The sequence below is a fragment of the Odontesthes bonariensis genome, chromosome 14, assembly GCF_027942865.1.
Source record: "Odontesthes bonariensis isolate fOdoBon6 chromosome 14, fOdoBon6.hap1, whole genome shotgun sequence".
NCBI lineage: Eukaryota > Metazoa > Chordata > Actinopteri > Atheriniformes > Atherinopsidae > Odontesthes > Odontesthes bonariensis.
In genome coordinates this window covers 34720484-34864662 of record NC_134519.1, presented here as the reverse complement: position 1 = coordinate 34864662, position 144179 = coordinate 34720484, and the positions used below count along the sequence as shown (strand labels likewise).

General features: G+C 42.4%; 3 protein-coding genes and 1 long non-coding RNA gene across 7 annotated transcripts; 2 read left to right on the top strand and 2 right to left on the bottom strand.

Annotated features, from left to right (window-relative positions):
• Nucleotides 1-1005: 1005 nt before the first annotated feature.
• ptger4c (prostaglandin E receptor 4 (subtype EP4) c) lies at nucleotides 1006-4588 on the top strand. The gene is made up of 2 exons (XM_075482422.1): nucleotides 1006-2050; nucleotides 2168-4588. Exons 1-2 carry the CDS (start codon nucleotides 1196-1198, stop codon nucleotides 2744-2746), a joined length of 1434 nt encoding a protein of 477 aa, XP_075338537.1. The 5' UTR covers nucleotides 1006-1195; the 3' UTR covers nucleotides 2747-4588.
• Nucleotides 4589-4944: 356 nt separating this feature from the next.
• Nucleotides 4945-44784, bottom strand: LOC142398439 (uncharacterized). Its single transcript, XM_075482421.1, has 5 exons — nucleotides 44163-44784; nucleotides 43231-43523; nucleotides 8341-8408; nucleotides 6946-7159; nucleotides 4945-6688 (listed from the first exon to the last, which is right to left on the bottom strand). Exons 2-5 carry the CDS (start codon nucleotides 43343-43345, stop codon nucleotides 6177-6179), a joined length of 909 nt encoding a protein of 302 aa, XP_075338536.1. The 5' UTR covers nucleotides 43346-43523; nucleotides 44163-44784; the 3' UTR covers nucleotides 4945-6176.
• Nucleotides 44785-48931: 4147 nt separating this feature from the next.
• Nucleotides 48932-105592, bottom strand: st3gal3b (ST3 beta-galactoside alpha-2,3-sialyltransferase 3b). Of its 4 annotated transcripts, XM_075484169.1 has the most exons (13): nucleotides 105093-105592; nucleotides 103218-103365; nucleotides 91419-91481; nucleotides 90900-90941; nucleotides 89278-89320; nucleotides 87961-88053; nucleotides 82665-82759; nucleotides 74579-74642; nucleotides 74403-74498; nucleotides 72078-72264; nucleotides 59337-59483; nucleotides 56750-56896; nucleotides 48932-53949 (listed from the first exon to the last, which is right to left on the bottom strand). In XM_075484169.1, exons 2-13 carry the CDS (start codon nucleotides 103324-103326, stop codon nucleotides 53860-53862), a joined length of 1176 nt encoding a protein of 391 aa, XP_075340284.1. In that variant the 5' UTR covers nucleotides 103327-103365; nucleotides 105093-105592; the 3' UTR covers nucleotides 48932-53859. The 4 variants fall into 4 exon arrangements, with proteins under 4 accessions (XP_075340284.1, XP_075340285.1, XP_075340286.1 ...); XM_075484170.1 differs by lacking the exon at nucleotides 91419-91481 and having other exon boundaries at nucleotides 105093-105591; XM_075484171.1 differs by lacking the exons at nucleotides 90900-90941; nucleotides 91419-91481 and having other exon boundaries at nucleotides 105093-105590.
• Nucleotides 105593-138457: 32865 nt separating this feature from the next.
• Nucleotides 138458-139762, top strand: LOC142398438 (uncharacterized). Its single transcript, XR_012772796.1, has 3 exons — nucleotides 138458-138924; nucleotides 139229-139438; nucleotides 139568-139762. It is a non-coding gene; the product is annotated as an uncharacterized LOC142398438 (long non-coding RNA).
• The last annotated feature ends 4417 nt before the right edge of the window (nucleotides 139763-144179 follow it).

Here is a 144179-nt window from a genome sequence, read left to right as displayed (position 1 = left end):
AAGATCTCAAATTTTTTTTGGGCCATTTTCCTTGTCCGAATCGTGAGGTTGAGTGGCAGACCGGAAATTGTGTGTCGGGGAAGAAGCATCTAGGTATCCATACGCGGAGGTCACCAAATAAAATAGGGGGCTTTTCAGAGCCTTAACTATTTCCCCTGTATAACAACTTCTCACCGAGTCCTCTGTTACTGAAGTAGCATGTGCAAATCTATACAATTGGTGGCCTTTTCATTGCAATGTGTGGTGTCATCCAAACAGGATGATTAGCCTGATTAGAACTAGTCCTGAATGATTATGAGAAGAGAGGGTATTAAATGGGAGTTGTTTGTCTTCAAATCATGCTTACTAAATGAAATGTCAGCAGTTAGAACGTGATCAGAGACGCGGTCATCAGTTGTCAGTTTCAGCCTGCAGGTTAAAAGGTGCCGATTGTTTGTTAAGGCGCTGACCTTAGTGCTGAAGTTTTGACGGCTCTGTACAAGAATATGCACTTCTTATTTTTGGATCAGATGTATTTCACATGTAAAAAAAACTTGATTGGACTTCAGGTAGTTGATTATAATCCTGGGTTGCTCAGTCTTTGTAAGCCTTCCATTGTAGACAAATACCTGATGTGCGCATTCACTTCTTTATAATGGAGATAGTACTGGAACTTTTCAGATCAATAGACTGTCACGACGGAACTGACCTGCCTTCAGGTGCTGCCATTACACTGTATCTTATGCGAAAGACCATCAGCGACCAACAGGTTCTACTAGATCACACCAGACTGTTGCGCTCGGTTAATAAAGCGATGTGACGCATGTAAACCTCTGACATGTGGTGACCACTTGGAATAAATTAATATTGATTCCACATTCGCTGCAAAAGTGGGATTCGTGCAAGCCTGTGCTGCTGCGCTTCCGACCCGCACGTCACTAGTCTGACATCAGCACAAGGCTTAAATACCCGCAACAGTGCGATTTCAAACATAAACAGATACACCTTCACGTGGGCACGCCGAGAGCCAAACACACCGGTGGGAAGTGAACACAACAGCCTCGCCAATTTAATTCACTTTGTGGTACATCGGACACAAGATGTTTTTTTTTAAGTTGGTGTTTTTTCTCTGAATAGTGCTCTGTATTTGCAGAGCACGTTTACTCGCCATAGACAGTCTCCCTGCTTTCATGCTTGCGCACTGTTGATTTGAACAATGCTCAACGACACTGTTGCTTTTGGAGACCTGGACACAAATGTCACTGAGCCGCCTCTCCCTCTCAGCCACAATCACAGCGCTTTCCCTGCACTTCGCCTCGAGTCCAAGTCTCTGGTCACTTCAGCCACAATGTTTGCCGTGGGAGTCCTGGGAAACCTCATCGCCATAGTCGTGCTCTGCGTCTCCAAAAAGGAGCAGAAGGAAACTACTTTCTACACTTTGGTCTGCGGGATGGCCATCACGGACCTGTTGGGGACATGCTTCACCAGCCCGGTGGTAATTGCCACATATGTGGCCAGTCGCTGGCCAGGAGGAGCGCTGCTTTGCCACTTCTTCTCCTTCTCTATGCTCTTCTTTGGTTCAGCTGGTATGTCCATCTTGTGCGCAATGGCTGTGGAGCGCTACTTGGCCATAAACCATGCGTATTTCTACTCTCAGTACATAGATCGAACCATGGCGCGATTTGCGCTTGTGGTCACCTACCTGGCCAACATTGTGCTGTGCATCATGCCCAGCTTTGGCTTCGGTCAGCATGTCAGGCACTTCCCCGGGACTTGGTGTTTTTTAGACTGGAGGGCGATGGATTCACTCGGTGCTTGTTACTCATTCCTGTACGGCGGTGTGATGCTGGTGCTGATCGCAGTGACAGTTTTGTGCAACCTCGCGGTGTGCGGCTCACTGGTCGGGATGAAGCAGAGGACAGGAATAGTGAGGACTGAGGTGTGTGAGCACGGAGGCTCCCGCCGCCGCTTCCCCCGACTGCAATCAGTCACTTCTGCCGCGGAGATCCAAATGTTCTGGCTTCTAATCTTCATGACCATCGTATTCCTGGTCTGCTCCATCCCTTTAGTGGTAAGGACAGTATTGATTGTATTTCAATTGTTTCCATATTTGCGTGCCAAAATGTTAATTTTTTGCATTCGGTTAGTTGAATTTACAACACCCAGTTGTTCTGTTCCTACCTGACAGGTGCGAATCTTTGTAAACCAACTCTACGACCCAGACTACATTTCTGCTGGAGGAAAGCCTGACTATCGGAGCGACCTGCTGGCAATCCGCTTCGCCTCATTCAACCCTATACTTGATCCCTGGGTGTACATTTTATGCCGGAAGAACCTCCTGCTGAAGGGCTGTGAGCGGCTAAAGAGCGCAGTTGCCCGGGCGAAGAATGGCCGTGGCGACAATCGCGGCTGGGTGGAGGGTCAAAACTCCCCTCCATCTTTACACAGCAATGAAACCAGTTACGCGTCATTACGCATGGCTAGCTATAAGAACGACATGGGACACCAACTGTCAGTCAAGACCAGAGGTTTTACAGACTTCGCGCTGAGACAAGCGTGGGAGTACGACACCGCCCGGGCCAACTTTCATCCTTTCAGCGTCGAATCGACCGCGATCACCGGCTGTCAAGAGGACATAGCTCATTCGAAACGGGACGTGGCGGAGAAAACTTCTCCAGGAGCCAGCGGGGTTACGTCTATTAGAGAGGACATTGTTACCTGCACGTTTAGCACACCGAGCTCTAGTCAGTCAGTGAAATGTATTTAAGTCCCTTCTAACATGTCCTAAACCAGTGTTCACGCGTTTACACTTCGCAACTCTCTCAGCGCATCTTGTGATGAACTGCAAACTCACTTTATCGCTGATATGAGTTGATTTGAAACCAGCATATACAACCATGTAAACAATGTAGTATGCCCTATATCATTTAAAAGGTTTACATTCTTGACATGATAAAGAGTAATTTGGTCCTCACCAAGACTTAGATTGAGGCAAATACAACCTCAGAGAAACAACACGTATTAGGCAGTGTCATTATTTATTGAAGAAAAACTATACACAATCTGCTGGCCTGGAGCTTTCAGATGTGTTAACACAATGCCAAGGAGGAGAGACATCAGTAATGATCTTAGAGAAGCTACAGTTGCTGTCCATTAATCTATGTTCCTTGCCCAGATCGATAAAGCAAGTATGGCTTGTTTGGAGGGGTTTCCGGAAGAAAGCCTCCTCTCTCTCAGCTTGGGTTTGTAAAGTTGCATATAAACAAACCTCAAGACTTCTGGAACAATGTCCTTTGGACAGACCAGACCAAAGTGGAGATGTTTGGTCCCACTGCACAGCAGCACGTTTGATAAAAACCAAACACAGCATATCAGCACAAACACCTCATACCAGCTGTCAAGCACGGGGGTGGAGGGCTGATGATCTGGGCTGGTTCTGCAGCCACAGGACCTGGGCACCTTGAAGTCACCAATGAACTCTTTATACCAAAATATGAAGTCAAATTTGAGGCCATCTTTCAGACAGCTAACGTTTGGCTGAAACTGTTTCATCAACAGGACAATGATCCCAAACACAGCAGCAGATCTGCAACAGCATGTCTGAAAAAGAAAAGAATCACGGTGTTGCAATGTCCTGGTGAGAATCCGGACCTCAGTCTGACTGAAATGCCGTGCTGGGAGCTTAAGTGAGCTGTGCATAAGCAAATGTTCACGTTACCTCAATGAACTGAAGTAACATAAAAAGGAGTGAATCAAATTACTATACAGCACTGAGAGCCTTAAAACATCCCACAGAGAATGATTACCTCAAGTTACTGCCACTAAAAGTGCTTCGACAAGCTGTTTAGTCATGTCATTTTTCACATTGTTCTCCTTCATGTTGGCCTAGTTTTTGTTGAATAAATGACACACTATACTATGTCATGGTCAAGGTTGTATTTACCTCATTTTAAGACCAGGTAAGGACCAGATGACTTCTTAACGTACTCATGATAAACCACAGAACTGAAGGGGGGTATTCTATCTTTTTTACACAAGTGTATAATATCTTTAGCTGCTTAATGAAACACTTGAAACAATGCATTGGCATTAAATCTCTATTAAATGATTTAACCTAAACTGAAAAAAATTGTGAGATGTAGAATGTAACTGTGTGTTGAGTGAGTCACCTCTGGGGTAACTGTGATGCTAGAATAGAAAATATTTTACAAAAGAAAAGTTTAATTTGGCCAGTGAGCTGCAATTTGTTTGCAATTCTGCCTCAGAACAAAGAGGGCATTATGTGTGTTATGATGCTTTCCAAATCTGGAAACTACAGTCAAATATTACTATTTACCCTATGGGTACAATTAAAATGTTTATGGGTACAAACAAATAGCCAGTTTGTGTCATCATTAAGGAAGTTTACCCATTACATGTTGCTGTTGTTACACAATATTTCTGTTGCTCTGAAAGCTTTATTTTGGTAATCCTAAATGCTGGATAGTTGTTTTGTTCCATTCGACACTGAATGTAAATGTTTGGAGCATTTTGTTTTTTTACATTTCTGTTACACATTCGCACTTATTGTTCTGATAATAGCATTTGTAAGCCAATATGAAAATGTCTGGGGGGGGTCACTGTTGTTGTAAGGTGTTGGACCTGAGATTGTTTCTGAATGTGTGTTGGTTGTGCAGATAAATAAAAAAACACTGATGACATTCAATTGTGCAACTATAGTTGAAAAAAGAAATCCATGTGACAGGGAAGCGGCAGGAGAGCAATGCTTCTTTTACTTCAAATTTAGAGCAGCGTCACACTTAGCTTTTTATGTTTGACCAGCAGGTGGTGCTACATGATAGGTAAGTTGAAAAAGGGCCGGTAAGAAGGTACTGTAACGTCATGAGGAGGCAAGTGAACAGAGAAATGTAAGCTGTGCTATGATGAAATAACAATAAGAAGAGTCAAATTAAAAAACTTTATTCCCTTAGAGGATAATGCCATACAAAAATAAAGAACATTTAATAATAATAATTAAATTAATAATAACAATAATGATAATGTCAGGTGACAGGGTGTAACTTAAGTGAATTATGGAACAACTTTAACATGAGACATAAATGTTGAGGTGTTTTAACAAAAAGGTTTAATCTATTCAGATTTGTATATTTTAGATTAATACAACTGACTGTCCTTTCCCAATAGTTGACATCAAAAAACAAGATTATCTGTCAAACTCAAGAATCTAATGTATTCCGGAGAAAAGAAATAAAAGCTCAAAACTGAACTGCATTACACAATTTCAGCACAGGCCTTTTGATGGGATTTCTATCAATGTGGGATGAAATGTAGAGGAAAATCTGAGATATTTCAGATCGTTTGTTCCCACAATGTTTGCTTACAGTTAGAGTTTCTGTACTGGGTAAATGTGAAAATCAGCTCCTTGAGAAGAAAAAAGAAACAAACAAAATAACATAATGAAAGTGAGCATAAGAAACTGTCAACATGAAATGTGAGTCTTGGCAATAAATAGATATATATCTACATTATAGAGTTCATAAAAACAGCTCTCATATCAAGCCATAATAAATAAATAATTTATCTGAAATAAATATATCTTACTTTTACACAGTAATACATGAAGATGCATGGCATCCATTTGGCTGAGTTCACCTGAACATTAAAAGGATATAACATAATGTCCTGTTTGTGTGTGGAAAGGAAAAAAAACGATTTGGAAAGAGCTGCTTTTTCTTTTTGTGGTGAGCGCCATGTCTGTCGGTTTTATCTGAGTTATATTAGAAACACAGAGTAAGCCCTATAACTGTATTTTTTCTGTATATCTCTTGAGCTTTAGCCTTCAGCTCTCTCCCACATAAAATCAAATCATTTTCACACAATAGGTCTTTTTGATTTGTAAAAAACCAGCTTCGAATATCCTGCATTAGTTGCCGGACAATTCATTCTTTAATGAGACGAATATAGATCCAGACTGGGATTCCCTGTTGAAGCTCCCCCTCAGTCTCTGATTTTGACCTTGACCCTTAATTGCCCAGCTGCACCCAACAAGTGGCCTCTATCACTTCCTGTGCTCGGTGTGTGACGTCGCCCCCCACTGGTAATTTCCTACACACAGGCCTTCCTGCATACATCTGAGCCACTCGACTATTCAGGAGTGGTGACACCAGTCCTCATCACCCGTTTCCTGATTTGTCTCCTCAGCCCATACACATACAGCTGGCAGCAGACAGTGACTGGATGGTCCTCCACGTGGTCTGAGCATCCATGAAGGAAACTGGCTCATACCGGTCTGGCCGGCAGCAGGGGTGGCTGCTGACCTTGCGGGCGGTGCGCCGAGGCAGCGAGCCATTTTCCAGCAGTGCCTTCAGTGCCAGGTCATAGTTTGTTCTTGAAGACTGGCAAGAACCAACGCAATACTTAAAGAGGACAATCTCATCCGAATCAAACCCCAGTCCCAGGTCGCGAACTTTCATCTCTCTCTTCTCTACACGGCAGTCTCTGCTGCTCTGCTTTGGGCGCTGGCTTTTACCTTTACCCTTCCTATCTCCATTTCCTGTCTTTTCTTCTTCCTCCTTTTCTTTCTTCTTCCTCTTCTTCTTTTTTTTCTGTGATCCCTTGGGTTGAGGTTCCGTGGGGTCAGAGGAGCGCGGAGAGCGCCCCGCCCAGCGGAGGCTGGGATGGTCATCCATCTCATCCATTACAAAAGGTTCTGAAACGGAAAGGAATGAAAGGAAGTGGCAGACAAAGACAAGGACAAGTTCAACTCTGTTTCATACAGAGAAACTAAGGACAAATGAGCTACAAATTCTCTGACATAAAATTTCACTTCTGTGTTTGAATCGGAAATGATTTAAAATCTCAATATGCTGAGATGACTGAGATAAAAAAAAAAGCAGATGCACAGGCTCAAGCCTCTCTTCCTCACTGAAGATTCTGTAAATTCTACTTTCAGAGCAGTTTCAGTACCATATAGAGCATGCCAAGTGGAGTAAGGCTCGCTGTCATCTTCCTGCTCCTTGTCCTCCACAACCTCTGGCAGTGTCACAGGAAACTCTCTCTCCTCCTGTCCTCCCAGCAGGCCCACAGCATGGCCTGAATCTGATCCCACACCAGCGGCAGCAGCTCTCATATGGGCACCTTCCACTAGAGGCAGCAGAGAGACAAGAACCCACAGCAGCACCTAAAAGGAGACAGATGAAATGAGCTGGACATCTGAGAGATATGAGTCATACACTTTGCTGCATGCTGAAAGTTGGTCAAACAAATGAACAATTCAAGGTGAAACCTATGGCTCAATGTACGAGCTATTACAGTTTATTACAAGAACTGTGACTTCTGCAAGTAAGCAACTATAAAGTTGGAGCTGATGGGAAAACAAGTGACAAGTGATAAATAGGTGAAAACAAGCAACTCTTGTCACATGATATACTGGTCAGATCTATTGATGATACAAAAATGCAATAAAACTTATATGGAGCTTTAAGTTCACTTCATAGGACAATTTGTATTCAACTAACTCTATGGCAGTAGTGCTGCCCTAACAGTATACTTTCCTGCTGGGAATTTCATGTATCAGTTATATTGATTTATTGTATTTAGCATATTTACCTTTGATAGTAGACCCTCGTTTGCTGTCTTTAACCACTTTTCAGTCTTCATGTAAGACTAAGCTAGCCAACTACTCATGCTTATCCTACAGACAAGGGGATAGTACCAATCATCTCATCTTACTTTTGGTAAGAAAGAAAATATTTCCAAAAATGGTGAACTGTTCTGCTGTGTAGGTTTATTTTAAATGAAATCTTATAGGCTTCAAAACGTTATTACAAATAAATGGCCTTCACCAAGAGTGGGATTGTCTATTTAGTCATGACTACGTGCTTTACTGAGAGACTATAAAACTGAAGAAAATATATGAGTATCAATAAAACACAGAACTCTGTAAAAGCTCTTCAAGTGAGCTCCAGCAGTACTTTATTTTAGGCTTTTTTCATCAAACGTGAGCTCACACACCATTAACGAACAGTCAAGTCAAATAAGTCTTTATTTCCATCCTTTATTGAGTGTTGTCTGCTAATTCAAAATTCAACCACAGAAGCTTCTGTGCTGACACAGTCTCATGAAAAACTCACTTCTGACACTTGTGCAGATTGATTTAATTAGTAATTCATTCCTGCACATAACTCATCTTCTGGTTTATAGTCATCAGCCGAAGGAAATAAAAATGACACGGCTAGGCTGTTTGCATAGTCGGTGATTTTTATATTCACGGAGGAATGACGAAGAGATGTTGAACAAAAGTGACAGAAGATAAGAGGAAGAAAGAGAACCGACAATAACAGAGGAAAGTTTCTGACAAACCTTGGCCTTTGCTGACATTACATAAGTAATCTGTCTATCCTTCCGCCGAAACCTCCATCTGGTCCCACCTGGAGAAACAGAGGCAGAGAGGAATTTAAGAACAAGAAAAAGGCCACACGCTGTCAGCTATCGTTATTCCAGTAGGTCCTTAAACTAAAAACACAACATGCGGGCGATATGATGTCTATACATTCACAAATGTCCAGATACTGTAAAAAAAGAACAGCACGGTGGGCCCCCAAGCAAGTCGACATGTCACATAAATCACGTCCTCGATGCATGAGGACAGTGTTTTTGTTGCTGCTTAAGAAAAAGACCTGTGTTTGCTGCCAACAACTGTGGCTAGTGTTGGCTTGTCTGTTCAGACATCCATGCAAACAGACCCAGTTGGACAACAAAAGGCAGCATCTGTGATATACTTGTCAAAGACATTCTTCAAGGTTATTCTTGTGGCAGAGGTTCAAGCAAAGGGGAACAAGGCGTAGTAAGGGCACTTCGCGGAGGTCCCACACAAAAACCACAGAGATGGAGGGCAGGTGATAAGAAATGTCACGGATGCAGATGTTTATATACAGTACGTGCTGTGTGGAGGATAGTCCTGGTCGTTCCATGAGGTTATAACACAACATGAGGTCATCAGGTTCTGGTGTAGCCCCAAAACAGCAAAACTCAGATAAAGTCAGAACTTCACAAACTTCAAAAGTAGGAGTAGTCTTTTCTGTTAGATTATGTGGATATAGATTTTTTTATTTGATTTTTTTACCTCACATGAGTTCTAAAAATAACTTTTTATAGCATCCTAGAGATCACCAAGTCACAAAACTGTTATATGAATGTCTGTATCTAATTTTGGGCCATTCCATTATTATATTTTCAATGGATCTTGTTCCCTTCACATTACCTACTCTGCTCTTTTCTCCCATTCATTGTGAAATGGAGCCGACTTCATTATCGAGAGTTTGATTTAAATCCAACTCCAACAGTTAGTAATCACCTAAAATCTTGTCTGTGTTCCTCAATTTTACATTTCAAAGGTTTTCATCAAGGAAAGGAAAAAGGAAAAAACATATTGGCTACAAAATGGTTTGGGGGTATGACTTTATACGTTTTCTCCATTCAGTAAATAGAGACATTGGGCCTCATGCAAGAACATTTTCGTATTTTTATTCTAAATTTTTCTAAATTTTTTCGTACGAAGGTCTCGTACGAACACGCCACGTCAGATTCAACAAACGCTCTTAACTTGGGAAAAAGTGTGTAAACGACCTGCGTAAATGATGAATCACACCTGTGCGTATCTAAGTTCACGTGCACGAGGATAGTTAATCTGCATACTTCACGCCCAAAATCATACCATATAAGGCTGTGCGTCCTCTCTCCTGTGCCAGGAAGTGTTGAGTCATGAGAATGGCATCAAAGCGCAAAAAGAATAACTTTAGGGGCTCTGAGACTGAAGTTCTGCTTTCAGAGGCCCAAAAAGGAAAATCTGTCATTTTTAGCAGTGTCAGCAGTGGAATTACAGGACCTGCTAAAGCCAAGAAATGGGAAGTTATTACGAGTGCTGTTAATTCAATGTCACCTGTAGTTCGTAATGTCACCGAAATAAAAAAAAAAAGAAATAGTTTAACATGAAAATAGCTTAAAAAAAAAAAACGTCTTGCCATGGCCAGGCGCTCGATGACTGCAACTAAAGCCGTGCAATCAGTTGTTGTCTCATCATGATGGCACTTTGATGGGGTGGTCCATGAGGGGGGTCTTCTGGCACCACACCTTCTGGTCTGCCTGGGCTGGTTCAGGTTGTAGGAGACCCTCGTTCATGGCAATATTGTGCAAATCTGGCATGCCTTCTCTTGGCTATAGAGCAGTTTGTCCCCCCGCTGTATCCAGACACACCCACCTGGCCTTCAGCTCAGTGCGCTCCCGACAGCACGGGTGCTTTGATGGATATATGTGTCTCGTGCTCCAATTATGATTGGCAGTCCAGCCACGGCATGAAAGTCCCTCTTAATTTGAACTTGTTGGACAGCGGTGTATGGGAATCTGATGTACCATTGGTGATAAACTGATGAGAGCTTTGATGACCAAGGGGAGCGCACGACTCACAGAGGACTGGGACACCCCCGATCTGTCTCCAATCTCCCTCTGAAAGCTTCCAGTGGCCAAAAATCCAAGGGTGGTGAGGACCTGGACGTGTGGTGGAATTGGGTTTGATCGGCGTGTTTCTCTCTGGAGTTGTGGCTCTAGCAAGCTGCATATTAGCAGCAGCACAGTCCTTGGCAATCTTAATCGCGAATCGCGATGTCAGCCATTCGTTTGTCTCTACACGGTCTCTTCCAAGAGCCTGACGCACTAAGGCATCCGAAAGTAGCAAGACAGCCGCTGCGCTTCCCGTTACAGATTCAAATGAACCTTCAATTAGTGCATCATTTAAGTCAAACAGAATAATGTCAGCATAATTATGGGGTATAATGTATATTTATTTATGTTTTCTTCAAAGTAATTAAATATACAATCCATTAGTCAAGCAAACTTAATTGGAATAACAGCGGACTATTTTAGGAAACTCCTACGACAGGTCTGGATCACACATAAATTCTGTTCGTACCTGAAAGAAAACATAAAATATGTAAAGATTGGTGAATGCGCAAATTCTCTTAAATCACTCGTACGCACGACTTAAGAACAAATCTGTGCGTACGAACGCTTCTTGCATGAGGCCCAATGTTATTTTCATCTCTTTTTTTGCAATGCTCTGTTTATCACTTGCAATATTGGGGCAGTTCCGCCTATATGTTTGAATCCATGAGTGATTCTCAAGAAGAGGAACTTTTTACAAAGTCGCATGGAGGTGAAAATATCATGAAAATGCTTTCACTTGCTGTCGCTTTCCACAATATAGACACTACACCGCTCGTTTTTGATTGGCTCCCAACTCTGGTGGTTCACGGACAAGCAAGCCATAACCAGGAGCTGTGGCCCTCTGCCTTGCTTTTACAGTCTTCTTCGTCTATTCTGTGCTAATTTCTCCTCTACCTTGATTTAGCCTCTCTTTTCGTTTGCTCCTGACAATGCAAACAAATTTCCACCCAGCAAGAGGTCAACATTGGTTCTTCCCATGTTCTACATGGAACATATGGGCTGTATGCCCTCAGTTTTCAAGAGTGTAGGAAGTGCTCTGGGGATTGAAAGCAAAAGTCCTCAGCCAGCATTGATGGCTGACTTTGTTTTATTAAATGTCCAAAACATAAAAAGCATCTTGTCGACATGCTAACAAGGTAAAAAACTTCAACAACTCAGAAAAGTCTTCATAGGGAAGATGCTTTCAACTGTGGGACTCCAATTGAGACCATGATAAACAGTGTTGTTAATTTAATTTATTCTAATATTTAAAAAAATATATGATTAATTTATTTTCATTAATTCACGCTTCTCTTTTGGTTATATTTACTCTTTATGCATCACAACTACTTAGAGCTATGCTGCCTGATTTTTTGGTGAGGTTGAAAACTACTCGGTTAGGGTTAAGAATCCAAACTAATGGTTTCGGGTTAGAAAAAGATCATGATTTGGGCTTAACACATACTTTTACAATGCAATTATTATAACAAAGTGACAATTCAAAATATGAACCAGAAGGCACAGGTGGTACCCACTTTGTGGCAAGAGTCTGCACGACTGAGAATTGTTCTGCTGGCAGCAGGATAAACAGGGGTATAAGGATGCTGCTTGGATTTGTATGAAAAAAAAAAAAATGGTGGATTGGAGGACCACCTAACTTTGGCATTCAATTGAGCCAATTTATTTTAAAGCTCTGTGAGAACTAGTCTTCATAGTCCCAGTTCCCAGAAATCTCTTTCTTTTTCCCAAATGCTACATAAAGTCTGAAATATTCTGTAAATGTTCGTTTGAGATCAAAGGTTTTTACTCGATCTCACAGACGGCGATCGACCAAGTTATGTAATCTCAAAGGTCCATTGGCAAGATGCCAGATCAAGAATAACATAGTAACTGTTGATGATAAGTTTATTCATATATTTATTGATTCAAATAGTTCCATGCAGTTCTGTGTATAACAAGTTCAGGGTTAAAAACTTTAGGTAATCATGCTTTAGCCTATGTTTTGGAGCAAAGTTCCGGAAAAACTAAGAGAGTGCACATCTTTACAAAGCAAAAGAAAAATCTTACCTATTTGCTTGATTTTAATAAAACCAATTCAGCATGTCTTGTTTGAATCTCACATGAAACTTTTTCTTCCCAAAGTACGCCCACAGTTACCTCCAACATCTTTGAAACCACATCTATCATCCCTGCAAGGCTTTGTTTAACCTTAGCCGTGAACTACATCAGCACTGCGCACCCACCGTAACGTACTCCGGCGTGTACTGTTCATGTATTTGTAGATCTCACCGATTTGTAGGCACCATGTTTATTTAACAGTCAAAAACAATCCCAGCAATTCTGTCTGTGCAATGAGATGGAAGACTGACAGCTGGTCATGGATCACAGGTGGCGATAAGACCTATTGATGCATTTATGCAATCCTACAAGTTCCAGCTGTAGCGATCCAGTCCAGGCAAAGTGAAGTTACACACACAGCTGAGAGGTTGTGGGCACGAGAGAACGAGGGGAGACTAACTGATCCAAATTCAGACACACAGACAGACAGAATTTAAGCTATTATGGCAGCCTAAAACTAATCTATGGTGACTCTGTTTCTCCCTTTGCCTCTGAGCTGATTTAAAGCCTATTGGAAGAGTGAAGCAGGAGGGAGGGCGGCAGGTCTTCACTGAGTCTCTGGAGAGGTGCGATTCCGAGTCCCTAATGCCACAGCTGGAAGTGTTTAGCCCTTTTTAGATCAACGAGCTAGGAGTCTGCATGGGCCTGTCCGCTGGTTCATTTCACTCGGGCACTCTGGAGCTGTTTACAGCCCAACGCCTCCAGCCTTTTCAGAGATGAGGTGGGAGGGGGAGTTTAGGGGTAGAGAGAGAGAGAGAGAGAGAGTAAGGAGCGAGACCCTGGTCTGAATAGCTTAAAGAATTACATGAGCTTGGTTACTGTGTTTGTGTGCAAGTGTGCGTCTCTACAAGCTATGAGAAACAAAGAACACATTTTTGTATCTTGTTGGGCTTATTAATGCTCTCTGTTTGTTCATCAGTCTGCAGAAGGGAGTACATCAGTGGTCCTCCAGTTGTTCACAGTTGGTCGAGTGGATAAACTCTCCAAAACCAAGAGCAGTCCATAAACCAAGAGCCAGTGAGCAAAACATACTCCTCTGGTTTGAATTTCTATTTAAAGGACTCTTTTAACGCCTGGAAATAATAAAAGCAGAGAGGATATCAGTTTTAAAGGAGAATCTCAAAATCAAAAGTAACATCACTTCTATAAAAAAAAAAACAAGACTTTGTTAAATGATGCATTTGGGTCTTTGTCTTTGAACTATCAGACCACAGGCAAAAAACATCTGGAGAAAACTGTCAAGAACAAGTAAGTTTGTTTTACTACATAGAAGAATTAATCAATTGAAGTTTATGCACCTAAAAATAGTAATAGATAACCACTGACAGGAGCTTTCAGAAAGGTGTAAAAAGAAAGTTATTTTTACAATTTTCCTTTGATTTACCTGATGTTGAAAACTAAATGCCATACATACTAAATGTAGACGTACTTATAGAATTTTACGTGATGTCCTTGACCTAAATTGATAATTAGTTTAAAGGACCCTAGATATACGTGTGCGAAACTTGGTTCAAACTCTTTTCTCTGAACTTTACAGTTAATGTTCTTCTGTATGGGACTATAACGTATTCTACAACTTCCTGTCTGTTACTTACAAATGGGTTTTTTGGAAAGAAAGAAAAGAAGTGATATCAATGGGCCTCGTGCAAGAAAATTTTCGTATTTTTATTCTAAATTTCTCTTACTTTTTTCGTACGAAGGTCTCGTACGAACACGCCACGTCAGATTCAACAAACGCTCTTAACTTCGGAAAAAGTGTGTAAACGACCTGCGTAAATGATGAATGCCACCCGTGCGTATCTAAGTTCACGTGCACGAGGATAGTAGATTTGCATACTCCACGCCCAAAATTATACCATATAAGGCTGTGCTTCCTCTCTCCTGTGCCAGGAAGTGTTGAGTCATGAGAATGGCATCAAGGTGCAAAAAGAACAACTTTAGGGGCTCTGAGACTGAAGTTCTGCTTTCAGAGATCCAGAAAGGAAAATCTGTAATTTTTAGCAGTGTCAGCAGTGGAATTACAGGACCTGCTAAAGCGAAGAAATGGGAAGTTATTACGAGTGCTGTTAATACCATGTCACCGAAATAAAAAAATAAATGGTTTGATATGAAAATGGCTTAAAAAAAAAAACGTCTCGCCCTGGGCAGGCGCTCGATGACTGCAACTAAAGCCGTGCAATCAGTTGTTGCCTCATCATGATGGCTCTTTGATGGGGTGGTCCATGAGGGGGGGTCTTCTGGCACCACACTTTCTGGTCTGCCTGGGCTGGTTCAGGTGGAGACCCTCGTTCATGGCAATATTGCGCCATGAACGAGGTATCGAGACACACCCACCTGGCCTTCAGCTCAGTGCGCTCCCGACAGCACGGGTGCTTTGATGCGTATGTGTCTTGTGCTCCAATTATGATTGGCAGTCCAGTCACGGCATGAAAGTCCCTCTTAATTTGTACTTGTTGGACAGCGGTGTGTGGGAATCTGATGTATCATGGGTGATAAACTGATGAGAGCTTTGATGACCAAGGGGAGCGCACAACTCACAGAGGACTGGGACACCCCCGATCTGTCTCCAGTCTCCCTCTGAAAGGTCCCAGTGGCCAAAAATCCAAGGGTGGTGAGGACCTGGACGTGTGGTGGAATTGGGTTTGATCGGCGTGTTTTTCTCTGGAGTTGTGGCTCTAACAAACATCATATTTGTAGCAGCACAGTCCTTGGGAATCTTAATCGCGATGTCAGCCATTCGTCTGTCTCCACACGGTCTCTTCCAAGAGCCTGACGCACTAAGGCATCCAAAAGTAGCAAGACAGCCGCTGAGCTTCCCGTTACAGATTCAAATGAACCTTCAATTAGTGCATCATTTAAGTCAAACAGAATAATGTCAGCATAATTATGGGGTATAATGTATATTTATTTATGTTTTCTTCAAAGTAATTAAATATACAATCCATTAGTCAAGCAAACTTGATTGGAATAACAGCGGACTATTTTAGGAAACTCCTACGACAGGTCTGGATCACTCGTAAATTCTGTTCGTACCTGAAAGAAAACGTAAAAAACTAAAAGATTGGTGAATGCGCAAATTCTCTTAAATCACTCGTACGGACGATTAAAGAACAAATCTGTGCGGACGAACGGTTCTTGCATGAGGCCCAATGTGCTTCTGATTAGTGATCCACACAGTTCCATCCTCAGACCTGAGCTGTGCCTCACCTTGTTCTAAAGAAAGAATGCTCTTGGGTCTTTCTTCTCCTCCTGAAAGCCAAACTTCTCTAATACTACAGTAATGATCTCCCATTAGAGACGTGCCGTGTTCATGCGCGTATGTAAAAAGTTCTGACCTTCAGCTTCAACCTGTCACTACTGTGGTGCCTGATTGCAGGAGCCGGGAGAAAAACAAGAGAGCAGTAAATCACGGCTGGCTCAATAAAAGACACCTGCAGTGTAAGAGGAGACGTAGAAAAGGGAGCCTGAGCACCAGGAGAGCCGCCTGATCAGTACCAGACACTAGGAAACCTGGGGAGGTCCCACAAAGTGTAGCATGAAGATATCTGCTGGGGCTCCAGAGCTCACAAAGCAGAGTTAAAACTGGTTTTGCAACTTTGCGTTTCATTTAGCGCATCAGCCTGCTGACCGAGTTTGATGTTTTGTTGTACATATGTCTTGCAAGAGGCTTCAGGGTAATACACCGAGTTGTTATTCTTTATTCTGATCTGACGTAAGAGTCTGAGAGTTGAGGGCAACAAACCTGGACTAAATTGCACCTTTACAGACATTAATAAGATATTCAAGAGTCACACTGTCAGATTCTTCTGACCAATTCTCATCTTCTCCCACTGATTCTGTTTTCAAGTTTCTGATAAGCTCCTTACACAGTAATTTTATTTCTCTCTTATTAAGTGTGCTTTCTTCCCATTCACAGCTAAACCAATTTCACTCTTCAGCAGTCAACGACTGCAACAATGTGAGGCAGCCACAAAGTCAAGGGTGAAAAAGCTAGGGGAATGATAAAGAGAATGAGATAATTAAAAAAAACATGATAAGCGTGAGGAGAAAATGGGTTACTATCCAGGGGAAAGAAAAATGAGAAAAAGATAATTAAACATCTGAATGAGAGAGGTCTAAAAGCAAAGATAAGAGTGAAAACAGGGAAATGGGAGAATGACTAAATGAGAGTGCAAAAGAGAGCGCAGACTGAACCCCGGCCACTCTGTAATCCCATAATCCCTGCCAGGCAGGCAGGATGTAATTGCTCGTTAGTGCCATTTTCCACTCTGAGGGCTGTCAATGCTGGAAAACCACAGAGTGCCGCCAAAATGAGAAACAGATAGCAGGTCCCATGTCTCTGTTCAGATAGGTTAGGCAGGGCACCAGCCTAGGGCGCACGCACATGCACACACTTCATGTCTGTTGCTCTTTTTTCGTTATAATCCTTTCTCTGTAACAAAGGGATACACCCTATTTCTGTCAATTTCTCTGAGGGTTTCAACACACACACAACACACACAGGGCGGCAGTAGCTCAGGGGGAAGAGCAGTCACCTACCAATCGGAAGGTTCGCCTCCCGGCTTTCCCGGGCTCAATTTCAAAGCGTCCTTGAGCAAGACACTGAACCCCACGTTGCCCCACGATGCGTCCATCGGTGAATGAATGTGAATAAATGCATAGAATAATGGGTGCATGTGGCATGTAGTGGTAAAGCGCTTTGAGTGATCAACTAGAATCTGTACAACCATATCACTATCCAAGATTCTCCCACCAAGTGGTTTTATTGACCGACAACATCCAAGTTGGAGATGTCTGAAAGTCTTTCAGGGCCAGAATCAGACAGTAAAACAGTAAAAGTACAGGAAGCGAAGCAGGAAGGCTGAATGATCTGTCAGGAGAGGGATGAATAACCCAACCCCTGCTGAGTTGGGCTTAATTCCAACAACCAAAAGCGTTGCAATTCTGCAACCTTTTTGATGATTTCAGTAAATCAAATTTATAATCAATTAGCATTAGGTCCCACTTTTTAAAGTGTTTGTTCTTTTAGGACATTTCATTGCAATTAAACATGATCAGATATGGGCTGTAGTGAACATTTAACTGGATTTAGGTTTTAGGTATTTGATCTTAGTATCAAAACAGTGTAGAACAATCTGACATGTAGGGTTTATTCTGTCATTTCAAAACTTCACTAAAATGATTGTTACCAGGTGAGAGCAGAAAATGTATGGAAGACTTAACTAAACCAAAGGAAACCACATATTAATGCCAGATTAAGCAAATTGAGTGATTATAGATATATGACTAGCTTTCAACAGAATACAGATGTCAACACAAAGTTTAGTGACAAACTTTGAATATATGGAGTGTTACACAAGATGGCCGCAAGGTTCACTCCATATATTCAAAGTTTCATTCAATATATTCAAAGGTTCATTCCATATATTCAAAGTTTCATTCAATATATTCAAGGTTCACTCCATATATTCAAGGTTTCATTCAATATATTCAAGGTTCACTCCATATATTCAAAGTTTCATTCAATATATTCAAAGGTTCATTCCATACATTCAAAGTTTCATTCAATATATTCAAGGTTCATTCCATATATTCAAAATTTCATTAATATATTCAAGGTTCATTCCATATATTCAAGGTTTCATTCAATATATTCAAGGTTCACTCCATATATTCAAAGTTTCATTCAATATATTCAAGGTTCATTCCATATATTCAAGGTTTCATTCAATATATTCAAGGTTCACTCCATATATTCAAGGTTTCATTCAATATATTCAAGGTTCACTCCATATATTCAAAGTTTCATTCAATATATTCAAAGGTTCATTCCATACATTCAAAGTTTCATTCAATATATTCAAGGTTCATTCCATATATTCAAGGTTTCATTCAATATATTCAAGGTTCATTCCATATATTCAAGGTTTCATTCAATATATTCAAATTTTCATTCAATATATTCAAAGTTTCATTCCATATATTCAATGTTTCATTCAATATATTCAAAGGTTCATTCCATATATTCAAAGTTTCATTCAATATATTCAAGGTTCATTCCATATATTCAAAGTTTCATTCAATATATTCAAGGTTCATTCCATATATTCAAAGTTTCATTCAATATATTCAAAGTTTCACTTCATATATTCAAAGTTTCATTCAATATATTCAAGGTTCATTCCATATATTCAAGGATGCATTCCATATATTCAAAGATTAATTTCCTTAATGGCATGCCATAATATACATACATACATACATATATCCATCCATCCATCCATCCATCCATCCATTATCTTCCGCTGGTCCGGGGATCGGGTCGCGGGGGCAGCAGCTTGAGCAAAGAGACCCAGACGTCCCTGTCCCCGGCCACTTCCTCCAGCTCTTCTGGGGGGACCCCGAGGCGTTCCCAGGCCAGCCGAGAGACATAGTCTCTCCAACGTGTCCTGGGTCTTCCCCGGGGTCTCCTCCCAGTGGGACGGGCCCGGAACACCTCACCGGGGAGGCGTCCAGGAGGCATTCTCACCAGATGCCCAAGCCACCTCATCTGACTCCTCTCGATGCGGAGGAGCAGCGGTTCTACTCCGAGCCCCTCCCGGATGACCGAGCTTCTCACCCTATCTCTAAGGGAGAGCCCAGACACCCTGCGGAGGAAACTCATTTCGGCCGCTTGTATTCGCGATCTCGTTCTTTCGGTCACTACCCACAGCTCGTGACCATAGGTGAGGGTAGGAACATAGATTGACCGGTAAATCGAGAGCTTCGCCTTCTGGCTCAGCTCCTTCTTCACCACGACGGGCCGGTGCAGAGCCCGCATCACTGCAGACGCCGCACCAATCCGTCTGTCAATCTCCTGTTCCATTCGTCCCTCACTCGTGAACAAGACCCCGAGATACTTGAACTCCTCCACTTGGGGAAGGATCTCATTCCCGACCCGGAGAGAGCATTCCACCCTTTTCCGGCCGAAGACCATGGTCTCAGATTTGGAGGTGCTGATGGTCATCCCAGCCGCTTCACACTCGGCTGCGAACCGCTCCAGTGAGAGCTGAAGGTCACGGCCTGACGACGCCAACAGAACCAAATCGTCCGCAAAAAGCAGAGACCGATTCTGAGGTCGCCAAACCGGACCCCCTCGACGCCCTGGCTGCGCCTAGAAATTCTGTCCATAAAAATTATGAACAGAATCGGTGACAAAGGGCAGCCCTGACGGAGTCCAACCCTCACAGGAAACATGTCCGACTTACTGCTGGCAATGCGGACCAGACTCTGACACCGGTCATACAGGGACCGAACAGCCCATATCAAGGAGTCCGGCACTCCATACTCCCGGAGCACCCCCCACAAGAGTCCCCGAGGGACACGGTCGAACGCCTTCTCCAAGTCCACAAAACACATGTAGACAGGTTGGGCGAACTCCCATGCTCCCTCCAGGATCCTGCGGAGGGTGAAGAGCTGGTCCACTGTTCCACGGCCAGGACGAAAACCACACTGCACCTCCTGAATCCGAGATTCGACTATCCGGCGGATCCTCCTCTCCAGTACCCCCGAAAAGACCTTACCAGGGAGGCTGAGGAGTGTGATCCCCCTATAGTTGGAACACACCCTCCGGTCCCCCTTTTTAAAGAGGGGGACCACCACCCCGATCTGCCAGTCCAGAGGCACTGCCCCCGATGTCCACGCGATGCTGCAGAGGCGTGTCAACCAAGACAGCCCCACAACATCCAGAGCCTTGAGGAACTCAGGACGGACCTCATCCACCCCCGGGGCCTTGCCACCGAGGAGTTTTTTGACCACCTCGGCAACCTCAGCCCCAGAAATGGGAGGTCCCACGTCCGAGCTCCCCAACTCTGCTTCCTCATCGGAAGGCGTGTCGGTAGGATTGAGGAGGCCCTCGAAGTACTCCCCCCACCGACTCACGACGTCCCTAGTTGAAGTCAGCAGAGCCCCGCCCTCACCATACACGGTGTTGACGGTGCACCGCTTCCCCCCCCTGAGCCGCCGGATGGTGGACCAGAATCTCCTCGAGGCCGTCCGGAAATCGTTCTCCATGGCCTCCCCGAACTCCTCCCAAGCCCGAGTTTTTGCCTCAGCAACCACCGAGGCTGCGTTCCGCTTGGCCTGTCGGTACCCATCAGCTGCTTCCAGAGTCCCACTGGCCAAAAAGGCCCGATAGGACTCCTTCTTCAGCTTGACGGCCTCCCTCACCACTGGGGTCCACCAGCGGGTTCGGGGATTGCCGCCACGACAGGCACCGACCACATACATATATGACAAGTGAAACACCATCTACTGGTGAAAGGCAGTAACGTGGCTGAACAGATCAGGGCATGTTAAGCCACACTAATGAGCAGCAGACCAGCAAGTGAGCAGACTGTGTGAAGCTGCATGGACTTTCTGTGTTTCTCATACTTTGTTTGCGTTCTTGAGGAAATGCCCTCATGGATAATTTGATCATTTATTCCAGTTTGCATTACATGGAAGTATTTTGTGTGGTTACTACGATATGTAAGGCTCCAATGCTGTTAGGCATGCTTTGCCTCTGCTAACGTTAAGTTGTTCCTCTGCCAATTATATTGGATTGCATTTCTGTTGTTGTGTTATGCTTAAGTAATAGTTTGTACATAAGTAAGGGATATTACTGGTAAACTTTAAATCATATGGCAGTTTATTTATGAATGTTTATTCTGATTTAACTGTTAAATAATATTCTGAGCATATTTTCTGATACATTTTATTGCTATACTATATATTTTCAGACCACGCACACACACACAGATCTCTCTGTCAAAGTACCTTGACTCTCTAATCGGAATCATAGTCCATAATCAGTCCATAGTCCTCAACCAGCAATCCTTCTTTCTGAGTCTCGCCCCTCAAACATGTATATATATATACACTACCACATGAGATTTGACAATATAATTTAGTTTTTTTGTATTTAAAGAAGGCTTCTACAAACATTTGTGGAAGAATGGGTCGCTCTGAGGAGCTCAGTGAATTACCGTGATGGGATGCCTGTTCTGAAGGTTGCATGACAGAGCAGGGGCACTGCCGCACTCAATCAGGCCGTGCCTTTCAGTATATGATGTTCATATGTTCATGCTAATTACGTTATTTTTTGGATTGTGTGCTATGGTTAAATATATTGTGAGCCGTTTATTGATGGCTATGATCGTTTGGTTTATTCCAGAACCACACACACACCATACCTGTAAGTGCACTGTTTAGACTAGATTAAAGCACCGTAAAAGGGATTGACGTTTCCTGCCTCTTCGTTTTAAGTCTTGGGGGAACTTATAGACTATGTCCTGACAGACGCGCACTACGCGATTACAATACAGAGAAGCCAGTCGAGAATCGTGAATCGTTAAGCCTCCAAAACATATGGTCCTTCGAGCCGGATAAAGTAATTACGATGTCAAAATGGCTCATGTTCTCCCAAGGGAAGATGTACGCTCACGCCGACGAGCGCGACAACAAAGATGCATGGAAGATTAGGAAGGTACACCCTCGCATAGGCTGTAAGCTAAGCACCCCTGCTGCAATAGGGGAGTCTGAATGAAGGTATAGAGAGGGATTTGCCGAGATGACACCCCTCACCCAGCGCCAATTACAGCATCACACTGCTGAGCTCGTAGAGACATCTCCCAGTCACCTCGGAGCCACAGCACCTGTGTATGTGAGTACGCCACAGCCAGGGCCCACCTGCAATCATGGATGTGCTGCAGAAAATACAAGAGGATAACAGGAGGCTGCAGCTGATGGTGATGGGCATGAGACGTCAGATGGACAAGAGTGGTGCAGCCCCTTACAGCCTACACTGCTGCACCATCCGCAAGAGAGTCACCCCCCTACCAGAGGAGAGGGCACCAGGTCCCCACTGTCCCAACCCCCATGCTCCATCCACCACCGGGAACACGTCATCCACAGCCAGGAGACCAGTACAGTTGGTCTATGCCACTACCACCCTTGCAGGCCGCACCGCCACCTCCAGGAAGGGAGCTTCACCGCCCGCCCGCAGTACAGGACAGGGCTATAGCAGACAATGATTGGCCGCTGCCTCCCCCACCAGTAGCCTTCTCCGATCATGATTATGACCCCCACGGGTGCAGCCTACACCCTTAGGGCAGCCTGCTGATATTGTGGAGAATCTCAGAGAATGTCTGCAGCAGTTGGAAGCACGACTGTCAGCCCCATCCATGCTGGCAGAACCACGATATGATACTGTGCTGCCGTCAGCTGCACCCCCACCCACCTTCAACGGATAACCTCATCAGTCAGTGGGTCTAAATAATGAGATTAATTCGATTATAGCTATAGTTGGATTATGCTCCTTATTTGAGCAAAGGCAATTATCCAAGTGTATATGGCGGTGAATAAATGGAATCATTGGGACATACCTCAGTACGATAGGTGGCGCTGTACCCATTTCAACTAGAGTGGAAACCGCTTATAGTGATCACGTTGGTCCAGAGCCAATTTGAACACTATAAGCAGTTGATTACTAAAACCGAATTTGTATTATTTTATTTTTTTTGCTATTTTATTTTTTACTCCCTTGATTCCTTTCTGGACGTCTGCTTCTGCCTCGCTAGCTAACATAACGAGTTGACACTGGGCAGCAAGCCGAGATGCTGCGGCGAAGCTTGGCATTCCTCAGGCTACCATGTGTAGTCTAATTAAGCAACGAGAGACAGTCATGAATGCTAACGACGAAGAAAGAAAACGACGGCGCCCGGGCAAAGCACCTGAGGAATGCCAAGCTTCGCCACAGCATCTCGTTGGCTCGTTTTTGGTAATTTGTCATATGCCTCGAGGAGACTACGTTTATCATTCAGAGAAAATTACTTCCTTTTTCCAGCCATGATTGCTTGCTGCCCGGTGTCAACTCGTTACGTTAGCTAGCGAGGCAGAAGCATAGGGCAGAAGCAGACGTCCAGAAAGGAATCAAGGGAGTAAAAAATAAAATAGCTACACGTAGTTTTAAAATTATTTTTACACATGTTTACATTCATAAAATGGCCAAAAATTAACATTATAAGCGGATTTCTTGATTACTATAAACGAATTATTTAAACAGCATTTGTATAGAAATGATTCTGTCCCAAGCCTTTTGATCTATATAAGCGGTTGATTACTATATCCGTGACCACTATAAGCGGTTTCCACTGTATTGCTAATGGAGCCACTTCCGGTTTGACCTCTTCACCACCAACAACAACAACAAACTAAGGCATTCGAGAAAGATGGCGAACAAAGAGCAAGATGAAGCTATGTCCCTCTACATTTCGTTTGTGATGAGCATGGTTATTGCACAAACGCGATGCACAACGGCACATTCTCCATAGCGTTTTTTGTTTCTTTCTGACGGCGGCGACAACAACAGTAATATTGTCTCCTTTACTTCCAGTTCACGACCCCGGGAAAAAATCTCAAGCATGCGCAGAACACAAAGTCCAATTCACCACGTGCTTCTCCATCTACAAGCACGTTTAGTGTGACTATCAACCGAGTTATTTCGGGGTCTTAATCCGACTGCGAGTAATCCTATCCGGTCCAATTTTTTGTCAAACTAAGGTGCATACATGAACTTAATAACTCAGTCTTATTGTAATTTAGCCATTAATCCAATTCCTTACAGTGCCATTGCCACTGCCGAACAGCAACGACAGGACATATAGGGGCCCAGCGCCATCTATCCCTAAATTCACAAAGGGTGACCCCTGAGAGTTTTCTAGACTGAAGCTTGCACTCGATAACATTCTTCCTATTGATGCGACGGAGACGTTCCAAGTGGTCTGTGACCACCTCAACTTTGAAGAGGCTCTCCTGATAGCCGATTCCTACAGCAACTTCTTATTCCCGTACTCTGACACTATGGTTTCCTTGACCAAACACTATGGTCAGCCCCATCAGCAGTCTCTACAGTGGATCGTAGAGCTCATGGAGGAGCCCGCTATCCGAGCTGGCGATACCGTAGCACTCAGGTGGTTTGCTCTGAGAGTCCGAGCTCTAGTCGGGACACTGGAGCAGCTGGGTGAAGATGGGCACATCTTAAAGTGTGGGTCTCACGTGGCCAGATTACTGAAGAAACTGCCCCAGGATCTCCACGTCACCTTCACTCTTGGAAGGTGGGAATCCTGTCTTTGATGGATTTCGCGGAGTGGCTTGACTATGAGCTGGAAATCCAGGAGGACGGAGAAGCAGCGCGAAGAAGGAGCACGACAAGGATGAGAGAGCCACCAGGAAGACCATGAATGTGCTGCATGGTACCGCCCATGACACCAACCCCAAAGCAGGTCAAGTTGAAGTCTCCGATCACCAAGAGACCATGGACAAGCCCAAAGCCTACTGCAGCAACACGCAACACTTCCTGTATCAGTGTTTTAACTTCAAGCTACTAACAATGGAACAGAAGATGATCTGGGTGAAGCCCAATAATCGCTGCTGGCGTTGTGGCCGGCATCATCAGCCCGCCCAGTGTAGGTTGAGAGTCCTATGCAAGATGTGCAAGGGGAAGCACCTCAAGGTCTGGCAGAAATGATCACGCTACAGGGAATGGGACTGGTGCAGAGTTGAAGTCAGCCACAGATGTTTTGCACCTGGATCGACACGCTGGCTACAATCAGGTCCTTTTAAAAAGTCATAAGGTGCCATTGCGTATGTCTCCACACCCTGGAGACATATACGCCGTATTAGATGATGGCTCAGAGAGGACGATCCTCCACCAGGAGGTTGTTCAGGGGCTGCATCTTTAGGGAACTGCAGAGACCTTCACCATAAGAACAGTGCGGCAGGATGTGACAACACTACATGGCTCTGACTGTCCACATCTGGTGACTCCTATTGAACCTTTCTGTCTCAGCTTGCCTGGGAGGCCAGCTGCAGTGAAGACCAGACTTGGCTGGACACTGCAAGGGCCAGTCAAGTCTGTCCAACAATACAACCGCCTAGCAGTGTCTGTTCATGTCCACCACCTCCCCTGCTGCTGAATTCTTTAATCAGGTAGAGAAGCTCTGGCAACTGGACACCCTACCATACAGAAATGAGAAACTGGTGACCGGCCTCTGCTGCGCTTTCTCTGGCATGACCTACATACAGACTCCCAACCTAGTGTGTGAGTGGCAGGTCCTGCCCTTCGGGACTACTTGTTCCCATGCTGTGCCATATATGCACTACAGAGGCATGTACATGACAAAACCCACCATGGGGATGCAGAGCGTCAGTCCTTTGAGAGCCACTTCTATGTGGACAACTGGCTACAGAGCTTCCCAACTCCAGATGTGGCCAACGATGTCGTAGACAAGTTGAGGGGGATGCTAATGGAGGGAGGCTTTGAACTGCGACAGTGGGCCAGCAGCATGCCAGATGTCATCGGCCACCTGCCCAAGGAGATCAGGTCAGAGAGTAGTGAACAGTTGCTAAACCACACAGACATGGACCCACAAGAACCTGCCTTGGGGCTGCGTTATTTATACCACTCGGATACGCTGCAGTATATGTCACGACCGCTGGTGCGCTCTCCTGCCACCATGCGGAACATCTACAAGGTATTGGCCAGCCAATATGACCCCATAGAGTTCCTCACGCCATATACTACTGTCACGCCCAGAGACTCTTGTTTTTAGTTTTCATGTTTAGGTTATGCTTTTGTTTTCAGTCCATCTTTAGTTTTTGTCATGCCTTAGTTTCCCTGCACTCTGTTTATTAGTTCACTCACTTCACCTGTGTTTTTTCCCTCAGCTGCACTCACTCCCCAATCACTCTCACTCCCTATTTAGTTTCCTGCCTCCCCTTTCAGTTTGGCCGGATCTTTGTTGATGTTGATGTTGCTGTTGTTGAAAGTCAAGTTGGTTCCTTGTTTGTTTCTGACCCTTCATGCCATGCTACAACTCCTTGACCAAGTTAAGTATTTATTATTCCATGCCATGTCAAGTGATTTTGTTTTGGTTTTGTCACAGTTTAGTTTTTGAATCCGGCTTTGCCGCGCCTTTGGTTTGTACTTTGTTTCTTTGTTTAATAAATCACCCTTTTTTTTGTAAGTCCGCATCCGTGTCCTCCCCTCCTACACCACACCTTGACAGAAAGATCCGGCCAGAAATGGACGCGGCGGACTACACAGCCTTCTGGGAGCTGGCTGGGGACTTCTGGTGCCTCGCGGGATCGAGCTGCACCTCCTGGGAGAAACTGAACTCTGCCAATGAGCTAATTGACTTTTTTTTACAAAAGCAGGTCCTCCGGCACATGTCAGGAGTGGCGCATATCTGGGCAGAGGTGAGGTGTGTACAGCGCGCTGCTATGCTGGATATCTTTGGCATGGAGCCACAGAAGGTAGCTGCGCTGTACACACCCTCCCTCACCACTCCAGCATCCCAGTCCCCGGCCCCAGCCGTTCCAGAGCTGGCCCCGGCCCCAGCCGTTCCAGAGCTGGCCCCGGCCCCAGCCGTTCCAGAGGCCACAGGGCCTGACCACGAGGCTTTAGGGCCTGACCACGAGGCTTTAGGGCCTGACCAAGAGGCTTTAGGGCCTGACCAAGAGGCTTTAGGGCCTGACCAAGAGGCCACAGGGCCTGACCAAGAGGCCACAGGGCCTGACCAAGAGGCCACAGGGCCTGACCACGACCAAGAGGCCACAGGGCCTGACCACGAGGCGGCAGCCCCCCACAAAGCCTCAGAGCCCATGGACTCACTAGTTCGAGCCCCTCCCTCCCACCCCCAGACTTTGGGGATGTCTGGGATCCATCCCTTGAAGGGGGGGCTCCCCCCCCGTCGGAGGTCCGTCCGACCTTGGGACGGTCCCCGGCTCCTCCTCCCGTCGGATCACCGCCTGCTGCCACGTCATCGGGGGTCCGGGCGTCCGCCGGATCACCGCCTGCTGCCATGTCATCGGGGGTCCGGGCGTCCGCCGGATCACCGCCTGCTGCCACGTCATCGGGGGTCCGGCCGCCCGCCAGACCACCGCCTCCTGCTGCCACGCCACGGGATGTCTGGCCGCCCGCCAGACCACCGCCTCCTGCTGCCACGCCACGGGATGTCTGGCCGCCCGCCAGACCACCGCCTGTGCCTGCTACGCCGTCTGCGGTCTGGGCGTCCGCCAGACCACCGCCGTCTCCTGCCGCCACGCCGACGGAAGTCTGGGCGTCCGCCAGACCGCCGCCGTCTCCTGCCGCCACGCCGACGGAAGTCTGGGCGTCCGCCAGACCGCCGCCGTCTCCTGCCGCCACGCCGACGGAAGTCTGGGCGTCTGCCAGACCGCCGCCGTCTCCTGCCGCCACGCCGACGGAAGTCTGGGCGTCCGCCAGACCGCCGCCGTCTCCTGCCGCCACGCCGACGGAAGTCTGGGCGTCCGCCAGACCGCCGCCGTCTCCTGCCGCCACGCCGACGGAAGTCTGGGCGTCCGCCAGACCGCCGCCGTCTCCTGCCGCCACGCCGACGGAAGTCTGGGCGTCCTCCAGACCACCGCCGTCTCCTGCTATGCCGTCTGCGGTCTGGGCGTCTGCCAGACCACCGCCGTCTCCTGCTATGCCGTCTGCGGTCTGGGCGTCCGCCAGACCACTGCCTGTTCCTGCTACGCCGTCTGCGGTCTGGGCGTCCGCCAAACCACTGCCTGTTCCTGCTACGCCGTCTGCGGTCTGGGCGTCCGCCAGACCACTGCCTGTTCCTACTACGCCGTCCGCGGTCTGGGCGTCCGCCAGACCACTGCCTGTTCCTGCTACGCCGTCTGCGGTCTGGGCGTCCGCCAGACCACTGCCTGTTCCTACTACGCCGTCCGCGGTCTGGGCGTCCGCCAGACCACTGCCTGTTCCTGCTACGCCGTCTGCGGTCTGGGCGTCCGCCAGACCACTGCCTCCTGCTGCCCGAAGCGGGTACCACGCCCGTTTCTGGTTCCCCGACCGGCTTCGAGCCCCTCCCTCCCACCCTTGGACTTTTATGGGATGTCTGGGATCCACCCCTTGAGGGGGGGGCTCTGTCACGCCCAGAGACTCTTGTTTTTAGTTTTCATGTTTAGGTTATGCTTTTGTTTTCAGTCCATCTTTAGTTTTTGTCATGCCTTAGTTTCCCTGCACTCTGTTTATTAGTTCACTCACTTCACCTGTGTTTTTTCCCTCAGCTGCACTCACTCCCCAATCACTCTCACTCCCTATTTAGTTTCCTGCCTCCCCTTTCAGTTTGGCCGGATCTTTGTTGATGTTGATGTTGCTGTTGTTGAAAGTCAAGTTGGTTCCTTGTTTGTTTCTGACCCTTCATGCCATGCTACAACTCCTTGACCAAGTTAAGTATTTATTATTCCATGCCATGTCAAGTGATTTTGTTTTGGTTTTGTCACAGTTTAGTTTTTGAATCCGGCTTTGCCGCGCCTTTGGTTTGTACTTTGTTTCTTTGTTTAATAAATCACCCTTTTTTTTGTAAGTCCGCATCCGTGTCCTCCCCTCCTACACCACACCTTGACAACTACGAGGGCCAAAGTGCTTGTTCAGCAATTATGGGACAAGAAGCGGGAGTGGCATGACCCTCTACGGGTGAGGAATGGGAAAACGAGCTACAACACCTGGAGAACATCAGACTGCCTCGCTGCTATGTTACTCCAGCTAAGGACCATGCAGCCAATGAGCGGGATGTCCACATCTTTTGTGATACTTCTTAACGCGCTTATGGCAGAGTGGGATATCTACGTACAGAAGATGCAGAAGGGCATGTGGAGGTGGCATTCCTGACAGCCTGGTCCAGAGTGGCCCCCAAGCGTCAGCTGTGTGCTGCACTCACAGGCGCTCAGCTTTGCGAACGTGCTAACCCGAGAGCTCACATTGGACATTTCCAGAGTAGTTATGTGGACTGACTCCACAACTGCCTGGATCCAATCTGACTCTTGCTGCTTTAGGGTGTTTGCAGAAAACCGTATCACATCCGATATCAGAGAACCCAGCTGACGACCTAACCCATGGATAATGCAGAATCTCTCAGGTGAGAATTGTTGGATCCATGGACCACCGTTACTGCGGCTGCCACCGGACCAGTGGCCAGTGCACTAAGTCACAATGAGTAAAGGCATTGCTGAAGAGCTGCGAAGGCCTACAACCTGCCTGGTTAGCACGGTCACTGGCACCAACTATTCCTTGCCTGATGCTCAGCAGTTTAGCACCTTCAGTGAACTGGTGATGGCGACTGCAGGGTACCATCATGGGGTGGCTGCTGATGGTAAAGTGTGATCCAACCTGTAGTCCTTGACCCGGGGCATGCTGTGACCAAGCTGCTCATCTGACATGTCGACTATGATCTGAAAGATCCTGGTACAGAGCAACTCTTTGCGGAGCTGAGGAGGAAATTCTGGATCCTCTTTGCCGGGAAGCCATAAGAAGAGAAATGCGCTCATGTCCTGAGTGTCAGAGATGGAGAGCCCAACCCGTCAATGCCCAGATGGCAGACTTGCCCCTGCATGGCTCAGGCTACATCAACCAGCCTTCTACTCTACGGGGATTGATTGTTTTGGTCCGATGCAGGTCAAAGTCGGTCGACAGAATGAGAAACGCTGGGTTTGCTCTTCAAATGCCTCACAACAAGACCAGTCCATATTGAAGTGCTGTCCAGCATCAACACGAACTCCTTCCTGAATGTCTTAAGGAGGTTCATATCCTGTCGCGGAGAGTTGCTCTCGGACCAGGACACCAATTTCAGAGGTGGAGATAGGGAATTACAAGAAGTTTTTCAAACCTTCCATCCTTCTCTCCAAGCCCAGCTGGCAAATTACCAGATAAAGTTTCGCTTCAAACCACTAAGCGCTCCCCACTTCGGAGGCTCCTGGGAGCGGGAAATCAGGTCTCCTGATTGCTCCGACTGCTACCCTGGGCTCACAAAGTGTCAGTGGTGAAGTGCTGACCACCGTCCTGATTGAGATTGAGGGTATCCTCAAGCAGACCCAGAGCCCAGTGTTAATGTGGGAGAGCAGAGATCTGATGAACTCAGATCATCAGGTGTTGAGTGAACGCTGGCGTGTTTTGTTGCCGCTACTCACCCGCAACTCTTTTTTAAAATCGTGTTTCTACGGCACTCCAGCCACATATTGACCGTATTTTTAACTCAAACTGGTATTTTAACCCTCTCTTTTGTTTGATGATCTTCATTTGTGCTGTCATCGCTCCGTGCTTCTGCTTTAGCTGGAGAACGCTGCCTATCTCCTCAGCACACAGCCCGGCTACTCGCCGTTGCCTCTGCGCTCTTTAATGTGGGTCATCAATGTCTTTGTGTGGTCTTTGCTGGTCTGGACTGTCCTATCGCTCTTCCATCTACCCGTGGGAGGACTCCTCCAGTATTCGGTCGCTGAGCTTCTCAGGCTCCGCTCACTATGGTCTGGATCGCCACCGGCATCACTGCACCTCGACACGGACATCGCCCGTCTGCCTCGCCGGAGGTACATCCACCGTGGATCTCGGCGGGGCTTCCACTTTGGCGGCTCCAAGGGGATTACCTCCTTTTGGTCCTCCACTCGCCAGGCACCGAGAAACACCAACCGGACTGTTAAGCACAGCGTGTTAGCCAGCCTGGCTAGGTCGGCAAACGCTCCTCTCAGCCATGACAACACCGGCGTTAACTTTGGTCTCCTGAACATTCATTCCCTCACGGGAAAAGGACGTCTCATCCAGGATATCCTTACGGACCGTAAGTTTGACTTCCTCTGTTTAAATGAAACTTGGCAAGTTCCTGGTGACTTTTCCCTGCTCAATGACTCTATTCCTCCGGGGTTTGTTTACTCTTGTAAACCTCGTGGATGGGGTCACGGAGGCAGTCTTGCGATTCTTTACCGCGAGAAGTGGAAGGTCCTCCCGGTGTCTGTGCCACCTCTCTCCTCACTGGAATGCCTTGCCTGTCAAATTTCTGGACCCACCCCCATTATCGTTGCCACAGTCTACTGTCCCCCTAAGCCTCACAAAGACTTTTTAAATGAATTCTCTGCCCTCCTCACTCACCTCTCCACTCTCTCACCTTATTTAATTCTGCTGGGGGATTTCAACATATATATGGATAATACTGCTCTTCCCCTCACCATAGACTTTTCTTCATCACTTGATAGTTTTGGCCTCAAACAAACCTGACACCAGTCTCCCTCCCTCCTCCCTCACCCATTGCCTCTCTGAGATTAAATCCTGGTTCACCTCAAACTTCCTTAAACTCAACAGTGATAAAACGGAACTCCTCCTTGTTGGCACCAAATCCACCCTATCCAAAGTTGACAGTTTCTCCCTCACCATAGACAGCTCCACAGTATCCCCCTCCCCTCAGGTTAAGAGTCTGGGTGTCATCCTCGACAGCACACTTTCTTTCCACTCCCACGTCAATAACTTTACCCGGTCTGCATTTTTTCATCTACGTAACATTAATGGTCTCCGCCCCTCTCTCACTCCTCACACCACTGCTATCCTGGTCCACATCCTCGTCACCTCCCGCATATATTATTGCAACTCACTCCTTTTCGGTGTCCCTCACAAATCCCTTCATAAGCTTCAACTGGTCCAAAACTGCAGCCCGCATCATCACCAGTACCCCCTCCTTTCACCATATCACCCCCATCCTCCAGCAGCTTCACTGGCTCCCAGTCAAATTCAGAATTACTTTCAAAACCCTACTGTACACATTCAAGGCCATCCACAACCTCACCCCCCCATATCTGTCTGATCTCCTCTCCATTGTCATCCCATCTCGCTCCCTCGGGTCATCCTCCACCTCTCTGTGCCCTCTGCCCGTCTCAGCACCATGGGGAGCAGAGCGACTGAAAGCTCTGCTCCCCAACTCTGGAACTCACTCCCACCAGACATCCGCAACATTGGCTCTTTATCCCTCTTCAAATCAAAACTCAAAACCCATCTGTTTCAAGCTACATTCTCCCTCTAGCCTCTTTTTAACATGTGTTATTTTATTTATTGTATTTTTAATGTGTTGTAAAGTGTCCTTGAGTGTTGAGAAAGGCGCTTTTTTAAAAATTAAATTTATTATTATTATTATTATTATCATTATTATTATTCGCTACCTCAGGCAGTATATCATGACTCAGAGCTGCTCAGCCGTCGCCAATTGAGGCTCTGTCAAGTGCGGTCTGATCGCTTCTGGGTGTGGTTCCTGTGCCATTACCTGCCCACTCTACAAACCCGGTCCATGTGGCAGTCAGATACATCCCCTATTCAGCTGGATACTATCGTGATGATTGTCGATCCTCAACTGCCCAGAGCATTGTGGCCTGTTGGGAGAATCAACAAGGTGTCCCCTGGGGCTGATGGTTCTGATTGGCACTGCAGAGGTTAAAGTCTGGGACTGCACCCATGTCCGACCTGTGAGCCGTCTTATTAGACTCCCTGCTGTACCAGAAGAGAATGAACAGTGATGGACTGAATACTGTAAATGTGCTGAAGCAAATTTGGGAGTGGCTTGCATAACAGAGCAGGTGATTTAAGCGGGTCCAGCCACCAGGGGGTGCTGCCACGCTCAATCACGCAGAGTGCCACGGATCGTGTGAGAGAAGAAGAGACAGACGACGCTGAGCTGTTTATTGATGGCCATTATTGTTTGGTTTATTCCAGAACCACACACACACACCATGCACTGTTTAGACTGGATTGAAGCACCGTAAAAGGGATTGACCGCTTCCTGGCTCTTCATTTTAAGTCTTGGTGGAACTTATAGACTGTCCTGACAGACGCCCACTTCACGATTACATTACAGAGAAGCCAGTCTACAATCGTGAATTGTTAAGCCTCCACAACAATGCCATCTGTGCAACAAGTCCAGTCGTGAAACTTCCTCGCTACTAAATATTCCACAGTTAACTATCAGTGGTATTATAACAAAGTGGAAGCAGATGCTGAGGTACATAGTGCGCAGAGGTCGCCAACTTTCTGCAAAGTCAATCGCTACAGACCTCCAACCTTCATGTGTCCTTCAGATTAGCTCAAGAACAGTGCGTATAGAGCTTCATGGAATGGGTTTCCATGGCCGAGCAGCTGCATCCAAGCCACACATCACCAAGTGCAATGCAAAGTGTCGGATGCAGTGGTGTAAAGCACGCCGCCACTGGACTCTAGAGTAGTGGAGTGACGAATCATGAATCAAACTTTGTGGAAACAGTTTGGAGATGTCCCCTTCCTGTTCCAGCATGACTGCGCACCAGTGCACAAAGCAAGGTCTATAAAGACAAGGATGAGCAGTTTGGTGTGGAAGAACTTGACTGGCCTGCACAGAGTCCTGACCTCAACCCGATAGAACACCTTTGGGCTGAATTAGAGCGGAGACTGTGAGCCAGGCCTTCTATCCAACATCAGTGTCTAACCTCACAAATGTGCTTCTGGAAGAATGGTCAAAAATTCCCATAAACACTCCTAAAGTTTGTGGAAAGCTTGGCCAGAAGAGTTGAAGCTGTTATAGCTGCAAAGGGTGGGCCGACGTCATATTAAACCCTATGGATTAAGAATGGGAGGTCACTGAAGTTCATATGCATGTAAAGGCAGATGAGCCAATACTTTTGCTAATATAGTGTATATCCCAACAGCATCCCTCAGGTCTATTGTGATTGGTTTAGTCACATCCACCCATTTTTCAACTGCAGTACAAAGCAGATTTTGCTCTAACAATCATAGTAATTGGAATAATAGTAATCACCTAACAGTGACAAGTGGAGCATCAAGCGGCAAATAGACCACCAAAAGAAGGAATATTGTACATTATCAAGTGAAAAGAAGCTAATGTTGGACTCGGTATGCTGTATGCCATCTATCCATCCATTTTCTGCTTAATCCAACTCAGGGTTGCAGGGGGCTACAGCCTCTCCCACCTGTCATTGGGTGAGAGGCAGATTACACCCTGGATAGGTCACCAGTTCATCGCAGGACCACATAGAGACAAACAAGACAAGCAATCACCAACGCTCACACTCACTCCAAGGGTCGATTTAGAGTCACCAATTAACTTAACTTAACATGCATATTGTTGGGTGGTGGGAGGAAGCCGAAGTACCTGTAGAGAACTATGAAAACAATATGCAAATTCAACAGATAGGCCCCAGCTTGGATTAGAACCAGGAACCATCTTGCTGTGAGGCGACGGTGCGAACCACCACACCATCCACTAATTCCAAAAATGACTGGAACGTGAAGATAAAAACAGAATGCAGTGAACTACAAACAAAGGAAACATTTTAGCCTACTCATAAATGAAAAATGATAGCAAATCTTGAATTTAATAGCGGAAACAAGTCTCAGAAAATTGGACAGGACCATGCTTTCCACTGTGTAGCATCCCCTCTCCTTTTAACAACAGTCTGTAAATGTCTGGGTACTGAGGAGACCAGTTGCAGCACTTTTGGGAGTAGAATGTTGTCACATTCTTCATTTCATGATGGACCAAATATTTTGAGGTGTTGAAAGAACTGAAGTGAAATGGAAGCAGAACAGTCCAGCATGCGGACTCTTCTACAACAAAGCCATACCATTGTATAATAGACACGGTATGTGGTTTAGCATTGTCATGTTGAAATATGCAAGGTCTTTCTTGAAAAAGACATAACATGGATAGGAGCACATGTTGCTCCAAAACCTGCATTAAGCTTTCAGCACTGATGGTCAAGATGTGCAAATTGCCAGTTTCTTATGCACTAATGCACCCCCAACCATTACAAATGCAGGATTTTGAACTGAGTGCTGATGACGAGCAGTATTGTCCCTCTCCCCTTTACTTAAGATCACGTGGCAACCATGACTTTCAAAATCATTTTAATTTTAATTTTAAACAGTTTTCCACTTTCCCTCCATTTAAAAAAAGAAATTGGTCCAAAAGATTCTGTTCATGGCTTCTTCTTGATGTGATACAACTTTAACCTTTGTGGATGGCACGGTGGGCTTATTTCTGAAAGTGTTCCTGACGCCATGCATGGATTTCTATGAGGGAACCATATCGTTTTTAAGGCAGTCCTGCCTGAGGCTCTGAAGATTACACGCTTTTAGTATAGATTTTCGGATGGGTCCTTTGCAAACAGAGATGTCTCCAGATTTTAAGAATATTTTCATGATACTATGTATTGTAGATGATGAAATAGTTTTTCAAAGTCACAATTTTATGTTGAGGAACATAATTCTGAAATGAAACTACAATGTGTTAATACAGTATTTTAGCAGACTGCTGAACCTCTGTCTATCTTTACTTCTGAGCGACTCTGCCTCAAGGTGTTCTTTTTATATCAACTCATGTTATTGACCTGCTGTCATTTTAGCCAATTAGTTGCAACATGTTCCTCCAGTTACTTCTTCTTATCACCACGCAACTTTTCCATGCTTTCTAACTTCTTTGAAAAATGTTGCCAAACTCAAGATGAGCTAGTATTTTTCATGAAATAGTAAAATACCAAAGTTTAAACAGTTGAAATTAGTTGATAAGATTTGCATTTTATGCGGTGTCCCAACTTGTTTATTCTTCTTTGAACTGGGGCAAATGGCAACTACAAAAATATTCCCAAAAAAAAAAAAAAAAACACCATAGGGAATGAATGATGTGTTCAGTTTGTTGCTCCCTAAAAAATGAAAGTTAAAAAAAAAGTAGCTTTAAATTTGATCTTTATCATTTTATGGAATGATCTGGTTTATTATCAGCTTGTGCAGGGTTAACAGGCTACATATTAAGGGAAACAGTACTTCTTTCAAGCTTTACGTGCAGAGTTTAACAGCATAACCTGGACTTCATTAGAAACACCTATTAGAGGTAAACTTATTGGTTGTCTGATTGTAAAGCTGAGTGATAAATGTTTGACTTCCCTGACCCTGCAGCTTTAACTCTGCACCAAATAGCAGAGCTCTTAAGAAACGTGCTTAATGGTTCTTCTGTGGGATAAATGAAGCACTTCCAGTGGAGAACAATGTGTTTGAAGTGTAACAGTCCTGGATTACTGCCCTCACACGCTTTGGTTCAGGTTGCCAAAAAAAAAAAAAAAAAGTGACTGCGGGTCGACAAAGTTCTGAGATCAGTGGGTCACAATGAGCATGATGCATTTTTCCATAGGCCATGGATGACACATTAATGACCAGCTCAACAATCTTGAACGGAAACTGAAAGGAATTATCATCTGAACCACCACAGCCACCTGACTCCAGCAGTCACACCACATGTTCTAACAGAGTAGAATGCTAAATCTGCAACAGAGCATGCATAGCAGAGAAAGTCCACAGACATACTGTACTACACAGGCACGTATCAGTGGTGACAACCCTGTACAGCTCTGCCTTTTTTTGAGGATGTGGTGGTGTAAAGAGTCAATATCACCGTAGTGATGTTAAAGTTGGCACTCAGGCGACATACTTCAATGTTTAACTGGTCTTTGATATTCAAATCAAATCCTTTCCTTAGTTTGTACATGGTTTTGTTCTTTTGCATGCCTTTCTAATCACTTCTTGTTTGGTAAATTTGTCACGTAGCCGTTACTGTTATTGGTTGACACACTTGCAACTCTGCCTTGGAGCTACCTCTAAGTCAGTGTGCTTCGCTTAACATTAACAGTAACACTTCATTTGGAAGGGGAAAAAAACAAGAGAGCATCAGTCATTTGAACCGGTTTCGTCACTCTGTGAGAAGATACAAAAATCTATTATTGCGCAAAATATTTCTAATTGCAGGAAGCTGATGTAAGTGATGGATGTTCAGTTACAGGTTACGGGGACACCTTTTACTGTTAGTGTTAATTTCCTAATTTGAACATTTGAACGTTTAGTTACCTTTTGGGTTTAGTTTAAAGCTACACTCATCAATAATTTGAGACCATGAAAATAACTGGATGTTATGCAACGGTCAGTAGTGACATACCCTCTGAGAATTATTGCTAAACTCTACAATTTCCTTCGGCTTCACAGTATATGTTTGACTTTTTTTAAGGAGACTGTCTTTCTCACAAAAAGATCCCATGGGTTGTTTGTTCATGCAGCCAGAAAGCAGCATTCTGGAAGAATATGGGGCCTTTTAGTGGTTGAGAGAGCAACTGCATGTCAAGTGTAAAGATGGCAGTCATTTGGGGGATGGTGGTTTTGAACAAATAATGTATTTAAATCCTAATCAATGTGTTTTTAACCCTAACAGACAAGTTTCTTATTTCTAATTCATCTGTGAATTATATCTATCCTGCTGCTCGTATCGGCAGTACTTAACAGGACGCCATTATAAGTACCATTTGATAGAATAAACAAACAAGTTAAATTACAACAGTTTGGTTGTTTCAGTTGGAGGACTTGTTGGTTTTAAAGGCACACAAATTTGTGATCGTAGTTCACGGTCAATGTTCTCATTACTCTCAATGTAAGATAAAGCCAGCGGCTGTTTTTACCACAAACACTCCACCTGACGAGCACCAGACAGCAGGAAAAGCTGCTGTGCCGAAGAACCAGGCGTTTCCCTTAGGGAAAGGTGGAGACCAAACCTGAAACAAAAATTAAAAAAAAGCTGCTCTCCACATCTGCTGGATGTAATATTTAACCCCTTAACGCCTAAATTTATATAACTGTATATAAAAAAATGTTTTGTGTGTGTTTTAGCCTTTAAGTAGATGGTAAATAATGCTGAGATTATTAATTGCACAAAAAATAAATAGAAATTATGGTATGTTGCAAATTCAGGCATCCTGGTCAATTTGGAGTCAATTTGGTATGTTTGGTATGTAATTTGGTATGTTGCTTATTTGCAACACCAGGCATATTGGTCAATAATAAGATAACAACAACACAATAATATAACAGTGAAAAAACAATGTTTTTTTATTCACCCTTTTTTTTTTTAAACATATTTATTTATATAAAGGTTCCTAGGTCCGTAGTGAATATGGACTAACCGGCATTGGGGGAATAAAGATGCTATCTCAGCTGGTTGATTGAGTCAAACGGTTTGTAGCATAAATGCGACAATAGGCGTTAAGGCGTCTCTTTTGTGTTTCCATCTTGAAAATAATTGCTTCGTGCAGCTTCTTCATAATCTGACTGCTCTTTATTTTAGCAAGATCACCATGTTAGTAGATCACAACCATCAAATCCACAAATTCTTTGTTGGAATAAGCAATGGGAATAAAAGAGAAACTCGTGCTTTCGAGAGGTAGCAAACTTGCAAAGCAAGGAGAAGATGAGGATTACAGTATGGAAGAGTAATAAACCTGTCAGGATTTTCCACGTCAGCTTTAGCTTCCACAATGTACAACTACCTTAAGACAAGATTAACTGTTTAGCTGATGTGCAGTTGGTGCTAATTACCCACACAGGAACCCTGAGAGCAACAGACTTACAAGCATCTTGTGACCTGTTCAGGTAAATTAAACGAGACACCACCATCCGCCACACAGAGTCCACGTTCCCATGAACACTCAGATAAAGACAGCGTCCTGATAAGACACATCTGTGTCCTCACCGTCTCGCTCCCCTTCGCTTTGTTTCTTGCTCAGGCTGTTTCCCTGTGTCCATGACCCTAATAACCCAGATTCCTACCTGATTAAGTTGGTTTTAAAAGGAAGCCACACAGAGAGCAGTTGGGTGAGCCTCACCTTAAATGGGAATACATTTTAGCTGTGTTGGAACAATGATCAGAGAGTAGGATTTCACTTTCCGGTGTGTGTGAGGACGGCAGCACTTGAAAGGCTGGAAAGAGGAGCAGAGAGGGAGAATAGCTATGAAAAGGGATAGATAGAAAACACGCTCATCACAGAGCAGCTGTTTCCCTGCCAAAACATGGTGTGAAAGTCATATGTCGAGTAAGAACCGACTCTGCAAAGCTCCAAACACACACCTAAATCCGCTCTCCCATAAATCCCTGACCCTCGCAACCTTGCCTTGCTCCCTTTTCATGTGGTTATTCCTTCAAATTAAGCTCACGCTGAAGCAGAGAGCCGTCCTCCAAAAAGTGGCCATCAGTAAGAAACGAGCACACACACTCATTATTCTAAGTGTGTTTTGTGTCTGGCTGAGCCAGCGCTCTCCAAAGTGTTTCCGTGTCGCCCGCTCGTACCCCAGACAGACTGGGTTTAATGACCTGGCCTGATGGTTCAAAGCAGCCCTCCAAAGCTATGATTAATGAATCTGACCCACTAATTTCAGGAGAATACAGCTTATTGTATCAAAAAGCGCTCTCACAAACACAAGCACTACACTCAGCCAGTTAACATTCTTCTGCATTTTGAGGAAAAGTTGTTCTAAAGAGGGAGATCTCATGATAAGGACAGGAGTTATTTACATGTTTCATCAGCGGCTCCAAAAGTATTAAGTGCTGCTTTGTTCTTAACAATTTAAGCAGTTTAAACTTGAAGAAAAGTGCTCGACATCAACAAAACAATTCAAGATCACAGAAAGAGAACGATTTCTCCCATGTACTTACACGAGACTGACCACCAGCACAAAAGCAAGGACCCAGAAAACAGAAGTAGCATGGGAAGCATTTGTCTGAAGGAATACATCTAACAAATTGAAATTCCTTTTTGTCAGATCATGCCTCCTTCAATTTGCCCTGAAGGAATCAGTGTGGTTTGCTACATACTTTAAGCACTTCCAGATTGAAGTTGCCCTGTGGCACTTCAGGTTGCATAATCAATCTCTCTCCCTGCCCTCTCTCCATTAGTGCGGGGACAAAACAACCAGAGTAACATTACACACCAACGCTGAGACACAACTGAAGACAAGGCTCCCTGCACAGAGCACACATCCATCTTTAACTGACAGATCTCCATTATTCGTAAAAAAAAAAAAGAAAGAAGGTCCCCTCCTTTCATGGTCCAATGTGGTACTACATTAGAGTTGCTTTGGAATTAACATGATGCTTGATAGTTTTGTGCCTTTTGAGCAATCAGTTCATTTCACCTTTTGCATTTGAGTTCTTTCTACCTCTTTATTTGTGTCAGGGCTCAGCTCTTTCTGCATCATTCTCTGGCACATGCCATAATGCATACCATAATTCACATATAAAGAAAGTTGGGGCCTTATCTTGTTTTCAATGTCAGCGACATAAAGACGCTTTTCTTTAAGGAGCAGAATTAGTAGCACAGAAAACACCTTAAAGATGTTTAAATGTTGAGATTATATTACAACGTTATAATGACATTCTTCTTCTTTCAACTTGTGCCAGTGTAAGCCAAGCATTTAATGCTAGCAGACTTTTTGTAAAGAAAAAAAGAAGACAAGAGCTACTCAATTACAAATGCTAAGTGTGGATAAACAAAATAACTCGGAAACAAAACTGAAATTTAAAGACATTTAATGATGTCATTCCACCTGCAGCACAATTTGATTTAATCCACATGGTCAGTATCGCACACATTTGACAATACTGCAGCTTCTTCTTTCTTACTGTCCATCTGGGAAAGCCCAGAATTACAACAATCACTGGGATGAGCACAAAAACACAGTTTTTTTCATCCATTGGTCACTTGTGAGGTTTTGAGCATCTTTTCATCTTTTCTTTTACAAATAACAGGATATATTAAATCAAAGCATTTGCGTAAAACAAACTTTCATAAAACAGTCACTAAAAGACTGTCATCTTCAGTTAAGTAGAAGAGACAGATTTCATACTGTCTTGTTAAATCTGGTAAAAAGAAGTTTCCAGTTAAAAAAAAACAGAGATATGGAGTTTTCCAATTAATATCTGAAAAACGTCAGCTCTCACAGAGTATTTCTCTTACATACACCAAACTCTCCCCTTTTATCCCTATACATATGTGAACATATGTTTGCCTATTGAACTGTTTACAGTCTGATTATCTTTGAAAATGGTTTTCTCAAAGACATAATGATGAAAATAAATATCCAGTCCATTTTGAAAAATTCTGTCTCTGTCAACAGAATGTAAAAATTCAAACCTGGTTTAACACAAATATATTCATTTCTGTTGGGAAATATATGCATAATAGTGCATAGTTAGATAGAAGAATACTGCATTTAGAAAATTAGAAACACATTTTCAGAAAATGAACAGAAACTTGAACAATATTTGGCATAATTTCAGTTATGATTGGTTATACCAGGAGTGTAACCATTATACCTTGTTTACCTGTAACGTCTTATTTTAATGGAACACAAGGTTTAATGAAGAAAATGAAAATCTGTTTGTTTTGCATACACACTGCTGCTTTTTTTTCTTTCTTTTTTTTTAAAGTAGCAGTAGATGTAGGGAGTAGTAAATGAAGTACATAAAAGTATCAGCTTCCACAGATGGATGCACTGAAAGATAAACACAGATGTTTTACAGCCACAATGATGCAAAGTCAATTTATGAGGATGCCTTAATGGAAATTAATGGTAATAATAATAATTTATCCAGTGAAAAGACCAGCACCACGGAACGGCATCTGAGCAAGAAAGAGTTAAACCCATAACACTAACTAACAGCACGCTCACTCTTGTAAAGCCGCATGCCAGTTAAAACAAACCAGACCACACATCAGCAGGGCGGTGGTGAAGAGAAAACGCCGGTCTGCTGTACCTGACCCTCGGCAAGGCTGCTGACCCCGTGACCTTTGACTGGAGGAAGTGAAAGCTGTGGCAGCGTGACGGGCCCGTGTGAGATGCCTAAAGCGGGGGCCGTTCTCTTGTGTTTAGCTTGAGAACAAACTGGGAGTTTTTGAAAACAAACCAAGTCAAGAAAAAAAAAAGACTTTCACAGCATGTCTTCGTGCATTTTACAGATATTCAGCGAGGTACGCTCGTGGAGAAGTGTGACATGTCTCGGGTGATGCCAAAGCTCTTGAACACACAGCTTTGAGATTCAGAGAGGAGATGACAAAACTAAATAATAAAGAAAAAAAGAGCAGGAGGCTGATCATCAGGGAACTGCCTAATCTGTGTGTGACATTGTATGTACACGACAAGGCGAGCCAGCAGGTCACTGAGTCAGTGAATAAGTATGAAAGTTCATCAACAAATGTGTGACTCAGTGAGACATCATCCCATTTCTTTTTCATCTGTGAGCAGACAAATCGTGTTAGTTCTGCACAGAAAGTACCAAGGCTGTGGGTGAGATAATGACTAAATCCTCAAACAGCATCCCTGCCACCAACTTCACAAAGCTACAGTCTTAAATAAGTGATCTGGTCCCAAGCCCTTTTACAGAGAGGAAACATATGCAGCTGTATGTATGGGATGAGTGTATGACCGCCACTTGGATTGTTTTAAACTAACAATGAAAGAGAATCCACAGGAAGACTTCCTGTCCTCTTATGGCAAAAACACACACTTTGATTATTTTTCTTCCTCCACTCTCGCACACTGTAAAAACTTCAGATCATATACATATATACATATATAGATTTCTATATATGGATATAGTCATACAACTTGACTTCATGAACTAATCAAGCAAACACTTAATTTAATTTATCCGAATTGAGTTCTGCAGAATCCAGGTCACAGTGACCTGAAGTCAGTGTAGCCCTGTTGGCAGGTGCGTGCAGAGAGCTTTTCAGTTCGGCCAAAAAGCCACTGAAGGGAAAGGGAATCAAACATCAAACAATCGTGTCAGTGTTGTCACAGCAAACAAGTCGACGGGAGCCCAGCTCTGCTTTCATGGCAACATTACGCACCAAAGTATCTGCCTCTGATACTGTAAGACCATGGTGTTGGCGTGTATGACTTTAGAGACATCTATTAGAGTCGGAATGCTGCCTTACCTGTCGTTCCGTGGGGATTCTGATCCAAGTGCGCCCTGGAGCGGGCATGAGAGCCGCCTCTTCCACGTTGGATGCCGCTCATAATTGTTTCTATCCATACGCTGCGATGCGTCATGTTTCGCAACGTGTTGTCACGGCTCGCAAACGTTCTGAGCAAACTGTCTCTTCAGAGGCTGAAGCAAACATGAAGAATCCATCTACAAGCGGCGCAGCTTCAATGCGGGAGGCGCCTCCTCCTGCTCCTTTGTGCGCGGCCAAAATGCCTTTTTCTGTGGCAGCACAGTTTCAGCACCCTGAGCAGGAAAAGGGAAAGTGGATGGTAAACACGGGCTAATATTCCGCGAGCTTCATCACAGTTAATGCCCTCAGTAGAGGGTTAATCCTTCAGTGAGACAACAGCAACTGATGAAGCAGTATTTCAATCAAACATTTTTATTTGACTTATGTTAAGAAGCTTTTTGAGTGAGATGGCTCAAGACTTTTTCTGCTTCTGTCATTCCTGAATTCTCCAACAATACTTAATTAAAAACAAACAAAGAATCCCAAACATGATTCAAACTTTTATTAAAAAAAGAAATAAATTGGTTATCTTAATGTTTTATTTATTTTAATCCTTAGTTTTTCTTTCTTTCTTTCTTTCTTTCTTTCTTTCTTTCTTTCTTTCTTTCTTTCTTTCTTTCTTTTTAAGGCGAAATTACGAGCCTGAGTGACTCGTTGAATATGATATTTTGCAGGCGGTGGAGTTATCCAGGACGAGGAAAATAAACTTCAGCCTTCAGGAGTTTGTTCGCGGTCACATAAACAATCCAACAGAGAGAAAAAAGGCAGAGAGAGGAACGGAGAGGCAGGAGGACAGACAGCCAGAAGTTTACTTTTTTTTTTTTTTTTTTTTTTTTTACCCTGAATCTACTCGCGTCTCTCTGGTGACTCACGTCTATCCATCGTTTGATGAAATGAAGCCAGTTTTTCAGGCGCGACTCCCCTCTTCGTACCTCCAGCAACCTGTTCAGTCTTGTCTCCTAAGAGCTCGTACGGTTAATAAGTAAATAACAACACGAGGAAATTCCTTACAACACGCTTTGCGTCTCTTTTAAGAAAAGTCAAGGGCGACTGTATCAAAACGTCCGAAGAGAGACTGCGCGTTCACAGGATTGTCTCGTTATCTTCTCCTTTTTACGTGCCAGCTGGGTTGGAGTAGATCTGAGTTTGAATTCATACAGAGAAATACGATGCACCGGTGGTCATAATATCTCACTCTAAGAACAAAATGTCCATGCGTCACGCCTTTATGCAGCTAATGTCCGCATCTCCACGGACGCGCGTCCCCTCTTTGTACACCGGCTATTTAAAAACAAATCTTATCATTTAGGCACTGGTATCCAGTTCGAATAGGCAGCGGCGCTGCTCTGTCTTCTGCAGGCAGTGTACCACACAGCGACTGAATATCTCCTTGAATGCCTCGAAGGACTGGAGGCTATGCGTAAAAACAGCGCGCCGCTCCTCCTGTCAGGGACTTTATGAAACCGGAGCGCGGTGCTGGCCTCACAAAGCGCTGTGAATTGTCTTCCCCATCCACATGTCTCGGATGTCTTTTTGTTCCTGCTGGTTGGAGCAGGGAAGGAGGGGTGACTGTCACACACGGTATTCATGGAGTGTTTCTGTAAAAGTGTTCCAGTGGAAGAATCCAGCAACAGACATCTGTCCTTCGGTGTTTACACTCCCGAACTGATAAATGTCGAGTGTTTCACTGTGTTCCACTTGAAGGCGTAGACAGTCAGCGTGGATAGACACATGCATGGCAGCACTGATATGCCTATGCAGGACCCTAACCCCTCTTATAGAAATCAGACTGCCAGATTTAAAAAAAAAAAAGGATTGTTAGATTTTTTTTCCTTTTCTATCAAATGTTGCTTTCTTGTTGTTGTTTTTTTCCCCCCACAGACCATTTGGGCTCCTGGGCCTGGAGCCCAAATGGTCTGCAGTCCTTCCATGCATGCATGCATGACTGAGTGCGCCCATCCCTGGCCTCTGGCCTCTGCGACAGACTGTCACCTGCTGTCAGCCCTAAAGGACGGGTGGAAGGAGACACAAACCCTGACCACTGCACCACAAGCGAGACATCTTTACTGCTCCATCTCCCTGTTATAGGTTGGTCTCATTCTTGTCTGCCACTCCACTCCACTCTACTCCACCCACCCATGGACACCCGGTAGGGCCTTCAAGCCGAGGCACTCCCTGCTGGGCAAACACAGAGGCCCGCCGAGCACAAAAGCTGGGTAAACAGCTCCTGAACTTTCTTCTTTGGGCCCACTCTCCGTGCTGAGACAAAAACAAATGCAGGGAGGATCCCTGCTCTCTGCCACCGCACTATTAATAGCAAGCAACAATGCAACAATGCACACAGCTGAGGTGCCTGACATGCAGGAATGTACCCTCAGATGATAAGGATGAGCTCAAGAACAGAAGGGAAAAGAGATTCGCTTGGATCATAAAAATAAAAAAAATATTTGTCACAATTGTTGAAATAAACTTTACAAAACTAGTTATCCAAAATGCAGACTGGTGCATTATCACATAAATCAAACTGACCTGGCTGCTTAATACTGCGAGTCCTCCTCTTTAAAAGGTGACATAATGACGTTAAGAGTGAAAAAATGCTCTAAATAAAAGGAATCACTTCTACAGCAATGAACAAGATGACAGAGTTTCAAGAGCGGGCATCACAAATGTAAGAAGTGCATGCGTTTGGAAGCAGTGTGTCTATATCATCCATCACTGTGAGCCATGCTGAGGAACTTGTTTGGCATTGTAAAAGGGATTTGCAGCATGACATTGTTTGCACACCCACAGTTAAACCCCATGCAAGCAAAACACACATATCTTCAAGGCACACTCATTCATTCACTCTCTCTCACACACGCGCGCGCGCGCACGCACACACACACACACACACACACACACACACACACACACACACACACACACACACACACACACACACACACACACACACACACACACACACACACACACCCTCTCTGGCAAGCACTAGAAACATGATGGCTGTTGTGGAATTTTTCATTTCCTTGCAAGAATATTAAAGTGAATTTATGAGGAGAACATTATTTAATGTGAGAATATGGTCTTTTTTTTCTGTTTGATTATTTTTTCTGATGAAACTCAAGTCTCTATGCTGTTCTATCACCCCCTTGGGATATGCACAGAGGTTTCCATGGATACAGGGTGCAGGTTTGGGCCTCTTGAGCCGATGAGCCGGTCCAAGTTGAGGTCAAGATGGGAAACGGAGGAGAGGGTGGTGATGCAGGAGGGAGGATAGAGGAGAGCAGTCGGTGGCTGTGCTCCTCCAGATGTGATATGAAGGAGGGTTAAAGGGGATTCCATTATTCCTTCCATGCCTTCTCCAGTTTTTTCATTGACGGCACAGGTCACAGCCTGTCCTTCCGCTCTGACTTTTTTTCTGTTATTATTCTTTCGATCCAAAGGTAACTTTTTCTTCCTTGGGCCTCTTCCAACCCCCAAAGTTGTTTTCACTTTTCACCATTAAATCTCCCCTCCCACCTCCAACTCAGGTCAAAGTCCTACTTTTTTTATCCAACTCCATAGCAAAAATCCTTCCACATTAGCCAATGAAAAATACACATTGCTGATGAATCAGCAGTAATTACAGCTACATCGGAGCACTTCAAAGCTGCTGTCCTGCAAGTTTGTTCCATCTTTTGTTCACACAAGCCGCTGTAACGATGGACAGGTGGATAGTGAGTGGAGCAAATAGTGGTGCAATATGCTACTCCGTTTTATCTCAAAAAGCACAGCTGATAAGCTCAACAATGAAAACTGAAACAAAAGAATCAGAAAATAATGGTAAGACTAAAAAAAAAAAGAAAAGCTGAAATGAGAATAACTCCCAAGTTTTGCAAAATGGGCTGAGACAAACTCTTTTTGGACAAGCCCCTCGTACTTTAATCAAAAGCCCACATCCCTTACAGATGTTCCTGCCATCTTTCAGGGATTCACTGGAACCTGCTTGTTAAATTTCTACAGATAATTTAAAAATCAACAGAGTGTGGAGGCTCGCCTGCAGCGGGAGAAATATTTAGTTCCTCCTGCGCACCGTGAACATGACAGACCTATAGGTGTGCCACATAGAGAGGTAAAGGAGCAGAATGTGGGACACTGTGTTAAAGGGAATGTTGTTCTTCCGCATCCCAGCTGACCCAGCGTTAAGTAAACAAAGTTAAAAAAAAGAAAGACGGAGAGGAAGAAAAAAAAAAAAAAGGTGTCCGACTGGGTGTTTTCTCCTCTCTTTCCAACTCTTTTTTATGAGGAGTTTAAATTTCAGGCCCGGAGGTCACGGCCTCTCCGTTGGGGCTCTTCTGGGAGGAGGTGGGGCGGGGGAACCTGTCGCTGAGAATAAAAGCCTCGCCGGCTGAAGAGGTGCAGGCGTGCTCATACCCCCGTCTACCAGACTAACAGGAACAACCGCCTCCAGCCAGCCGGCCCGGCCAGCTGCCTCGGGGAGATCCCAGGTGGCAAATATTCTCCCGCTGCTGGGAGCAAGCATTCAATCCCACCCTGCGGAGGAAAGGAAATCTGTCGAGTCAGTGCAGCCAGAGCTCGGTGGTTTCAGTGAGCGGTGAGGCGTGACTTTGTTGGGGCTGAAAGCTCCTGGCACCCCATTAACAGCAGGATGGGACGGTCAAGAGGCGCTGCAAGGGCCTCCGCTTTGGGTCCTTTCACACAGACTCCCAACACTCCACAGCTGGATGGCTCGTTGTCCCGCTCTTTCTTAGCAGCAGCACTCTGACTTATGATGCTGCGCGACTGCCAGTTTTTAAGGCCGCAGATTACTGATCCTGTGTGTTTATTGTTATTTAAAGTCTCATGTGGGTTCCTGGTGAGCTTTCGATAAAACAAGAAACCCCACTTCAGAAAAAAGCAGGTGAAGAGAAGCAAAAACACAGACCACAATATCAAGAAAGAGGAAAGGAGAGAAGTTTGAAAGAAATTGGAATCAGATTGGGACACGGAGTGAGACACACATGAACACATGAGGAAAAGAGAGTGTGCTTCTTTAAAGGACAAGGCCCAGCAGATGGAGAATTAAAAAAAATATTCCCAGGTTGAAGACAGAATACAGAGCAGTAAAGGAAATGAATGTCTAAGATACTCCACCCCACCACGCCATCTTCACTGAGCTCCCTGCAGTTTGGAACCTCTGAAACACACCAGACAGCTGATACCTGATCTATAATGCATAGCATGAGGCTCCCCAGCTATAGGCATACTGGACTGTGACACTGAAGCCCACACTGTCTGCACAAAGCCACCCGCCTGCATATTACAATTGGATTATAATGAACTGCACTGAATTGGGGTGTATTTAATTGGACTTGTTTACATTCTCTGTAAAATGCCTCAAGATGAATGCCTTTTGTGAACTGGCACCATATAAATAAAGTGAATTGAATTATAGTAAAAGAAAAGCATGTTTGATGACAAAGCAGAACATAGACTAACTAACTACACAAAGATATTTACTGTGTATACAGAAAATGTACAGGGTACAAAATGTAGATCCACACCATAATAAAAGCAACACACAAACAGTTGACATGTTGGGGGGAAATATACCCCGATGCCCCCACAGAATGCAAAATGAAAAACACATGCAGGGCCAATATCAATTTCAACTTATTTATTGAATTGCCGAAAGCCATTATACTTAAAAAGAAACATCCATCTTTGACTTTCCACTTATGGTGAAATTAAAAAAAAAAAAAAAACAACAACATAAATACGATGAACCAAAAGAAAAGAAAAAAGAAAAATGACATTCTGTTTTACTATCAACAGAAAAGTAGTGGTAGTGATTCAGGTTCAATCCACGTGGAATCTTCCAGCATTTTGGGGGGGGGGGGGGGGGGGAAGAGAAGAAAAAAATGAAACCCTAAAGAAAAATGGCCTCGCTCCAGCAGACGCTCTGCTTAGCTTCAATGCTTTGAAAAGCAGAATGGTAGTTTGATGTACTTTAGCCCACAAAGTACAAGCCGCACATCTTTTACATGATTAATGCTTTCTTGTAAATGACTCCGTTGCACAATGACAAACTATGTTTTTCTGGTTTCTGGTGACTCTGTGGTGAGGGTGCATACTGCCCCCGGGGGAGAGACTGATTCCAAACCTGTCATTTGCTACATGTCACGGGCTGACTATCATCTCTATATTTCCGCTTTCTCTTCCCTGCTCCTGTGAAAGTAAAAGAAGACAAAAACAAACCAAAAAAAAGTTATGTTTGTGGAAGTTTCATTTGTAGCCTGTGGGTTAAAGCGTGTAAAACCACCAGTAGGGATCTCTAAGTCTCTTTCAGCTTATGTGATGAATATTCTGCACAGAACATCAAAGGGACTGTTCTGAACCGCAGAAGCAGGAAGTGACCAGTCTAATCCTGGAGCTGCTCCTACAAACTGCATTTCACTTTACAGTTTCCAGGTGATGAGGTGTAAGGCACTGCAAGCGCCTCATGATTGTGCAGTCAGCGGCTCCCTGTACCTTTGTTCTTAAGACAGTACCACACGGGCTCGGGTTTGTCCCACAAGCGACCCCCTCCTCCTAACCGAGTCAAACAGTTCTGGCTGGACCAGGTGGAACAGTGCTGCACCGTCCAGAAGGGATTGTGGAAGCCAATCAAAATGATGAGGTGACAGAGCGATGTGACGGACACAGCAGCAGCAGCAGCTATTTGATTGAAAACACAACAAGTAAACGTGTGTGTATTAAGTACATGCGCGTGCAAAGATGTAAAAACAGAAGCTGGATGAAAATGCCATCAATTTAAAAAAAGAAAAGCAGTATTTCAAATGCACCATCACAATGTAAAGCTGGTTATAGCATACATATGATAAAATAACAAACAGACAGAACATTCTCAGATTTGTTTCTCACCGGTAGAAGCACAATGTCTGATTGTGCAGCGATAATAACCATCTACGCTCAAATACTGAAAAGCATACAGCAGAACCTTTATCTGCAAAGTGCACAGGCCTGATCAGCACACTGAATCTTTCTGTGAAATGATCAGAACTGAAAGAAATTTGAATCAATATCTATACTGTCCATTGTAACAGAAGAGAGCACACATGTGAAGAGATGACCGAAGAATAGCAGACATGTAACACAAGGCCATTTTTAACCAATTCAGTCAGAACTTACAGAAAAGATGACAGTCTGAGGAAGCACACGGTTGTCAACCAAAAAGTTGAAAAACAAAGACACAAACGTCACAGGAAGCAGGCCAGCCTGTGGCCATAATGATGGGACTTTGGAAAAAAAATAAATAATCAGATCAGCCTAAGAATGAAAAATATATAGATTTCATATTCTACAATAAAAGATTTCACAATTTACCAAAGAATAAGAAACTGCAGCAACAGGGGGTTGGAAAAGGGACCGGACGTACAGTCACTGTTACCCTGGACCGGGACAGGTCCTGTCCTAGCACAACAGCAACTGTTACCCTGGAGCAGGACAGGTGCTGTCCCAACACAACAGCCACTGTTACCATGGACCAGGACAGGTCCTGTCCCAGCACAACAGCAACTGTTACCATGGACCAGGACAGGTCCTGTCCCAGCACAACAGCAACTGTTACCATGGACCAGGACAGGTCCTGTCCCAGCACAACAGCAACTGTTACCATGGAGCAGGACAGGTCCTGTCCCAGCACAACAGCAACTGTTACCATGGACCAGGACAGGTCCTGTCCCAGCACAACAGCAACTGTTACCATGGACCAGGACAGGTCCTGTCCCAGCACAACAGCCACTGTTACCCTGGAGCAGGACAGGTCCTGTCCCAGCACTGCATGTCTGCGCTGCAGCCTGGAGGCTCCCAGCTGATGAAGACAGGACTGTGACGTGGATAAAAACAAGATGAAGAAAAAAGACGCCGCGTCTGAATTTTACTCCATGGATCGCCCAACATGGTCGACTTACAAAGAAGAATACTTAACAGTGCTTAAATAGAACTCAGCAGAATCAATATTCGGTTTTTGGTGCCCGATCTTATGCAAGCAGCTACCTGGGAGGAAGTAACCATCCTGGTATGTGGGCACATTTGGATTTTTTCCAAGAGCATTGTCATGCTAAGACTGAGTGGTTAGAAAGGACCTTTATATGGAGTCACTGGAGAGCCATGAAAAGGAATTACTCTGGAAATAATGAGAGAATAAATCTGGACATATAAAGAAGCTATATATAAAATAACTGCTTAGTAAACAGAAAATCTGGAAATGTAAAAATCTCTTTTATAAAATGCTTTTTTTTGGGCTGGACAGCAACAGACAGGACAAATATGTGATAGTCCACCATTGGTCAGAAGTTGCAGAGCGTTTGATTTTCCCATTGGCGCTCTTTTAAAGCAACACTAGAGAAAGGTGTTAAAGCTCAAAGTGTCTTCTTCTGACTCCAACTGTCGCTCACTGACCTTTGTTCTGCACATTTTCCAGGGAGACGCCGCAGTTCACAACTTTGCTTTTCAGGCCCGGCACCGCAGCAGGACTGGCTTTTTGGAAGCCTTTATAGCTGCGTGGTGTTAGCTTTGATCGGGATGATGTCTCCCTCTGCTCTGTGTGGGCTGTAAATCATTGGGAATTGACCCCAGACATTCACTTTAGAGCTCATCGTGGCTCAGGGTTAGGGTACGGTTCTGTGTTCACTCAGCGGCCATTTACTCGTTTTAACTCTTCTGTGCCACATGGGGCATCACTCAAAATATGTGGAACAACAGTAATGGCCTGTTTGTTTCTGTTGGTTCTTGCCCTGTTGGGGGGTAAGAGGCAATTGTGGAAAGAGGTGGTGAATTAAAACTGGGTGTTTCAAACGATGGAAAAGTTTGAAACAACTAAGTTAGAAGCAGAGCTTTTGTGTTAGTGATCTGAAATAAAGCTGATCAAACAAAGACATCTTGCATCGTGTTTCTTTGTTGTTATATCGCGCTTCTTCCGTTTAATGGTAACTTCTGATGACATCTTTTCATTTTGTCAGTTGAAACCAACTTTCAGCCAATCAGTATTCAACGAACACTTGGTGTCAACTACGGGGGCTCTGTGTTGCATCTGCCCTGTATCTGCCTTGCATCTGCGCTGCATCTGCCTTGCATCTGCGCTGCATCTGCGCTGCATCTGCCTTGCATCTGCGCTGCATCTGCCCTGCATCTGCCTTGCATCTGCGCTGCATCTGCCTTGCATCTGTGCTGCATCTGCGCTGCATCTGCCTTGCATCTGCCTTGCATCTGCGCTGCATCTGCCTTGCATCTGCGCTGCATCTGCCTTGCATCTGCGCTGCATCTGCCTTGCATCTGCGCTGCATCTGCCTTGCATCTGCGCTTGCATCTGCGCTGCATCTGCGCTTGCATCTGCGCTGCATCTGCCGGAGTGCACGTGAGTCCGTCTGTGATATCTGCAAACTCAGAAGCCTTCACTGTGTGGCGGCTGACATCAACTCGTACCTGCTTCATGGTCATAGAGGTCTCAGGGGAAATGCTCCACATGCCAAAGGCAGCATGCTCATCTGCGTTTATCAGAGATTTTAAGTTTTAACTTGCTACACAGGGCACTGTAATATACATCCAGGCACAGAAAGTTCAAAATGTCCTGTTCAATTTAGCATTTACATGTTTGGAATATAACCATATGTAAATGAAATACTTTTTATAATGAATCAAAAAGTTTTCTTTTGTAATTTACCCCCTTTTTTTTTTATTGACGTAAAACCTTTAATATCGCCCACATTTATTTTTCTCATTTATTCTTTTTTATGGCACTCCATGCTTTTTTAGTCTCACAACCACACCAGTCTGTGGCAGGTGATGTACGCTGATGTGATCTGGCTCGCCGAGCATTAAATTTGGACAAGGATTCACAAACCCCCCCCCAAAAAAAAAACTGATGAACAAATCGACTGATGAAAGGTGGGTGATGGAGTCATGGAACAACTGCAGTTTGTTAGAAAGCACATTAAAAATCTTTGATATTTACACTGAGTAAGGTGAATACATTCAGGCAGCAAAAGGAGAGGGGGGCACGACCTCTCCCCTCTACGAGGTACATTTGGCACTGCTAACACTCAATCCATCCCCAACACCCTCAGTCCCGTTTCATCCCTTTGTCAACTGTCCCCTCATCACATTAAGCCCTTAGTCAAGCTAAACCGGGACTTTGTGATGGTCAACATGCTACCTTTGCTCTCCTCTTTAATTGTGTTATACTTGGGGTTCTGAAGTGGTAAACGTTGAAGTGTGGGGTCCTGCACAGCGCTACTGTGGCTGTTGTTTGACAGGACAGGAACCAGGCAGATCCAGTCTTCCTGATGCACATTTTCCCCCCCAACCCCCTCCCTGCTTTGATGAGCAGGAGTCTTTGGTTCAGAAGGCACGAGAGTGCATCTTTCCACGAAATCTCTCCTGTGTTTTTTGATAATCTCCTTGGATAGAACAACCCTGGCGGTGAACAGGTCACTCAGGGGGTCTTCTTCTCCACAAGTCAATCCATTCCCCTGCCTCCAGTTTTTGTCCTTTGGAAATGGCAGAGGGGGACTGTGGTTGGGTGTAAACTCAGATGCCTTTGGTGAGATCTGTGACAACGTTGGCCTTCACCAGCTTGCGGAGGAACTCTTTCTCCTTGGATATGTTGTGTGTCCAAGACTGTGGAATAATGAGCAAAGGGAACACGTTAAGACATACAACATCCCCAATAAAGTAGCAAGATACTGGCCCAAGTTACCAACAAGCACCTTTAACAAAAGCATTGCTATGTTCACTAATATACAAACCTGTGTGTTGGTTAACATTTTCAAATTCCCAATATGGGTATTCTACTGTGCAAATATAGGTGTTGAGCAAAGCTAGGTCAGTTTTCCTCCCTGCTGTGTAAAGAGAATTCAGTTCAGCCAGCTGATGTGTAAGCAGAGCCAGCGGTTCCTGTGAGGTGCTTTGGGATGAAGAGATGAAGGAGCGGCCAGAGAACAAGCAGAGGAGGGAACAGGAAAAGACAAAAGCTCCAGGAGACTCTCTGTCAGGCTCCGTCTGTCTGGGTCAAACCTCCTACGACCATGTGGATGGGTCCTAACATCACGTTAGGGATTTATAAGCTTCAGTTTCACTGAAAATTAACTGAAACCACAATGACACAACCCATTTTCCAGTCACACAGCATGCCAAAGTGCATTTTTTATTTTTTATGATAAACATCTAAAATGCCCACCAGCCTCGAAAGAGCAATTCAAGGTGGACTGACACATGTGGGTAGTTTAATTCATGCATTTCCCAGCAGCCGGTTGCCTGAGCAATGCGCTCCACACCTGCACATTACAACCTCACAATAGGAAGAAGAAGAGAAGAAAGAGACAGAAGTTCTTCCACATGTTCTGACTCAGCTCAGAAATGTCAGATTGGTTTCTCATCCAAAACGATATACACATACTGTAGATGTTTGTCACTACTTTGTTCAAAAAGACGATGTTCATCACAACATTTCTTCTGATTAAACGAAAGAAGGCATCAGTTAAAAAGAAGAATCCCTGGTATGTGCACACTAGATGGCACAACCACAAGTGTTTTAATATTTTCCTTTCTCTTATAAGGGAGCGCAGACTGTGTAAATCAGATCTGTATGTTCTGAGCAGCATGCTTAGAAAGAATCCAAATTTTAAGTTACGGTATGCTTTTGAATTCTGTGCAAATCCTCTTCTTTATTACCCTCCCCCTTTTCCAACTGGAGACAGTTCCTTTCTCTAAAGTAGAGGCAGAATCTCGGTGGATAGTTTCACAGCTGTGTGTTCAAGAGGAGCAAATAACCCCAGTGACGAGCAGCGACCAAACAAAAAAGCCAAAAGTATTCCCATTAATTAGCCATGTGTGGCTGATGATGACAGTGTTGATGAAGAGGATGATAATAAGCGCCAAAGGTTGGCTGGGAGTTTAGACAAAGGTTATCATCATACTGAGCTGATGGTCAACAAACGGGTGACATCTCTGATTCCACTGGCTTTCAGTGTAAACACAGAGAAACACTTGACTGATGGAGTAGAGAGCTCCGGCATGCGGGCGCTCACAAAATGATCAAATGACCCTGATGAAAGATCAGTGCTGTTTCACTGTGACAGCAAAAGTCACAGTCTGTAAATTGGCCATTTTTCCAGTCAGGTTTATTTGTGTTGACCTGTGACATTAGATCTGATTGTGTGTTTCAGTATGGTTTCATATTTCTATGTTTTTCTTTTCTAAAGAATCTTTAATCTCCTGTCACTCTTGCTTCCATTTCTGCGCTAACATTTTGGCATATGATATGAAACAATTACATGGATGGGGTACAATGACTCATTATTAGGGGTGGGCGAAAAAAAATCGATTCATGTACATATCGCGATTTTTTTATGGGATGATTTTAAAAATTGATTTTTCTCCCCGGAATCGATTATTTTACGTCATATCCGTGTACAGAAAAACTTCATCAATTCATTACATTAAGTTACGTTAAAACTAGCCCACATTTGTGCTGTGTGGATATTTCAATTAATTTTGTAACTGTAAACTTTAAAAAATGTTGTACATGTTAAGTAGCTCTTTTTGTCTCAGTTGAAATAAATGTCAGCTGCTGGACTGACTGACACAGACTGATGTGCGTTGTTTGTGGGAACGACATTCATTCTAGAAGTGTATGATTCAACTTGTTTGTTTTTTAAGAAGGAAAAGAAAATTGCAATTACTGATTATATCGAATCGCAATATTTGTAGAATCGCAATTATCAAGAATTGTGATGTAAATCAAATTGGTACCTTAGAATCGTGATACAATCGAATCGTGACCCAAGCATATCGTCCCACCCCTACTCATTATAGAACTTATTCATTTAAGTTGAACATAAAGCAAAATACAAGTGAGCCTTTAGATTCTATTCAGAGTACAGACGTGTCTCGAGTATCAACGCTGTAAGAGGCATTTCACATCACAGACTCGTTTTACTCCCGCCTTCATCTATTCAACTGCACTTAAAATCGCGTTCTTAAACTCACAGTTTAGCAGGGTCCAAGGCGCTGATCAGTACAAACCCTGAACAGCACATTCAATGCGCCCCTTCAAACATTTTCTGCCATAATGTTCATCAGGCTTCAAAGTACCATACATATGGTCTTGAGAAGAAAGCTGACAGAAGTTGAAACCTAGGAGAATTCTTGGGCTAATATCACCATCAACCTAAATAGTGAAGGCTTTGTAGTAAATGTACTTTGGCTTCAGGCCAACCTCCCACCCCCACAGGAGTGGTGGTCCCTCCTAATCAAAGACTACAGTTATTTGGATCTTTGGTTATTCCTCTAAGGACAAAGGGGGGTAAGGAAAAGCCAGAATATACTGTTTCCATTAGTGAATGTATTTCACTGAGCTATGCAGGTTGCCATATTGATGCATTTGCAGCTAAATATGTACTGATGTGAAAACACTCACCTCTTTAATGGCAGACATCTTGACAGTCTCATAGTAGTGCAGAGGTGCATGAGGCGTGTTCATGTCATAGCCAAAGCCAGCCACCGCCACTTCATCACAGTTATGCAGTGCCATCGTTATGGCAACTGTTCCCAAAGTTGGAATGTTCTGCAGTGAAGAGAGATGTGGTTATTTCACACACAAACACACACACACACACACACACACACACACACACACACACACACACACACACACACACAGACCAGTGGTATTTTTTAACAAGAGCAGACTGCACGCCTCCACCAAGGCTGGATTCTTCATCAACATCAAAAGTTAATCACGGTTGTAATGTGTCATGCCTCACCTCTAATTACAACTTCAAGCAAATTAGGCCATAAATCCTCCTAACAAACACACTAAGCATATCAACCACAAAATTACATCTGTTTCTTAGGCTGAATTTTGTGTCTTCTAACAATTACAAAAACAAATTAAAATACAGCATCCTGTTGTGCAATTATGCCACAAATCCAGTGCCTCCATCCATTGTTTTCTCAACTTAAAGTTAGATAGGGAAAGAGACTTTTCCCATAGAAGGAGTCTGAAAATGAACAAATACATGTCATTCTTAAAGATCAATAAAAGCTTCATGTTTCTGTAGTTTCCATACTGGCTCAAATAATCATGAATATTCTGATCTATGCCATAATCAGTCAATCTGCTTCCATTCCTCCTGTGTAAATCTGCCTTTGTTCTACTCCACTGCCACTAACCGACTTTGAGCACTTGGTGATTAACTATTACCTTTACAATGTGACCTCTACAGCCCCCCACTACACCATGGTGATCCACTGGGCTGAACTGTGCTTCCTAACTGCTCTGGGCTGCCAGAGATCTGGGGGGTACAGGGGCTGGGTGCATGTGTGTGGACATGGCAGAAAAAAAAAAAAAATAGGAAAAAGGGTTTGAGTTGGAAAAAAAATGCAGGTGGAGAAGAGAGAGTGGAAGGAGGCCCCATTTAAATCATTACCCTGATTTGCAGCCCTCAGGGTAGGTGGAGCTCAACCAGCAGCTGGACAACCTCCTACTGCGAGTTCTAATGCAGATTATTTTACACACATGCACCCACACACATTAAACATAAACACCAGGATAACAAATAGCCCTCCTCATTCATTTCCGTGTGCATAAACATACACTACGAGGGTCAGAGGAGAAACCGTAAAGTGTTGTAGGGAACCAAATCATACGACTCTGCAGCCTGCATTGTAAGACAGCGACGCAAAGACAGGGACACAAACACAAACGCTCGCACACACATCACCACACTCATCTCTCTTACTCACACACAACCAGATACCCACATGTTCAACACATGTTGCAGAGCGGAGTTCATGCAGGGGTGCTCCGCTGGCCCCAGAGGGTAGAGTGAGGGTGATACGCTCCTCATGTCCCCTCCAATTCTCTAACAGTACTCCCCCTCTTCTTACAAACAGCACATACAAAGCAAATGCATCTGCACACACGTGCACACACGTGCACACACGTGCACACACAGACGCACACCAGCATTTAACGTCCAACTCTTGGGGATGTTCAGTTTGCCTTTCTGATCTGTACTCGGCTCATTGGCTGGACAGCTCTTCCCGTTGTTTCTCAATCAAAGTAATCTCTGTTATCGCTCTGATACAGCAGTCTCAGATCAAGACTAATCTGATTTCTAAACCAAGTAAAGCTACATCAGCACCTGAATTAGTCCGAGTGAGACTGATAGATAGATAGACAGATACTTTATTGATCCCGAAGGAAATTCAAGCATCCAGTAGCAAGACATAATAAAGCAATAAAAATGTTTATACAATTATAAACACTTTAAAAACAATCTAAGAATTTAAAAAAACAATTTAAAAAACAGTTTAAAAATATAAAGTGACCAGTGAAGTAAGACGAAAGTGAAATATAAAGTGACCAGTGAAATTCAGAAGTTCCATCACTGAGAGCTGTTGTACAGCCTGATGGCCAGAGGAACAAAAGAGTTTTTGAGACTGTTGGTGGAGCAGGATTGAGACAACAGTCTGCCACTGAACAAACTCCTCTGCCTGATGAAGGTGTTGTGCAGAGGGTTGTTGTGGAGCATTGGAACATTTACTGAACAATGAAGCAATGAGAAATTATTTGTCATTTCCTCTTTATTTGTTTTATTTCTCTTTGTGTTCTGAAGGTGCTTGAGGTACACTGCCATAGGGAGGCGAAGAATCAAAGAGTTGGGCACAAATATAAAACAAAAAATATCTTTTAGACACAAGTCCCCTAATCAGAGGCCCCTTTAATTGACTTTAATAGACTTTCACTCATAAGATAAAGCAGACATCCTTAAATGACTCCGACATGGCAGATTATGGAAGGTTTTTCTTCCTCGTAAAAACAATTCTATGAAGGAAAAGTCAGCGCATTTCTAATCAACAAGTGACAAAAATTCTATTTGAATAGCTTACTTGTTTTAAGTCTCCTTGAATAAAGCCCGTAGAAAATGATATTCATTTTTGTGTGTGTGTGTGTGTGTGATGCTGTGAATCATGGCTTTGAGAATCAGTGAGCGTCTTACCCCTTTCCCCATCAGGCCGTTGTTGAATGGCAGGCCTATGAACTGGAATGCAGCCTCCTGGATAAAGTAGGGATTGAGGATTCTGATCTCTCTCGGCTCCCGAGGCACATAGTGAGCCACCGATTTCCAAAACCCCTCCGTACCCCTCTTGAGTGTTGAGAAGGAAACAGGGAAAACAAACAGTCATTTTAAACATTAATGGTGGACCGTTTCTGCAAGAAATAGAACACACAAAACAGACGCATGACACCTCCGCCGGGGACAGCCCCGTGACATTTACCAAGCAAACATCAAAGCGGGATTATCCTCTGTATCATTGACATAAAACACAGAAGCTAACCAGGAGCCAGACTCTTTCTAGCACTCATTAGGGAAATGGCTTTTTGGCCTTTAATGGACGAAGTAAGGCTGAGGGGCATGCAGGACATCAGTAATTATGAGCTGTCAAAAGAAAAGTCTAACAGTCTGTGAGGGCTGCAGATACCCTGGAGGGGCAACAAGGTACTACAATACAGTCAGCCTCTTCCAACTTTAGTAGATGGAGTGGAGATGGTTGTGGAAAAGAAGATCACTCTTATTTCAGACTAACTGGTTTTATAACGGTCCACATTTCAGAAATAAACTGCTTTTAACACAGGATGTGATGTTGAATGAAGTCATTCTCAAAGTAACTGTTAATTCTACATGTTAAGCACTCTTAGATCCCAAAAAACATTATGGCTTAACTATTTACAAGATGCTGAGAACTAATTTTTATGGGTTATCATTTGTTACCCCAAAGATTTATTTTCACCCGTTTTCCCACCAGATCTTAATATATATATCACATATCACACCTGTGGTGAAATGGCAGTGGAAAGGAAGTGGTTTAAATCACACCCTGACCTCAGGGTGTTCTGTGAGACCTCAGGTCTTTCCAACACAGGGCAATCATCATCAGTCGCTAGGACAACCTGTCAGACAAACCGCTAACACCACCTGAATGATTTTATTATGTCACACTAATAAAGTTCAGCTCAGCCATGAAAGTACAGTCACCTAATCTTAGGGGAATGGGACGCTCACAAGCAGAGAAATAAATGGTATCTAATAACAAATTCGGACTTTTTAAAGTGTACAGAAAATAATAGAGCCAGATAAACAAACCCCCTCACAGCATTACTAAGAGTAAATAAAAATACAGCATACTGGCAGTGCGTGATTGACTTGCCTGACAGTGTGACTTCCTAAAGCCATGAAGCCAATAGGGTCAGCAGATGTGAATGGGAATCACCTGTTCAAATAGTCGAGCACCCGCCCAGCCACCTTTGATAAAGCAATGCATGACTCTGTGTGTGTGTTGGCAGAGCTTTTAACAGCGGCGGCTCGTTTTTAACTCTGTGCCTTCAGCAAGCTGCAACAGGAACAGCAGCTCATCTCTCCTGTCAACACAGCTTGTGTTTGCCAAGAAACTATTAAGCGCCAATGTTTGGATGTGTGCACGTTTGCATGTCCTGAATAAAGAGAGTGATGCCTTTTTTTCTTTATTCTGAGCAGGAGAGCAGCTCATGACACACAACACACACCCCTCGCTTTACAGAGCAATGACCTTACATGTCCACTGACACAAATGTCACAGGGTGGGGATCTTTTTGACGATCTTCATACAAGTACAGGTGGCTTTGAGAAATGGAAGACCAATTAGTATGAACAGATTCTGGGCTGCTAGGAGGAAGGGGGGTTGCGGGTACTGTTATGAGTTAAGGAATGTGGGAAGTTGCTTACAGTAAAAAGGACTCCAACTCAAACATCTTACAGCGTTGTGAGCAGAGCATTTACCTTTCAAAGTAAGGCAAAAGAGCTGTAAAAGGACAGTAATGAATAATCTGGGCTTGTGGGCATGAGCTTAAAGCGATACTCCGGAGTAGATTCAACCTGGGGTCATTTGAACCGTGATATCCAGCCAAGTAGCCCACCCGCAGTTTTTTCGATATTGGCTGAACATCAGCTGAGTTACTGAGTTATCCCGTAACTCAGCTGATGTTCAGCCAATATCGAAAAAACTGCGGGTGGGCTACTTGGCTGGATATCACGGTTCAAATGACCCCAGGATGAATCTACTCCGGAGTATCGCTTTAAGGCGTCACTGAGCCTTGTTTGAAGGTAATAAAAGTAAAGAGGAAGAAAGTCACATATCAAAAAGGTTTCACTGTCAGTCTTTTGCCCTGCAAAGGCAGTATCCAAAACTCTTGCAAATGACTTGAGAGCGGCAGGATGTGGTTACCACCGCTAAAATCTGCGTGAGCGCGGTTTAGGTTGTCAGGACAAATTTTGAGCAGGGACAGGAAGCTGTAGAATGAGTAAGTCCCACAACAATTACCAAGTCCCGACACACACACACACATGCTTAAAGGTGAACAGTAGTGTGCAACTTGGGATGGTTGGGCTGTCACTGAGCTGTGCTCCAAAGGAAATGACTGTTTCCCCCTCTCCTGCAACAGCTTTATGGTTCAATTGGGCTGGATTATTAGATTTAAGTGTGCGCAGAGGGCTGTGTGCTCCAATAAGGCACCTGTTAAAACAACCATGAAATGGGAGAGTTCATTATTTGCAATACATAGAAATGGACATACAGAGGTCAACATCTGCCAGTCAGAAGGACGCACAATGAACTGGAGGAAGCCCTGCAGGACGGGAGATGATCTGACAATAACATTGCCATCCTAATGCTAATGGCTGCTCACCTTTGCTCATTCATACCACCAAAACAGAGGTCGTGCTATCAAATATCATGCTGGCGTTGTGGAATGAGAGGAGCGGCAGAGGTGTTGGTGAACAGAGCGCTGTCATCGCTGTGCAGGCTCTCCCCTTCACTGCACTGTCGACCACACTGAGCTGCCTTTCAACCAAAGCACCTTACAAACAGAACGACAAAACTCAACTGCCCTGCCTTAAAAAAAAAGATTTATTCCAATTAGTGTTTTATTTAGTTTTGGGAAATTGTTATTCTAGATTTAGCAATCAATATATAATACGCAAAGGTGGAGAATTTACACTTGTTAACTTTTCTTCCCGTACGAGTGATCTTCACTTTGCACTTCGCTCTGAAGTTTTGTTTAAGAGCGCCAGAGATACGCACTCATAAGGAAGACTCTTGGTATTACCTCAGTAATTGTCCATGATAGCGCCGTCTGAACGACGTATTCTCCATTCTATGTTCACACAGCAGAAACAACCATTTCAAATAACAGTAGCTCCCATCTATGATGTATAAATGTATAATTGGACCTCTTCAAACACTAGTGGAACATTAAACTCGCTTCTCTAGTGCAGGTCAAACAGGTGTAAAAATGGTCTGTGTGTCATTACGGAATGAAGCTGCAGTTTCCTTCAGTCTCTTTCACGCTTTTTAAAATCAGGAAAGAGACCGAATATTACAAAACGATGCAACCCATCATTACAAAGAGAAAAGAAAGCAATCTGTGGTAAACATAACTATACTTGATGGTATTAAAATTAGCCTAAATTAAAAGTAAAGGAAACACAGAGGGATGGGCGGATAATGACGCCCAGGGTAAATTGAGCTTGTATGCAGCAGAGGATTTTGAATAGAATTTTGACTAATTTACCAATAGAAGACTGACCGAGTCCCTTCAGCAATCCTATCTGCAGTGCAGCAGGACAAAAAGCTTGATTTGAACTAAAAATGAACAGTTTGGTCCAAAGAGCCAATTACAGCAACAGAAAACTCACAGGTTTGGAACGGCCCAAAATGTAAGAAGCTAGTTGTTGTACAGTACTGGTGCTTCTACATGTCAATCTGAAAGAGGCTTTGCTGTCTGAACAAAGATACCAACATCTTAGAATGAGAATAAAAAGGAATTATTGATTCAACAGTAGCCAGGATATTGAGGAAGTACAACTAGGAATGTCAGCAAGCAAACAAAAAAAAACATGAGTCTCTCTGTCAGTGTTGTCAAGGAGAACTGAAGCTTTGCTTGTCTATTTGTCTTGTGATTTCACAGCTGCAGGAAAATCAGAGCTCCACAAACCATCAAATAAAACGACAGAAAAGCGAAGGATTAAACGGAGACAATGCTACAGGCAGAGGAGAGAGCCTGCCGTGAGCCGAGAGAAGCAAAAGATCAAAAAGATGGAAAGAGTCATGTGGACTGAAAGAAAAAAGAAAGCTAAAATGTCAGTTAGCATGTGAATGTAAAACTGTTAAAATAGACACCGCAAAGAAGTGACGCTATGGATCCTTTTCCTGCTGCATTCAAGTCAAAATAAAACTCAGTTTCACTCCCTCCCTAAAAATGTAAAGATGCCTAAATAAGAAACAGCATGGTTTACAGGGCCTCTTTTATAGTTTTCAGCATGGCTTGGTTTCATTGTGGCTTGAAGCTCAAGCCAATGAAATTGGACTCACCTTTAAACTAAAATGCTTCTCTGTGTTGAATGAAGCAGATAGATCAGTTTATAGCTCCTGAGGGGCTGAGTGAAAACTGTAGCAGCACTAAATGGAACTGAAATACGGCGGGCAGAGGAAGGACAAGATGGTTCACATATGCTGACAACTACAGGTGGCTTTAAAGCTCCTCGTTGGAAACTAACACAAACAAACTGCAGATTCATGATTACCACGACTACAAGAAGCTAAAGGCATCTCGTCACCAGACACAGCGTATGTCTGTTTCAAGGTTACGGCCTGCTTTTGTGTACTCTCCACAATAATCTCATAATACAGCTGGAATATGGCAGATTAGCTTCCTTCCTTGATAGGCAGCTATCATACAGTTTGGATCTCTCTGGGTTCTTCAGTCCTGCAAACCACTGGCTGAGGATGTGGTTGGATGTGATGTTTATGGAGAGACTCAAATGAGGAGGACTGGATTCCGGAAGGCCGACTTAAAGCAATTTAAAAACAAAAACTGGAGCCCTGAACTGCGAACAATTGCAATTAAAGTTGTCTGGAGGTCTTTAGCACTGGGTACATGTTAGGTCTTTGAGTTTACAAGGTGCAGAGTCTCACCACATAAGTGCTCCACTGATGAGGAACCGTTTCAGAGAGAATGTTCAGAAAGCAGAGAGGAAGGTGGTAAAAGGTCAGGTGCGCAGCAGGGGATTACAGTTAGTGAAATCAAGAGAGGTGAAATTCTGAACAACGCGGTTATTTGACCCTCTTTTGTTCGCCAGGAATCTGAAGCACTGAGCGATTTGTCTCGTGCGTCTCGCCACACATACCACAACCTCTGCCCTCTGTGAGGTCACAGTGGTTTCCCAGTTCCTGCCCTCTCTGAGCTTTTCCGGTGTGTGAAATCTTTGTCTCCACACTCCCATGACAACAAATGGGAAAACAGTACCAAAACTTGACAGCATTGTGACCCTGAGCACCTCCCCTGTTCTGCTGGTCTCTGGGAAATAGCAGGTGACACTGGAAGCGTCCCAAAGACCTACAGTTCCATGACTAAAAAACGAATAAGTTCATCTCGTGACCTATTATTACCTCTCCATAAATACTTTACAACAAAAAATAAATAAATATTAGAACTCACCAGTGAAAAAGGGGACCAGATCACTGTCTGAGTGTCAAACATGGCAGAGTAGGTAGGTGACTCACTTTTGAAACAACTCATGGTAATCAGTGACATCCGGACACCATGTTAGTAAATTGGTTCGTGTTCTACAAGTATGTAAATGTTTACATATGCATGTATGCATGCTACTAAGTGCTTAAGCACAGATGTTTGGACTTAAAGGAGAGCCATATAGCTGCCTAGAGAGCATCCTCAGTGATTACAATAAACTTCCTGAAATATCTGAAATGTACAAAGAGAGAAACCAAGATAAACACTTCATAGTATTTTAGCAGGAGAAAGTTAATTTGTCTGCAAACAATGTGCAGTTATTTTAAAAGAAAAAATATTATACACTCAATTTCTGCCATTGCCTAAGAGATGTGTAATGCAATCTAAATACCGGCTTCACTATAATATTGTGATGCTTCTGAGTAAGAACCTCTGGCTGGATTTCTATTAAAGGAGAAGTACTCTTTTCCTAAAATTGTCTGCATCCATCATTTATCTTTCTGCGCTGTGGCTAACAGGGAAAGCTCCTGTAAACAAACAGGAGAGACTGAACACCGACACTCCACCTTCAAACCTGGTGTTTACCACCAGCTGTATATCCTTCCTTCGCTCTGTTTAAAAATAACCCCACATATACAAACAACTGTGGCTGCATGTGCATTAACCATGAGTGTGCACTGGGAATGGAGGCTAAATCAAAATTAGACAGGAAAAAAATATGACATCAACAACCGTGGAAATCGTGTTTGAGCACATCCGTAAACATCATGTAACACGAGTCTTCATGTCTCCAACATCAAGTTGAATTGTAGAGTAATCCCCTTAAAAATGCAGTAAGGAAGCCACGAGGAAGCTGCAAGTCTTCTGGTGCTGCCGATGTCTGATTGGGTTTGTATCGCGGACCACAGACTTTAAAAGATAACCGATCAGTACCAAGGTCAAGAGAGAAAGCAGGAGCTTAAACGCCTTTGTTTCGGAGAGAGTACAAAACACCAAAAGGCAGATAGGGAAATTGCCTCTCGCTCAGACTCCAAGCCTGAAGTCATGGCAAGTGAAAAATGATAACAGCACAGAAGGGTAAAACATGCTGTTCACCAGCTCCATGAGTCACTTGTGACCGCACAACTGTGCACCACCCACCAGCACTGCAGAAATGAAAAGAAAAAACAGAAGGAAAGAAATACACTTGCTTGCATAACCACAAAAGGAGAGTGAATCAGTTTTTGCATGCTTTCCAGCTGCAAGTGAGCAGGTTACACAAATATATTCCCCTCTGGACAAATGGATGTGAAAGCAGCAATGTTCAGAATGCCATCCCGTTTCCATCTGGGATCCACAAAAAGGAAAGAACAAAATAAAAGGAAGCTTTCGGCTACATGATGAGGATTTCCTGTTTAAAGTTTAGCACGCCACTTTCCACACCAAATGTCGAGAACTGATCCCTTTTTCTTTAGCTTAAACATATCCTGTCCTAAATAAAGTGGAGCAAAAAGCAATAAATAAAGCAGATCTGATATGATATTATGAGTAACTGTTTTTGGAAAAAAATTCCACGAGTTCCCAAAAGGCATATTTAGATGCACAGATAGCTCCTTCTTTATGTTTCCTCTGCATTTGTCTTTGCCAAGTGATATACAATGAATGCAGGATAGCAGTCTTTCAAAAGGAATCAGGCGTTTTCATGTAGTTGCCAAGAATGAAAATCCACTGAAAGACAGACATTGTTGGCCTGGAAACACAATCATTTCTGCATTACCTCGTAGATCTTTAATGATACTTGTGTGGATACTTTGATGCTAAATCAATACTGAGGGACTGCAAAGATACACCTCCTTATACTTGTTGGCTGAGATAAAAAGTCAGACAAATAGTTTTCTCCTGTTCTGCTACGCTGCCTTGCAACAAAACCGACAATCACAAGTTGAGCAGTGCTCACTCTTCAAGAGTTGATAAACCTTTGACGACTTCTAAAAAAAAAAGTCCAGGACTTGAAAAGACCTCACAATAAAATCTCTCTCACATGTCTGCACGCCAGCATGGCTGACTGAACTGCAAAGGAGCCACAGAGGAGCCACAGAGGAACAACAGAGGAACAAAGCCACTGGGTGTGAATGCCAACTTTGCAAATCACTCCTCATTTCTTCATCTGCTGCAAAGGGAAACCAATATCAGGACTCCTGCGTATCGATTCCAGGCCAGACCAGCTCATTAGGACAATTAGATTCATCTCGTCTACCTGCAAAAATAATCTCATTCACCAACACATGTGACCCTTTGACATGATGAATCTCAATTACAACTGATGAGAAAGCTCCCATAGTATAAAACTGCAGAGCAGTTGTTAACCGCAAAGAAGCTGGAAGATGACAGATGCAAAAAGTTTGATTAAACGGAAATCATTGTTTGCCAGTTAAATCTAATACACAAACTCTATTACTCATGTTAAGTGTATCGAATGGGCTCTCATGGCAACAAAGCATTCTTCTTTAATGCATAATTTCCTTCAATTATCGCCGCAAACTGCCACGGTGAGGTTAAGTTACAGTTAGAGCTATTTGACTTTTCAATGCGCTTTGCTAAGCTCTTTTGTACAACACTTCAACTAATCTTAAGAGATTCCTTCAAGTATAAGCCTAAGCTGATGAAAAAAAACTCAAGATTTCCTTAAAGGAGAATTCCGGCTATTTTACAAACATATCCCATCTGTTGGAGACCCAGGAAAGTTGGCCAAAGGGAAAAACGCGAGAAATTTTCATGCCCGCCCGCTAATTTGTGCGCACGCCTGTGGAACACGGAAGCTGAGAAAGGTAAGTGCGCTGTTTTTGAAATCTCAAAATGTATAATGTCTGTGCTAGCTAATGGTATGGTTAGCCCCTGGGTTGAATTGTATTGCTACAGACACCACGGCCAATTCGGTAAAAAGTATTTTCATACACGTTAAGAGCCTCAGGAAAGGTTAAAAGCTTGCCCGATAGAGCCCGCTTTCATGGAAATCGGCGCAATTAGAAAACTTTGCGCAGCGGGCATGAAAATTTCTCGCGTTTTTCCCTTTGGCCAACTTTCCTGGGTCTCCAACAGATGGGATATGTTTGTAAAATAGCCGGAATTCTCCTTTAATATATTTCCTTAAGTATTTAGCAACTAGACTTAAGGGGTTTTTGTGCAACAAAATCTGCATTTTGACAGCAGGAACTTTCTCAAGCAACTAACCAATTCAGACTGGTCAAGTATTTCAAGATACAATGGAAAAAAACAAAACAGCAAAAATAGCAGCTCCAGCATTAATGCAGCCCAAGCGCACCTGGTGGTATGTATGCTTTTAGGCTGCCGTAACTATCAAAGCAATCCTGACACTCCAGTAAAGAGCTGACACTTCAGTGGACTTCATTTGCCCAATCTACTGAGCACCTTAGGCCTGGCTGCAAATGCAAAAGACCCAGGACTGACATAATCTTATAGCTCCGTGATGTTGGTCAAAATGTGCCTCGATTTCATTTCACGGACTTCTTCACTTGGACTTAACTGAAGGCGTTTTGTAGAAACAGCCCCTGATTATTAACCCATGAGAAACATTCTTCCCTTCTCAGCAGTTCAAAGGGGGCCGAGTCTGACGCCAGAGGCAAGATCAATTATCCCAAGCAGCCATTTCCATTGTCCTCTCCATCTGACACACCAGAAAATCTGGGTCCTATCAAAGGCTGAAGGGGCCATCAGCCAGCCAAGCCAGCTATTTTCCTTCATTTTACTTACCTTTACTCACTACTACTCATTTTCTTTTCCCCAGCCATTATCCCTTTACCCCATTTGGCTCTATCCTTTTCTCATCCTTTAATCCAAAGTCACACTGTTACTCGCTTCCAGCCTGCCCTTTCTGTGTCCTATTCATCGCTTTTTAATAACTCTATTGTCCTTTCCCTTTACTGTTTTAATGACAGTTTTTCTCACTAATGGCTGTTTTGACAAATGTCACCTTCTAAAAATTCCAGATGGCAGCTGGTGTCTTATATGTCCAGACAGCTGTGTGACTTTCAAACAGTTTTCCCAATCTTGTGTTTCCTAATTACACAGAAGAATCCTGCACCAGATACATAACAGGTGGAGTTTGGCTCTTCTGCCTGTGTAGAATCTGATATTACGATTACTGTACACAGCCAAAGGTATTCACCATCACACAGCGATAGGTTTTTAATCCGACTTATCGATCATATACAGTCAACTACTCAGTCGACTCATTTTTGTTTGGGGGGGGGCTTATAGACGATGTGCAGAACAAATGTTCACCACGCTGCTTCTGTCGGGGTTTGCACTTATAGTGGAAGCAACACATCGGAGTAGATGGTAATCTTTAGATGTACTTTAGAGAAATCAAACATTGTTTTTTATGATATTGCTGAATACTGAAGACAGAAACACTCATCATTACTGGGGCTATTTGATTACTTGTCCATCTCTGCTGCAGGAGCCTTCCAACCAGCCAGCGGGATCAAACATCACCACGAGTACAGCAGCTGACCCAAACACTTAAAGCAGGGAAATGGACGTGGATGGGATGAGGTGGCTGTATTTGTGCTTGCTTCTCAAATGCAGCCAGGATGGATGAACCAAGTTTTGCTTGAGTTTTTTTTTCCCCATTTAAGTTGTGCCACTAAATTCCAAAAATGTGTTCCAACATATTTTTCTATTTTACTATAGCTGGTGCTTTTAACCAAACAGACCTTGGAATTCCACCAGTATTTTGGCATCCCCAGCAGAGGATGAAGCCCTCTATGCAGGAACAAAACCTTCCCACATATTGCTTTGGACCATCAGGCCAGGTTTGCCTGCTTCTGCCAACTCCCAACTGATAGAAAAATGATAATGTTTCGGCTTATATGCTGCTGACTTGATGGAATAATCACATTCAACCATCTTGTGTTGTGTAAAAATACACAAGCTTCCTTTTTTGGTGGTAAACGTCTACCATCTGTTTATATAGTGTTGTTTTAATTAGTGCTGGACGGTATACCTGTTCACACCGAATACCGGTTTATAATTTCGTTATGATATGAATTTTTAATATACCGCCATACCGGTGTATTTGATTACACAACGGGGGGAACGCTGCGACATTGTTTGAGACGGGACCCTTTTCAGTGTTGCGCTTCTAAACACGCATGTTTACTGTCTATTTTTAACGCTATTTAAAAAATACTGGTATTCGTTAAGCTGCATTTCCTTTCCCTGCTCCCTCCGTCTCTCTGTCAGCCTACACACACACACACACACACACACACACACACACACAGCCCCTCCCCTCCGTGCACACCGCGTGTGTCTCCATCAGCGAGATCATGCCTGGGAAGCATGGAAGCTTGCTAGCTTCAGCACCGCGTTAGATTAGCTCCCATTAAAAAGTCCTATAAAAATATTTTATATTTTTAATACAATGTTGTCCCGTCCCGACCCATAGCAAACAAGCGATTACGCCTTCTTTATAAAGTTAACTAGTTGCAAGTTTGCCGTAAAACAAACAAAAAAAAAAAGTAGTTGGGTTGTCGAGGTCTAAACACTAGCAGCTGTGAATCAAATAAAGTAGGTTCTTTAAACTCTTACACTGAATGTTTGCTGCTTCAATCCAGAAAAATATTTTCCACGATTGAAAAAGAGACGTGTTGAGGATGAGGACCAGCCTGAACCGGAGGTATCAGTGTAATTAGCTATGTTATTAATTTGTTTACAATGAAGATGTGAATATTAATACAATAAAGTTGTGTGACCAATTATTAACGAAGGAATTATTTTGAAGAAATTTTATTTTAATTTTTAATTCTGTTCTCAATCTGTAGAAAATGCTGTGAACACCTAATTATGCATGAAAAAAAAATACCGTGAAACCGTGATACCATGAAAAAATACCGTGATATGTATTTTTGGTCATACCGCCCAGCACTAGTTTTAATGGTGCTGCACTGCTGCTGGAGCCTTAATTGAACAACAATAAATACAATAAATGTAGACATTTTTAAATCCAGGTTAAAAACATTTATTTTCTCTTGTGTCTATGCATGAAATCTGCACGATATCTTTTAATTTATCTAGACTGTTGCTTGTTTTTTTAATCATTTTAATTATTTTCTTTCTTTCTTTTTATATTCTTTTATGTATTTTTAATGTGTTTTCCACTCCCTCCTACAATGCTTTTATTTGATGTAATGCACTTTGAATTGTTTTGTACATGAAAATTGCTATACAAATAAACTTGACTTTGACTTAATTTCCCAGAGGGAACCTCCCAAGGGATCAATAAAGCTCTATATATCTAAACAGTTATTCAAGATATAAAGACAGACGCAGCAAAGCTAAAACATATTAAAAAAAAGCTAATATTTTCTTTCAAATATGGCTACCTTCATTTTGATAACTCTTATGAAGAGCTTTTAGGTGAATTATATTAATAGGGAGGTCATTTTTGAATGAATAAAGTATTTTTCAATTCTATTCTATTCAAAAAGGCACAGTCTGTAAAATCACTAAATGTAAATGAGTAATGTCTTCGCCCAGGTGCTGAGTGGATGCAAAATGATCTCAGTCAAAGAGAAAGTTCAACAAGAGCACAATGAAAATTCTTTTTTGTGAGAGTGGACAGAAAGGACTAAGAAGCTATGAATAACAGCTGAGCTCTGCTACAGTGATAAGGTAGAGACAATTCTGACTTTCAGTCCGACCCTTGCCAATAAAAGCCTCCTATAATTCAACCGTGGCAACCATAATATCTCAGGGATGTCTCAGTTAAAAAAAAAACAAAAAAAACTTGTGTGCTCGTCATTTTTTCCACTTTTCTTTGCAAATAATGTATTTGCATAATCTAAACCCCCCATACTTTATAACAGATATTTGTGTTGTTCCTGTAACCACGCGAGCATTAAATTTAACTGCTGTCTGTTGCTTAAAAAAAACTAAACGCAGACATTCAGGCACAGTTTGTCATTGAATGAGGACATTGTAAGTGGATCTAAAGCTGAATTATTCAGCAAACACTTCTCTTATTTTCAACCAGTTTATATTCCAAGCCCACCTGCAGCAGTTCAGATCTCTCTGCATATCTCAGCCATCAGTCCTGAATTCATTAAGATTCTATGTGTTGATGAAGCAAAAAAACATTATTTTCATTCCACAATGATAATTATCTCCTTACCAGTTTTTCCTTGAATACCATCTGTCTGAGCCACTTGAAATCAAGTGGTTTGAAAGCAGAAAAGACAAAAAGGGAGTCTTTTTCATAGTTTTCAGGTTTCTGGATAGCCCCCTCTGGATAGGTAATCCTCAAGGTGGTTTTGGTCCCTACATCTTTGCCATAGCCACTTACTGGGGCTTCATTCAACCTGCCAACGAAGAAGACAAATAGAATGGGATCTGCATTTAAAAAGGCTCATTGTACAGCTCAATGTCAGTGCCTTTCACATACATTTCTTTTTTAGTTAAAGGGGAACTCCGGTATTTTCAACATTAAGCCTCTTTTCTGAGTCGTCTGCAATGTTTTAGAACCCCCCTCACCGCTTTTTTGATGTTTACTGCTGTCTCCGGTATTTGCCTAATTTTGATTCATCTCAACCTGCTTCAGAATGGCAAGTCATATGCATGTCCTAAAAGGTCCGTAAAAGCACAATAAACGTCCGTTTTCAAAATAATCAACTCACCGGAGTGGTTACTGGTGTGCACTAGTAATCCATATCAAATTTCGTGGCGAAAAGTTTTATTTGGCAGCTCGTTCATGCTCGCACTATTTTCTTAGCGGTGGCGGAGTAATATCAACGAACATCCAGTACAAAATGTCAAATAAAACACGACAGAAGCAACTTTTCGCTACGAAATTTGATATGGATTACCAGTGCACACCAGTAACCACTCCGGTGAGTTGATTATATTGAAAACGGACGTTTATGGTGCTTTTACGGACCTTTTAAGACATGCATATGACCTGCCATTCTGAAGCAGGTTGAGATGAATCAAAATTAGGCAAATACCGGAGACAGTAGTAAACATCAAAAAAGCGGTGAGGGGGGTTCTAAAACATTGCAGACGACTCAGAAAAGAGCCTTAATGTTGAAAATACCGGAGTTCCCCTTTAACACAACCCTGCAGTTAACAGACAAAAAGATATGAGCCAGATGATAATTCCTAAAAGTTAATTTCTTATCAATTTAGACAAATGAAGGTGAGGAAAAAAAACAGTATTACATGAACATGTATGAGTCTACAAACGTTATTAAATGGACACACCCTAATTTACACATTACACCCAACAATGTCATTGTGATTTGTCATAAGACACTAGATGTGCAGGCAAAGGTAGAGTAAATGTTGCAAGATTTGGCTGACATGAGAACGGGCTGCACAAGCAGGGTGAGTATATGAAGATATCCCAGGAAGGCCTTCCTTGAAACCCCACCACAAAAGTCAATATAAAAATGTGGCAAAGCAACATCTGGATGAGACAGAGTGATTCTGTGAATATGGGCTGTGGACAAATACATTCTAAACTGAGCTCTTCAGACACAAGCACAAAAATATGGTATATATAGGCTATCAGGCCCATCCCCAATTAAACCAGCAGTCACACCTTTTATCACAAATATATTTAGGGGTTTGCACACAAAGTTTGGCCACTGCTGATATGTATCGGAGACAGCCAGGGAAGTAGTACCAGATGGGAAATGCTCCCACCTCACTTGCTTATGAAGTACAGACACCTCCCAAAGCCCACAATTAACCCACCAACGACTTTTTAAGCCACTAAGATTTGTATTGTCAGCTAAAGTTTGACTGACTGCTAGGGAGAAAGCCCTGGAAGAAAGTCTTTGGCACCGGAAACACTGCACAGATGAAAAACATGGACACAAGTGTGACCCATGAAGATGACATTTAAAAAAAAAGCCTTGTTTCTACAACATGACAATGATTCAAAGCATTCTCAAAACACATCGTAGAGTACGTCAAGAAGCAGAAGTCAAAGCTTTCGGAGTCTTCTGACATGATCATGGAAAGTCTACCAGGGTGTCTTTTATGTGTGTGCAAGACTCAAAATATCACAAGACTTTCCATGATCTGCAGGAAGAGTGGGTGGGCATTCAGAAACATGGCACAAAAGACAACTAAATGTGATTTCTACAAAGGCACTAAGTGGGAGACTCATTTTTCACACCTTACTTCATGGAATAAAGATTAAGAGCATACTGGCAGTTATAGAAAATCTCATTTTGAATGTCTGTTTGCTGCAGAGGCTTTTATAAACTTGAAGCAATAGTAGCCAGGAAGCACATATTTTCACATCCAAATAAATACAGAATGAATCAAGTTTTCTTAAAATCAATAAAACACATAACATCAAAGATCCCATCGTATGATTTAGCCTTGGATAAGACATGATTTACACACAATGCTTTCATTTGGAGGGACCAACTGTTCAGAATGCTTAATCACAGTGTCTTATTCATATTTATATTTTTTTGCCTCAGCTTACCTCACTACAACATCATAGTCATCTATACGGGAGCCCAAAGACTTATTGGACAAGATTCCACCATTGCCCACTATGATGCATCTTTTACAGCTGAGACTGGGAGGAGGGACAACCAGAAGTTAGTGAGAATGACATAAAGGAACTTCATGTTGACAGATGTGAGTGAGTGCGATTACCTGTCCAGCTCCTCTCCAAGTCCGTAATTTTTCGTCTCACTTAAAATGTTGTCTATTATTCTTTCTATAGAGGGAGAAAAAAAAAAATGACGAGGACAGAAATATATGAAGCCGTTGCCCAAAATGCACTGAGCATCTTCACTAAAAATAACTTGGCATTAAATGGGACTACTAGTGCAAATATCTCAAACTACCCAGACCACCGCAACTCGCGGTGTTTAGAGCGGCAACTCGTGTTGCGTCACCTTGAGCATGTTGCTTTAATATCAGAGATGACCTGATGTTTTTCCAATAACAAAAAGTCAATATTTGAAATCCTTTAAAAGATGAGCAGACCTCAAAATACCAGTTTAGACATCACAGGTTAGGTGGTCCTAAGACAGAGGGAGACAACATTTCTCTCCATTTATTAAGCTACAGATACGGAGTGGCCAATCAAACCTCAGAATTAGTGCTGATGGACATATTGAGGGAAAAAAAAAAAGCTGCTGTGTTCCGAAGAGCAGTGAAGCTGGGAGAAGCAGACATACAGAGTTCCGAATGGTACAAGTGTGCATGTATCAACTCTCCCATAAAAAGCACTCGGGGAGGAATGCTGTTTTCAAACAAGCACATTCTCCTGGCTGAGCAGTCAATGTTGAGCTGGCCTCCTTGCGTGGCCAGCACCTCTCTGATTGCAGGGTGAGAAAGGAGGATGTTTAGCCATAGCATGCATACCTGCTGAGTTCTACAGAACATTCTGCTGGAATCATGCTTCCAGTATTAGATATTCTAAATACTTCCTCTCCTCCTGAATATTTTTAGGTCTGTCAAACTCATAATCCATCTCCCATAACATCCCCAAGTGCAGATTCCATTACAGTTGTATCCACCTTTGATTCATTTGTACATGGAGCTAATTCTTAAGTACCGTATAAGGATGCTTTGGATTACACGATAAATTGATCTCCCTTTTTTGCCATCTACATAAACACACAATCAATCTTTACCACATTGTTAAAAGTATCAGGCATTTTTAGTGCACTCCACCTAATATAATCTCCACGGAGCACACTGTCAGAGAGGGGCCAAGAGAAAGTAAGGCTACGGCTACACGAAAACGTTTTTCACTGTAAACGATACTTTTGCTTATCGTTTGGCTGTCGCGGCCACACGGAGCCGGCGTTCCCACTACCCCAAAATGATAGTTTTGGAGAACGGGTTCCAGAGTGGGAAGATCTGAGAACGCCGTCGTTTCGTTTCCATTGTTAGAGCCAAAACGGATTCGTTTACATCTGCGTCACAGCCACATGGCCAACGCCAGTGACGTATACACTAGGGGTGGCACGGATCACAAAACTCACGGTTCGGTGTGTATCACGGTTTGAGGTCTACGGTTTAGTACGTTTTTTTATTTTTTTAAACTTTTTTTAACTTTTAGCCCCATAATACAAACCATTACACCAGTGGAACACTGTAATTATCGCTGAAAAGATTTTACTACCAGAAAGCTAGTATTTTGAGAGCGAAAGGATGATTTCAGACAATGGATGATTTCAACATGTTTACATTTATTACTAAAAAAAAAGTGTCCGGAATGTTTGCTGCGATCTGGTGGCATCTACAGGACAACCACAATAGAAATGGGGAAAAAGTGACATACCGTGGCTCCAGCACCTTCAACATGTTTCTAAAGCCTTCAGCCTCCACCACGCTATAGGGCTGCATGTCCTTCGCAATGAATAAACCAATGGCTTTGGAAATTGATTTTGCTTTTACGGTGTCCTCAGCCAGAGGCTGTTTAAATGCAGCGCTGAGCTTTTTGGCAGGCTCTCCTCTCCTCCCCTCCACTGACACACTTGGGTGATGTCTGCGCAAATGGCCGAACATAATTGAAGTGTTTCCACTAGCGTATGCAAGACGGGTTTTGCAATGCTTGCATGTCGTAATCGTTCGATCCACGCTTTTGTTGCCAGCATCGGCCCGACTTCACTACTTCCACTTGCCGTGTTTGTGCACGCCGCCACACCTCTTCGCTTTCGCTTCTTTGACGCAAATTGAAACCACGTGCTAACATACGGGCTACAATGCGAACGTCGAACGTCTGGACACAAAAAAAAAAAAAAAAATAATAAAAATTAAACCGTGGACCCCGTACGGTTTGCACACGCCCCGCCCCGTGAGAAGCAAACCGTACGGTTCGGAGCATCCACCAAAACCGTACCATGCCTAGTATACACATACGTCAGTGACCAGAACAAAAAGCGGCTTCCATTCAAAATCCAGAAGAAAAAGACAACACAACAAGGACAGACAGCGATCATCATGGACCCCACAACATTGATAGCAGCACTGCTGCAGACACTGCTAACTACAGCGGCGTTGTTGAAGGAACAACGTGAGCTTCGCGCTGGTAGAAGTAGGGGCGTACACACATGCAGATTGCTTCTTCTATTGTTCTGGTGTAACCGGTGGGGGTGGCTTACAGCGCACCTAGAGGTGTTTCGTGTGTACTGCATCGTTTTCAGCAAGCGTCGCGTTTCCATGTGGACACAGAAGCTTTCCTGTGTGGTCGCAATAATTTTTGTACCCGTTTTCAAAAAAACCCTCGTTTCGTTTTCGTGTAGCCGTAGCCTAAGAGTAAAGGCAGAGTGATGACAGTTTAGATGAGACCTCAAAGCTGTTTGTAAGGCATTACAGCTCGTTCACCCAGACTAACGATCCTAATGATTAACCTGCTGCAGAGAGGCAGGCAGAGCCACGGCTCATTGTTTGGATGTGGTGTCGATGTCTGGCGTCAAGCATCACCCCGAGCAGCATAAACACACAAGGCTGAGGACCACACCTGGATCCAAGAGGGTGAAAAGTGAAAAATCACACTGGGCAGTGCTCTATTCCAAAAGACGACATGGCAGCTAATCGTTATAAGAACGGGGTAAACATTTCAGCCAAGTATGTCTCGGGGTGGAGCCAAAGACGAATGGCTGAAGGTTCAGTCATTAGTCCAGCATGGAACTCTTGAAATGAAGAAAATCTCTAACCGTAACACAGAAGAAGTGCAGAAGCATCACATAAAACATAAACACAGACACATAGCTGGAGAGGGTGCAGCCTAAACAATCTAAAGAATCCTGTGATGAGAGAACGGTATTTTTTATTTTACACCTGAAAGACCTCAAGGGGCTCTTGATTGAAAATGTTGAAGTGGATATTTAATTCTTTAAATTAACAAAAAAAATATATAAATAAACACATTTCACCTTTACTTCCAGCACATAAGCCAACTAAAAAGGAAAAAAAGCATTTGGTTTGTACTGTGAAACAGCTAACATCTCGGTCAATTATTGGATTTTTGGAGGATCCATCCAAGGATCAAAGGAAAAGTCATCCTTTGAGGATTTATGTCAGTAAGGGGAAATGACGCAGTAAAATAACTGTAAGTATCTGTTAATGAAAGGCTTTATCAACTTCTCTGATCTGTTTTAAACCAGACTCGATGCACATGAACTTTCAGAAATGACAAAGAAGTCTCCTATACTTATTAAAACAGAATAGAATCTAAAATTCTTCTATTCACATTTAAGGCTGTTAATGACTGAGCTCCATCATATCTTAAAGATCTCATTGTTAGATATTTTCCTACCAGAGCACTTCGCTCTCAGACGGCAGGTTTACTTGAGGGTCCCAGAATTTCTAAAAGTAGAATGGGAGGCAGAGCCTTCAGTTATCAGGCCCCTCTCTGTGGAACCAGCTGCCAGTTTGGGAAGCAGAGCCTTCAGTTATCAGACCCCTCTCTGTGGAACCAGCTGCCAGTTTGGGAGGCAGAGCATTCAGTTATCAGGCCCCTCTCTGTGGAACCAGCTGCCAGTTTGGGAGACAGAGCCTTCAGTTATCAGGCCCCTCTATTGCGTGTTTCCACTAGCACGCAGTACCTGCAACCGGGTAGATTTTCCGTATCACCTCAGCCCTGGTTCCAAGCGAGCCGAAGCGTTACTAAAACGTGACGTCAGCCGACTGCCTTCCACTGATTGGCCGATGAGTGTCGTCACTTTTCAATACTGTTTTGTCTGGCGGCCAGGAGTCTTCTCTGGTTCTCTTCTCTTGCCTTCTGTGCGACAAAAAGCCACAGGGTGAGCAGCAACATGAGTGCCTCAATGTCCTCCATGCTATCCTCCTCGTATGTTGTCGTTGTTGTTCTGGTCGCGCAGCCGTGTTATGACGACCCCGCCCACGTCGAGGAGGCACGAAGTGTAATGGAAACACAACCAAACCAAGCCTTGCCGAGCGAGTGGAAAAGCGCCATAAGTGGAACCAGCTGCCAGTTTGGGAGGCAGAGCCTTCAGTTGTCAGACCCCTCTCTGTGGAACCAGCTGCCAGTTTGGCTTCAGGAAGCAGATACCCTCTATACCTTTAAGATCAGGCTTAAAACTTTCCTTTTTGATAAAGGTTAAAGTTAGGGGTGGCTCAGGTGAGCCTGAAACATCCCATAGTTAAGCTGCTGATGGCCACCCTTCCTGAGTCTGGTTCTGCCAGAGGTTTCTTCCTGTTAAAAGGGAGTCGTTCCTCTCCACAGTCGCCTCAGGCACGCTCAGGACGGGAGATTGGACTGAAGACGAGTTTCGGTGCAATCTGTTGGTTTCGTTAGCTCGGAAATTGTTTTTGAATTGGCTCTATATGAATGAATTGGACTAATTTTGAATTTAATTAACTGGATTTGATTGGATAATGACGACTATGAATTGAACTCCAATTGTCTGGAATTGGACTGGAACCAGCTTGAAGTGCCTTGAGATGACATTTGTTGTGATTTGGTGCTAAATAAATAAACTGAATTGAATTGAATAGATTTAAAGAGACGTACTGTTAAAAACGCAGTAGCTGAACAAACTCTGCTCTAAAACCTGCCTTCTCTCCCGACATCTTCCCAAAAGATAAAAGTACTGCATTTTGAGGAGTAATTAAGAGCTTAATGCCATTCCTATCGAGGCACAATAATAATCTAAGTGGGAGGAGGCCAGTGAAAACTTGCACGGAACAGAACCAATTTTAGCACAAAAAAAAAGTTCCTCTGAGACTGAATGAATCCCGCATAACTGTTCTCAGGCTGTGGCTGATGTGTGCAAAAGATACTTCTTGGCAGAATAAAAAGTAAAAATAAAACTTCCACCCACCATCACCTCTCCAAGCTCTCAATTTGGAATCCTTTGTGGTGTTCTATTCAGGATCCACACGTATCATCTCTCCACATGAGTACCACTCAAAAGGGAAAAACCACTGCCATCACAGTCCGTGGAGAAAACAGAAACCAGGTGTAACACTCACACAAGGAGTGCTCTTTTGGTAGTGTCTGTGTAGAGTGAGGGTGCGTGTGTTCAGATGACAGTAGAGAACTTGGATGAGCACAAAGGTAACATTCACTGTACCTTCAGCTTCTAAGTATTGGAAAAATGTGAAAGAGATTAATGTTAGCTCCTCAGTTCCCATGGTGCTGTGTACTGGTTCGATATCTGAACTGCTGGGGTGTGTTGAAGTCAGGGAACAAGTGTAAACACTGCATGCTCGTGCATTAAAGTCTAGGGGTTAGATGGCAGTTGTCCAGCAAACAATCACTTAAAAGCTTAGGACAAACAGCAGCAGGGATTTAAAAGAAAACAAGAATAGAAAATATGAATAAACACTTGTGAAAGGGGTTTAAATAGGATATAATATGATCTGTAGGTGCAAAAATATATTAAATGCAAATCAAGTTTATTCTATTAAATAAACAGCTATGAAATAAAAAAAGAATTCAGAGCTTATCTTAACTGAAGAGGTGTGGACTCGGGTAACATGACTTGGACTTGAGTCGAACTAGTCACAAAATTGAGTACTTTATACTTGACTAAATTAAAGATCTGCAACACAACTTGAATGACTTGTGACTTCACTTTGAGTTAAGCATATTGCCCTGAAAGTACTTGATACCCTCAACCAGGAGTCCTCAACTACTAGGCAAAAGACCAGTATTGGGCCACGTCTTGTTCAGAAAGAAAGAAATCAATGAAATACCTTGAAAAATAAGTATGGAGTTGGATTGACGAATAGCGACGGAGATGCATACCGAGGCCTTAAACCTTTCAAAGTTCTCCGTCGGGATGTCGGATACGCAAGGCAATTCACCTCCCGATCAGTAGGCGTCGCTACGTTAGACGACCTAATCTTGCGACGTCTATCGTGAAAGTCGTTGATCGATTGTTCACCTTCCGGCTCCGTTCCACTCCTCACAGTGAACGATGGCGACCGAGAGAGAAAGACTGTTGTTGGAGTTTGTTGATTTTGAAATGCAAATAATTTTGACCAAATGTTGACCGGCACACAGTAAACTCTTTCAAAAATGGCAGTGTTGTTGTTGTGAGAGGAAGGAGCTAAACCGGAAAAGTGATTCTGGAAATGGTGTTGTTAGCCGACCAATCACAACCCTTGGGGTCTCAGCGAGTCTCCGTCGCCTCGACGGATAGATAGATAGGAATTTTGGCCGACGCACTCAAGCGACGGAGAGCGTCAAAATTAAATATAAGACCTTGGATGAAAATCTGGGCGTTTTTAAGACCTTAAATTTAAAGTTCCAAATTTGAGACATTTTTAGACTTTTTAAGACCCAGCGGGAACCCTGGGCTACATAAACATCCCCTCTGCTGACACATCTCTAATAAAGATGCTTCTGAGTGAAAGTCAAACAGCACAATCAATCTCAGAGACTCTCAAACTGTTCATGCACTGAAGCCTAATATGTTGGATTTTTTTTTCAGAGAAAGACTGGCCAGGAGACCAGAGACTGGTCAGGAGGCAGTGCTTTTACGAGGCAGGTTAGATTAGCAGTAGAAGACACCATGCTGATACACAGGGATTTCTTTGCTAAGCCACTAGAACTGCTTAGTAGTACAGGCTTCATGTCTTAATGGATTACATAACATTTGGTAAAAAGCACATTAGTTAAGGACTCAAACTCAAAGTTTAAGACTTGGACATGACTCAGAACTTCAGTAGAAAGACTTGAGACTTGCATATTAATGACTCTGTACCACCTTTGGTTAGATGTCATAAACATTCCAAGGCAGCACATCAATTCACAAAATTACATTTTTTTTTTCAAGAGAGAAGACTCAACTTGTTCCTGTCGGACTACAAAAACACACTTGAACCACAATTGCTCAGTGGTACAACAGACTGATGAGTCTTTTCACTTAGTCTTCAGTCTTCTGCATCACCGTCCACATTAATCAGACGACAGTCAAACATTTGTTTGAAACCTTTGTGGATTTCAGACGATCTGCTCTGCTGCCAGTTATGTCCATCATACCAATCATGGTAGTTTGCTTAAATCAAGGACCTTTATGTTTTCCATTTCTCTCCAGAGATACAAGATTTGATAAGAGTTAGTGTTGGTGTTTGACCTTAAAAATCTGGGGGTTTTGCCAACGAGGAGTCAGAACCAAAATAAAACCAGTCACTGGAACCCACCCAGAAGTCAAACAATAGCCAAGCATGCATGATGGGTGGAAGAGATTAGGTCATTTCTTGGATTTAAAAAGGCTACTGTTTAGTAACTGCTTCAGACATCTCCAACAGTCCATTAATAAACCAACCCTTGGAGTTCACAAACACCCCCTGCTTGCATTATTATTGGATGATTACATAACCTTGGCAAAAACTTAAGGTGGCTAAAATATGATGGATTATCCGTCTCACACTGTCATAACTCAGGACAAGACAAATATAAAAAAAACAAAGAAACTTTTTTTTTTTGCCAAAAACAAGACTTAAAAAAATAAATAATGAACAGAAACAGCTTTTTTTACCCTATACCTCTGAATTGCTGTTCACGTCTCAGATTTTGCACAAATTCAAACAGAAAAACCAAGGACAGAGAATATTCTCCAATGAGACACGTTAAATCAGGATTAAAAGCTCCATCAGTGACGCCAGAAGAGCACATAGTGCGAGCTGAAGCTTCCTGATAGGAGTGGCATGTGGTCGTTCTTAAGGACTTTGAGAGCACATATGCAGGTAACGCACAGTATACAACATATACACACAAGTGGAGAACAGTTGTGATGAACATTTTTACCTTGTGTTCTGAAACCAAATGGAGGCAAGTAATTGCTGACTTTCGCTAGTCGTTTGAAGTTCCGATCAAGAAACATGGGAGCTGATTTTGTGAACCTGCAAGATAGGAAGTAAAAGGAAGAAGGAAAAAAGTTTTCAATAACCCATCCCATTTCATTAATGCAGCATGTTTAGATCATTACTTTTCTTAGCATACTTACTCCTGTAACCAGCCTTTTTGGAGAAAGAACTATTTATTCTCTTTTGTATTCCCTCACTATACTTTTTCTCAAAAATCAAAACAATTAGAGAAAACATTCACGCAACACAGACAAACAAGAAAACTAATCTGTGTCTAAAACCTAGAAATAACTCTGACGTTATGTCACAATTTAATATTGTTGATTTAAAAATCCTAGAGGAAACAGTTCGGCATCTGAAATCAACAACTTGCACTCTGGACATAATACCATCCGACTTTTTAAAAACTGTTTTTACCTCAGTAGAAAGTGATCTCCTACAAATAGTTAACAGCTCACTGGCATCAGGCATTTTTCCCCAAGTCACTAAAGACAGCTGCCATTAAGCCACTCCTAAAGAAGAGAACTCTAGACGCCTCTATGATGAACAACTACAGACCTGTCTCTAACCTCTCTTTTATATCTAAGATTATTGAGAAAGTTGTATTTAACCAGCTCAACGACTTTCTGAATGAAAGTGGAAGTCTTGATAACTTTCAATCAGGCTTCAGACGTCATCACAGCACTGAAACAGCTCTGGTCAAAGTGTTAAACGACATTAGGTTGAATACTGATTCTGGAAATGTTTCAGTCCTGGTTCTGTTGGACCTCAGCGCTGCGTTTGATACTGTAGATCACAGAATCCTGTTGCACAGGCTGGAAAACTGGGTTGGACTTTCTGGAGCGGTCCTTAACTGGTTCAGGTCCTACTTAGAAGGTCGGAGTTATTTTGTTACAATTGGCAGCTATGAATATGAGCGAGTGGCCATGACTTGGGGAGTCCCCCAGGGGTCAATTCTCGGACCTCTTCTGTTTAACTTGTATATGCTCCCTTTGGGTCAGATATTCCAGAACTTTAACATCAGTTATCACAGTTATGCAGACGATACACAACTTTATGTGTCTCTGTCACCGGACGGCTGCAGCCCAGCAGACGTACTGTGTCAGTGTCTGGAGGAAGTAAACACCTGGATGAGAGAGAATTTTCTACAATGAAATGAAAACAAAACTGAGATAATTCGGTTTGGGATCAAAGAGAAGAGGGACAGCGTTGGTAAATATCCTGAGACTCTGGACCTTACAATCACTGACCAAGTTGGTAACCTCGGAGTGTTGATAGACTCAGATCTGACTTTCAGCAGCCACATCAAAGCTGTCACCAAGGCAGCTTTTTACCACCTCAGAAACATCAACAGAATTAAAGGTTTCCTCTCCAGTAGACTCCATTACCGTAATGCTCTTTTAACTGGACTTCCCAAAAAGAGCATTAAACATCTGCAGCTCATCCAGAACGCTGCTGCTGGAGTTTTAACCCGGACTAAGAGATCTGAACACATCACAGCAGCTTTAAAATCTTTACTCTGGCTTCCAGTCAGTCACAGAATAGATTTTAAAAGCCTGCTGATGGTTTACAAATCCCAGAACGGTTTAGGCCCAAAATACATCTGTGATATGTTCAGGGAATATAAATCTAGCAGAGCTCTTAGATCCAAGGACTCAGGTCCAGTTAGTCCAGTCCAGAGTCCAGACTAAATATGGAGAAGCAGCATTTAGCTGTTATGCTGCAAACAAGTGGAACAAACTGCAAGTGGAGATTAAACTTTCACCAAATGGAGACATTTTTAAATCCAGGTTAAAAACATTTATTTTCTCATGTGTCTATGCATGAAATCCGCATGGTATCTTTGAATTTATCTAGACTGTTGCTTGTTTTTAATCATTTTAATTATTAATGTATTTATTTGTTTTTACATCCTTTATGTATTTTTAATGCTTCTCCCACTACCCGCTGCAATGCTTTCATGTAAAGCAATTGTTTTGTACATGAAATGTGCTTTACCAATAAACTTGACTTGACTTGAGTCCATTTCCCACCTCCCATGGGCCACGTGCATTAAAGCCCTGACAAAAGCAGCCAAAAACTAGGCAGGTAATAGAAACTGAAGGGCAGGGGGGGGACAGGGTAGGCACCTGTAGTGTATAATCCATCAACATAACTGCTCTACCAGGTCTGACACTATGTTGGCGAGTCAACATACTTATAAAATGCCTTTTTCTAAAGGGTCTGGAGCTAAACTGCTTCTACAAAGGTAATTGGAGGGAAGAAGTATTCCTCACCATTCCCCAATTTAGGAGGTCCCTCCATAAAACAAACAAAGCGCATGCCTAAAATACAAAAAGCATGTGTTTCCCCATGATGGACAACGCAGTTTAAACTAAACCAGCCAGAAGCAAGCCACATTAGACAGAGTCCAATACTCAAAAACACAACTGTGACTAAAGTTTTAATGCCCCATGAACTGCTACCTCCAACATCGCCTCTTCCTTATCCTGTCTATGGAAGTGTGGATGTGTTTCCTCTGATTAATAGCAGCTCCAAAATCAAAAGAATCCATTTCCTTTTAGTCAGGCCTGTGACCCGAGTACTGGGCTTAGTGCCACTTCTGCGAGTGCGCCTTCAGGGTGGATGTGTGTTTTCATGACCGCTGTGATAGCTCGAGGGATGCCAGAAGAGAGCAGGAGGAGACAGTCTTTCTCGTCTTTTCTCTTTCGATGTTTATATGCACAGAACTTTATGGACATATTTTTCTATAGGTGCCGTAAACACACACAGAAAAGACTAATCTAGGTGGCTGTACCAAAATCTAATAATATGGTTATTGTGCAATATTTTCATATGCTCCAAGACATACAGAACTTACAAACAAAGACTGATGTACTGTTCTTCTGGCCAGAACCAGACCACCAGCAGCACACTCACAAATCCTGGATGATGGCTAGCGCTGAGCAGTAATTACACAGACTTACTCAGTAAACATAAATTATGGCTCCCAGAGCCTACAGACCACTAACTAGCAAAGAAATTTGGAACTGTGAAATTAAAAGGGGACACATAAGCACAAACTGCTGTTTCCCAGCAGGAATCATGGATCTCTTATTATCCTAACACTGCCATGGACTCGCATGATGTACGTGGATCTCTGAAGCATAATGACTAAACATGGCTGACACTACTGCTATACCTTCCGGTTAGGTTCAACATCTTCCGAGCACTGTTAACAGCCCTTGATATCCTCATTAATCTTCACCTTTTCAGCATGTGAGCAGAGACAGACTCAGATGAGGCACTTGTGTTTGGCTTTCTCTGCTCCTCACATCACCTGACAGAAGCATACACACTCAGAGATTTCTGTCCTGCCAAAACAAATGGAGATTCATTAAACTTAAGACTTCTGAGGGTATAAGGGGCTATAAATAACAAGATCCCATTACAAGTCACTGAGCCCTGACAATGCAGACAGACAGGGGGTTGCTTGATGTTAAATAAAAAGTGAGGACTCCCAAAACAGCCAGGAGGTAGGGATGCATTGTGCTCATTTCCTTTGCTGGGTCCATCTCTCACAAGCAATATTTTCATAACCGTGCCACTTCAAGTTCACTGCCAACACTTGATTTAGGGCTCCAATACAAACAGTTTTGGGTAAAGCAGAGGGAAGAGGGAGGTGTGTAAAATAAATTGGACTCTGCAAGGCACGGGCCTTCAGAGAAGACAAACACGGAGGAAGCAGGAGATGATTAGAAGGGGAGCCACACGACCTCACCGCTAAAGGTTAAGTAGTTTTCTTTAACCACTGAACTGTGGGCCACACCCATTTGGAAATGCTACCATAAGTACTCAAATGGATTTGTTTTGCTTGGTAAATGCATAGCAGGCAGGAATAAATAAAGCTAACAAATAAGATGTTAATTGGTTTATTTACTTTAAATATGCCCACAATAAATCACAACCTAACATTCATACTGCACGACTGTGTCCACTCAACCAGACGATGACACTCATGCAGAGAACCACAAAAATGCAAAAAAAAAAAATGGACAAAGTGTAGTGCTAATGGAGCCCATTGATCTGTGTGTGACCTGGCAGAAGGTGGTAATTAGTGGAATCCCAGTTTGTCGTGCAAAACTTTGTTGCGACACGTGCAGCTCATTAGAGGAAGTCATTATTGCATAGCCTCTCATATGGGTAGAGGAAAGTTATCAATTTCAAAAGTTTGATCAATTTTGCATAGAACCACTGGAAACAGTCGGGCCAAGAGGTACTTGGGTATAGAAAGACCCCAAAACAGTTCAGCCATTTAGTGTGACACCACATGCGCTTTCTGTCCTTGTTTCTATCATCTCCATCATCTTCACTGTCAAATAAAGGCAAAAAGACCAGGAATACACTGCAAAAAAGTCTTGATCAAAACCTTTTTTTAAAAATAGATTCTTTTTTTTGGTTGTTTAACGGGTACCTTCCATTCTTTCCCTCATTGAAGGCTTTGTGCTTCTTATTATTGTGACCCTTCAGGGGCATGGTTCAATACTGCTGCTTAAAACATGGCGTTGGTGAATTTGAATCACATAATTAGGTCAAGTACTCCTTAAAGTGCCAGTGGCTGTTGTTAATCAAAGCGGAAAATTACTCCTGCTTAGCTTCAAGATTAGCTAATGGGACAATGTTCTACAGATCAAGCCGAGAATAGTGACAAACAGAGGCCCAAATGAAGGGAGGAGAGAAAAAAAAAAAAAAAAAAAAAAATCAAAAGAAGCAATGACATCAAGAGGGCCGTGGAGGATTGTTTGGACTGTGTGGGCTGCGTACTAGAGATCTCATGATTAGTCCGGACAGGAAGTTGGTGTCACCCATAGAAAAAGCCTCTAAAGGCTCTATGATGTGACAAGGAAGAGATGGGAGACCTTGTGCTCGGGTGACAAAGGTTCTATTGTGTAACAGGGGATTACAAGGACACAGTTGAGTTTTTGTGGTGGGGGAGAAAATGATAAAAACACGATTGAAACCGAGATTGGACAGGAATGTGGAGGCTTCTTTATCTCTGATAAAAAACCCTGAAGGCCTAGTTGGCTTGAGGAGTGACATCATGGACCTTGGTATGCTCGACTAAGAGCTTCTCTCCCGTTAACACCAAATGAAAATGATTTATGAAGTTCTTTGTGCAATCTGAGAATTAGTTGGCTAATCCACCTCTACGTGTTACAAGAAAATATGCGCAAAAGTCAGAACAGAGCACTTCTCACTTAGGATAGATGGCGTTCATCTTGGCTTCTACATATCCTGGCTTGCACGCCCCTTCGCTGAGGTTGCCATACTTGTATGTCAACTCCAGTGACCTGTAAATTAACAAAACAGAGAGAGACATTAATCAAACACATCATTATAACTGATGTACAGTTGTCCTGACAAATTCAAAGCCTCAAAATACCAAGTTGTCAAACAGTCTCTTGGAGAAAGAGGGCTGTGGATTGTTTAGAAGGTTGAAGAAGTCAGCAACGGCTATGTTTATCAGCCGTGTGTGGCAGGACAAAGCAGAGAGGCCTTGTCTAAATAATCACACCAGCAGTGCTAAGTCTAGAACCTCCCGATTACTACCGTGATCATTAATAATCTGATGTACACCATGATTCTAGTTCAAATAAACAGGGAGGAGGGAGAGGGGCCAGGGTCTTTCACTATGTGAGGTCCAAAATCAAAGATGGCAGCAGAAACAGCGTGACTTCAGCATGTTTGCACATAATTGGAAGCTCCGCTATGCTCATGCACTATATTTCAGCCCGTTCAAATGCACTTGCAACTTGGCTTTTGCTGGAAAGGGATTTGGTGAGAATGAAATCTAGGATGTATTTTTTCACTGGTCAAGACAACCAGCAGGATTAAGTGACCTATGTCACATACTAATTACTAGTTTTAAGATGAACTGCAATATATGGTTATGCTCAAATGGAATAATTAATGACATTATAGATATAAATTAAGATCCATGTGAAATCTACCTTAAAGTATGTGTTGAAAGACTGTGTGTGCAGTGTGTGGACAGACACTGGAAGCCTGACAGCACATGGGTACTGCCTGTCTGCATGGTAACGAAGGAGCACCGTGTGGACCTTCCATTGGCAGTCTACAGTTCAAGTGTCAAACCAATTCGGGGAATTCTACACATTTCAACTGACATGCTGAGAAAGCGACTGCATGAATATCTACTGGACCAGCTCCTCAGCCTGACAAACAATTCACACAAATGACTCCAGTTATTACACCGACCACCTGGAATATCTTTGCAGCTGTCATCACATGTGTTTGTGGCAATGTAAGTTTGTTTGAAAAAAAGAAGACATCAAATTAGACCAATTGGCCCAACGTTTACATTTTCATGCTTCTCAACTGAACAAAAAACCTGCAATAGTGCGTCTTTCAATAACACAGATGTAAAATCATATATCATAGAGTCTAAAAGGGACTTCAACAGTCCTCAGCACAAGAGTTTGAAATACTCTCTGCAGTGGTAAATGTGTTCCTTTAAAGTAGTATTTAATTCATAAAAACATATATTTACTCACAGTTTTGTGTCCAGCTGGAGCAGAAAGCCCTGCTTATCGTACACTGGAAAAAAAAAGATGAACAGAAATGGCGATGAGTCCACAAAGTGCATGGATAAAAAAAATAGAGGCCTTTATAGAGTCATCCAATCTACATTATTTCAACTACCAGCCCTCTAACTATAAGCTGTAGTTGTAAACGGCAGGTGTAGCTTTCACAGGAAAACAATATGGCAAATGTAAAAGCATTAAGTATTTGTGACAAACAAGCAAGGTTAGGAAGAAGCCGGCCAAAACAATCTGTTGAGATTTAAAAAAAAAAAAAAATGTTAGAAAATAAGTTAGGGATCACCTATGGACATCCAGTAGGTGCCTGGTGAAGCATTGAGGTAGAAGACAGAAGAGCACAGAAAACCAGGAGGAAATTATTTGATGTGAAATGAAAAGTTTATTTCAAAATGTGTCATTTGAGTTTCTATTTCAGTCTTCCATTTTTCAAAATAGTTTACAGTCTACCAATTTCTGTCAGCAGAATAATGTGAGGACTGAGTTGAACGTAAGCATTAGTTGAAAGTAGGAATAGCACAGTATTACTCCTGTAGTTGTGGTTCTTGTCTTCAAAGAGAAACTGGAGAACAAAGATAAAAGAAAAAGACAATGGGAATGTAAGACAACCGAGTAGGGCAGGATCCAAGCACTGCCTTGGAGATGGTAACTTGCAAGAGGCAAGGTGAGGGATTGAGTCTGTGTGCATTAAGTTGAGAAGCATTAAGCAGCCAGAGGGAAAGACGAGGCAACTTGGAAGAAACTGAAGCTGCAGGTTCGTACTGCAGAGAAAGAAAAATGTTGATCCTAAAAGGTCTCTTACAAAAGTAAGCACCAAAACTCCAGTAAAATACCTCACTGCCATATGTTACCAAGCTACGACAACAGAGGGCAGTGTTGTAAAACACTGGAGCTTCATATGGAGGATGACGACTGGGGAGAGGTTTCATTCCAACTAAACTAAACTGAGTGTTTGATGACTAGAACTTGGATTTATTTAAAGCTTATTAAAGCTGCGGTCGGCAACTTTTTTTTGGTCATATTAGCTTGAACTGTCATGGGATTCTGGAAGTAGAATATTAAATAGGCTGTTTAGGATAAATAACGAAATCTGTAGCTCCCTCTGAAGCCTGTAATCATGCTTGCAAAAACCGAGCACTCCCGGCTGTTTTTAACCAATCAAGTTAGGGTGGAGGAATCCTACCTGTCAATCACAGCTTGTGCACACGCTGCTGAGCGTGAGTCTGCCCCAGCTTGTGTGCGCTCACACTGGTGTGAACTCACGTGCACAACCTCGTCCACAGAGGGGGAGGGGTTTGGGGGGCGATTTGGAGCTTGGTAGAGGTTGGGGGAGGGACCTGAAAGTTGTATCAGTTCGAATTTTCCAACTTTAGACTCGGAATTTTGAAAACCTGCCGACGGCAGCTTTAAATATGCAACTTTTCTGGTTGAGAATAGATCTGACTGACAAAGCTGCAAAACTTAGAAAAGAAAAAGTTCCTAGTTTCTTAACCCAAAAGAAGCTCCTGACCTATCCCAGGGTTTTAAAGGGACAACAAGGTTTGAGAGGGATTCGACTGGTGGGGCTGCAGATGTACCTGAGCCTACTATTCGTCCAACGGTGATGTCCGTTTCCATCTCTGAAACACAAAAGGGTCATTTAGCACCATTTGAGGTAAGTCTGTTGTGGTAGAATTGGGTTTAGTGCAGAAATATTTTCTTTTAAGAGGAAAAAAAAAAAGAGAGAGGGGATAAAAATTGGTTAGTTGCTTTAATCCGAGGACACTGATTTAAAATTCTAAGTCGTAAAATTCTTTATTTTTTTTCCCAAAGACCGAAAGCCCCAATGAAGTAGAAAATTAACTGCTTTATTGTGTTTGTGATTATTAAAACACAGGTTATTGAGAAGTACCCATGAAGACCGGATGAGAGAATGAGCACAAACATTTGATACTACACACAAACAAACAAAAAAAAGGTAGAGAAATGATAATGAAAGCTGTCAATGCTGCCATTGCAAAGATTTATGTGCCAGTGAGGGGGGAGGTCTTAACAATTAAGCCACTTGTCTCACAATAGTCACGCAGTACATGTGGGCAGGGTCCCAGTGCCTCTACCTGTGATTCTTTTCACTTCAGCAACTTTAGTCAGGACTACTGTTGTCTCTTCTGCATCTTTCTCTGGAAACAAAAGGGGGTTAGCACTGACATAAGATCATCATCAGCTGTGGAGGCAACCATGATCTCAACAAAAATGAACTAGGACCACAGAATTCAGAATGGATTTTAAATGAATGTCAATGTAAGCAAAACAAGGACAGAACAACAGACGTATACACAAACAAAAAGGAAACCAAAGGCATGGCTTCATTCTCCGCGTCTCCCATCTTAAACATCACATTCAGCAGAATACAGCAGCAACCGTTCAGGCTAACAAACATGCTCAAATTACTTTTTGGTTTGGTTTTTAATTTGTTGTAACAATGAAAATCTGTAGTTAATCACCGTGACGAAAAGTTGTGTTCATTTTGTTTGTAGAATTTGGCAGTAACTGAGCATCTCCTTTAATTCTAGGCCATGTCAGGATCATTTCATTCACATAAAAAAGAAAAATTGCCCAGTGTCAATTAACTATGTTCTCCCAAATAAAAATAAATATGCATCAAATTCACCAAAGAACAGCTGTGATGCTATTTCATGCAGATACCGTTATCAGCTAGGACTCCTCGCTGCTGACGCTCTTCTACCATTCGACCGCAGGGAGCATCATTGCGTACCGTGCGACTGTGTGTTACACTGGATGCTCTGCGGTAGTACGCACAGAGTGATAAACAAAGCCCAAAATATCGTTGGCTGTCCTCTTCCCTCTTTGGAGGCAATATCTGACTCAAAATTTCTCTCAAAAGCCCCAAAAAAAAAATAAAAAAAAAAAATAAAAAATTGCTTTCACCCTGGTTACTCACGGTTTGAAAGTTTTTCAAACCGGGAGATGTTACAGGTGTCTGAAAACAAGGACGAGCAGATGCAGGAACAGCTTCTGCCCCCAAGCGTCTTAAATGATGAAGCTAAAACCCCCCTAATTATTATGCACATTACTCTGATGCGCTTTATCATTTAACATGAACACCAATCATTATTCCCCAAAGAGTGGGATTGAAAGTGCACATCTTTGTGCTTTATGGTATGCACATTTGCAAAGGATGTGTTAATGGCTGCAATGATGAAGTGTGAGATGTATTTATGTGTAGGTGAGGGTGTGTGTGTTTGAAAAGAATGATGTGTGAGAGTGAGTGCTTTACGGAATGGATGCGTTTGCAATGAGGCACCTTTCTGGAGCAGTTCTCCAATTCCGTCGTATTTAAATGCAATGACAATAAAGGCATTCGATTCTATTCTATTCTGTACAACAGCTCACGGGCAAATATGTTTCCTGCGACAAGAACACATCACAGAACTATGTAAACATACATTTCTCTGTACACTTGTGCCCTTTTGTAACTGACAGCAAGCACAATACAAACCCCTCCTGTGAGAGCTCTGGCAGATCCAATTCCCTAATTAGTAAACTTCAACTGTTCCAGCTGAAACTGTATAGGTAGACCACTACAGCTCTGAGACGAGACGGGTGAGAAGATGATCCCTAATGCTGAAAACCAAGCTGGATCAAGAGTATTTAGGGCGTGCTCCTTGAGCAGCTGCTGAACGCAATGCTTCTGAAACTCAGAAAGACATTCTTTTTCAAGGCACAGATAATCTGTATCAATGCACACCCGTTTTTCTAGATTCCTATTTTCACGAGCCATGACATTTCATCTTAGAAATTATCTTGTAACTGCAAGCAGCGAAAAAAAGGTTTACCGCACATCTGCACATATTTCCGTCACCTTTAAGGATAACGGAAACGAGCTGTAAACCACTACGCCGTTTTCAAAGTTCTTAAAGAAACTTCTACAATAGGCAGGTGATTTTGTTGCTTATTTAAAGCGATACTCCGGAGTAGATTCACCCTGGGGTCATTTGAACCGTGATATCCAGCCAAGTAGCCCACCCGCAGTTTTTTCGATATTGGCTGAACATCAGCTGAGTTACTGAGTTATCCCGAATAGCTTCGTACAAGGGTTAATGGATCCTGGCAGTATCTCCAAAATTACCACACTAAAATCACATGCCATGACACCAAACTTCTACAGTAGTACAAATATGGTCTGTACTCACAAAACGATGCATTTGGAAGTTTGTACATAGTCCAGGAGTTTATTATTATCAACACAAGCCTGATAGCTTCTCTACTGCTAAAGCTGCGTCGACGTCACTTCTGGGAGCTTCAAAGTAAGATGAGGGTTGATCTACTACTGTAGACAACAAAGTATGCTATATTCTACATGTTTTTTTTATGAATTTTTATGTTGTAGAGTTGTGAAATTATTTTATCAATGGAGAAATTGAGCAGCCTTGCTTTGTTGTCTAACCTCTCTTTTATATCTAAGATTATTGAGAAAGTTGTATTTAACCAGCTCAACGACTTTCTGAATGAAAGTGGAAGTCTTGATAACTTTCAATCAGGCTTCAGACGTCATCACAGCACTGAAACAGCTCTGGTCAAAGTGTTAAACGACATTAGGTTGAATACTGATTCTGGAAATGTTTCAGTCCTGGTTCTGTTGGACCTCAGCGCTGCGTTTGATACTGTAGATCACAGAATCCTGTTGCACAGGCTGGAAAACTGGGTTGGACTTTCTGGAGCGGTCCTTAACTGGTTCAGGTCCTACTTAGAAGGTCGGAGTTATTTTGTTACAATTGGCAGCTATGAATCTGAGCGAGTGGCCATGACTTGTGGAGTCCCCCAGGGGTCAATTCTTGGACCTCTTCTGTTTAACTTGTATATGCTCCCTTTGGGTCAGATATTGCAGAATTTTAACATCAATTATCACAGTTATGCAGACGATACACAACTTTATGTGTCTCTATCACCGGACGACTGCAGCCCAGCAGACGTACTGTGTCAGTGTCTGGAGGAAGTAAACACCTGGATGAGAGAGAATTTTCTACAATGAAATGAATACAAAACTGAGATCATTCTGTTTGGTAGCAAAGAGAAGAGGTTCAGCGTTGGTAAATATCTTGAGACTCTGGACCTTACAATCACTGACCAAGTTGGTAACCTCGGAGTGTTGATAGACTCAGATCTGACTTTCAGCAGCCACATCAAAGCTGTCACCAAGGCAGCTTTTTACCATCTCAGAAACATCAACAGAATTAAAGGTTTCCTCTCCCAAAAAGACCAGGAGAAACTCATCCATGCATTCATCTCCAGTAGACTCCATTACTGTAATGTTCTTTTAACTGGACTTCCCAAAAAGAGCATTAACCATCTGCAGCTCATCCAGAACGCTGCTGCTACAGTTTTAACCCGGACTAAGAGATCTGAACACATCACATCAGTTTTAAAATCTTTACACTGGCTTCCAGTCAGTTACAGAATAGATTTTAAAAGCCTGCTGATGGTTTACAAATCCCAGAACGGTTTAGGCCCAAAATACATCTGTGATATGTTCAGGGAATATAAACCCAGCAGAGCTCTTAGATCCAAGGACTCAGGTCAGCTGGTCCAGTCCAGAGTCCAGACTAAACATGGAGAAGCAGCATTTAGCTGTTATGCTGCAAACAAGTGGAACAAACTGCCAGAGGAGATTAAACTTTCACCTAATGTAGACATTTTTAAATCCAGGTTAAAGACATTTCTTTTCTCATGTGTCTATGCATGAAATATCTTTTAACTTATCTAGACTGTTGCCTGTTTTTAAATTCATTTAAATGATTTTATTTGTTTCTCTTTATATTCTTTTATGTATTTTTAATCCTTCTTGCATTCCCTGCTGCAATGCTTTTATTTTATGTAAAGCACTTTGAACTGTTTGTACATGAAATGTGCTATATAAATAAATTTGATTTGATTTGATTTGATTTGATACAGTAGTAGATCAACCCTCATCTTACTTTGAAGCTCCCAGAAGTGACGTCGACGCAGCTTTAGCAGCAGAAAAGCTATCAGGCTTGTGTTGATAATAATAAACTCCTGGACTATTTTCAAACTTCCAAATGCATCATTTTGTGAGTACAGACCATATTTGTACTACTGTAGAAGTTTGGTGTCATGGCATGTGATTTTAGTGTGGTAATTTTGGAGATACTGCCAGGATCCGTTAGCGCTTGTACGAAGCTATTCGGGATAACTCAGTAACTCAGCTGATGTTCAGCCAATATCGAAAAAACTGCGGGTGGGCTACTTGGCTGGATATCACGGTTCAAATGACCCCAGGTTGATTCTACTCCGGAGTATCGCTTTAACATATCTACACAAATGCTGACCAATCTTTTTAATGGCCATGTCAAACCGTTACAGAGACAGCTGTAGAGGGCCGGGAAAGTTTTTCTCATCAAGTCCACATCAGTCAGCATGGTTCGAAGCACAGCTGAGTGAGCCATTGTTACAGCTCGACTGTGCCCTTTAAGTGGAGCGCAGTATGTCCAACACTGGAGTGTCGGCGTGTGAGGAAACATTGAAAACACTCTGCCTTTTCGAACTCTCTCCGTGGGAGATCATTGTACAGGGAAGTATAGCCAAATGTTCTGCCCAGATGTCATCTTAAAGGAACCTGAATGGCAATTCTGTCAGAAGACGCTGCAGTTCTAAAACCAGGATTTTAGGCAACTGACAATTCTTATCACAATTTCAGTCAGACAATGTGTTGACATGCAATGTGTTGAGTTGCAAGTCTGCTAACTTTTTCAGCTACACAATATGTACATAAAGCAGGATTGCTGAAGGCAGCATGATGTGTGCATTTAATGCACCACAGCTATTTCCACATCAACTGCCAGCAACACAGAGACCGCTAACAGGAAGTAGTACATCAACAGCCTTACTTTTCAATCCTGTTCACATAGCACTACAAAACAGAGAGAATTTCCACAAGCGAGGGGCCCCTCGTCACTTCAGCCTTACAAGTGTCAAACATACACAGTAGCTGACACAAGAATGCTTACAAAAATCTGCTCTGAAACGGACAGTCTAAGGAAGCTGAGATAGCAGTGTTAAAGATGGTGTAAAACAAGTGGCCACAGGAAATGCTGCCTCCAGCTCCTGGTTGAAAATTCCAACATAGCATAGGAAGAAAACAGCGGACACAAGGTGCTGCTCTGATCTGATCAATGACAACAGGTGTGACTTCAACAGTTAACATAAATCACAACATAGGATTGAAAAAGGGAAAAGCAGGTGGGCACAACCCTCCTGAAAGTGGTGACCATCTGGTTAATCTGCAGCATGTCAAACCGGGTCACCGCCACAGTCCACTGGTACAAGCAGCCCATACACATCGGTATGATAGGATGCCAGCTTGTTGAAAACAAATCATGTTCAAGCAGCAGCGCTCACCTTTTTCATTTCTTTAAACATGATCAACATGACTCCCGGTGATGTTTCATACACCCTACATGGAGTACAGTAAGGCGCTCTTGTTGCTGTATATGATGACCAGAGCATAAGCCTATATATTTCACTCATCCATGGATAGGGATGGGAATCGACTAGTTTGATTCCTTGGAATCGTTAATCCGCCTGCCTAACGATCCCGTTTATAGGCTCTGCTAACGTCTGACGCGTTTGCACTATGACGTCATGTGCACGCTTCGTGTTTTGGCTCAGGATGTTTCCAACATCAACGTCCAGGCAGAAGCGCTCCAAAGTTTGGTTATATTTCACCAAAAAGGACAAAACTAGGGTTTGTTGCAACACGTGCAGAACTGTGATCAAATCAAAGGGGAGGAAATACCTCCAACATGCTGAAACATTTGACCACACAGCATGCAGTTACTTTGCACGAATGTACACAGTCTTTGACACGCTGCTAAGCGATGGCGGCGACTCTCGCGGGGGAGCTTGTGGCACAGCGTCTTCCGGCTCAAAAGTCCAGGGTAACGCAGGGCTCTCAAGTCTCACGCATTGAGTGACAGTCACGCTTTTGGGTCTTTTGTCACGCACTCTCGCCACACACTGTATTCCTCACGCTGAAAAAAAAAAAAAAAAAAAAGATAATATAACCCTATCCTCCAACCCAACAGGCTGCAAAAATTAAATTTTGCCTTCATTCAAAACTTCAGAGCCCTGCAGTAATAATGTTAGCAACATACTGTAGGAATAATTTTTATCTGATATTAACATTTACTTGACGAGGACTGCAAGAGTGAGGCAGAGTTTATATATATATATATATATATATATAGAGTTATATATTTTACTATATAACTGCATGAGAATCGATAAGGAACCGAATCGATATCAATAATGGAACCGGATTTGCTAAATTCTTAATTCCCATCCCTATCCATGGATCAGTGAGTCCATACAATACAACCAAGACAGAAAAGTGATTAATCCGATTTGATCTTTTCAGCCAGACAGCACAGCACAGCACAGCACAGCTTAGCTGACCTGAACAGAGAGCAGGAGATGTTGTCCACATGTTCGGTTTCCCTTTCGACTTTATTTAAGCCAAACATCTGGTACCACAACACTGTAGAAAGCCAATATTTTTCACTGCAATGGAAGCCTCTTTCCTTTTTTTGTGCTGTTGTGTGGTAAGAAAAGAATAAACTAAATTCTCTGCCTTTTTCACATAGATATTATGCGGTTTTAGTGCAAAATTAATGACAAACAGGATAGAATTCAAATAGAAAGTCTGTTATGTTAACACAGAAATGCAAGAGAACAGTGAAAAGTTAACATAATGACACCACATCAAGCGTTTTCAGTTCCCTCCCATGCTACCTGCTTTGAGGATGTGATACACTACATCTTAACCCATTTAGGCCTAAAACGCCTGGAAAAGAATGCCTGTAAAACCTATGGGCGATTTCAGAAAGACCCCCTAAAACCTGAAGTTTTTCTGGAAATTCAGCAATTGTGTCAACGCCTACTAAATGATTGATTTCTCAGCCTCTGTAGCAGATAGAAACAAAATTCAAAAAGTATTTGAGAGCTTACACCTGTGGCTTTCTTTGGAAATTGAGTTTATTTACATACACCTTCACGAAAATAGAAAATGTAAAAAGTAAAGTGCAGGAAGAGCACTATTTTCAATAAAAAAACAGTAATAAAATAAAATAAAAAGTAAAGTGCAGGAACAGCGCTATTTTCAATTAGAAAACAGTAATAAAATAAAATAAAATTTAATTTTATATTTAAATTATTTATTTATTTTATCGCCAGTAATCTTTTCGTACTGGCAGCACAAGGAGCCCATACACATTCCAATAAATGTTTTCATCTCCGGCACAGTTACGTGTGACCACCTTGCCATCTTTGCTCGAGCTGGAGTCTGAAGTACCTGGTCACTGTATCTATTCGTCTCGGACACGAGATGCGCCCAAAGCTCCTCAGTAAAAATATGATTAAATGCCTGCAACGGTGTGGCATCTGCAGGTAAATCCACTTTCTCCCCTGGTGTGCGGTTGAAATCTCTCCGTCGATTACGGTGGTAATTGTCAGTCTTCCACTCACATTCAAACCCTTCAAAATCATCCTCGTCATTATCGTCATCTTCAAACATATGTGCTAGCCATAAATCTCCATCAATTGGGTCAGCACGTTCATCAGCATCATCAAAGCCAAGAAATTCCTCACAATCGCTACCGTCTGAAATGTCTTCCCACTGAAAGTCCTCCATGCTTGTTTGATATAACTTAACTTCAAAACAATGACACGAGGAACATGACGACACTCTCACGTGTCTATTATAATGCATTTAATTGGCGCAGAGGTCAATAATTGGTGCAAAACAACCGTATACATGAAAAAAGTCGTGTACGCTTTCCCGGCCTTAAAGGTAGAATAACGCAACAGCGCCCCCGGCTTTAAAGGTAGAAATGCGGCAATGCTTTCCCGGCCTCAATGGGTTAAAGGCGGTAGCATGGTTGCCGCGTCTGTCACGACGGTGTCGCACCGTGACGTCAAAATGACGTTTCAGGCATGGCGCTTCCCTTGAAAAGACGGCGCAGCGCGTTCTCGTGCACCAGTCGATTTTTGTAACTTGGCGGCGCCGAGCACAACGAACCGGATGGACCAATGTGAGACCAGGCTCAGTGAGGAGGTGCGTTTGTACAGACAGCTGTACGAAACTGCAGTGAAACAGCACAGGGAGCACGTAAACTCCCAAAACTGGTGCACAGAGATGGGCAGAACTTTGGGGAAAGAGGGAGAGTTCTGTAAGAATGTGTGGAAGAAGCTACGGGACAGATACGTGAAGGCAAAGAAGAGGGCAGAGACTCTGTTGATGCCGGGGGCTTCAAACCTTCACCTCTTTTAACTGAATTAAAAAATTAAAATGATCCGAAAACTGCAGCAGTATCATTAATTACAGTATTCCTGCTCTTGACAGCGGCATTGTTTTCTTCTCCACTTTCGTGGTTGTAGAGTAGAGGTACCCTTAACGTAGCAGCGCCACCTCGGTGACGGAGAAAATTGCAACGACTGGCGCGCAACGACTTGCGCCACTATATAGGGTCCTATGGCGGGCACGAACTCGTGACGTCATCAACACCGCTCGCGCGAGCAGACGCAACAACCATGCTAGAGCCTTAAGGGTCAACTGAGTTGTTTGAAAAGTTAAGGAGGGAACTCCTGGTGCAGGGAATTGAAAATAGATTAAAGCGGCACAATGCAACTTTTTCATGGTCATAAAATTGCTTGGCAATCATCAGATTGCTTGGCTGACCCGTTCAGATGAAAACAGTGACATTTCCATCTCCATCTGGTGGCCCTAGACCGAAACAGCGCTTGCAACTTTGCCTGTGGCGCCGCGTGCTTTGTTTACCTCTGGAAGTCTCGCGACACACGAGAGCCGAGAACTACTGCTTCATGGCAGGTCGTTAAGGGCTCCGAGCCGAGCCAGATAGCCTGAGAGACACACCCCCTCTCCATTAGCTGTCGACGGCTCTCCAAACATTACAACAATACATGCCCAGTAATATTGTTGTAATGTTTTAAATACTTGAACGCAGTTTTTCTAGAGAAGATAATTGCTTTGTATATGGGATTATCGTCCATTGACTCTTTTGGGCTTTCACATGCGCGCGCCTACCGACAAGAGGTAAGTGACATGCTGTTTATAAAGTTGTTTTGTAACGTCCCCATGCCAGTAATGTGAGAACCATGCATATGGTTTTTAAAGTGGTGTGACGTTTCTGCAGTGTGCAAGTTGTTGTTTTACGTGGAAGGTTTAGCTCTTGCCCCTTAGCCACCACGTATTTGGTTAGCATGACAGGCTGCGCAAACAGCGCAATCGCTTCACAGGGAGCGCCGATTTGCACTGGTCTGTGTCCTACCGTCAGTATTTGACAACCTCTAGCAATGGAAATGCGCTTCAAATGCCCCGGAGTTCCCCTTTAAAGGAATAGTTTGCCTCTTTTGACATGAAGCTGTATGACATCCCATACTAGCAATATTATTTATGAACATTTTCTTGCCCCCCGCTGCGTCCCGTGACCTGCGTTCCAGCCTCGTTTTGGTGTTGATGAAGGTAGTCCGGCTAGTTGGCTGGGGCTTAAAAAATAAAGCATTTTGCTTCTCAAAACAATATGCGTTCAAAAGAGTAATACATTTGCATCACAGAATCGTTGTCCAGGAAAAAGTCAGAGCTCACAATCGCTTGGCCTCATTTTCTCTCCCTTTCTTATCACTGCGTGCAGCCGCCTGACGACAGCCGCGCCTGTTACGGTGTTTACTGCTCGGAAGCAGGCGACTGCTCGGTCTGCACAGTTTACACAGCAGCCAGTGATACAAAGGTAGAGAAAAAAATAGCGCCAAGCGATTGTGAGGTCTGACTTTTTCCTGGAGAATGATTTTGTGATGCAAATGTATCACTCTGTTGAACGCATATTGTTTTGAGAAGCAAGACGCTTTATTTTTCAAGCCCCAGCCAACTAGCCGGACTACCTTTGTCAACGCCAAAACGAGGCTGGAACTCGGCTCACAGGACGCAGCAGGGGGTAAGAAAATGTTCATAAATGATATTGCTAATATGGGATGTCATACAGCTTCATGTCAAAAGAGGCGAACTATCCCTTTAACTTTGGATATAAGGTCTCTCTTGATGAAATCGGCTAATCCAAATCGCGCGATGTACGCCACCTTGTCTTTTCCACATTTAAACGTTTTGGTTATCTCAGAATCCGGGAACATGGTCTGGAACAGCTCATCAATGTTCTCATTGCCAGTATTTCACTGGTGCTTCGCTACCGTGTGAAGAGTCCAGAGCAGCTCTGCTCTTAGTGTGGGCGTAGAGCCAAACGCTGCCCGGAAGTCAGCTGGAGCAGACTGGGTCCAGATCCTGATGGGGAATAATACTGGCTGATGGACAGCGTTTGCTGCTGGCACTTTAAGACCGCTTTATGCCTTTGAGATTTGGCGTGGGACTCCAACGTCTTGATGCCCAGTGTGCCAAGTTTCAAACTTTTCTGTGCAGTGTGCTTCATAAATATTTCAATCAACCGGCTTCAACCATGAGGTAAAGTGTTCGTTCTGAAGCCACAAATTGTCAAATTTGCATTTACCCATCTTAACCAAAGTGTTAACTGATTAGCCACTCCTCAGTCACGGCGCTGCAAGCAGCCACGAACAGCAAACTGTAGCAGGTTGTGTTCGATGAATTCCGACCGGCAGGTACTTTAGTTCCGTTACAGCGTCCTCAAAAACCCAAACATTTAAAAGCTCAAGTTCATACATTTGTTTTAAATAAAAGTCACGTCAATACATTTCTAAGACCTTTTAAAATCGTATTTAAGACATTTTATGAGATTTCAAGAGAATTTTAGAGATTTTAAGGCCTTAAATTCAAATGATTGGATTTTAGACTTTTTAAGACCCCGCAGATACCCTCCTTTTGCATAATTTCACATCATCCCAACCTTTTTTGCATTTTGGGGCTGTATATTCAGGATGCAAAATAGGGTAGATAAACATTTAACGAAAACCCTACATTTTAAATAGTATATTGTCCCTTTTCTTAGGCTGTTGATCAACTTTAAAACACCATCATTCGCGTTGTTTCTGCCAGACTCGACTTCCTGACAAGTCACATTATGTGGAGAGGGGATAAATAGATAAAGAGAAATCTTCTGGCCCCCTCTGCTGGCCACCAGGTAGTACAAGCTGAATCTGAACTTTTCTTACTCAGCCAACATTACAACTTCTCTAAATTTGGAAAAAAAAATCCTATCAAACTTGCAAGGAAATCATGAGCAACACCCAAACACATCAGGGGTATTTTCAGTGGAAAGTAACAGGCATGTCCTCTCAATACGTTTTAATAATAACAGTCGAGCACGGTTTCAGTTGGGGGCTCAGAGTTATAACAACGCAGCATGAAAATCTCTAAAAGTCTTTCCTCTTAACTTCAATATAGATTGAAGAAAACAAATTTAAGAAGTTTTTTTAGCTAAAATTAAGATATTTTAACCATTACCTTGGTAGAGTACTGTTAATAACTTTGCATCTGTGAGACAACCAACATGGGTGTATGCACAGATTTTCTACAGAATGTGCAAAAAAATCTTATTACACTGTCCCAGCACCTTTCTGGGCTTCAGTGAAATGAATGCTTACCCAATTTCACATCAGAAACACAGATTTTGAGAAGTCAACACACAAACATACCAGTTGTTCACAGGTGTGTTTATGAAATACAACCAAACAGAAAAAAAAAAAAAAAAAAAAAAAAAACAGTAAATCAGCACAGAGAGGCAGACACACAGTCACAATTAAAAACTAAGGATGCTAGGTTTAAAAAAGATTACGGCAAATGGATGGTGACGTAAATAATGAACGGAACAGTTAATCAGACTGAAGATGTGACTTACGAGGCTTCTGGCCCCATACATGCAGGTGGAGCTTCCAGGAAGAGTAGTAAATAAAGCCCAGAACCAGTACCGGACACAGGACAAATAGCAGCTTGTGTGTGGGCTTCATGGTCTTCAGTCATTTACATGGTACGATCCAGGTCATCACCTGTGATGACAAGTGGAGAGCAGGATGACTCATTTACACATCCCCACAGAGAAGCTATTAGCAGCAGATATATACGGTGCTGACAAAAGCAACAGAGCGATGGGAAAATCCTCAGTGATAGCTGAGGAAGCAGCAAGCAACTGCAATGTAGCAGTCACCAAAACATCCGCTAAACACCTCTCTCTAAAAACAAAGTTGTTCACATACGGTTAAAAGAAACCACACCCCAACTGAAAGCATGACAGCAGCATGGTAAAAGGAAGTCACCAACACTAGTTATTCTCAACAAGTTTGGGGAGTCAGTTACCACAGTTGTAATATGACAGTAATCTACAGCTTGATACACAACGTGCTATGCAGAATTTCTCAAGTGAAACATCCATGAATAGATTTAGATGGGTTCTCCATCATGTTGAGAACTGCTATGGGAAAGTGATGAAGGACTTGCACAGCTGCTGTAGCACAGGTGTGTCAAAGCAGACATCTACAAACCCCATGCTTTTCAAAAGTCCATAATCCACAAGTCCCAGCCTCTACACGGTGTACACCATGTGGACTTTCTTGCATTCTTTACATGTAAAATGTGTTAACAGAGTAGTTATCTGACACAGCAGGGCAGTTACAGGGTGCACTTTCTTCTGATAACGAACTTGTAAAAAGGAAATAACTCAAATGAAAAACAGCACATGGCAGAGCCCATGTATAATGGATCTGTACAGGACACACCAAGGCTGGAGTCCAATGATAAAGCTAATACAACTTGTTGAATGCTGTACAGCATGCTGTGATTCATGGCATCTATTAGCTCATGACCATATAATACTACAGAGCGAAGTGAAAATTTCAGACAACAATAAGGTGAAAAATAAGCATGGAAGTTAAGCATGTAACACTAAAACAACCGCCGAAGTTACCTATAATCCCAAAGTGGTTTAAGCAACGGTCGGAAATGAACGGCATCAAATTGGTCACCTCAAAATACCGTAATTCCTTTAATCTGCATGCTTAGTTGGAATTGTATTTCAGGCCATGTCAAAAGGTTGGGTCTCCACTTCAACTTTAAAGTCGTGGAATTTAAGCCATTTACTTAGCAAATTCCAAATAAACTAACCTCCCTCGTTGTTTTAGAGAGCCGGGTTCATTTCTTAATCCGAGTTCGGCAGCTAGCAAGACAAACATAACGGAACTTTGCGACCTGATTGAATCCTGTTGTACTTAAAAGTCTTTACGAATGGCTTACTTATTTATCCCGAGAGGTGTCAGTTTGCCCCCCGACGTTCTTAAACTCAACTACGAGCAAGAAAATTGTTGCCAGACTATTAGGAAAAAACGGGCAGAGAGAAAAATCTGTTGTAGAAAAATCAGACGAGAAAGCGGCTGTTCACGTTAGCCAGTCGCTAAGCTAACAACGCTACGTTGGCATAGTGGGAATATGCCTTGATCCCTAACTGTAGGCCTGCGGTTTAACAACAGCCTTGGTGGAGAAATGTAGCATCTTGCATCTTAAAAGCCGTGCCGAAACCGTTGGAAAATGTTGGAATACTAACATGTATCATTAAAGGCGTTTAACAAAGTCGAGACAACAATACTGAACGGATTCGGCTGATAATCTGAACAAAACGTGGAGTAGCGGTTTACTTTAATTAACCGTCGCCTTCGACTAAAAACACAGCGTAACGACGTCTCAGTCCAATTTCCAATAAAACTGTGATCATTGTAGACCGTACCTTTGTTTTCCTTAAAGTCCATGGGTAAAAAAAAAAAAAAGGTCAATGTCTTAGATCAAATGACGTTGTGGTGGATAAAAACAACCGCGTTCTCCTTCCTTTCCGAGCCATGTTTCTGAAATCTGTGGAAGTCGGTGGCTCAAGACGACCAAGCCTGGCTGCGCGTTTTCCACCGGCTCTAGTATACCTCAAAATAGGCATGAAGAGAAAGCACTTGCATCACCGACATGATCTCCACTATTCTCCAAGGAAGTAGTGTGTCAGTCAGTCACATGAAATGTTTCTGTGACTTCGGATGCCCCCTTCCTGTTACAGAACAGCGCGCATGGATGTCTCTTTTCAGCTTTTCCTTCATGAGGTGCTTCTCTCCGCTCATCAGTTGTTAACGTTGCGTTGGAACTGACTTTTGCTTGAATGCATTTATAGCAAACTCACAGGCCAACCCCCCACACAACTGTAACGGTCCTTGCTCAGCAGCAATAATAGAGATCCAGTAACGTATAGAACTTGTTGACCTGCCTGTCCCACAACACACTATATAATGGTATGTGCTTGGCCAGCAATGTTTTTTGATTGACTAGGTGGGCAGTGTGTTGTCATTCCACTCTGAGGTTATTATTGCTGTAATTCTAATGGACTATCAGCAAAACAGTTTTATTAAGACTAAAGCCAAGTTAGTGTATTATTAAGCCAATTTGGTCAAATGTCTTGAGGTAAAGGCTCTTCTTAAAACAGCTCTGCTCGTGTACAAGTCTCTTCATGGTCAAGCGCCAAAGTACATCTCTGACATGTTAGAGCCATATGAACCAACTCGGGCTCTGAGAACCTCAGGGAGGGGTCTCCTGCTGGTGCCCAGAGTCAGGACTAAACAAGGTGAGGCTGTGTTTCACTTTTATGCTCCTAACATCTGGAACAGTCTTCCAGAAGATGTGAGACAGGCCTCAACTCTGACAATGTTTAAATCCAGGCTGAAAACAGTTCTATTTAGCTGTGCATATGACACCTGAAAGTATTTTATCTGCACTCTTCACTTTTAAATTAATTAATTAATGATTATTTTTTATATTTTTCTTTTTCCCCCTCTTCTTTGATTGCTTTTAACTGTGTTTTAATTTTTATCTTTTAAATGCCTTGTCTTTATGTAAAGCACATTGAGTTGCCTGTGGTATGAAATGCGCTATATAAATAAAGATGCCTTGCCTTGCCTTGCCTTTTCAAACATTGTTTGGGTTGTGTTGGACACAAATGGCCAATGTTTTTTTTTTAAATCAACATCCAAGAAAACTTTTGTGACACTGTACAATGTAAAGTGAAACAAACAAACAAAAAAAAACAATAATCCACTGATAATTGTCATTTCTTGCTTTTCTCCTGAGTTGGTGTGCTTTTCCTAAGTGTACCTCACGTCCTTCCGAAGATAATCACGAATGGTTTTGACAAACCACAAAGGGCATGTAACCTTTGTGTCATTTTTAGAGATCTAAACATACTCTTTTTGAATGAAAATATAAGCTCTTACATCTTTCAACACCTTCAGTGCAAATCATGAGCACGATAGCAAAAGGCAGCTTAAAGTGAGGGAGTGTGGGAGGCTCCGCTGAAGCTGAACAGACACTATTGTTAAACTCCAAGAGCGGAAGTAATAATTTTAAAATGAGTAAAACATCCACTTGTTGCTTACAATGAAATTATGCCATTTAAGATGCTTAATGTACATGACTCCTGCTGGCTTTATATGCTGCCGCAGTCCCAGTTGGGCTTTCCTGTATCACATAGCTGTTCTCGGGAGATTGTGATGTGGCAGCAGATCCATACTCCTGTCCCTCACACCTTCTTGGGTTACTCTGCTTATTAAGTTTTGCTTGAGGACCGTGCATCTTACTCGTGCCCTGACATTCACGAGGCCTCACATCCTACTTAAGCAGTTGTTTGGCCGAGAGCCAAGGCTAAAGAGGATGGGAGGCGGCAGTCTTCTGTATATGCTCTGCTAAGAGTGTGGCCTAGATGCACACCAATCTATTGATATCGAATCAAGCAAGAAATAGAATCTGCTCACCCACTGTTCTCCATCTAGGGTCAGGAGATTAGTTTGAGCCAGGAGAATAAGATACTTATGCAAGGAAATGCTGAGACATATGCACAAACACACATTCTTAACCCATTGAAATGTTGTGGGATGACAGACCTTTTCAGAGCTAGTTTGGGACACATTGGTGAAATGGAAAAACTTCATGGCCGTTAGCCAATAAATCCAACATGTAAGAGGGAATGAATATACAAATGTGACATTTTCCAATCTCTTATCATGTCTTGGAAGAACACTGTTAAGTGTTTTTTCCTGTTAGTAAGGAGGAGTTGTGTTTTTCAAAAAAAAGTCTCTTCAAGAGAAATGATGCATTTCTCTTAATGAGAGATTTGAGTTATACTGTGTATGTCTTAAGCCGATAAATCAATGTTCACAAATAGTTTGAGAGTTTGTAGTTGTAAATTAAGCAATGTGACCTTGTGAGATAGATGCATCTAAGAAATTCATGTTTGTCAAGTTAAGATCATTTGTATAGCACATTTCATGTACAAAACAATTCAAAGTGCTTTACATAAAATAAAAGCATTGCTATGGAAGTTTTTCTGTGCCATCAGAGTTTGAATACGAATTTCTAATATTGAATTTTTACAGCATCAAAATCCGATTTTGAATTTGAAAAACCAACAGTGTAAAAAAAAAATCAATTTCTAAAAAATAAAATCAGTGGAAAAAAATTCAACATCTAAAAATTCAGTGGAAAAAGAACCAGACTCAACATCCGGGTAAACAGGGAGAAGCAATCGATCCCTGTCTCAATTCATCCAACGGCAGCCAATCAAGTTACGCCAGAGAGTCTCTATTATGAGGAGAGGGAAAACTGGCGGCTATTTCCGGGTGGTACTGCACTCTAGGGGCGCCAACGAAGCAGTGCAGAGCACGCCGAACTCTATGGTGGTACTATGAAATCCACCTTAGATCCAGCCATTGCTTTGGATATAATTTTTTATATTTTTTCATTTTAATTTTCCTAAAGGCAGGATAAATTATCCTTTCAAACGGCACTTGGTTTGATTTTTTAGACTCACTAGATTTGTTTAAAATACACATTTATTGTCAGTATTGCATCCCGAGTGACGTCACGCATGTGGCATCACTTTACGGCATGGTCAGTCCTAGCGCTGAGCTAGCAGAGAGGGGTTAGCTCAAATAGTTACAGATTTCAGCACAGCCCTTTTACATACTCTCTGACTAGCCTCTGGTTTAGCTTTGGTTGTTGTTAGCGGCACCAGGTTAGCACTCTGGCACAGTGGACGAGTGCCGTAAAGCAGCCGGTCGTAATCAGCCGTGCGTTCTTCAGATTCCGTTAGCTAGATGCTAGCGGATACTGACTCGCAAATGCCAGACCTGTAAGAAAACAGAAAGCTATAACTCCCAGGTTATTGTACTTTCGATATAAATCCACATCCCTCTGTCAGAAATCACAGTATTATTTTCAGGTTTCAGCCGCTAGCGGGGACATTTTTTGAGTTATTAGCGCCAGCCCTATGGAAAATGGTCATTCTGCACTCGCTCGCCAGCGCCCCCAGAGAAAATCTACTGAACTGCAGCCAAATTTTTTATAATGGGGCGAATAGGAAGTGGAACGGCTGTCTGTAAAAGGGCTGTGGTTACGCTCCATTGGACAGATCAGCTCAATAGATATTAGTAATGTCTATTACTCAATTTTACTAACACAAATGGCAAATAAAGTAAACTCACTCACCGAAGCACCATCACCCGCGTTGGTGGACATGGCTGATCTGTCCAATGGAGCGTAACTTGATTGGCTGCCGTTGGATGAATTGAGACAGGGATCGATTGCTTCTCCCTGTTTACCCGGATGTTAAGTGGTTCTTTTTCCACTGAATTTTTTTCCATTGAATTTTTTGAAGTTGAATTTTTTTCCACTGAATTTTGTTTTTAGAAATAGATGTGTTTTTACACTGTTGGTTTTTCAAATTCAAAGTCTGATTTTGATGCTGTAAAAATTCAATATTAGAAATTCGTATTCAAACTCTGATGGCACAGAAAAACTTCCATACATTGCAGCGGGGAGTGGAAGAAGCATTTAAAATACATAAAAGAACATAAAGAGAAATAAATAAAATAATCTAAATGAAAATTAATCTAGATAAGTTCAAAGATAGCGTCCAGATTTCATGCATAGACACATGAGAGAAGAAATGTTTTTAAACTGGATTTAAAAATGTCTACATTTGGTGAAAGTTTCATTTCCACTGGCAGTTTGTTCCACTTGTTTGCAGCATAACAGCTAAATGCTGCTTCTCTGTGTTTAGTCTGGACTCTGGACTGGACCAGCTGACCTGAGTCCTTGGATCTAAGAGCTCTGCTGGGTTTATATTCTCTGAACATATCACAGATGTCTTTTGGGTTTAAACCATTCTGGGACACTGACACAGTACATCTGCTGGGCTGCAGTCGTCCGGTGATAGAGACACATAAAGTTGTGTATCGTCTGCATAACTGTGATAATTGATGTTAAAATTCTGCAATATCTGACCCAGGGAGCATATACAAGTTAAACAGAAGAGGTCCGAGAATTGACCCCTGGGGGACTCCCCAAGTCATGGCCACTCGCTTAGATTCATAGCTGCCAATTGTAACAAAATAACTCCGGCCTTCTAAGTAGGACCTGAACCAGTTAAGGACCGCTCCAGAAAGTCCAACCCAGTTTTCCAGCCTGTGGAACAGGATTCTGTGATCTATAGTATCAAACGCAGCGCTGAGGTCCAACAGAACCAGGACTGAGACATTACCAGAATCACTATTCAACCTGATGTCGTTTAACACTTTGACCAGAGCTGTTTCAGTGCTGTGATGACGTCTGAAGCCTGATTGAAAGTTATCAAGACTTCCACTTTCATTCAGAAAGTCGAACTGTTTCCTCTAGGATTTTTAAATCAACAATATTAAATTGTGACATAACGTCAGAGTTATTTATAGGTTTTAAAAACATATTAGTTTTCTCGTTTGTCTGTGTTGCGTTAATGTTTTGTCTAATTGTTTTGATTTTTTTGGCTAAAAAAAGTTGGCAAATTTGTTGCATTTCTCAGTGGAGAGGAGGTCTGGGTTTGACTGTTTAGGAGGATTTGTGAGTTTTTCATAGCAAACAGAGTTTGAGAATTGTTGACATTCTCATTAATCATTTCAGATAAATGCAGCTGTCTGGCCTTGCACAGCTCATTGGTATAACTACGCAGGCTTTGTTTGTACAGCTCATAGTGAATCTGAAGCTTTGTTTTCCTCCATTTACGTTCAGCTTTCCTGCATTCTCTTTTCAGGTTGTTCACTGTAGTGGTGTTTCTCCATGGGGTTTTCTGTTTGCTCAAGTTTCTCTTGATTCTTATCGGTAACATAGCTATGGCCTCCCTAAACTGAGCACTTGTTTTCTTATTAATGTTCCTCTTCTTAACTGAGAAGCTGGTTGTTTGAACATTCTGAGTGATCAATAAATCAAATAAAATACAAAAATGGTCAGACAAGGCCAAATCAATAACCCCAACAGAAGAAATATCAACACCTTTAGAAATGAGCAGGTCCAGAATGTGACCTCGAAGGTGGGTTGTTTCTGTTACATGTTGCCACAAACCAAACATGTCCAGCACAGAAGAAAATTCTTTGGCATTACCATCCGTCATGTTATCTATGTGAATATTAAAATCCCCGGTCAAGATAAAATGGTTAAAATCAGTCGAAATAACAGACAATAATTCAGAAAAATCATCAATAAAACTTGCACAGTATCCTGGAGATCTGTAAATGATTAAAGGAACATTCCACCAGTGGAGACATGAATATGTATTGAAAGTGGGCCATATATGTAGTAGAATAGTAGCATAAATTTCTAATTTGGTGCCTTCTTGATCGAGAAAAGGCAGAAAATGACTTTTTTGTGCTTGTGGATTAAAGACAACAATCCCCATAGTGCATTGCAATGCTCAAGATCCGCAGGCCACTCCCCTGAGAGTAGCTCCACCCGACTACGCTACCTGGAAATCATGTCACACAATTTCTAGTGAAGAGTTTGCGAAATCATTAGTGAATTACTCCTCGTTTGTGTTTCGAAATGGTGTGCACTTGCATGGTACCGGGATGTTCAGCCAGCACAAGGAAAATACACGGAGTAAGTTTTCATAGATTACCCAGAGTTGGACTTGTGCAAAAAGCCAGGAACTTCTGGAACTGCTAGCAATGCTAAACGCATTTGCCTGGAGGTAAGGCTTTTTTTCTAACTCGACTCTAGCGGCTACTGAGAACACACACTGATATAGTCGTCTGCTGTAAAGCAGCACATCTCATAACTCCACTCGTCAGCAAAGTTAGCAATGTAACGTTAGACACTTTGCTACGTAGATCTAAATAAGTTCGTTATTAGCGATGTAAATCCACCTTGTTTTACTGTGTTAGTCTGACGTTATTCAAATGTTTTTAACGTTATTGAACGTATGACATTTCAGACTAAAACGACGTCGACGTCTGCTGCAGAGTTGTCCTCATCATCAGAAAACATTGAATCCTAGACAGCGCCAGACGTCAGCTGTACCTTAACCCATTCCTCATGATACATTTTGTAATATTACCATGTCTTATATGTCCTAAATGTCTTTATGTCTTATATGGTCTTTTGACCTTATCCTTGCACTGCCTTACCTGTTTGCACTTCCATCGAGCACCTTACTGTATACTCAATCACAGGGTCAATACCTCTTTTTTTTATAGTGTGGATAATGTTGTTTGTGTCTTTATGTTCATGACAATTCTTATTTTGTGAATTAAAAAACAAAATGTCACTCCTTCTCTCCTGTCTGCCTTCAACAAAGTTTAGAATAGCATCATAAACTTGGAAGGAGGTAACTGATTTGCAACAAACTTATAATGCAATGTATACTTGTAATGCTTCATAATTTATAGTAATTATAGGTAGGCTATGATCACAATTCTGTCGTTTTGTCATCTGAGGTAACAGTAGCTATATTGTTCCAGTTCTGAAATGTTAGTCGTTCAATAACTCGAATACACTTGGAGCAAGAAAGAACCACAACAACGTACATTTTAACCATTTAATTAAATAACTATACAAACAATACAACTGTTGAATGAATATAAAACAAGGAAACTATAGCTCCTCCTGAGCGTCCTCCACTTCTTGGTCCCCGCAGTACTGGCCGTCTGGAGCTGGGTAGTTCTGGCGGATAGCCTGCACGACACGATGCCCTCTGCCCAATCTCTCTCCTTGCAGGACCCACTCAAGAAAGTGCCGGTAGGCTGTTAGACGAAATTGTCTAGACAAAACATTGATCACAAAGTGAGTGATAGCATTTGAGCCTAGCGTGCCACAGTAGCTTGCATAACTGCAAGCTATTTGTGCAATGAACATGCCACGTTAGCGTGTTAGCAAGAGTACTCCTTGACATAGTAACAAAGAAAACAAACTTACTTTACAGAAAGACATCCATTTGGCCCTGTAGGCTTTGGCTGTCGTTTTCAGTTGACTTTAGGTATTCTAAAGTAGGTTTCCAGGACGCCACTATCCATATGGGGTGCGAAACTCGGGTGATCAACAACACACACGTCCGTGCCATCCTCCGATTTCGTCCAGAAGAAATTGGCACCGCTGGAATTCTCGGCAGCAGACAGACTCTTGTTCTGTGTCCATTGGCGCACAGTTAGAGCACAGGCACCATAAATTCTCCCCAGCTCGAGCCACATCTTCTTCTAAATCCCAGTCCTCCGTATTGCATCTGTCTGAGTATTCGGTACCTTCGACCATGTTATGATGATTTGTGCGTCATTGTAGGACGCACATTGTAGGACGCACATTGTAGGACGTTCAAGTATTTAAAACATTACAACAATATTAATGGGCATGTATTGTTGTAATGTTTTAAATACTTGAACGCAGTTTTTCTAGAGAAGATAATTGCTTTGTATATGTGATTATCGTCCATCGACTCTTTTGGGCTTTCACATGCGCGAGCGTACAACTAACCGGTGAGTTACATGCTGTTTATAAAGTTGTTTTGTAACGTCCCCATGCCAGTAATGTGAGAACCATGCATATGGTTTTGATGGTAAGGCTTGTGACTTTATTGTCGGATGGTTTATAAAGTGGTGTGACGTTTCTGCAGTGTGCAAGTTGTTGTTTTACGTGGAAGGGTTAGCGCTTGCCCCTTAGCCACCACGTATTAGCCTTGCATGACAGGCTGAGCGAACAGCGCTATCTCCACACAGGGAGCGCAGATTTGCACCTGTCTGTGTCCTACTATCAGTATTTGACAACCTCTAGCAATGGAAATGCGCTTCAAATGCCCCGGCAGTTTCCCTTTAAGTGACGTATCTTTTGGCGCAATCGCCCCCCCACACCCAAATCCACAGCCACCCCCTTTCAGACACGCCCCTTCGGCGAGAAACAGAAACAGGTGTGCCTTCCAAGGCTGTGAAAGCGGACTACGATCGTTACATATTCTTCCCCCGGAAAGCAATGTTCACGATCAATGGCTTTTATTTATTTTTAACAGCATCCCCAGTACATACAATCGCCGACTTTTCCTTTGCTCTGCGCATTTCACGGAGGACAGTTTCACAAACCTTGCACGATTCCGAGCAGGCTTCAGTCGGAATTTAATGCTCAGTATAGGGGCAGTTCCGACTTTGCAACAAAATCAACCCCAGCAATCAGTACAGCCTGTAAGTATCACATTTTATTTTGTTTTAAATGTGTGTTGTGCCATATTCCTGTTGTAAGAATTGTACGTTAGCTCTGGCTTGTTCAAAAAAGTTCTTTATTACTGACGGTTCAATGGCACCTTTTCGCTATATATACCACTGAAATCGCTACATGTTACACACTGACGGTGCGACCTTGATGATGTGTTTTATTATGGTTCATTTACATTACATTATTTTATCTGAATATATCTTCGTACGATGTAAAAATGTTTAAAATAAAATAAATGTATATCTATCTATATTTTGTATGTGTTTGAGACAACTGGAGTAAAGCAATGCCTTGTGGGAATTTCATTTACCCGGCTCCCGCCAAAAAAAAAAAAAATTGAACGTAGAAGATTCAACATTCTGTAGCTTGTTGGTAAAAGTAAGAGATAAACGGGGACGGTAGATGTCGCGGATGGATTACTTACAACAATTTAAAAAAATTAATCGAGGACCAGGAGGAGGTATTAAACGACAGAAGGGGGGAGCGGAGAAAAAGAGGGACAAATTGAACAGATTTGTCTCTGCAATCGCCAAGAAATACGTTCACAATGGGATAGCAACTACACAAATATGGATATTAACAAGATGTGTTGCACAGACGCTACGAACAAGACAAGGTATAGGGCCAAAGGATTTCCACTAATCATTGTGTCCGCCGTGGCACTATTTTTTTTAAATATTTCATCTCATCTCCTTCACTTACGGTCTGTCTGTATTGTCACTCACTTTTCTAAATCAGTGTGTAGCCTACTGTCATAAGCTAGTCTGTGGCTAGTCTGGCTAACCTAAAGAGTAATACAAGGCACACTTTTCACGATGTGTAAACCTGTTTAGCTTGTGGTAACTGCCTGGTAATCTATGGCAGGGCTGTTGTAGTTGTTCTTATTCCTATCTTCATGACTTGGTAATGGGTTCTCGATTTAATGGCTTGTCTAGCTGACAATTTTACAGTATCTCCATGTTGCTTTGTATTTAGATCTGGACTGGTTAGCATAGAAGTTGGACTACCATAACTGTCTTGTCATGAAGTATTAGCTGGGTCTCTCTCGAGTGAACAGGGCTCTAAAGAAGGGACTTTTGCATATAAACACAGGGTGCAGGAGCGAAGTGGACATAAAAAAACAAGTGGACGAATGTGTGTGTGTGTGTCTTTCTGTCTGTCTGTCTGTCTGTGCGTGCGTGCAGGCAAGTTTGATGCCCGGTGCCTGTTTTTTCTAGTTTGAAGCTTAATTTCGGTTTCTGAAACTTGAGTTTTGGATGTTGATGTGGTGCGTGATTCAACTCTGGCTAAAAGTGTTCCTCTCTGCGTTGTGTTGAGAACAAAGTAACAGGACAACCTCTGTAATGGAACAAATATATTAAAATTAAAGCCACTTCGCCGCCTCTCACACACACAGCTACTCAGCGATCTCAGAGACCAACTGACAGCGCAATTGACAGGATGTGACATCACCAATAAGTTCCGGTAACGCAATAAAAATAAATAAAAATAAAAGCTCCCAATAAAAAATATTACAAAACAATTGAAATTAACAACAAAATGAGAACAAGAGAAAAATGTATTTATGGTGAAATTAACAAAAAAAACTACATCATTACATTACATCGGTTACACGAGCATCAGCAACATTCAGGGGTGATAGTGAAAAAAAATCCTGAGCCTGAACTTTTTTTTTCCTTTTTTTTTTTTTCTTTTTTTTTTTCCTGTTCCAACGGGGTGGGGGGCGCACAACATGCTGCATATGTGACGTAACGTAGGCCTAATTTTGACACATTATTTAAACATTTAATAATCTGTGTATGACCATTATTGTCAAGTGACACATTTTAGATAATGTTTTCATTTTTGCCTTATGTCTATAGTGTTATTGACGAAAACACAGATCATTTCCATCTTTGTATAGCACTTAAGATTAGACTGACCTCAATAAAGTTTTATTTAATGAAGATATCTGTTATTTTAAATCAATCTGATATTATGTCGGTACAATGTAGCTTCTGATGTAGTGAACTACTTTTCCCCACATTTTTGTAGCTTAGCTCACTACATTTCTAGTGGTGGTAGCTTTAGTGTAGTGAAGCTTAATTTATGGTTGAGTAGCTGATAGCTTAGCTCACTACATTTTACAAGTAGCTTGCCCAACACTGTTCGGAAGTAATGGGCCTATCTTGTAATTGTCCCCAGCACTTTTCAAACCTTATTCAGGTTTATAGTAATTGTCCCCAGCACTTCTGAAATCAAACTGACGCCCATGGCACCAAGTAATCTGCATCCAGTTCCATTCGGATGCACGCCATCAGGTCTGAAACGCTCCTTATAGTTCCAAAAGATATTAAAGTTATCAATGAACTTAATCCCATGGGCGATGCATGCATTTGACAACCATGTGTTCAGGCCAAGAAGTCTGCTGAAAAGTTTAATTCCTTTACCCACAGTCGGAATGGGGCCTGAAATGGAGACACGGTGTGCTCCATAGTGACACAGTCTCTCCAACAGCAGAGAAAAATCTTTCTTCAGGATCTCAGAGCCAGTCTTCCTTCTCAGAATATCAAAAGACCCTGTGTGGACAATGATCCTCGTGCCATCTGGATGAGTAGACAGAATGGTCGGCAAGATATCAATCAGTGCCCTGACTGAGGTATCAGAAAAAGTTATATTTTCCGTCTTTGCCATTCTGACATGCTGTGTTATAGAGTCCCCGATTAGAATGGTGTCTATTGCTTTTTGTGTGGAGGTGTCGATCGCTTCTGTAGTCCTCACCTTGGTTGTGGGATTTGGGCTTCTCCTGGTAATCTGGTCAGCTCTTGGCTGAGGTTTGGGGCCGTTTCTCTTGTTTTTATTCATTTTTGCATCACATTCATCATCACACACTATATTTGGAGTCAACGGATCGTATTTATTGTGCAATGGAACTTCAGGTGGTGGAGTGAGTGCTGGAGGTTTAGGTTTCATGCTGGGTTTACCTCTGCGACGGACAACATGAGACCAGGTCCTGGATGGGGTTGATGACTTTGGTTTGGTACCAACACTGTTCCAGTAGGAGATGTCAGTTGGACCGTCCGGTTTGGGAGCTTCACCAGATGTTCCAGTGTCATTTGGACACATCCAGGGAAGTGTGTCAGCCAGGTCTGCAGCGTGAGATTCCACATCAGCTGTGATCCCACGTACAAAGATTGGAGGTAGTCCTTTGGTATGAAGGCTCCACAGCCTTTGCAGGTGTAGAAGAGCCTAGATAAATAATTATCAATCCAACTACAACAAGAATCACCGCAAGTTATCCAAATAGGAGATTTTAGGACATTTTTGCATGTTGTTGCTCTGATTGATGGATGAGACACTGTACAACCATCTGGTCAGCTGTAGTGTAGCTGCTGAATGTTCCCAAATTTCATTCATCATTTGCAGTGATCTCAGTGTGCAAACAATGTTAGTACTAAACTGAAGGTACAAATACAATTGCAGTTGATACAAAGGATGAAAAGCGTGTGAGGAAGCATGAGGTGAATGACAGAGCTGAATTGCAGTTACAGCATCTTCATTCTTTAAATGTATGACCATCATTTGAGTTGTGGGCAACAAACCAGCTGCCCTGTGATTGGGAAACTCTATTTTCCTTTAGTCTTTAGGTAACCTCAGATTTTAAAAAAATCCACTTAAATTATTTTCAAAACACACACAAACCTGAGTTTTCAGAGATTTATTTGACAGGGTGACAAAGCTTCGTTTACAACAACAACTCTGGAACAAACTCAAAATATTTGTGACTCTGTGAGTCCATACATTTGTTAACACATTTGCTATCTTACCAGAGTATAGTTGTCAATATGAAACATTATCGTAGTTCTGTCAGAACCACTCTCGTCAAAATGAGACGAGAAACAGAGATAAATTTCAGAAGCTTATTCTGAATGCATACAATTTGTGTTTGGCGGTATGGCTCTGTTCGGAGGAAGTTCCCGACTTTTCCATGAGCTCCATGGAAGCCAAGACAGGGAACAGCAGCATCCTCAGGTGGAGTGCCTTCCATTTGCTGTAAAGGAAACAACCCCCCAACAGACCATACCGGAACGCAGACCAGCCAATTGGATTGTTGGACCAGGGTGTCCTACAACCCCCCAACGAAATATTAGGCTACCAAACGTGTGTCACCATTATGATTAGTAGTAGTAGTATTACAAAAATAATTATTATTAAACCGCGACTATACGTTAAAAGGTGGAACTGCCGTAGGCCTACATGAACACAGACTGAAATGTGATGCGAGTATTTAATTAGGGCAAGCATTGAACTCAACCACTTAGGTACACCATATAAAATATAGTCGGTCTCCACAGCAGCGACAGCGCTTTGCGGCAGGGCGAAGCAGAGCAAGATCCAAGCAAAGCAGAGCAAGATCCGATCCAAGAACAGCAAAAATGAGATCCGAGCCAGCAGAACAGGATCCAAGCAAGCAGTGGTGATTCTAGAGATTTATACATGGGGTGGCAGGCATATATTGTAGGGTGGCAATTTTTTTTTTTTTTTTTTTTTTTTTTAGGAAGCCCATCTTACTTTGTACTTTATATTAGCCCATATACAACAGTTTTTTCAACACCCAAGTGCGATAAATTCAATATTTGGTCTACATACATGAGCATTCCACTTTTAAGTACATTAAAACAGTGTTTCCCTTGGGATTATTGTAGCAGCAGAAATGTTTTTCCCCCATTACCAATAACAATAACAAAACGTGTATATCACCTGATTGCTATACAGTATCAAATTACAGAAGCTGTATGCGACGATTGCTGTGCTGCAAATCTCTTAACAACTCATCCAAATCTAAATTTTTTGCACGTTTAGACTCAATACTGAGAATTGCCAAACCTGTGAGTCTGTTCTCTGACATAGTTGAACGCAGGTGATTTTGATGAGTTTAAGAGCTGAAAACTCCTCTGTATGATTCCAAACACAGTTCTGCTAGCCTTAGCCACCACTAGCAAACTAGCCAATGCCAACTAGCAGACTTTTTAAGAACGGTTCATAGACAACAATGATATGAAATGCCACACTTCAATTGGTTCAGTTCAAGATGTCAAAGGCTAGCCAGTAGCTAGCTAGTTCAACGTTTTCAGTTAGGTAGCGCCAGCTATCTAGTTACCGAACTGGCTTGAAAAGCTATCTTGTGGCTACCGTGACATGAGGTAACCCATAGGCACAAAGCACTCCACACCCCGACACGACAGGTGACGCCGCACCCATCAGACTGTAATGCATACATACCAATCAGCAGCGTGTAGCCTTGTTGGGGAGGTGAGGCGCGCGCTCCACCTTAGAAGCATCACCGCAAGGATCCAAACGGACCAATTCACGCAAAATCATGTGAAATCGGTGTAAAATAAGCCGCGTGTCTACCCGCGGCTGCCCTGCCACGTACAGGAGCCCGGCCGCGGCCTACCTCGACTCTGCCCGCGGCGCGCTGTGACAGCCCGCCCGGTGTCGCGTCTTGGCTCGGCTGGACTTGGGAAGGTTCGGTGTCCTCCACGGCGTCCATCTCAGCCGAATCTTCCGAGTCCTCCGGTAGACTCTCCGACTCCGCCAGCAGGCGGGGATCCATGCCGGACGACAGGGTAAGCAGCAGCAGCAATAATAATACTAGCATCGGCGCGTATGCTAGTCGGAGCTACGTCTTGCAAGCAGAAAGCAAAAAGAGCAGTGACAGCAAACCAAGTTTAAATGAAGCGCCCCAAATGCCAGGATCCAATTGCGAGCAGCAGCTGATTACCCATAAGCGTTGGTTTGTGGACAGCCATAAGGGTTGGGTCGGCGTCAGCCAATAGGCAAAGGGCGCGTTGACTACGTGGTCTGCCAGAACTATCGCGATGCTACATTTATATGACCCTTTGAGGCTTAAAATGTGACTTAAGCCTCTTATAAAACTGACTTTTTTAGCTTTCATTTACAGTATCATGTAGTAATTTAGCAAAAGCTGTTATCCAGAAGACTTCCAGGTCTTGAGGAAGACCATTCAAACTTCATTACACAGGAGCGTTCATTCTATTCAAAGGGACAGAATATGTTAAAAAAAAAAAAAAAAAAAAAAAAAAAAAATTAATTGTGATTTAGGGGTGTAAAGCATGTTTACACCACAGAAAGGTAGAAGCCTGACAAATTTGGAAGTCACCATCAAAAGAAATTATTATTTTTTGTATTTTTTACTTTAAGCTGTAGTCACCACTTTAATGTGTGAACGCTTTGAAGATGTTATCCTGGGGGCTTGCCAACATGTAACAGGCCAATCAAATATTTAGCATGCTACATAATTTGAAGGAGTTTGCAAGGGAGGTGTCGGCGAGGAGCTGAAACCAATGAGAGTATGACAAATAAAGTATTTTCTGCTTGGTCTCAGGCAGGGGCGATTTTAGGATCTGGTCTTTAGGGGTGCCCAGCCCCCAGTGCTCACAGAGGCACATTATTTCTCACTAATTGAGGCGAACTAGTACATTTATAAATTTTTGAGCCGTATTAGTTTTGCTTTGAGTAGTGTTTTCCCCTACAACATTCAATTTTGACCTCTTCATTTCAAAAGACTGTGGCTTGACAGAGATAACCTGAGACAAATATTGAATTTATTTTGGGAGTAAAGAGTTAAAACAAAAACAAATGCTAGAAAATAAATAAAATGGTCACTAAAATAATGCATCCTTGAGCAAAAAAAAAGCGTTTTAAAATAATATAATATTTTAAAAATGTGCTGAGCCAGGGGGTGCCGAGCTATCTCACGGTGGTGCCTTGGCAACACTGAAAATACCCTAGCCTCGCCCCTGGTCTCAGGACACTTAGAAAAACTTGGATGAACATCTGCAAAACCAACCATGCCTTGGGATGTTTCCAGCGTGCGCCACAATATGAAAATATTGTGCTTCACAAATGGACCATAGGGTGAAGATCTGCATAGTAACCATATTACTTCTCACATGTTTTTGTGACAATACGTAGGTTTACAGCAAAACAGTTCCAGTCCATATTCCTTTAAAGAGAAGGAGCATAAACCTGTATGATAGACTTAGTTAGTTAATAGCTGGATGGAGACCGAGAAATCACTCTGTCAGCAAACATTAGTGACTTGAATTTGATTTCTGGAGACCAGTGGAGGTTTATGATTAAAGGAGGAACGATCAGACGTCAGAAACAAAACCGTACTCTGCATCACCTTTGGGATTTCACTCCATGTGCTAGGACACACGCTTGAGGAACACTGCAGTTGTAAAGACGAGAGATAACTATGGCCTGTACAAAGATTTGGGTAGAATGTGGAGTCAAGATACAGCCTGATTTTTCTTGTTTTGTAAAGGGAAAGAAACATGATCAAGAGACAAATGAGGATGACGTTAGAGAATAGCTGGTATCATGGCAGCTGGATTGCTGGATATCATGACATTTTGGTTAGGCAGATAGATTAAGAGGCAATTCTTAGAATGAAATTGTGTTGTATAGATCAAGAGTTTAGTCTTACAGAGGTTTATTTGAAAGTCTTCCATCTATTTGGACACGTTTAAGAGGTAAGTTGAGATTTGGGATGAGACAATGGAGTCCTCTGGCACGAATGACTGATACAGGTGGATATCTTCAGCATAGCAGTGACACAATACGCTTTGTAGGTAGATGATCAGAGAAATATGCTGCAGCCTTGGGCCATCCCTGTGGACAGGCAACCAGAGGTTGACATTTGTCCTTGCTGTGTTACATTGACAAATTAAGTAAGATATGAACTAAGAGTCTGCTTTGCCTTAAAAGCCCATTTCAGAAAGTATAGGTAGTAGAATGAGTTGGTTTAATGGGTCAAAAGTTGCAGAGATAGCAAAATAAGAATCAAAAAGTGAGCTACAGTTTTAGCTGTCTTGTTTTTGTGGTCTCTGTCACAGAAAACAGAACAACTTCAGCGGAGTGGCTTCTAGGCTGCTAGGTATATTGCATTTCCGGTGCGAGAGAACTACAAACATGTCCGCTATCGACGAACATCCAGTCTTCAATACAACTCAATGGGATTTACAAAATGTCAAATAAAACACGACAGAAGCAACTTTTCGCTACGAAATTTGATATGGATTACCAGTGCACACCAGTAACCACTCCGGTGAGTTGATTATTTTGAAAACGGACGTTTATTGGGCTTTTACGGACCTTTTAAGACATGCAGAATCAAAATTAGGCAAATACCAGAGACAGCAGTAAACATCAAAAAAGCGGTGAGGGGGGTTCTAAAACATTGCGACTCAGACAAGAGGCTTAATGTTGAAAATACAGGAATTCCCCTTTAAAGTCATGCTGATTTAGATCAAGGAGGTCACTCTGTGAAATTGCACTTTCAACAACCTTAAATAGGAAGGAAAGTATTAAAATTGGCTCATGGTTCTCATCTCAGTGACGGTTGACAGATGGCTTTTTTAGTAAAAGTGTTTCCTGGGTGAATGTGGTCGGAAATACAAAAAAAAAAAAGCAGATCACTAACCCACATGTGGTCATGGTGTAATATGTCAGAGGTTTTGAATGGTCACTCTTGTCATGTCTGTTAGTTTAGGTTATGTTTTTAGGTCCTGTTTAGTTTTTAGTTTTGCCATGTTTTACAGTCTGGTCATTTTTTAGGTTTCTGTCGTGTCTTAGTTTTGTTAAGTTTGAAGTTCCTGTTTAATCTTTATTTTTTTGCCATGTTTTCATTAGTTTCTCTTACCCTACCATCACCTTCACTCACGTCACCTGTTTTTCTCCCCTCAGCTGCACTCACTCACTGATCACCCCCTTCAGTATTTAGTTTCCAGGTTTCCCATGCATCAGTGCCAGATCCTCGCCGTCATTGATCCCGTGTCACAGCTGCCCACGCCAAAGTCAGGTTTGGCCATGTCAGGTTTCTTGTATTTGTTTCATAGTCCTAGTCAGGTTTTGTTTTATTCAAGTTTTTTCAGTTATTTTTTTTGTATACTGGCTCAGCCCTGCCTTTGGTTGGATTCTTCTTGGATATACATACTTTTTTTTTTTGTTTGGAAATTTCTGCATTCGTGTCCTACTTTCTCCACGCCACACACGACACCACCAAACGTGGCAACTCTCATTGGCTGGGGGAGACATGATATAGCATGTTGTATGACCTGCAGTACCAAAAGAACAGCAGATTCTATCCCTGAACCTGTGGTACTGCGCAAAAATAATTACCACAGATTACTTGCCTTGATATAATGTTCCAAAAAATAATCACAAAGTCAAGTCAAATTTGATAAAGCTCATTTAAAACAACTGCAGGTTATAGGAATACTGTACACTCAAAAGCAGAGACCATCAAAGTAGAATACGTATCAATAAATCTTATACATACAATATACAATACAATATCAATAAATACGTATCTTGGTTCTAGAATGCGCTGCTGAGGGTGGCAGCACGTTGGAGTAGCTCTGTACCTCACATTGAGATTTTTCTTTTTTTCTAAATTTCATTCCTGTTATTTCTTGGAAGAAATTGCATTTTTTGGACAACTGTTCCTTCCTGCCTTGGATGCTGTGCAGCTGGATTAATTTTTCCCAATACTTTTGTATATTTTACTCTTTTGTCATGATGCATAACCATAGCAACAAGGTGGTTTACAACAGGGAGCAGCTGAATAACATTGGAAAAGCAGAAATAATTCGACAACTGAAGCCAGAAATCCCACTGGAATTGAAAAGGAGGCATCGTGGATGCAGAGCAGGAGCAAAGAGGAGAGAAAGAAAGAAGAAGTTCAAACCATCTCTGCCATCCTGCATCATGGGAAATGTAAGATCGTTAGCTAACAAGTTGGATGAACTTCTAGCCTTGACAAGGACTCAGCAAGAATATCGGGAATGTAGCATTATGTGTTTTACTGAGACATGGCTACAGGATCATATACCCGACTCCAGCGTCTCTCTGCCGGGCTTCCTGACTGTACGAGCAGATCGAGATTTAAAGAGTAGCAGGAAAAGGAAAGGGGGTGGATTGGCAGTGCTTGTCAACAACAGATGGTGTCACCCAGGACATGTTACTGTGAAGAGTCGTATCTGCAGTCCTGACATTGAACTATTGGCAGTAAGTTTTCGTCCATATTATTTGCCAAGAGAGTTCACCAGTGTTGTTTTGGTGGCTGTTTACATTCCACCCTCAGCTGTTGCCGACACTGCATGTGATGTCATCAGTTCCGTTGTTGCAAAGATACAGACTCAACACCCCAATTCTTTTGTGGCAATATCTGGTGATTTTAATCATGCCTCACTCTCTGCTACACTGCCAACTTTTCAACAGTTTGTCAGCTGCTCTACCAGAGAAAACAAGACATTGGATTTGTTTTACACAAATGTCAAGGATTCATACATTTCCAAATCAAGACCTCCCCTGGGTAAATCAGATCACAACCTTGTTTTTCTCTGTTCAGCATATAAACCCCTTGTCCAGAGACTACCTGTCACAAAAAGGACTGTTAGAAAGTGGTCAGAGGAAGCTGAAGAAGCCTTACAGGGTTGTTTTGATGCAACCGATTGGATTTCTCTTTGTAATCCACATGGAGAGGACATTAATGCCATGACTGAGTGTGTGACTGACTATATAAACTTCTGTGTGGACAACACCATCCCCACCAGAACAGTGAGATGCTTCCCTAATAACAAACCCTGGATCACCAGTGAGCTAAAGGAACTATTGAACAGGAAAAAAAGAGCCTTTAGGGAGCGAGACAGGGAGTTACTGAGGAGTATACAGAAGCAGCTCAAAGTCAAGATCAGAGAGAGCAAGGAGGTGTATAGAAAGAAGCTTGAGAGTAAACTGCAGAGGAACAATATCAGAGATGTGTGGTCAGGAATGAAGAAGATCACAGGCCTCAAGCAGAGGGAGGATCGGATGGATGGAAGTCTGGACAGAGCAAATGAGCTGAACACATTCTTCAACAGGTTCAGTTCAGGAACAAGCTCACCATCCTCCCCTCCTGTTCCCAGCCAAAGAGACATCCCACCCTCCTCTGACCCACAGCTTTCCTGTAACATCTCCACCTCCACCTCAGTCATGGATTCTTCTGCTTCCACTAGTTTGTCTTCAACCCAATCAGGAGATGCTGCTGTCCCCTTTGCCTCCCCCTCCCACTTTTCTGTTTCTAGAAGTCAGGTGAAGAGGCAGTTGGAAAGACTGAACCGGAACAAGGCTGCAGGTCCAGATGGTGTCAGCCCCCGAGTCCTGAAGGCCTGTGCAGAGCAGCTCTGTGGGATTCTGCAACACCTTTTCAACCTTAGCTTGACCCAAGAGAAGGTACCACTGTTGTGGAAGACATCCTGTCTGGTTCCGGTACCAAAGAAAACTCACCCTTCAAATATCAATGACTACAGACCTGTTGCCCTGACATCCCACATAATGAAGGTCCTGGAGAGACTCCTGTTGACCCACCTGTGTAAGCAAACCAGCACATATCAGGACCCCCTGCAGTTTGCTTATCGCCATGGAGTTGGAGTTGAAGACGCTATCATACACCTGCTTCAACAAACCCACTGTCATCTGGATAAAGCAGGCAGCACTGTGAGGATCATGTTCTTTGATTTCTCCAGTGCATTTAACACAATCCAGCCTGATCTGCTTAGTCTGAAACTCCAGAAGACTCAGGTGGAGGCCTCAACAATCACCTGGATTAATGACTACCTGACAAACAGACCACAGTTTGTCAGACTGAAGAATTGTGTGTCTAACCAGGTGATCAGCAGCACAGGAGCACCACAGGGGACTGTACTCTCACCATTCCTTTTCACTCTGTACACTTCAGACTTCCAGTACAAGTCAGACTTCTGTCATCTACAGAAATATTCAGATGACTCTGCAGTTGTCGGGTGTATCAGAGATGGACAAGAAGCTGAGTACAGAGAGCTGGTGGACCGCTTTGTGGCATGGTGTGGGAACAATCATCTCATCTTGAATGTTAACAAAACAAAGGAGATGATTGTAGATTTCAGGAGAAACAGGGTCAAATCAAACCCTGTTTCCATCATGGGAGAAGAAGTGGAGGTGGTTGAGGAATATAAATACCTTGGTGTTCATGTGGACAACAGACTGGACTGGAGACACAACAGTGAAGCAATCTACAAGAAAGGACAGAGCAGACTGTACTTCTTGAGGAAGCTAAGGTCCTTCAAGGTTTGCAACAAGATGTTGCAGATCTTCTACAAGTCTGTTGTTGAGAGCGTCATTTCCTCTTGCGTCATCTGTTGGGGCAGCAGCATCAGAACCAGGGACCTAAAAAGACTCAACAACCTGATAAGGAAGGCTGGTTCTGTTCTGGGGACGACTGTGGAACCTCTGGAGACAATAATGCAAAGAAGGATTTTGCATAAAATCAAGAGAATTATGGACAACCCTGAACATCCTCTCCATGAGACTGTTATCAGAAAACAGAGTCTCTTCAGTCAAAGGCTTCTTCAGTTTGGATGCAAAACTGACCGCTACAGGAAATCTTTCCTGCCCACAGCCATCAGCATCTATAATAACTCTTTGATTTAATTGAGCTACATCAACATTTAATTTCCCTCTGGGATAAATAAAGTATTTTTGAATTGAATTTGAATTGAATAAAAGACTATACAAATTACAAAATGAAATCAAATTAAATTGCTAGATTAATAAAAGCAACAGGATGACTACAATTCAATAAAGATGTGAACTTATGCTGTAGTCAAAAGCCAAGTAATGAAAAGTTTAGGAATGAGTCTTCATAATGTTAGTACCCTGAAAAAAGTGGCTTAAAGAAGGTAAACTATTAAACATCTTTATGATTATCCTAATTTCTGAACAATTATTGTATTGCCCATAAAGAAAATAAAGTATGCTGAATTAGAACGTCTCAGTAACATGTATTGAATAGATTTTAAAAGCCTGCTGATGGTTTACAAATCCCAGAACGGTTTAGGCCCAAAATACATCTGTGATATGTTCAGAGAATATAAACCCAGCAGAGCTCTTAGATCCAAGGACTCAGGTCAGCTGGTCCAGTCCAGAGTCCAGACTAAACATGGAGAAGCAGCATTTAGCTGTTATGCTGCAAACAAGTGGAACAAACTGCCAGTGGAGATTAAACTGTCACCAAATGGAGACATTTTTAAATCCAGGTTAAAGACATTTATTTTCTCATGTGTCTATGCATGAAATATCTTTTACCTTATCTAGACTGTTGCCTGTTTTTAAATTAATTTAAATGATTTTATTTGTTTCTCTTTATATTTTTTTATGTATTTTTAATGCTTCTTGCACTCCCTGCTGCAATGCTTTTATTTTATGTAAAGCACTTTGAACTGTTTGTACATGAAATGTGCTATACAAATAAATTTGATTTGATTTATTGATCACAATATAAAATTGGTTATGGTATATCAACAGAGTTGTTAGGAAATATAAAATACCATGTGTGTGTACTCGTACTCAGTGTTCATTAAAGTGTTCCGATACTCCAGAACCGATACCAGTGTGACAGGAGCTTAATTTTCCTGCAATGTGTTTTTGAAAGTTAAAATGTTAAAACCAATATGTTGCACTAAGAGTAATTTCCTATGACTATGCACAAAGTCCAGTTGTATTTGGGTTGAATACGCCTAAAGAAAGTAAAATGTGTTTAAGTGTAAGAACTGTAATGGCCTTGATTGGTACTAATCTGTACATCCCTGGTTCAAACCATAAAATAAAAAGGATAATCTTGTAATTTAGGAATTTAGAATCGAATACCTGCAAAAACTAAATATGCTAATTAGTTTGCAGAGCGACCGCTGGGATAGGCTCCAGCCCCCCTGCGGAAATAATGTATGGTATAGTACCACAGAAACATTAGGTACAATACAACACAAATTGTAACATATCTTCATTAGTAAGGGATGGTCCCCCACTACTCTCAAAAACTTTCTAAAAGTTACAGCAATAAGGCCAAATAAATGTGCTTTCAAGTCCAAGGTAGGACAGACAAATATGCCCTAATGTTAGAGAGAATAGCACTCAAGTGACAACTGCATATACAAACAACATTTGAAATCATCCTCATTTCAGATATACACTGCAAGCATGAGCTTGACCTTGATGATCTGTTGCTTACCAAAACAAAAAGCTTTGTTGAGGCACGTTAACTCGGTCATGCTTTGCTGGTGATCAACACTTTCAGCAACCACCAAATTTTGCAGCAATAAATTAAACCACTTTCAAGTTCAAGGTAGCACTGTACAACATATCAAAATGTAATAGAGAGAGCAGCCCTTTTATAACTGTAGTTTCTAATGACCTGTGAGTTGAATGAACTGCTGGCCAAAACTCGCAGCAATGTTGGCCCACGAGGAAATGCAACCCCTCGCTCTGTGTGCATTGTGAAATACAAGCAGTGACATAATTATTTGAAAGAAATAAACATTTTATCCTCTTGTGTGTAGTACACACAGTTCCTGCAGTGCACATGATCACTTAAACCCACTCTGGGAGCTTAAGTCGGATCAGTGGGTAATGGAACAGTGAAATGATGTTTTTGCTAAATGTGATGCAGTTTACTTGTTGGCCTATTAATAGCAGCTTTTTGGAGCCATTAGTAATTGAGGTTAACAGAAATTTCTTGCCTTCAGGCTTAAACAATATTTCATAGTTTATATGCAAATGATATTACCAGTAGATAACAGCTACTAACCATCGAGTGACACATCAACTGAGTGATGAATCTCTCTAAAGACTGTAATGTGGATTCTTACACCTTTCATAAGTTCTAGCACATTGTCTTCCTGTGCAAATTTCCCAACACTTACAACTTTAATTCTATGTCCATTTCTAGATCTAATCTTTTCCCTATTTGTACTCACCATATCTGAGTGAAGTTTTTGGCACTAGTACAACCAAACTTAACTATGGCAAAATGAATAATGAATTGTTGTAACATCTGAATCATAGATGGACTGTCTGCTCAGTGGCATGCCTTTCGTCCCCCTGGAAAGACTGCAGGAAGGGAAAATGTGCAAATGGGAAACACTTTGAGACGGACGAGAGTGACTGCGTGTGAGTGAACAACACATTTGGCCCCCTCTTCATTTATTCATTGACCATCCACGCACCATCTTTTCTGTCCCCGGGACAAAAAACTTATCAAACCTATCGTTGCTTCTCAATCAAATGTTTAGCAGACATTAAGCTCAAAGTGTGCATATTATTACAGAAGAAAAACATAATAAGATCAAAGATAAATCATTCCTTTCAATGATATCATTTCTATACTTTATACTATTTTCAGTCAAACTCTGAATTGAAATTGATTGCAATATGATGCATTATGTTCTCTATTTTTATTCCAGATTTTTGGAAACAGGTTTTTGTTTCCCCTTTCTCCTGTGGACTTCTACTGAGTGCTGTATCTACACTGTCTCTTTTTGTGATCACCGTGTTCAGAAAGTTGTAAGAAAACAAAGTACAAATGAAGTACATAAGATATGACCTGTTTGTTTTTGAGCTTTAAACGTGCGTCGCTGTTTTAGGTACTTTTGCGCACACTGGGCCTCATGCAAGAACATTTTCGTATTTTTATTATTTAAGTGCACGTGCACGAGGATAGTAGATTTGCATACTCCACGCCCAAAATAATACCACATAAGGCTACGCTTCCTCGCTCCTGTGCCAGGAAGTGTTGAATGTTGAGTCATGAGAATGGCATCAGGGCGCAAAAAGAACAACTTTAGGGGCTCTGAGACTGAAGTTCTGCTTTCAGAGATCCAAAAAGGAAAATCTGTCATTTTTAGCAGTATCAGCAGTGGAATTACAGGACCTGCTAAAGCGAAGAAATGGAAAGTTATTAAGAGTGATGTTAAAGATGAACTGAAACGAATGTTCATCTATCATTCAAATGAAATTTTTGTCTTTTTCTAAAACCATCAATCCAACTTGAACTAAATTTTCCGGGCATAACTTGTTAAAACGGCCATTTAAAAGTGTGAATTATGTGGCCTTTGGTGCGAAATTGGCCACATGACCGTGACGTCATAGGGTTGACTCCCTTATTTGCTAGTATAGCTGGCTGTGAAAACAACATACATTTGATGGACTTATATCTCATAAAGGAAACAAAATTCTGATACAAACATCAGCAGGTCGAAAGAACACACCTCTAACATTATGTGGAAAAACTTTCGTTGAATTTAAGCCACACAAATCGATTTAATATCTATATTGTAGAGGCTCTCTGCACCTCCCCTATGGGTAATGGAAATGAAAGTTACCATTTTTGGCACAGGATCGGCGGGCACAAAACAGCCATCGCTCCAACTACACGCTGATTATTATTAAGATGTTATCAATCAAATGACACAATAGTGTATGTTTGCTGTGGTAAACTGGAAAAGATTTGAACATGCCGGTTTGGCAGATATGGCATTCTGCTGCGCTGTCTTTGACACGTTGAAACCTAACGAAGGGGCACTTTGAAATCCAGCCACTTAAAAAAAACGTATGTGATAATAACATGGTTTTAATGTAAGCTTAATAAACAATGGCGTGGATTAACAGGTCGGAGATCCTCCAGTGCGCGGCCCCATCTGCGGATCCTCACGGGTCGGCGGCAGGGAGATGGGCACCCGGCCTCGGCACGACTGACAGCAGCCATCGGTAGGACTGATCCACGGAGCCTCGGATGTCGTAGCCGGCGCAATCACCGGAGAGACCAGACAGCAGATGGCGAGCGTTGTTGGTGGAGGGCAGAGCCAGGTGGGCTTTCAGCCGGCATATTACTCCACCTCTCTTTCCACGTCTTCTGCGACGGCTGTTGCGTGGCAACCGACCAGGTAGATGCCATAGGTAAGAGGGTACAGACGCCAAAACAGGTGGCGGTGGCTTTGATCGGTGACGTGATTGATATTATGTCCACAGAATCTCTGATTTTCAAGAGACTCAGGCGATCATGCATCAGTAGTGATGAAAACGATAAAAACATGACAAAACACAAAAAAAGCTAGCAGAGGTAGACGGCCAGCCACTCACAACGTCGCCAAATTCTAGCTGGATAAGTGTGCAGACCGAAGTGCAGACCGAGCAGTCCCCTGCTTCCGAGCAGCAAACACCGTAACAGGCGCAGCTATCGGCAGGTGGCAGCAGGCAGTGATACGATCCACCGTGCTCTTGTCTTTGCCTTCTCCTTGTCAGCCTCAGTTCCAGTATTTTTTAGTTTGGGAAACATGTGCAGAGAGATGCCTTCAGTGAAGCTGCTATTTTTGCAACTAACACCATTTGACCCTCCAGCAACACAATATTTTCCACCATGCTTTGATGTCTTAGCCATAGACGCCGCCATTACAGTTAGACGACTAGAACTTCTGTGTCAACCCTATGACGTCACGCATAAAAAAATTAATTCGCACAAAAAGACAAAATGTGGCTCCTTTTGAGCCCGTTTTAACATGACTTCCCGGATAAATTATTATCCAGACAATATCTCATTTTAATCGCAAGGCTTGGAACCTTTAGAATCAGCAGCAAAAACTGTGAAATTCCAACAATTAAAATTCATTTCATAAGTCCTTTAATTCCGTGTCACCTGTAGTTCGTAATGTCACCTTCTGGTCTGCCTGGGCTGGTTCAGGTAGTAGGAGACCCTCGTTCATGGCAATATTGTGCAAATCTGGCATGCCTTCTCTGGGTTATAGTGCAATTTGCCCCCGCTGTATCGAGACACACCCACTTGGCCTTCAGCTCAGTGCGCTCCACAACAGAGGCACGGGTGCTTTGATGCGTATATGTGTCTCGTGCTCCAATTGTGATTGGCAGTCCAGCCACGGGATGAAAGTCCCTCTTAATTTGTACTTGTTGGACAGCGGTGTATGGGAATCTGAGTTAATATTAAGTTCTGCTTTACTGCCCTGCCCTGCACTACACACTGCATTTTCCATTGGGATCATGCACCATAAACAACACAGAAAACAAACTTACCCTGGCGAACACCAAAACACAATCATTCTGTAGACGTTTTACTCCGAGTTTGCTGATCCATCCGCTGTGGTAATAGTTGTATGCTTCCAAACTTTTGTGGGCCTTCATCTGTTGCTTGGTGTAGTAAGACGTCTGGAGAACCAGGTAGCTCGTTATGTCCACAGCCTCTATTTTCGGCAAATCGTTCCGGTTTTGCGAAAATTCGGACATTTTCATTAAGTATGTGTCATGCCCAATGTATTTCTCAACTAACGCCAAATACCTTTCCCTATGTGCCGGCTCCAAACCACTACAATATTCACTCATCTTCATATTCTCTATGTTGTTGCTATGCTGTAGTCAAGCTTCCTGCCCACCAACTTAAATTTGCGCGCTCCCGTGATGACGTAACTGAAACCCTCCTATTAGCACAGACGTCTTTTTTTTCATTGTATCTGCGATGAGTCCTATAAATTGCGCGCACGCGACATCATTGCTGTACGTCGGGTTTACGTTCAAGCCATTTTTCTTCTGAAGAATTATTTCGGACTTGAACTTAGTGAAGGGAACTTTTGCAATATGGTAGACAACGTTAAACTTGATTATCATCTCTGTTTGCTGCTGCCTGCCGCTGAAAGGCAACGGGTAGAGGGGACACTGAGCAGTGCACTTATCGCGGCAGGTAATGTGTTTCATCGATGCATTGTGCTTTTTCTGCGTTTCAATTCGAAATGTATTAGAAGCAGTCACAAATGCACTATTGCCACACTTTACAGTAAATGCAGTGCATTATATTATCGGCTTTACTGCATCTTAGCCAGGGAAACTGGTCAAGCCACTCTCTTAGAAATGTATACACTTTACCCCTTTTAATTTCAGTTGGTTCTGGCTCGGAGTCGTATGTGGCTCATTATCTGATGCTAACTCCGGATGCTAGCTCCGGACCAGGGCATGACATAACGTGGGAGGTTGATGGCTCCGAGTCAGAGCATGGGTTGTGGTTATTTTTGGACGAATCAGGCCTTAACTTAACCAAAAAGTTGTCAATCGTTCTTTTCATCTTATCACCCGCGGCTACAACCACTGTTTATCTGACGAGCCGAGGTTCATCACCTCTCTGTCTGACTAGCAAGCACGTGTTCAAACGTACACGGGCCAATCAGAGGGGGGTCCCGCCCTTCACTATCTCTGATTGTTTTAGACCACGATATGGGTCTAACGTGTGTCTGTTGTTGAACCACAGGGAGACTTTCAGTCGTGTACTTTTTTTTTTTTTTCCTCTAACGGGTGGTTGCACCTGTGCGACCTCAGATTTTTTTTAGTTGCACCATTGAGAAAATTGGTCGCACTCTGGAGCCCTGATATTTATAGAGTCAAATTAACCTTCAATTAGTGCATAATTTAAGTCAAACAGAATAATGTCAGCATCATTATAGGGTATAATGTGTGTATATATATGTGTATATATATATATATACACACATATATACATATATATATATATATATATATATATATATACACATATATATACATATATATACATATATATATATATATATATATATATGTGTATATATATGTGTGTATATATATATATATGTGTATATATATATGTATGTATGTATGTATATATATATATGTGTGTATATATGTATGTATATATGTATATATGTATATATATATATATATATATGTATGTATGTATGTATATATGTGTATATATATATATATGTGTATATATACATATGTATATATATATATATATGTGTATATATATGTATGTGTATGTATATATGTATATATATATATATATATATATATGTATATATATATATATATGTGTGTGTATATATATATATATATATATATATATATGTAATTAAATATACAATCCATTGGTCAAGCAAACTTTATTGGAATAACAGCGGACTATTTTACGAAACTCCTACGACAGGTCTGGATCATTCTTAAATTCTGTTCGTACCTGAAAGAAAACGTAAAATATGAAAAGATTGGTGAATGCGCAAATTCTCTTAAATCACTCGTACGCACGATTTAAGAACAAATCTGTTCGTACGAACGGTTGTTGCATGAGGCCCATTGTCTCTCACTTCCATGAGCAGCCTCTTGAACCCAAATCTCTGTAAACACAGAAAATCAATGATATCTGCATTTTGGGAAATGACTCAGTTACAGTCCATTGAGAAATAGGTACAATAAGTGATGGACTCAGACCCAAACTTGGAAAAACACATGAAGGCAGTAACAAAGTCAGCCTACTATCACCTTGAGAATATATCAAGGTTAAAGGATCTGATGTGTCAGCTGGACCTGGAAAAACTAGTCCATGCATTCATCTTTAGAAGGCTTGATTACTGTAACAGCATCTTTACAGGTCTACCTAAAAAGTCAGTTAGACACCTGCAGCTTATTCAGAACTCTGCTGCTCGAGTCCTCACTAAGACCAGAAAAGTGGACCACATCAGTCCAGCTCTGAGGTCTTTACACCGGCTGCCTGTCCATCAGAGGATAGACTTTAAAGTTCTGATGCTGCTCTATAAAGCTCTGAATGGTCCAGGACCAGAATACATCAGTGACCTCCTGACCCAGTATGAACCTTCCAGACCCCTCAGGTCATCTGGGTCCGGTCTTCTATCAGTTCCCAGAGTCAGAACCAGACATGGAGAAGCTGCATTCACCTTCTATGCTCCACATGTCTGGAACAAACTCCCAGAAAGCCTCAGATCAGCTGAAATTGAAGTTGAAATTATGGACAACCCTGAACATCCTCTCCATGAGACTGTTATCGGAAAACAGAGTCTCTTCAGTCAAAGGCTTCTTCAGTTTGGATGCAAAACGGACCGCTACAGGAAATCTTTCCTGCCCACAGCCATCAGCATCTATAATAACTCCTTGATTTAATTGAGTTACATCAACATTTAATTTCCCTCTGGGATAAATAAAGTATTTTTGAATTGAATTGAATATGAATTGAATTGAAACACTCAGTGGATTTAAGTCCAGGCTGAAGACACACCTATTTTCAGCTGCATTTGAATAAAGCTCCAAATCTGAAGCTTGAGTTTGAAAACTTAATCACATTTTAACTACTGATTTTATATGGGGTCACCATTATGTTGTGGAGAAAAAGGAGTCGGACGCGCCGTGGTCAGCCTCTTATGGGGAATTTATTGAACAGACCGTCACAGAGACAAGTACATTTCAAAATGCCCGGAAATTCCCTTCGACCTCAGTTTGTGACAATCTTTTATACTCATTCAATGCGTACGTGGCCCAAACTCAATCTCTTTAAGGCGCCTGGCTTTCGCCATTATCTTAAACAAACAATAAACAATATTCATCAACCGGGCAACAAGGCACACTGTGTAATTAGGACAAATGTCATGGCTCTGCTCTCCCACAATTTTAACTATTGTTCTTATTTCTTTCTTTTTTGTTTAAAATTTAAATCGTGCTTTTTATTTCTACTGTTTTAATGTCTCCGTAAAGCACTTTGAATCACCTTGTTGTTGATTGTGCTGTACAAATAAACTTGCCGACTAAAGTCCCCTCCACTAAAAATCGAATTTTCAAACTTGATAACAAAATGAAAAAAATAAGCAATTAACATTGTGGCTGAGGCTTTTTGCTTTGAATCTGCAGACAACCACAGTCTCATAAAGGTCAGACAGACTATTTGATCAAATAATTGTGCTTTGCCACTTAAGTAATTATGATCCCTGACATTGTTACAACCATGTAGTCTGAAAACACCAAGACTACAGGCAGGCACGTTGGTCAGTGTTTCCTTTTCTTATATGTTATCTCTCTGTGCTGCTTCTGTTATTACTGCACCTACGGGAGCGGGGCTTATCACAGGAGAAGCCTGGGCTGACTGGTTGGTTCCCTGGTCTCACTGGTTTTGTCTGTACTGGGCAAAGTGCAAGGCTGCAATTTTTCGAGGGCTTGGCTGACGACACGCTCTCACTGACCCAGGCACAGGTTGCTCAGTCCTGCTTCGCCATGGCCAGTGAGACTGAAAATACAGTACATGCATTGGCTGCTGCCAAAAGAATCCAACAACCAGTAAGCACTGTTTAAATGACACCAGAATTTTTTTTTTTATTGCAAATATTATGACCAAAACCAGATTTTTAAAATGCACGTAAACACGTTAGTCTGACCAAAATCTGCAAAACTGCTTCTCAAAACTGGACAAACACATCTAGATAATGCAGTTGGGTTTCAAATTGCTCACACACTTGTAAGCTCGGTTTGACTCAAAAGGGCCTAGGTGCTCTGCACATGCACTACAGTTTCACTTTGGACATCTTTGTAAAAATGGTGAAAAATAACTGTATACCAACCCAGCCGATTTCCCTGACCTAGAGGAGCGAGGAGCACAACAGATCACACCTGAGTTATATCCAGCAACCATTTCACCACTCCAGAAAAGCCTGGTCCACCTCCACACCACTGCCAGATGATTTTCGTGTTGTTTATTCCCCCCGAGAGGAAGTCTAACTGGACCCCCCTATACCGCTTCCCCAGCGGCTTCTTGAGTTTGGATTATTGAATAAACCTCTGTTTTGTGAACTGCCACCTGATCTCCTGCCTTTAGGGTCCACCCTGCTCACGAACTATCACAAAGTGTCAGGAATTTAAAAGACTACACGTCAACTAAGTCACTTGAAGCCTTTCCAGTTTTTCTGTTGTAATAAAATCCTGATTTCATGACAACAGCATTCTTTGATTAAAATCTCCATTCAAATAACTTATATTTGCAGATGATCCAGCTACACTTACATGTACATAGAGAAAATTAAAAGTAGGAGAACCCTCATGAATGTTTGTTCACAGTCCAAAGCATTGCACAAGTTGAGCACAGTCTGTTAACGTAATTCCTCTCCTCTGCACATACACGTATACTGTCCACTTAACTGGCCAAGTCGAGCTGTAACCGGAGCTCAGCTGAACTCTCCATACAATCATACTGAGGTCTGAGTGAGCTTCATCATCCCCGATCATTACTTTATTGCCGTTTGGTCTTTGCAAGGAGAGTGTAGCGGAGTTGCACAGATGGAGGAGTGACTGCGGAACCGCTGAACTGTCTGACAGAGATGTGGCCGAATTCCTAAATCCCCATTCACTGAAAGAGGAAGAGCTTTGCAGAGTAATACCTTAACCCTTGTGCGGTCTTAACATTGTGTTTACTCCCTTTGTCCTACGGGTCAAAAATGACCCGCCCTACCAAAGCCCCAAAATAAAGCAACTTAATTGAATTTTAAATCAAAAATCTATTATGTATGATGAAACCACCTGTTATTTATCTATTCAACTCAATTCAATACATTTTTTATCATGTATTTTTTGTTACACAATACAAAAAGACAATCACCAGTTTTCAGGATTACACTTTTTTGTTTTTTTTAACCACAAACCAACAGTCAGTTGGACCAACAGTTTTCTTGTTTTCTCAGTTTTCTTTTACATAATAAAGGTTTATTATTGCTATTATATAAATGTGAAGTAATTACTTCTGAATTAATTATATTGAAAGGGAAAAAAACGGTGAACTTTTTTCTGATGTTTAAATGTTTTTATAATTCACGGGTCAAAAATGACCCATAAGACAATCTTTGTACCCTAGTGGTGTACAGCCCACATGGAAACATAAACAAAAATAAAGTGTGACTTTTTCTAATGATGGGGTCCCTTTAGGAAAAGTCATAAAATTTCAAGTTGGGAAAAGATAGTTTAAGTTATTTTTTCTACAGCTAAACATGGTAGTGGCTCACTTTTGACCCGCAAGACAACAGAAGGGTTATGCAATATAGTTGAGGGGATTAATAACTGCTTGAGTGAAACTTTCAATTCTAATTTGGTTGTAATCATGTTTATAAATATTTAAATCATGTCTTTCTTTATCATTGAAAAGTTAGATGATGTGTAAATAAATAGTTTTATTCTTTAGAAATTGATGGTTTTCGCCCCAAGCTGTAGTGAGCGGCATGTGAAAGCAGGCAACAAAGTTACAGTGTAGCTTCTCTTAAAGATACAAACTGACCCTCAGTAATAATAAGTTCCACTAATTTGGTGTAATAAAAGTGTAAACATGTGGAAACCTTAAAATGCCATAGATAAAAACCTGAACATTTTTATCTTTTTACCGTCCTTGAGTCCAGGGAGGTCATTTTAAGCCCCACAAATAATAAAAGTTTTTATTTGAATCCATTGTCTGTTGGGGTGCAAATGAGACGGAGAAATTATTCTCACCAGAGCAGAGAAACAATGTCTCTGTGCAGAAGGAGCTTTTTGGACAACATAGATTACAGCTCTCATTCAGTCGGATCCTGTCTGACAGTGTAAGATTGTACTAACACAAACATCATCAGCTGAACTATAGGTCTGAGGAGGAGGACAGCATTTATTTAGCTTCCATTGACAAAAAAGTACTTTTAAACCCAACTTATTAAAGATATGTAATACAAATAGGTTATGAAACAACATTCAGATGATTTAAATATGGATGTGCAGTCCAACGTGGAGAAAGAATTTACCTTTTGTTCCTGCTGATGGTCTTTTATCCAGATTGTTGATTAAAACCAAACAAGTGCTGCTGAATGAGCGATCACTCACATAGACCAGGATCTCCAAAAGGGCGGCCACACCAAAAACAGCGTTTGCTTTGCTTAGCGTCTTTTCAGCCCTCTCTGCAAACATTAGCCAACCACTTTGTTAACCAATAACAGGAAGGATTTAAACACAGACATAGATAATCCCAAATAAAACAGAGCAGTCGTGCTCTCTGTAAACATGTATTAATCAATAGTAAGGCCCAATCCCAATTCACCCCTTGGCCCTACCCCTCACCCCTTACCCTCCGTTTTGCGCGTTCACGTGAAGGGGTAGTGTTGTCCCAATACTCTTCCAAAGCCCTTCCCCTTAGCCCTACCCCTCCGTTGTAGCCCTTCAAACGGAGGGCTTCGGCCAGGCAGACTCCGTTTGAAGGGGTATGATATATTTCCCAGAATACAACGCGACTACCGGGAGATCGCGAGTCTTTTTAAAAATGGCAGAAGCAAGAGCACCACACAAATGTAAGTTCTTCTATCTTTTTGCCATAATTTAACTGTTTTAATCGTTTTAGGTTGTGATAACTGGTGTATTGTGTGAGTTTAAAGTGGTGGCAATGTGTAGTTGTTTTCTGCTATAAACGCACATGGGAAAAGTCGCTATTTACATGGAGTAATCGGTCAATGCATGTGAAGGTGCTGCGAAAGAGTTGTCGTTTTTTAAATTGAATTTACAAGCAATGTAGTTGGTTAACCATATAGAAGTTCCTTTTGAGCGTCATTTCGCTACCTATTATCACAAGTATTCATATACGTGACTGATTCACAGGGACTCAAGCACAAACAAAGAGCCTGATCAGGTTTAGCGCCGAAAACGAAGATCTGTTTCTAAAGTCATCCCCATCCCCAAAAAGAAGTAGGAAGTCCAATCCCATAATGGATTACCTGATACAGGAGAGCCTGAAGGAGCAGAAGCGCCACGAGCAGAAAACGGAGCGCTTTTTAGCTCGGTTTGAGCGCATGATAGACAAACTTTACGGTGAGTTGATGCGCCATGCACCTATTGTACACACAGCCACCACTACCGCATTCTGAAACACCTTTTTTTAATTTTTTACAATGGATGAAAGTGCATGCTATAATGTCATATCGTGTCTTGTTCCCCCAGAACATCACTGAGCCCATGCAGCACCTCCGATGCGCCCTCCGCTGTTCCTGCTCCAGTCATCTCGTTCTTGATGATTGCACTGTTGCCCGTTTATATTCATACTGTTTATTGTCCATATTTGCACCACACACTTTACAGCAGACACTTTAAGCTGTTATTTCTGAAAATAAGCTGCCTTACCAGTCTGTAATGTGAGTAGCCTAATAAAAGAAATTAAGGACATAAGGTTTGTGAGCATGATTATCACATCAACATCATATGAACGACTGGAACGGATATTGGTATGAAGAGATTTATTATACAAGGGATAACAAAAAAAATTGGGGTACATGTTGTGGTCCAATGGGCAATAATTTGTAGGATGACCCGTCTGCTGGAAAGAAAAACATGGAAAGATCAGGCTTTTATCCTCCCATACCAACACATTGATAGCACACACAAGGCAGTGCATTTATTTATGTCATCAAATCTGAACCTGGTACAAAGAAAACCGTTTCAAAAACGCATTGTTTGTGTCCCAAACGGAACGAGGCGAGTAACAAAGGCTAAACGTTAATGCTTTCAGCTAGGTTAGCCAGGTTAGGATACTACTCCAATCAATAAATCAGAAAATCCAACGAGACAAGCAAATTGTTTCTATATTACACGATATCACAAATGTACAGTTAGAAGCACTTTCAAACACAAACACACAATCATTTTCACTCGCCGGCTCTGGAAGCTACCAGCTGCTCACTCACACGCGTTATTTGCATTAATTTCTTATTCTACATACCGTAACAAGATCCAGCAATGCTCCCAGATGTTGAAGACGCCTTCGCCTGATGGCACTCCGTCGATTCGACGCAGATATTTCTAAAAATATCCGAATAGCCCAGGACAGCGCGAACACCACAGCACCGGTCATGTTTGTTTACTTCTGGCTAAAGCTGTCGCTTTTGGTTACGTAACAACTGACGGCGCAGACTTATTACGTTCGTGAGTGTGAAGTGCTGTCCCAATTCGAAGGGGTGACATTCCTAGCCCTTCGCCTACCCCTACGTTTGAAGGGGCGAGGGGTAGGCGAAGGGGTAGAAAATAGAATTGGGATTGGGCCTAAGTTGGGTAATTGTGGCCAGTTACACATGACAAACTGTTTGTGAGGAAATAAATCTGGATAACCAGATAACCTACAAGATGTAGCAGAATAATCACCCACATTAGAGGGTTCTATGAAGAATGAGATAATTAACTAAGAAACCTACAAAAAGATTCCTGTGTGTTTGGTATAATTTATCAATAACGGATCAGTTTATTTTACTCTAATTGCATTTTGCAGCATTTTGCATACAGCTTTACTATATTGAACTTTAAAGGGATAGTTCGCCTCTTTTGACATGAAGCTGTATGACATCCCATACTAGAAATATTATTCATGAACATTTTCTTACCCCCTGCTGCGTCCTGTGAGCCGAGTTCCAGCCTCGTTTTGGTGTTGACGAAGGTAGTCCGGCTAGTTCAATCCAATTCAATTAATTTTTATTTATATAGCACCAAATACAACAAATGTCATCTCAAGGCACTTAGATAATAAAGTCCAATTCAAGCCAATTGGAATTCAATTAATTGTAATCATAATTATTCATAAAATAATCCAATTTGTTGATATAGAGCCAATTCAAAAACAATTTCCAAGCTAAGGAAACCAACAGATTGCACTGAAACTTTGTTTTCGGTCCAATCTCCCGTCCTGAGCGTGCCGTGAGGCGACTGTGGAGAGAAACGTGTTGGCTGGGGTATAAAAAATAAAGCGTTTTGCTTTATTTTTAGCTGAAAATAATATGCGTTCAAAAGAATAATACATTTGCCTCACAAAATCGTTCTCCAGGAAAAAGTCAGAGCTCACAATCGCTTGGCTCTATTTTCTCTCCCTTCGTATCACTGCCTGCTGCCGCCTGCCGACAGCCGCGCCTGTTACGGTGTTTGCTGCTCGGAAGCAGGCGACTGCTCGGTCTGCACTTCGGTCTGCACGGTCTACACAGCAGGCAGTGATACGAGGGGAGAGAAAATAGGGCCAAGCAACTGTGAGCTCTGACTTTTTCCTGGAGAACGATTTTGTGATGCAAATGTATTACTCTTTTGAAAACATATTGTTTTGAGAAGCAAAACGCTTTATTTTTGGGGACCCAGCCAACTACCTTCGTCAACGCCAAAACTCGGCTGGAACTCGGCTCACAGGATGCAGCAGGAGGTAAGTCAATGTTCATAAATAGTATTGCTAGTATGGGATGTCATGCAGCTTCATGTCAAAAGAGGCGAACTATCCCTTTAAATGCATCACAGCTTGTGGAAAGAGGACCCAAACGCAGGACAGGCAGACAGGTGGAGAAGTAATGGACTTTGCTTTAAAGCAGAGCACTGCAAGAGCAGGATAGTCAGAGGAAACTGAGATTCCAACACTTAAATTAAACTCAGTGACAAAGCAAAGCAACAATGACCAAGGTTTGGAATAATCATAAACAAGATATATGTGACAATCACTCTGTGAAACAAAAGCAGAAAGTGAGCGCAATAGGATATAAGGGGCAAGCCAAACGACCAATGACAAGATAAGATTAAACATAGAACATGGAACAAAAACACTGAAGCAACAAACCAGTGTGTAAATCATGCAGTATAATTCACATTTATTCACACCCACGCTTATTTTTTCAAAATGTCTGTTCAAAAGGTCTCCATCTTCTCAAAGAGAATCTGATTCAACTGTTGAACCAAGTGAAGGGATCCCTCAAAAAGTGGACGCCCCTTTCCATGTCCCTTGTGGGACGTATCAATTCAATTAAGATGAATATACTACCCAAATTTTTATACCTCTTTCAGGGATTGCCTATTTTTATTCCTAACACTTTTTTTAATGAGCTGGACTCCATTTTTTCATCCTTCATTTGGCAGGGTAAACGCCCAAGGCTTAATAAATTACAACTTCAAAAACCTAAACATCAGGGGGGGTTTGCATTCCCCAACTTCCGGTCTTATTACTGGGCCGCCAACCTTAGATGTGTAGTGTATTGGTATTTCTACCATAACCTGGACGGCTGCCCCGACTGGGTGGATATGGAGCTGCGCAGCGGCAACAATATATCCATCCCGGCAGTGCTCTGTTCCCCACTTTCACTTACTACACTTAACCTTATTTCAAACCCTGTGGTGAAACACTCGCTGAAAATATGGGGCCAGTTTAGGAAACACTTTGAACTCCATGATTTTTCCCTCTTAAGTCCAATCGCACTTAACCATTTTTTTAAACCATCTGTTCAGGATGGGGTGTTCCTAGAGTGGCACCGGAGGGGGCTTATTCATTTTAAGGACCTTTTCATAGAGAAGAATTTGGCATCCTTTGAGGAACTTAGCAACAAATATGGTTTACCTAAATCACATTTTTTTAGATATTTGCAAGCCAGAAACTTTATTCGGTCTCACTTTTCAGGCTCAGTTTCCCTATCAGAGTGTACATTGTTGGAAACCATCCTATTATTGAACCCGACTCGTAAAGGGATGGTTTCGTGGCTTTATAATAAAATGCTGACCATGAAGGAGACCTCCTCACATAAACTCAAAACTTCATGGGAAGAAGACCTGCATATGACTATACTGGATGAGACATGGGCCTCTATACTTAAACTGGTGAATACATCATCTCTGTGTGCGCGCCATTGTCTCATTCAGTTTAAAATAGTACATAGAGCCCATCTCTCCAAAAGCAAACTATCTTGTTTCTATCCAGAAATCACCCCATACTGTGACAAATGCAAAACTGCCATAGCCACATTGGTTCATATGTACTGGTCCTGCCCCGCTCTTGGTCAGTTCTGGACAGATGTTTTCCGTACGATGTCCGGGTTGGCCGGAGTTGCCGTAACACCTGGCCCTCTTTTGGCTCTTTTTGGCCTCAGTTATGAGGGGTCGCCTTTACCAGCCTCTAAAAGACAGGCACTGGCATTCTGCTCATTGTTAGCGAGGCGTACAGTTCTGACCAGGTGGAAGGGTGCTGTTCCTCCAACTCACAAGCAGTGGTTATGTGACCTCATGTCCTGTTTGAAATTGGAAAGAATTAGATGCTCTCTTCAACACTCAACTGGTAAATTTGAAAAAATATGGGGGCCCTTTCTTAACTCATTTCAAAATATACAATAATCCTCTAGATCAATGTATTTTATTAAAGTGTGCTCTGTTTCTGTTTGGGATAAGAATGTAGTATGTGGACCTATTGGGCAGTGACCTGGGTGGGCTAAATGGGATTACTTTGTTGGGATTAATTATTTATTTTGTATATTATTTTATGTCTGTGCCAGATAAACACTTTGTATTCATAAACTGTATGCATAAAAGGAAAAAAACTTAATAAAAAGACAGTGATTAAAAAAAAAAGGTCTCCATCTTCAAAAATATAGAAAGACAAAAACAGTTGGGCAGAACAGTAATAGGCTTGTTGCAGCAAAGAGAAATACATTTGAAGAAAGCATTGCTGACATCACATGACATTTGTAAGAGAGTAACTATCCACCTCGTAGCAATGACCGTACAATTCCCAAAGCACACAGCAGCTTAAGGTCAGGAATCTGGGTCATGCAGA

What these genes read in the sequence shown, in the direction of transcription:
- ptger4c (XM_075482422.1), top strand. Translation starts at nt 1,196, where the DNA reads ATGCTCAACGACACTGTTGCTTTTGGAGACCTGGACACAAATGTCACT. An exon ending in TCTGCTCCATCCCTTTAGTG is followed by an intron (nt 2,051 to 2,167) that starts GTAAGGACAGTA and finishes CCTACCTGACAG; the next exon opens with GTGCGAATCTTTGTAAACCA.
- LOC142398439 (XM_075482421.1), bottom strand. Translation starts at nt 43,345, where the DNA reads ATGACGCATCGCAGCGTATGGATAGAAACAATTATGAGCGGCATCCAA. An exon ending in TAATGTCAGCAAAGGCCAAG is followed by an intron (nt 7,160 to 8,340) that starts GTTTGTCAGAAA and finishes GTCTCCTTTTAG; the next exon opens with GTGCTGCTGTGGGTTCTTGT. An exon ending in CACTTGGCATGCTCTATATG is followed by an intron (nt 6,689 to 6,945) that starts GTACTGAAACTG and finishes TTTCCGTTTCAG; the next exon opens with AACCTTTTGTAATGGATGAG.
- st3gal3b (XM_075484169.1), bottom strand. Translation starts at nt 103,326, where the DNA reads ATGAAGCCCACACACAAGCTGCTATTTGTCCTGTGTCCGGTACTGGTT. An exon ending in CTCCAGCTGGACACAAAACT is followed by an intron (nt 88,054 to 89,277) that starts GTGAGTAAATAT and finishes GTTAATTTACAG; the next exon opens with GTCACTGGAGTTGACATACA. An exon ending in GACTATGATGTTGTAGTGAG is followed by an intron (nt 72,265 to 74,402) that starts GTAAGCTGAGGC and finishes CTTCGTTGGCAG; the next exon opens with GTTGAATGAAGCCCCAGTAA.